The following is a 122,763-nucleotide window of genomic DNA, read 5'->3' on the forward strand; positions in this document are numbered from 1 at the left end:
ACAGACACAACCAATGACTGATTTCGCATCCACGTCTGCCTCCACCTGTAGATTAACATGGCGGGATCTTTCGAAGTCAGAGAGACGCTTTATGGACAGCCAAGTCGTTTTTACTAAGTTTCAGTAATTTCAAGCTTCATTCAGAAGACCTGCTGAAACGTCCCCTTTGGAAAATTATATATTACTGTGCTGGTAAACTTCTACGTTATTTGATTCTCAAACAGCTAAGCAAAACTGAACGTACTCAGACATTTCTCTCTTTACTTATTCTGATGATCACTAAACTGACACACAATATTTTTAGCGCAACGTAGTCTGACTTTCAACAATCCCTACAAAAGAATGGCCCTGACTAACAATAACCTATACCTTTCATGAATCACTAACCTCACAAAAATCTTCGTTACTGGAACCACTGCAATACAGCAAACGCCAATACTGCCAACTGCCAGCTAAATATAAGATTCTAACTACTGAAGGCACTAACTGCTGATAGGCATAGTTAGCAAATGAAAGATTTTGACAGCGAACAGACAATGTATATTTACCTTAACAATGTTCAAAGGTCATTATATATATATATATATATATATATATATATATAGCCGAGCCTCAGGTACAGGGCGGGTCGCAGGTGGCGGATAGCGAACGATCCATCAGATATGGTGGACAGCTGCGAATAAGGGGAAACCCAAATAAGCAGTCCCGGACCGAGGCGGCAGCATCACGAGGGTGTGGGAGGGTGACTTTTGGCAAGGGTCACACTCATTCAAAAACCACAGAACCCGAAGACGTTGCTGTGTCATGGCGAGTAAGTGCCGCCATTACAATAAGCACTGTCAACACCCAAATCCAGGACGCGTCTGAAGTGGGAACCATCGGCATCCTGGTCAGCGTCTGTCCACACAATGTGCGGCTGGTCATAATGCGCCAGGAACTAACAATCCCTGGTTCTAAACACCCAGTGGAAACACTGGACCAACTTGATTACAAGCAAGTATGACTCGTGCAAGTAATAACAACATTACCACAGGTGGTAACCAATCCACATATCAACAGATGGCAACCAGGAATTCGGATTCTGGGGAACCTGGACTTGCACGATTACATCAGAGAAAGTCGGAGCTCTCTGGCAAACTTCCACTTAAAACACCTACATACATTGGAACTTTTAACATAAATACATTAATCCAACCAGGAAAACTTCTAAACCTTACAACAGAACTTGAAAAGCAAAAGATAGTAATACTAGCTTTACAGGAGACACGTTTTACAGATGAAGAAACATCAGATTATGGCAACTATCGCATCTTTAAGAGCAAGACGGATAAACGAATCGGAAGAGGAGCCCCCCATCTTGGGATGGCGTTTATCATACACAAGAGCGTGCTCAGCTCCATCAAGGAAGTTACTCCCGTAAATAATAGGATAATGACGATGCGCGTACAATGTGCCAACAAAACATACACAATGGTTAATGTTCATGCTCCCACAAACGGAGACAACAAGAAAAACCCCATAGAAACAGAAAAGTTCTGGGAAAATTTGGAGAATATAATGGCCAAGATTCCAAAAGATGATACAAAAGTTCTACTCGGCGATTTTAATGCCCAAATTGGTAGAGAGAAAATCCACCAAAAAACCGTAGGCAAATATCCTGCACATAAATTTACCAATAAAAATGGTACAAGACTCGTCGAACTATGTAAGCAGAATAACCTGAAGATAATGTCAACATCTCTAAGAAAATGTCCAAGAAAACAAAAGACATGGAGATCTCCTATACAACAAATTGGCGAGTTTCAAATAGATCATGTGGCGATTTCATACCCAGTACAAAAAGAAATTTACGACGTCCAAGTACGCAGAGGAGCAAACATTGATTCCGACCATTACCTAACTAGAATTAAAATCAAGTTTACAGCACGAAGAAGTCATCAGAAGAAAACAGAAATACAGAAATATGTCACCAAGAAGATTAAAGAATCTAAAGTAAAAGAAGAATGGGAGAAGGAAAAGGCAAACACATGGGAATAATTTCATTCTAAAATCACGCGAATAGCTAAGGAAACTATTCCCTTGAAAAAGATATTCAAACACCCTTGGTGGGATTCAGACTGTGAAAATGCATTGGAAAGGAGAAAAAAGGCATTTCAAGAATATAACAGTAAAAAATCACAAGAAAGTCTACATTTATTTAACGAGGTTAGAAAACAGGTTTCAAAATCTATTAGGCAAGCAAAAAGGAAGTACACAAAGGCACAACTGGATGCCATAGAAGAAAATTTCCAAAACTATAATACAATAGACTTCTACAGAACTTTCGCAGATAAAATACGCGGATATATCCCTCAAAATTTATGTTTCAGAAAACCAGATGGTAAATTAGCCCTAACAAACCAGGAAAACTGTCAAGTATTGGCTCAATATTTTTCTAACCTACTAAATTGCCCAGAACCTAGTTTAAGGTTTCCCAAAGAAATCAGTGCCAACGCTCAACCGGATTCATTACCACCAACACAGGAAGAAATCAAATGTCACATTAAAAACTTAAAAAATAATAGAACATCTGGCGAAGATGGCATTGTTGCAGAGCTATTAAAAAACCTAGGACCAAAGACGTTGCAAGAGCTCACAAAAATAATAACAAAAATATGGGAAACAGAAAAATTACCAGAGGATTGGAAATGTGCCCTTATTCACCCGTTACATAAAAAAGGAGACAGAACAAATGTCAATAACTACAGGGGAATCTCACTTTTACAAGTCACCTACAAAATTCTCTCAACATGCCTACTGAAAAGAACACAAGAGCAGCTGGAACGCCAAATTGGTGATTATCAAGCAGGCTTCCGCCCCGGTCGCTCATGCATAGAACAAATATTTAATTTAAAGACAATATTAAAACACAAAGCAATTATAAATGCCCCCATAATTTGTACATTTGTAGATTTTAAGAAAGCCTATGACTCAATTGACCGGCAATCTTTGTTTAACATTTTAGAGGAACTTGGACTTGACTCCAAAACACTAAGGCTTATCAAAGAATCACTGACAGACACTGTATCTAAAGTTAAATTCAGGGGAGAAATCTCTGAACCTTTTCTCATAAAAACTGGAGTACGTCAAGGTGACGGGCTATCTCCACTTCTGTTTAATATAGTCCTGGATAAAGTCATTAAGGAATGGGAAAAAGAATTAAAAAATATATCCTACTGGAAACCAATCCATCTTGGTAGAACCAAAGACAACGTGGAGGTATCTTGTTTAGCATTCGCGGACGACTTGGCCATACTTGCAGATGATGAAGAAATCGCCACCAAACAAATAGAGATCCTTAAGGAATGCGCGGATAAAGTAGGTTTACAAATTTCGTTTCAAAAGACAGAATTTTCCTGTACGAAATTCCATATACACAGTGTGAACACAAAATATGGAAAAATAAATAGAGTAAAACATTTTAAATACCTAGGTGAAATTTTGGAGCCAACCGGAGGAGAGAAAGTTGCACAGAAGATCAGACAACAGAAAATGAAGAGAGCATATGGTATGACACATGAAATATACAATAAAAAATGCATCTCCTCGAACACAAAAATCAGACACTACTGTGCAGTAATTAAGCCAGCAGCACTATATGCTAGTGAAACGCTCACACTCCACACAAAATGTGACTTAGAAAAAATACTAAAAGAAGAACGCAAAATTATGAGAAAGATTTTAGGTCCAAAATTAACAGAAGAAGGATACCGGATACAATCAAGAAGAACCACAGAAACTATATCAAACCTGGCAGCAGACATAAGAAGGCGAAGATTAAAATTTTATGGACATGTCACTAGACTTCCCCCCACACGACTCACCAACAGAATTCTCACTTACATAGAAAAAGTCAAATCAACAACACCATGGATTAGCCAAGTAAAATTAGATTTACAAAAAGCAAATATTGAACTTAAAGATGTCAAAGATAGAAAAACTTTTAGAAATAAGGTGGAAAAGTGGATTGTATTGTCGGAGAAGGAAGCACTAAAGAGACCAGGAACAAAATGGACAGAAGAAAGAAAAAGAAAACATGGAGAACGAATGAAAGAAGTATGGAAGAAACGACGTCAGAAAGCTTTGCGTGATCCTTCTGGGTCCATTCGCGATAAGTAAGTATATATATATATATATATATATGTATATATATATATGTGTATATATATATATATATATATATATATATATATATATATATATATATATATATATATATATACAGGGTGAGTCACCTAACATTACCGCTGGATATATTTCGTAATCCACATTAAATACTGACGAATCGATTCCACAGACCGAACGTGAAGAGAGGGACTAGTGTAACTGGTTAATACAAACCATAAAAAAATGCATGGAAGTTTGTTTTTTAACACAAACCTACGTTTTTTTTTAAATGGAACCCCGTTAGTTTTGTTAGCACATCTGAACATATAAACAAATACGTAATCAGTGCCGTTTGTTGCATTGTAAAATGTTAATTACATCCGGAGATATTGTAACCTAAAGTTGACGCTTGAGTACCACTCCTCCGATGTTCGATTGTGTGTATCGGAGAGCACCGAATTACGTAGGGATCCAAAGGGAACGGTGATGGACCTAAGGTACAGAAGAGACTGGAACAACACATTACGTCCACATGCTAACACCTTTATATTGGTCTTTTTCACTGACGCACATGTACATTACCATGAGGGGTGAGGTACACGTATACACGTGGTTTCCGTTTTCAATTACGGAGTGGAATAGAGTGTGTCCCGACATGTCAGGCCAATAGATGTTCAATGTGGTGGCCATTATTTGCTGCACACAATTGCAATCTCTGGTGTAATGACTGTCGTACACGCTGCAGTACATCTGGTGTAATGTCGCCGCAGGCTGCCACAATCCATTGTACGTGTACCTCACCCCTCATGGTAATGTACATGTGCGTCAGTGAAAAAGACCAATAAAAAGGTGTTAGCATGTGGACGTAATGTGTTGTTCCAGTCTCTTCTGTACCTAAGGTTCATCAGCGTTCCCTTTGGATCCCTACGTAATTCGGTGCTTTCCGGTACACACGTTCGAACAGCGGAGGAGTGGTACTCAAGCGTCAACTTTAGATTACAATATCTCCGGATGTAATTAACATTTTACAATGCAACAAACGGCACTGATTACGTATTTGTTTGTATGTTCAGATGTGCTAACAAAACTAACGGGGTTACATTTAAAAAAGCGTAGGTTTGTGTTAAAAAACATACTTCCGTGCATTTTTGTATGGTTTATATTAAACAATTACACTAGCCCCTCTCCTCACATTCGGTCTGTGGAACCGGTTTCATCAGTATTTGATGTGGTTTACGAAATATATCCAGCGGTAGCGTTAGGTGACTCACCCCGTATATATATCAGATCATGACATCCAGTCTTACAAATTTCCTTTTTCTGACGGACACACGTCCAGACCGACTGCTCTCAAAACTCTGCCATCTCTCTCCCCACATCCACCACTGCTGGCGGCTGGCGGCTCACCCCCAACTGCACAACGCTACGTGCTGTTCACATCCAACTGCCCAACACTACAATAGTGAATATTCCAACAATGCCAACCAGCCACAGACTGCACACAGCACAGTCAGTGATTTTCATACACAACGCTACATGTAGTTACAAACATAAAAACCTAAACAGTCTACAGTAATTAAAACGTCCGGGCTAAGAGGCCGTGGTCCAATAGTAGAAATACTTCTCCCTGACGTTTCGTTGCCAGCTGCAGGCAACATCATCTGAGGTGAGTCTACGACTGGCTGCTAGGCTGTGGAGGTCCTGTTTATATAGAGCGTGTAGAGGGCGCCACGACTCGTCACGTGTTGTCAACAGTAAAACTATCTCTGGCTGGTGTCATTACTCTCGATCGAAGGTAATCGATTGTCACATCTTTGGTACAAAGTCGATCGCCATATCTTATCTAACTTCAAGCCTTCTTCTTTACTGTTAAAATTATTGTGGTGTTTAAAAATTTCTACAGCCTCTCTATACATACGTGCATAATAATGCGATGTCTTAGCTAGCACGCTCGTCTCACTAAATTTTATTTCATGGTCACCAGTTTCAAAAACATGTTCCGCTACAGATGATTTGTCCATGTGTCCCAGTCGACAGTTCCTTTTATGTTCAGTTAGGCGAGTATTGATACTTCTTTTTGTGGTTCCAATGTAAACCTTCCCACAACTACACAGAATCTTATACACACCAGGGGTAGCTAGAGGGTGTCGTGCACCTTTCGCCGATCTTAAGCATTCACTAATCTTCTTGGTGGGTCTGAAGATTGTTTCAACTCTGAACTTGGCCAGTACTTTCCCGATACGGTCCGTAATATTGTGGATGAATGGAAGAAAAACTTTCCCCACCGATGGTTGTTGTTGTTGCACGTTTTCGGACATTTTTCTTCTGGGATGGAGTGCTCGATCTATCTCCTTTCCAGCGTACCCATTTTTCTGGAAAGCGGTTCGCAAGTGATTTAGTTGCTCTTGCAAATAAGCTGGTTCACAGATTTTATTAGCCCTGTCCACTAATGTCTTGATAATACCTCTCTTCTGCCTGGGATGATGGTTTGAATCCTTATGAAGATAACGATCGGTATGTGTATCTTTTCTGTAGACTTTGTGACCCAGAGTCCCATCTGCTCGTTTAATTACTGAGACGTCCAAAAAATTAATCCGTCCATTACTTTCTGTCTCCATAGTGAATTGTATTTCTGAATTGATGCTATTCAAATCCTTCAAAAAACGGTTCAGTTCTTCTTCACTGTAATTCCATATGACAAAAGTGTCGTCCACATACCGATACCACTTCAAAGGCCTTTTTCTGGCTGACTGCAGTGCTTGCTGTTCAAAAAATTCCATAAAAATATTAGCAACGGCTGGACTTAGAGGGCTACCCATTGCCACTCCATTAATTTGTTCATAGAACTCATTGTTGTTGTTGTTGTTGTTGTGGTCTTCAGTCCTGAGACTGGTTTGATGCAGCTCTCCATGCTACTCTATCCTGTGCAAGCTTCTTCATCTCCCCAGTACCTACTGCAACCTACATCCTTCTGAATCTGCTTAGTGTATTCATCTCTTGGTCTCCCTCTACGATTTTTACCCTCCACACTGCCCTCCAATGCTAAATTTGTGATCCCTTGATGTCTCAAAATATGTCCTACCAATCGATCCCTTCTTCTAGTCAAGTTGTGCCACAAACTTCTCTTCTCCCCAATCCTATTCAATACCTCCTCATTAGTTACGTGATCTACCCACCTTATCTTCAGCATTCTTCTGTAGCACCACATTTCGAAAGCTTCTATTCTCTTCTTGTCCAAACTAGTTATCGTCCATGTCTCACTTCCATACATGGCTACACTCCATACAAATACTTTCAGAAACGACTTCCTGACACCTAAATCTATATTCGATGTTAACAAATTTCTCTTCTTGAGAAACGCTTTCCTTGCCATTGCCAGTCTACATTTTATATCCTCTCTACTTCGACCATCATCGGTTATTTTACTCCCTAAAGAGCAAAACTCCTTTACTACTTTAAGTGTCTCATTTCCTAATCTAATTCCCTCAGCATCACCCGACTTAATTTGACTACATTCCATTATCCTCGTTTTGTTTTTGTTGATGTTCATCTTATATCCTCCTTTCAAGACACTGTCCATTCCGTTCAACTGCTCTTCCAAGTCCTTTGCTGTCTCTGACAGAATTACAATGTCATCGGCGAACCTCAAAGTTTTTACTTCTTCTCCATGAATTTTAATACCTACTCCGAATTTTTCTTTTGTTTCCTTTACTGCTTGCTCAATATACAGATTGAATAACATCGGGGAGAGGCTACAACCCTGTCTCACTCCTTTCCCAACCACTGCTTCCCTTTCATGCCCCTCGACTCTTATAACTGCCATCTGGTTTCTGTACAAATTGTAAATAGCCTTTCGCTCCCTGTATTTTACCCCTGCCACCTTCAGAATTTGAAAGAGGGTATTCCAGTCAACATTGTCAAAAGCTTTCTCTAAGTCTACAAATGCTAGAAATGTAGGTTTGCCTTTTCTTAATCTTTCTTCCAAGATAAGTCGTAAGGTCATTATTGTACTGAAAATAAGTCGTGGAAAGGCAATGTCTAAACAAAGCTACTATATCAGTAGGAAATATGTCAGATATGCAAGCAACAGCTTCGTTGACAGGAACCATGGTGAACAGAGACACCACACTATGACTAAACAGTCTACTTACATAGCCCCCATGCTCCCCACAAAAATTTTACAAATTGTTTTGGGCAGTGCCCAATACATATTTGTTTAAAAAAATTTATATTAATGCTAACAAATGTATCAAATACACACAATTATTGATACACTGTTGGTCAAAAGAAAAAATTATCTACTGTCCATAAAGACAGTCCTGATCATTCATCACAGTAGTAATTACATTAGTATGACCAGTAAAAGAAAATGCACACAGAAGTAGTGGATTTCCATGCAGTCTTGAAGAAGTAATGTTGTCCTTCCAACGGAATGACGGTGACAACTCTTGACATGCAGACTGTTAATGGGACATAACAGAGCAAACCCACAGTAGAATCAGTCAAAGTTTTGAAGAATATTAGCAGGTAGGTCATCACAGACCCACTGTAATTCTAGTAGAGGTTATGGTATTGGTGGGCCACCAGAGGTGCAGACTCACTGCAGTTCTTGTAGAGATGGCAAGCAGCCATCTGTAGATAGATAACACATTTATAGACCAAGACAGGTTTAAAAACATAAATTCTTGTCCTGTTGAGAATGGGCTTTCTGATCATGATGCTCAGCTAGTTACAGTATATGACACAGCTCCATCCAGTAATTCAGAACTACCCTCCAAAGTTCTGCGTTCAATTAATGACTCAACAACTACAAATTTCAGAAAAAATCTTCAGCAGTTAGACTGGGATGAGGTGTACAAGGAGCCTGATGCTAATTTAAAATATAACTTACTTCATGATACACTTGTTAGAGAATTTGATAACTGTTTCCCCAAGAAAGTAGTTAAATCAAATTATAAGAAACCATGCAAAAAACCTTGGCTTACTAAAGGAATAAAAATATCTTGTAACCACAAAAGGGAACTGTATGTAACAACAAGAAAGAGTAATGACCCAGAAACAACCGAATATTATAAAAACTACTGTGCTACATTACGAAAGAGTATTAAAAAGTCCGGAAGCATGTGAATCATGTCTAAGATTAATACCTCTGATAACAAAATCAAAACAATTTGAAATATTATTACAAGGGAGACTGGGCAACCAAGAGTACAGGATGATAGCATCACCATCAAAGCAAATGAAAACTTGATAAACAAGCTGGAAGTTGAAAACATTTTGAATAATCATTTTTTAAATGTTGTAGAGAAAATAGGATCTAAATGTTGATTAGAAAAAGCAAGGCAGTTAATGGAAGAGGCCTTACCCACACAATTTGATACAATTGAAATTCCACCCACCCCTCCTGTTGAAATTAGGAAGATAATAAACTCTCTCAAGAATAAAAGCTCACATGGAATTGATGGCATTTCCAGCAGGGTAATAAAAGCTTGTTTCCAAGAAATAAGTGGGATTCTTAGCCACATATGTAATAGCCCTCTGAAGCAGGGTATGTTCCCAGATAGACTGAAGTATGCCATTGTTAAAGCACTGCATAAAAAGGGGGATATGTCTGATGTCAACAACTACCGCCCAATCTCTCTTCTGACTACCTTATCCAAACTTATTGAAAAAGTAATGTATTGTAGAGTAGCTTCACACATTTGTAAAAATAAAGTTTTAACAAAATGTCGGTTTGGTCTCCAAAAGGGTTTTTCAACGGAAAATGCTACATATACTTTCACTAATGAAATATTAAATGCTCTGAGTAACCGGAAGTCACCCTTTGGGAATTTTTGTGATCTATCAAAGGCTTTTGATTGTGTAAATCATGGAATACTTCTAGATAAGCTCAAGTACTGTGGTATGAATGGGACAGTGCTCCAATGGTTTAAATCGTACCTAACTGGAAGAGTGCAGAAAGTTGTAATAACAGTTCATATAATATGCAAAAAACGGGTGATTTCTCAAACTGGGGAACAATCAAGAATGGGGTGCCACAATGTTCGGTCTTGGGTCCTCTGCTGTTCTTAATATATATTAGGGGACTTGCCATTCTATATTCACGAAGATGCAAAGCTGGTACTTTTTGCCGATGATACAAGTATAGCTATCACACCCAACAGACAAGAATTAACTGGTGAAATTGTAAACGATGTTTTTCAGAAAATCATTAAGTGGTTCTCTGCAAATGGGCTCTCATTATACTTTGACAAAACACAGTATATACAGTTCCACTCAGTAAATGGAACGACACCATTGATAAATATAGACTTGGATCAGAAATCGGTAGCTAAGGTAGAATATTCAAAATTTCTAGGTGTATGCATTGATGAGGGGTTGAGCTGGAAAAAACACATTGAAGATCTGCTGAAACGTTTGAGTTCAGCTTCTTATGCTATTAGGGTTATTGCAAATTTTGGCGATATACATCTGAGTAAATTACCTTACCATGCCTATTTTCATTCTCTGCTTTCCTATGGCATCATATTCTGGGGTAACTCATCATTGAGTAAAAGAGTGTTCATTGCACAAAAGCGTGTAATCAGAATAATTGCTGGAGCTCATCCAAGATCATCCTGCAAACACTTATTAAAGAGCTAGCAATCTTCACTGTAGCCTCACAAAATATATATTCACTTATGAAATTTGTTATTAACAATCCGAATGATTCAATAGTAATAGCAGTGTACAAGGCTACAACACTAGGAGAAAGGATGATCTTCACTACTCAAGGTTAAATCTAACTTTGGCTCAGAAGGGGGTAAACTATGCTGCCACGAAAGTCTTTGGTTACTTACCTAATAGCATCAAAAGTCTGATAGATAGCCATATAGCATTTAAAAGGAAATTAAAAAAATTCTTAATGGCAACTCCTTCTACTCATTAGATGAATTTTTGGATATAATAAGTGGGTAATTCTCCCCCCCTCCCCCCCCCAAAAAAAAATTAAAAATATTAAGTGTCATGTAATATTTTGTGTAATGTAATATCTTGTATAGACACCTTTTATTAATCTGACACATTCCACATCATTACGAAGTGTCGTATTCATGATCTATGGAACAAGTACTAATCTAATCTAATCCACTGTGCGGGTGCACAGTCACCATCGAAGAGTCTTGCAGATAATATGGCAAGTCCATGAACCACCACTTGTGCAATCACAAATAAAATTTTTGAAATGTCCTTAAAACCAGCAATGCTGTTAAGCAGTCCCTTGCTGAATTATCAACACACATGCAAGCACTGACAGTCCCCCCTTTTTTTCCTCACATTTTGTGCATACACTATAACCAACAAAAATGCGTGCAGTGAAATGAAATTTATTTCGAAGAACTGTTGTCTATACAATTACACATTTACGATATGAGAATACAATTACAAAGGTACAAAATACGTCATTAAAGAACATAATAATACAGATAACGTTTGTAGTAATACAGGCTTTACAAAAGAATAGAAATAAACATATACATCAGTGTTACAAGAATTATGACATAAGTAAATAAACAAAAAATGTGAAGAGCTTTCGAAACATTAACTTCACACATGAGCATTAAAACAGAACAGAATAAATAATGTCTAAACATCTCTACAAAGTAAATAACATATTATTAATGCAAATTGTATTTGAACATAACAGTATTCCTCATCATAGTGAATGTAACTGAGTATTAGAAAAATTGTACAATGTAACTCTTATCAGATAAACACATAAGACAGGAAGAACACAAATACACAAGGATACACAAACACATAGCAGAATAACATAAAAGGAAAGGACAGGGTGTGTTTTCAGTATAAATTTTTCAAACGTTTTTTCTTGTAGCTTCTCAATGCATTTCTTCCAATTTATCACAACTCATTCTCTTATATAGCCTACCAACTCATAAGCTAACTTAAATCTACTGAGCTCAGATATATGTACTAAGGGATGAGGCAATGCAGCAGCACAAAACAATTAACACAAACAACAATGACAAAAAAATGCAAATTGACAAAGCAAGCAGCAATAAATATAAATTATCAAAGAAAATGCAGCATTGCAACTAATATGAGCCAATGTGCAGAAAAAAGAAAAATAAATCAGTAGTGAAACTGGCTTAATACAATATAAAATTCAGTAGAACTATACCTGGCAAACAGTAGCAACAAATGCAATAACTTATACCTAAACATGATAAAGCTCAAGCAGAAAGAATATTACAGTAGACATAGGAAATGTCTAATACCTATGTCAGACCTTAACGTTAGAGTGATGCATCACAATAACTTACTCTACAAAAAAAGTTACGAAATCGTTGAAAAATTTTGTAAGCCATTCCTGTGACGAGAAATGTCTATTTGTGCCCCTTTTTTTTAAGAAAGTAGATCATAAAGTTATTATTTAATGGATCTGTAGGTATAAAATAGTGATATTAGTACATCTATTAAATTTTATTTTAACCAATGTTCCAGTGCAACTAGAAACTAGATAGTAAACAAAATTAGCTAATATATATATAAACCAAAGCATGAAATCATTCACTAGCCATATGGCATTTCATAAGGCAGTAAAATATCTTTCAACTAGGAAGACAATAGATGTAAAATGTTTCTCATCATTTCATGAGGAATTTCTGTAAATATCAGAAATTACGAGCTCCAGAGTGTAATCATATGTTTTCAAGTATGAGCGTGTCGTATTTGCGGTGCTTTCTACAAAAAAAGTGAATAATGGGGTTAATGGCCTCTTTTTTTCCCAGGCGACTATCACGCACCTACAGTGGATTACATCAAGGTCACTTACCTTCCTTACCGAAATATTTACAACAGCAGTTTCTGCTACAGTGACAGTCTCATATAAAAAAAATTTCACGGGTCGAAAAATTAGAGTGGAAATGTGTAGAAACGAAATCTCATGAATAAAAGTGTTTTGATACATTCATGCATATACACGCATTTAATAACTCTTAAAGTAAGATTCTTGGTTTCCAACATCCTTTTCACAAACCTGTGTCCCTAACCTCTTCTCATTATTCATATACTTATAAACACATAATCACATTCCTTGTATAGCATCATCTTACAGATCATAAACATATCTCACCAGCATAATACACATCGTTGTCATAATAACATCATCATATCAGATCGATCACATCTCAAAATCATCATGGCTTCTTTAAATAATTTCACAACCCAAAAAAATTGCTCTCTGCTCATTTCAGTAGTGTCATCTACCTCAAACGTACTTCAATAATCATTATCCCACACCAAATGCATCATTCAAAGCTCTCATAGTATCACAATGGTTCTGAGAAAATATGAAGAGTTCACAAACTACAGACAAAATACAATATCATAAGAGTGAAGTTATCCAACTGTGTAATTGTGTAAACATGTGTCACTGACAGAATAAAAAAGATGTATGTCTCTCTCAGTTAAATGACCAGATAGCTGTGTAATTCTGTGTTAGAGAAATATGGTACCGATGTGTAAAGTCGAATAAGCAAATACCATATTAGCTAGGGCTTCTAGCGCTTGCCACACGCTTAGTACACAAAGTAGGCGTGTTCCCCCTGAGGATTAATCTAATTGTATCCTCAGGTGTTACAGATTACAGCAATGGGATGAAGTGTATCACCGAAAACCTTCTTTGTATCTTTGTAATTCAAAAATCTTTAAAAATAAATGTTTTAAGTTGAAAAATTAATCACTCAAATGCGTGTCCTGCAGCGCTAAACTGTGCGTCTCGTTGTAAGATAATTTCTGTCATTACTTGACGGTAAAAATATTCCAAGTGTCGTAATTATCGTTGTCCATAAGCAAAGTTCTGTAGAAGTCAATGTACTTACCTCGTAATAAACAAAAGTGAAATGCTTTGCATGTAGATATCGTAGTTATTACGCTTATTGCCGTGATCAAGGAAGTACTGTATTGTAACGTATTGTTGTGCTACAGAAAAGGCTGTCTCATTGTAGCTATACCACAAAGTTACTACTAAAACATGTTTTAATTTCCAGAATAATACAGAAATACTGTGCAGATATAAAAAAAGATACACTGCAAAAGCAATAATATAAATTGCGTCACACATTAGTAGCGTCATGATATAATCGTGTAGCTGTCAAATAAACTAAATACTAAGTCATCTGTAATCTCTCAGAAATTACTTTAAAACCAGAATGTCTTTTCAAATAAACCAAAATGTTGCATTAAAATGTCATTAGCAGTATATGCTCTAAGTCTGTAAGCCTTTTAGTCGTTATGTAATCGTGCAACGAGCAAGCAAGAATGTACACACAATAACACTGTGTCGTCCGTTCACTACAACAATGCATTCGTAATTACAGTCTAAATATGTTCCCTATGTCCTTGCCTGGATAGTTGACTTCAAAACATTGTTGCATGTTAACAGTTTCTAAGTGTGACAAAACGTACTAGTAATGTGAAGTGAAAATTTTATGGCAAAGACTAAATTGAAAAGCAGATTATCTCTCAATAATCGGTTTTACATGTGAAATGTGGTGCAACCCTTTACTCTTCCTAGTACGCAGAGTTTCAACTTCAATGCTATTATCATGTGGTATACGTCGGAATCTGTAAGGTCCATTGTAAATCAGAAAGAATTTGTGACTCAAGTTTTTCTTCTTATGTGACAATGAATGAGCTTTAATGAGAACTTTCTGACCAATATATAGTTTCTTTGCATTTGCTTCACTGTGCAGTTTTCTCCATTTGTCTGCAGCAGAATTTGTATTTTTAATAGCCAAATGAATTTAGTCCTTGTGTCGAAGTTTATGTGTATTCGAAAAAGGTACAAGCTCTCTGATTCTGTTAGGTGGTTTTCATTCTTCAGTACAAGAATAGGTGGTAAAGCAGTGGAGTCATGAGGCATTTCATTCAGCACGTTTTGAAATAAGTGTAAATATCTGTCTCAATAATGACACTTTCTGTGACAATAAAGTCTGCAAAGCTTATTGATTTCTTTCATAGTCCGTTCAGACAGGTCACAATGTGGTGAGTATAATGAAATAAAAACAGGTTTGATTTTATGATTCCGGAGCATGCGTGACCAAACAGCAGATCTGGATTGCGGTCCGTTATCTGAAATGATTTTACTAACATGTCCAACTTCACATAAGAAATTTTTAACAAAGGCGTTGGATACAGACCGTCCAGTGGCTTTACGTAACGGTGTGAAATAAACAAATTTTTAGTAAGTTCAACAGCGACTATAAGGTACGAAAATCCATTCGATGTTCTGACAAAGGGTCCCAAGAGATGAACAGCAGCAAATTCTTTTAATTTAGAAGGAATGAGAGAAAACGACAGAGCACGATGTGAGATGGTAGATGGTTTAGTTTTTTGACAGAGTTTACAAATAGACAAGACTCTCCATATTGTTAAAAATAACAAGTCGTCCGAAGAATATGATAACATTTTCGTGGACAAAAATGTGCGTAGCAGAAATTAATGTACCAAATGAGCTTATTGACCAAATCGTCAGGAATGCAAAGTACCCATAGCTTGTCATCAACAGTGCAGCGTTTGAAGAGTATGTTGTTTCTAACCAGAAAATAATGCCGAATCTACGTGTTTGTTCTTTCATGCCATTTACTTTTGATGTCTTTCCAAATCAGACCCTTATCTTGTTCATCAACAATGTCCTTTAAAGATGTGGTGATGAAGTTTTCAAAGGCGATTTTATGAATGTAAAGAAACTCAAATTTTTTTCGAGATTGCCTTCTGTGTTACTTTTCTCAATCCCAGCCGGTGCATGTGATAGTGCGTCCACAACTATGTTCGCCTTGCCGGGAATGTAGACTATTGTGAAGTGGAATTCTTGCAGAAACAATGCCCAACGTTTTAACTGTCATGATTTAATTTAGAAGACATAAGAAATTGTAATGCACGATGATCACTGTATACTTGTACGTGCTTACCAGAAAGAAAGAAACGGAATGCCCCAACGATAGCTAAAGCTTCTAATTTAGTAACGAAATAATTTTTTTCAGATTTTGTTAGCACTCGGCTCGAAAAAAGCAATGGTTTCCTGAACAGTAGTGTCATTTTCTATGGCTTTAGAAGTATCCGTGCTAAGGCAGAAATCTTGTGACAGATCTGGATGAGTTAGTATTGGCGCGTTAAGTAGCGGTTCTTTCAAAGAATTGAATTCCAACTGTGCCTGTTCGTCCGAGTTCCAAATAGTATTTTTTCCAGTGTGAGAATAAAGTTTTTGTGTAACCAGAATTTGCATATTCCGAAAGCGACGGTAAAAATTGACGAGATCTAGAAAACTGCGGTCTTGTTTTTTTGTGGATGGAACTGAAATGGCTCTGATTGCTTCTAACTTTTCAGGATCCGGCTAAATGCCATCAGAAGAAATAATGTGTCCCAGAAACTTCACCTTTGCCCTACAGAATTCAGACCTTTCCAAGTTAACTGTAATTACAGATTCTTCAAAAATACGTAACAAACTGTTGAGGATGCGGTTATGTTGTTCCCGTGAGGCTTCTGCTATTAGAATATCGTCCACATGTAAGGTGATGTGACGTTTTAAGAACTCAGGTAATATGGAATTTAACCCGCGAATGAATGCCGCCGAAGAAATGTTCAAACCAAAAGGAAGTTTCCGAAATATATAACAAACGCCGAAACAAACAAAAGCTGTGTATTTTCTACATTCTGGATGAAGTTCGATCTGATAAAAGCTGGATCTGAGATCAATGGAAGACAACACTTTTACACCATTAAAATTTTGAAGAAGTTCTTCCAACGTTTGCAGCCTGTCTGTTTCAATTCCTGAAACAGCAAGAAAATACAGAAACTGCCAACATGACGACAGACGATATAACCTTAACAATAGACCAGAATTTAATCAGAAATGGCGGGATTCAAACAGGGTAGGGCCTTCTCGACAAGCTGAAATTGTAGAGGTTGGATCTCCAAATTCCAATAACAACGCGCGACAACAAATAGACAGTAGACAATGACTCACACCGCTGGCAGCCACAAAACATACTTATGAAGCTGACGATGCAGCTGCCGTGGCTATAATTACGTAAAAATGGAAGACATTAGGGACATCTTACTCCAGGAACACGACGTAAAACATGATAGTACTGATTTGTCTCGAATCTAAGGCAAACCTGATCGATCCATTTTTCTTCTCAACAACATGTAATGGATTGTTGCATGAGCTTTCTGCAGGCTCAGTAATTCCCTCGTCAAGCATAGATTGTATTTCTGTTCTAACACAGTCCCTATAATGTGCCGGAATTACGTATGGTCTAACACAAAATTTAGTATGCTCATAAACACGAAATTGGTATTGAAATCTCTTGATTGTTCCTGTTTTGTGAGTGAAAACTGTGGAGTGTGCTCGTAAAATCACAAAAAGGTCCTGCCTATCAGTGTCATTACAATTATCAATTGTTTGAATTTTATTCTGAGTTAACTCATTAGTATCGATATCATCCCTGTCAGTACTTGCAGAGTGATTGTTAGTGTCAGGTTCCGTTGAAAGTTCCGAACTGTTGTCTAACAGGAGGTAAAGCTGATTAAATTCCTCATCATGGTTTGAGAGCCAATCTTCAAATTTCGAAGCTATTTACTTACCTTCTTTCTCTAAACTTATTTCAGCATCGTGAAAGTTTAAGATTGTTTTGTATTCATTCAAAGAGTCTACTCCCAATATAATTTCTGTTGACAATAATGGAACGATAAGAAATTTCATAGAGAAACTGTGGCTGTGACAAAAGAATTCTAAGTTGGTTTGTTGGCGTACATCTACACTTTTTCCAAAGATTGCACCTTGTAATTTAATCTTACGAAACGGAAGAGTGGGGCAATCGTTCGATTTGTTGCATTTGCTAAAGGATGTTTCATTAATTATTGAAATGAGACTGCCACAGATAAGTACTGCTTTAAATTTTACATCGTTTACTGTAATGTGAATCACGAGATATGCAATGTTGTTATGTTTTACGTCGTGTTCTTGGAGTAAGATGTCCCTAATGTCTTCCATTTTTACGTAATTATAGCCACGGCAGCTGCATCGTCAGCTTCATAAGTACGTTTTGTGGCTGCCAGCGGTGTGAGTCATTGTCTACTGTCTATTTGTTGTCGCGCGTTGTTATTGGAATTTGGAGATCCAACCTCTACAATTTCAGCTTGTCGAGAAGGCCCTACCCTGTTTGAATCCCGCCATTTCTGATTAAATTCTGGTCTATTGTTAAGGTTATATCGTCTGTCGTCATGTTGGCAGTTTCTGTATTTTCTTGCTTGTCGGTCACGTGGTGGAGAACTTCACTCTGAGTCAGAACTGCGCGCTGGGCTGTTGCGTATGAAATTGTTCTGTCTCCCTTCATAATAATAGTTCCGGTTCCTATATTGTCTGTTTCTATGATTGTCTCTGTCATTGTCATTACCACGGAGAGGTTATCTTCCCTGTAATTATTGCTACTCTGCCAACGGTTGTCATACGGCTGGTGTCTGTTTTGGTCACGATTTGCGTTGTAAGAATATCCTTGTCGTGTCCAGTTATTATTTCTGTCATCGCAGAGTTGTGATGGATGTGACCTGTAATTGTTGTGCTCCTGTTTTCGCGTTCCGCGATTGTCAGTGTCACTTTCCAATTCTTGTAACAGTCCCTGAAAAGCTTCAATGTCGTCTTTGCAATGTCCTGCCAAAATAATATGTCATAGATGTTCAGGCAATTTGATTAAGCAAATGCGAATAAGTTCTGAGGGGCTGTACAGGTTTGACAGATACTGATTTTTGTGCAACATGTCTTCAAAATATTTTGCCGGAGTCGAAAATTCACACTGTTCAAAATGCTTCATCATTATGATGCTACATTTTACTCGGTCTTGAGTAGCTTGAGACCAGTATACTGAGAGGAAGGCATGATAAAATTCTCCTTCACTGTGACAATCGCGAATGACCGAACGCATTCTTACAGCAGGTTCATTTTCTAAATAGCCACACATAAATTCCAGCATGTGCTCTAATAATCAGTTGGGAGGAAAACAATGAGAGAATTGATGAAGCCATGCTTGTGGATGAATGTCGTTGCCGGAATTCTTAAATGTTTTTAATTTACTTGTAGTAATAAACAGCTTATAGTCAAATTCATCACGACGGCGAGTCGCAAATCGGTCATTGTTACGTCGTGTCGGCGGTTCCATCTCAAAATTCAGTGCACCTTGCCAATTTCTTTTATAATTTCCGAAATGCCCTGCGTTATTATTTTGTGGCTTTTCTGTATTTCCATGTTCCTCTTCCCGTATTGGAGCGCGAATATCCTTTGAAATATGTAAATGCTGTATTACTTTTGCCAACTGATCTTGTACTTCCCGGATTTCTCTTTTGTGTTGCGTATGAATTTGATTTTGATTTTGTTTAAATTTCTTAATTTGTTCATACTCTTCTGTGTCAGTGGAGGCTACAGGTCTTGTGTCATTCAGATCATCATCTACCTTTGTAGATAAGTTAGTGAACTGATCCGAAAGTTCGGCTACTTTCTCCGATAATGAACTGATTTCCTCAGCGTGTTTTTCTGAACTAAGTTTCAGTGTGTCCATTTGTGTTGAAAGCGTATCTACTGTGTCCTTTAAGTTTTCCTGAGTTTTTGCAAGTTGTGTCACCGAATTGGTGGATGCAACTGAGTCAATTTTAGCTTGCAAGGTGTCGTGATTTTCATGAACAATAGTTTGCAGCTCTTTTATGTCTGTTTCTTGATTCTGTAATGAATTTTCATGACGCGAAAAAATAGGTTGAAAATTCTCACAAATTTGTGGTTTTACGTCATTACACACTTTTTGACATTTCTATTCAATTTTGAGTATCTCTGCAGTTAAATCTTCATGCGTTTTTTCCATTGAGTCTAACTTTTGAAGCTGTTGCTGTGTTTGTTTCTGATTTTGTTCCATTGTGTCTAACTTTTGTAACTGTTGCTGTGTTTGTTCCTGATTTTGTTCCATTGCGTCAATCTTTTGAAGCTGTGGTCCCATTTGTTGTATTAATTGTAATAACAATGCACTGGTGTCTGAAACATGTTCCTCTGTACTTTTCGGCAGTGCATTTGCACCGACAACATTCGCATTTTGAAAAGCAGAAAATGTGTCTTGACTTAACTGAGAAACGGGTAATGACGCAAAACCTGAATCTACGGCATTTGCAATATTGTGTCCCGTCATTTCGGGTTCCTGGGGCGAGCTGTTGCCTACCGATTGATCGACAATACTACCCTATTCACTAGCTGTTTCACGTCTACACGATTATTTATTGCCTGATCCATTCCCCTATTCACAATTACCAAATTACTATGTTGAACATTAGTTAATTCATTACATGGTGGCGCTAACACACTACTCTCGTCTTCACTGTCCTTTCTCAGTTTACTTTGGAGCCTATTATTACGTTTTACACACGCCATAATTGTCACAATATTACACACGATAACACAGAAAAGCACACTTTGAAGAGCAAAATAAGAAAACACATTAACATAGCACTGAAAATATCTAATTAATTGCTAGTACAGCTGCGAAATATCTGGTGCAAATCTACATGCATGCCACAACTGTTTTACAGTACAACAAAGAAAAACTACAACTACAAAGGAGATTCTCTCTACAATTACGCGCCAGTAATAAACAATAACTACACTAATTACACAAAGTACAAGAAAAAATCAGAAGACTCCAGTGATGTATCCTCGGCTAAGGGTCGACATATGAAACGTCTCCTTTGGAAAATTATATACTACTGTGCAGGTAAACTTCTACATTATTTGATTCTCAAACAGCTGAGCAAAACTGAATGTACTCAGACATTTCTCTCTTTACTTATTCTGATCATCACTAAACTGAAACACAATATTTTTAGCGCAACACAATCTGACTTTCAACAATCCCTGCAAAAGAATGGCCCTGACTAACAATAACCTATACCTTTCATGAATCACTTACCTCACAAAAATCTTCGTTACTCGAACTACTGTAATACAACGAACGCCAATACTGCCAACTGCCAGCTAAATAAAGATTGTAACTACTGGAGGCACTAACTACTGATAGGCATAATTAGCAAATGAAAGATTTTGATAGCGAACAGACAATGTATTTACCTTAATAATGTTCAAAAGTCATCATGTATAATTATATATCAGTTCTTGACATCCAGTCTTAACAAATTTCCTTTTTCTGACGGACACACGTCCAGATCGTCCGCTCTCAAAACTCTGCCATCTCTCTCCCCACATCCACCACTGTTGGCGGCTCACTTCAGACTGCACAACGCTACGTGCTGTTCACATCCAACTGCCCAACACTACAATAGTGAATATTCCAACAATGCCAACCAGCCACAGACTGCACACAGCACAGTCAGTGATTTTCATACACAACGCTACGTGGCGTTACTAACACAAAAACCTAAACAGCCTACTTACACTGCTTGTAGATTTTACAATCAATATGCTTTGAATTTCTACCACAGATGCAAATGTGTACTTTTCGAATAGAATAGTTTTGAATTGATACATATTTATTATAATCAGACCTCAGATCCTCTAAGTATACTTGTCATGGGATTGGTCTAGAGTTTGTAATCTTTGTGGGATGATTTATCATGCAATTTTAATGTGATAAAATGAATTATGATTGTGTAATTTTGTGAAAGCGACTTTTGGAGGGCGATTAATTATGTCAGATCAACAGTCCAATTATGTCAGATCAACAGGCCTACTTTGCATACCTCTAGTCAGCGCCCTGATCCACACCCCTATAAAGTCTTTAAATGTGTCTGTAGAATCTTAATCTGTTTTTTTTTTTTACTACCACTATTGATATTTGTGTGTTACTTGATATCCTGATGGTTTATGAGTGGGTATTGTTCGACTACAAGATTTGAGGCTAGAATTTTTCTTAAGAGTTTGCGTTCTTCTTTCCCAAAGCTTTGAGCTTTCTTGTTCAAAATCAGCGTTTCTGATCAATTGAAGTGTCCTGGTTTGATTGTAAAGAGATCTGTGTTACAAAGAGGGTTAAACTGGCCGATAAATGTTACTGAAAATTCCAAATTTTTGTGCAAGAATACATGAAGCTTCGTAAGTTTGATAAAATGAAAAGCTACAAAATTCTTAGGGGTGTAAAAGACTGTTCCAGTGTAGGTAGATTAAGAAATTGTGACGTATTATACTTAATAAACGAAAGTGAAGACAACAGAAGAAAATGGAGTGAACAGATCCAAAGAATGACGAATAGTAATTTACCTTACACACCCAGAACTACGATATCTGGTTGGCTGAAGAGGTCTGGCCAGGTCGAGAAAGAGATGGGCTCGGTCACAGGCAAAAGCGTAAGACTTGAAGGGCAGATGACGAAGAAGAAACTGCAAACAGTAATAACAAACACAAAACTCCGCGGCAGAGTCAAACTGTATGCTGCAGCGGGACTAGAACCAGGCACCTTTGCCTCTCATAGACTCATAGAGAAGTGTTCTTCCGAATGAGCTATTCAAGCACGACTCGCGAACAGTCATACCAGCTTTAATTCCGTCAGTACCCTCCAAACTTTGTAGAAATTTTACAGCATACCTTGCAGGACTAGCTCTCCTGAAAGAAAGGATTCTGCACAGACGGGTTTTAGCCACAACCAGGGGGATGTTTCCAGAATGAATTTTCGCTCTGCAGCGGAGTGTGCGCTAATTTAACATTTCCTGGCAGGTTAAAACCATGTGTTGGACCCGAACTCGAACGTGTGACATTACAATCTGGAAACAACAAAAATGTTACGTCTTCTATAGCTGTATAGATACGATCTTTGAGTTCCGAGGCACTAGAATGAGGCGAAAGGAAACATAGGAGACTGCTCCACATTCAGTTAGAAACAACGGCACCACTACTGAAATAATAAAAAATTTGTACAATTTTTGTATGTGCTTACGAAAAGAAAATTTCTTTTTACTCTCAGTGCTGTATTTATTATTTCAGACTTCCAGCTAACAAAGAGGGATGACTGTGCTGCCTTGCGTGGAAGAAAAGATAAGCCGCCATCTACCAGTGGGATTCCCTGACAAGCATGACGTTTTGGATCTCCTTCACTATTTTACCTTTATTTTGGCTGTTTAACCGTTACTTGTATTTTGATTACATTAAAGACTGATAACAAACCAGTAACTCATGGATTAGAAAAAATGAATACATTTCATGTAATTTGATTAGTTGTGTAAGTACAGGATGTATCCACGGAATCTGCGTATTTTAGTCGAATATTCTTCGAATCACTATCGTGAAAGCATTTGGTAAAGGCTGGAACTAATATAGTGAAAATGACAAAAACTACAATAAATACAGAAATATTCTTATAGCTATTGCTATGTGCCTGGAACTTCCATGATGCAAAGATCTATATATCATAGTGACTATTATATTCTGTATATATTAAAACGAATTTCTAACTGTCGAATGACTAGAACCTTGTCACTCCACTCTATCTCGACCAACATCAATGACGAAACTGGCTGCTCTGTCGTATAATACAGTAAGCATCCACTTGTAATATTGTGCTTTTTATTTTTATTTTCGCTTGGGGCAAGAGATCTTACTATCATTCTATTTGGTCAGTGACAATTGAACACTGCAGTTATTGTTAATGTGTTTAAAATGAGTTATACTGAATTTTTAGCTCTAGTCTTCAGAACAAACATATTTCAATGGCTCAGCTGGAAGGTACAACAGGTATTAACACAGACAATATAAAAAAAACATATTAAAATAGTACAAAAAATCATTTTCCATAGTGTTGCAGCTATAAACTAAACTGAAGGGGTGGGCAGAAGAAATTGCTAACCTCAACTTGCTAAGGATTAGTTTGATCACTTTATTTGTTGTGTTTCAAGAACACCACATGCACATAACAAGCAGTTCCAGAAGTACTACAAGAAAGTGTTGACTACTATGTTAATTGGCTTGTCTTAGTGTATTCATGTACTTATCTTTGAATTTAACCAAACATCTATTAATACAAAATATGCTCCTGCCAGTAGTATTTTCTTCCACTGACCTTTTCATTGACACTAAAGTTCAAATACTAAAATAGTTTTTCAACATGAATTTAACAACTGTATTAAAAACTTGATCACTGTTCTAATTTAAATGTTACATAATATTTTGTGGGGACTGGATGTATTATGAACTCAACTGCTGTGTAATTTTTTCCTTGAAACATCAAACTTACTGCAGGAGAACAACAAACACTTAAGATCTCTGAACAACTCGTTGTCCCAGTCACAAAATGGCTCTCTATTAATGTTGGTACCATACAGGTGAGACAGAAAACATCGTACCCATGATGGTTCCTTTTGATAAATTGCCATCTTTAGTCCAGGTCTTTGTTGAGACAGTAGGTTCTATCTCTCTGTAGCGTCTTCCCAAGCAAGTTTCACTGTTTGCAATTTGAGTCACAGTGCTGTGATGGATATAACTAATATTGTCATTGTTGATAAAAACTCAATAGAAACTATAACAACTAAACACATCACCTGAGCAGTACACATTACTCAAAAATCTTCATGGTAAATCTACTTTTCATGTATAAAAAATCAAGTAAAATACCTCAATAAATCGAAATCAGTAGATTATTTCCACTGTTGACATTACTCTGTGGACCATTAAGCTGTTTTGACACAACTTGGGGGAAATTGAAACTAAACACAACAGAAAACATTTTCTTAGTAAAAATAATTGTTTAATATATTTCTAAAACAATAAACGAAATAATTACATTTCTTGTGACCCACCTGTGATGTCATCTAACAGTAAGTTAATGTTTGATCGATTCCATTTTATGACAATGTTTGAAGTTATTCAGCATGTAGATAGTGTAAACATCTTTCACATTACAGTAGTTCACTTGGCATTATCAGTGCATTGCATTTACATTATTATCTTGTAACATCAAAATATGTATATTTTTTTCCTTTCTTCATCACCAATGGAATTAGGTTTTGAGACCTCAGGGGGTGTCTTCAACTTCTAAGTGTGTAGTATTCTTCACAATTTTAAAATATCACCCTTCGTAACTCATAAAGAAGTCTCTGAGTAATATTCAAATTGTTAGTTCACTTCAAGGTGACACGACAGACAGCTGACAATGGAAGCTGTTTTGAAGAATTGGTCTCACTGCAGTCTTAAATCGCAGATAGTCAAGAAATGAGAAACAGCATCAGGACCCTAAGGAATCTCAAGGATATAAACTTTATAACAGAATTCCAGAAAAATAAGTAATTAAAAACTGCTCACAATTTGTAAATTGATTCCTAAGAAACCTCATCCTAGACATTAAATCTCAATCACTAATATTTGTAATCCTAATTACACCTCTAGAAAAAAAAATTCTATTACTCTAAGCCATTTTAAAATGACGAGATAAAAGGTACAGAGGTGTCTTTGGAAAATCGCCAATGTATAAGAGGACAAATAAAAATGAATCAAAGACTTAAATTTACAGAAAACATAAATTTCTCTTTTCAAAAAGGATGAATGGCGGTTGGACCACGTCTTTATGGATAAATTTTACCACTAGAAATCCACAAAGTCGAATTACTGAGGAGGGCAGACTCAAGATAAGGCCATTACATTACAAAGACAAAAATGAAATTAACAAGGATGATGAAACACTTTCCAAATAAAAATACGAGAAAATGTGCTTCAACCACTTCGATAAACAATAGGAAGTACTATAGAAAATAGGAGAAGGATCTGTCAACACTAAAACAGTAAAGAAACTGACTACTGAATGAAAACTGCCACCAGAAGAGTTTGTGCATATGAATCCCTGAAAGATACAAGAATAGTGCAATGTAGAACATAGCCCACTGATAGAGAGAAAAAACACCACACTTGAAAAAAAAAAATTCCTACATTAGAAGAACGAAATAAAAAAAAAGAAACTTGTCCCATAATATCATAAGATAAAGTATAACCTTGTCTAGAAAACCCAATAAAGGATAGACATGAAATTTAGACCAAACCATCTGAGATTATGACATTATTTCAGAACTTTTCTCAGATATACTAAAAATGTGAACCCCTCCCCTCCCTACTAGCAAAAAAATATGCTGATGGATAAATGAGAAAATAAACCTACTGCAAGAAAGAAATTGCACAAAACCTGTTATACTCATTCAGCTAACTAGTAAATTCTAAAACCTCACTGAAAAATGTTTACTGTAAATTTTGACACATTCGCTGTAACCACCCATGATCAAATAAATACTCCAACCACATGCAAGCAAAAATCGCAATTACAGAACTAAAGAATTAAAAGGTAGATGTTGAAGGCATAGTCTGTGTGTAAATCTACGAAACTACAGAAATATCTATGATTATAAAACTCCACCGTCATCTAATTCAAATTTTATTCACAGAGAATATTGGAGTTCAACAATAATCCATCCAACATTGAAAAAAGGATATAAGGCCAACCCATTTAATTGTAGAGGAATAATCAATCTGGACTGCACATTGTAAATTTTATCCCAGATAAAAGTCAGCATCTGCAACTCTGAGAATACAAGAAGCATTTAGCAATAGAGACGCTGTTCAGACCACATTTTCAGCCTGAAACTAAAATTGGAATATCACAACTATAAAAATAAACAGTTCTATGTCTAATTCATTGCTTTAAAAGAGTCAAACGTTAGTATCAATAGATCCACACTTGTAAATAATCCTGAGAGTATACGTTCTTTCTTTCATGGAAATAAAAAATAGTGAACTGATTTTAACTGACACAAATTCAAAAGTAAAGTTCAAGGAATGTGAGCCAAAGCGTCCACAATAAAGTCTGGCTTAAGGCAAGGTGACGGATTATCCTCATTACATTTCAACATGACCCATGTACCGCATGAATATTTGGCAGAAAGATAATCCACCTTAAGTAAAAATTGTGGCAAAACATTCTATAAGAATAATCTGCCTGGGATTTGCTGATGATATAGTCTTCCTAGCCCTTGTTAGGGAAGGTGTTTGTGCTCAGATTACCAGTCTACAAAAAAAAATCACCCAGAAATGGGGTTACAAGTATCACTTGAGAAAACTGATATCTTGTTTATGAAACCCCTCTATAGAATTAAAACTTCCATAAATGTTCAAACATAGTGCTCGAATTTAAACGTCTGGGAGAAATCATTGTGAACAACAAGGACAAATAGAAGCAAAGAATGGAAAAAGCTTTGTTTTTAATCTGTCAATGTAGAATGAGAAACACTTTTGAAGCTGCAATACTATAAAACTGTAACTCTCTCAGAAGACACTTACATTTGAAAGGCTCTGTTCCAAATTAAAAAAACAAATAAGGAGTGATCAGCTCCTCAAAACGGAAAGAAGCATCATTAAAACTTGCATAAATAAAAATTGAAACTCTATTGACACAGTAATGTATTCTCCAGAAAGAAAAGAATTGTCTTTTTCTTTCTCATCTTGCGACTGCCAGAAAACAGGATCTTATAACAACCAGTGTTGAGAATCTGGGGAAGATGACGGTAGGTCAGCGGATCTGAGAAATCCAGCAATATCTCAAGCAATTAACTTGATGTAGCTGATGCAAAGAATAAAGATACAATTTATAACATTATGAAGACTCTTGTATTTTGAGCAGGAATCATACGAAGACTATATAGTCTTCACAGACAGAGCAAATGAGAATGTACTGAGTGGAACACAATAACCAGACGGTAAAAACTTCAAAGAACAAGTATGTGGAATAACTCAACTGGTCCAATGTGTATTTACGACATTTTCTTCTCTTAGGGTGGTACACATAAGTTATTAAGTTCATACAGTGTTATTTGAAGTAAATCACCACTATACGTTACGTCAAGATGTAACATATCTTTGTACAGGATCTATAACAGAGTAATATTAAAAAGTTATAAATGTTGTAACTATTGGAACACAAAGTATTGACAACAGAGTGTATTGTAAGAAAATAAAGTAAGTTGCTGGTTCTTGTATACCACAGATGTTTCTGGTTGATCCCATGTCTAAAACTGCTTAACCAAAACCCATCATTGTAGGAAACTTTAAAATATTTTTCTGAATTAGTTCGAAGCCAGTTATTTGAATGGAAGAACTTGGAATTCTCAGTGTTTTCTAATAAAATAATGTTGATGTTGAAATAAACAGTGTTTGACCAATTTTGGGAAGTTTTTATATCTTGCACTCATTGCAGGAGGCTTTGTAATATCTTATTTCTGCATCTACATCTACATATATACTCCGCTAGCCATCAAGCGGTGTGTGGTGGAGGGTACAATTCGCGCCAAAGTCATATTCCCCCCCGCCCCCTCTGTTCCACTCGCGTATCGCACGAGGGAAAAACGGCTGTCTTTTAAGGCCTCAGTACGAGCTCTAATTTCTCTTATCTTTGAATGTTGATCATTGCGCTATGTGAAAGTTGGTGGGTATGCTCTACATCCACGACGCGGCGAAGATCGGATTTCGGAATTTAGTGAGCAGCCCCTTCCGTTTAGCGCGTCGTCTATGTGTGTGTCCTACTTCAAACTTACTATGAGATCTGTAACGCTCTCGCGATGGCTAAATGTACCAGTCACGAATCTTGCCGTTCTTTGGACCTTCTCAATCTCTTGAATCACACCCGACTGGTAAGGGTCCCATACAGACGAACAATACGGGTAAGACTGCACGAACTAACCTGTTGTAAGCAATTTCCTTTGTTGAAGGACTGCATCGCTTCAAGATTCTACCAATAAATCGCAATCTAGAGTTCGCCTTGCCCATTACTTGTGTAATCTGATCATTCCATTTGAGATCATTTCGAATAGTCATACTCAGATACTTGAGGGATGTTACCGCTTCCAAAGACTGGGCATTTATTTTGTACTCGTACATTAATGGGGATTTTCGCCTTGTTATACGCAGTAGGTCACACTTACTAATATTGAGAGGTAACTGCCAGTCATTACACCACGCATTTATTTTTGCAAATCCTCATTGATTTGTGAACAATTTTCGTGTGACACTATCATCCTGTAGACTACAACATCATAGTCAAACAGTCTAACGCCGCTGTCAATACCAGCATCCAGATGGTTTATGTAAATCGTAAAAAGCAGCGAACCTATTACGTTGCCCTGGGGCAGACCTGAAGTTACGCTTGTTTCTGTTAAAGTCACCCCATTCAGGACGACATACCGCTCTCTGTCTGTTACAAAACTTTCTATGCAACCGCATATGTTATCGGATAGACCGTAAGCGCGAACTTTTTGGAGCAAGCGACAGTGTGGAACTGAGTCGAACGCCTTTCGAAAGTCGAGAAATATGCCATCAACATGGGAGCCGGTATCTAGAGCCTGTTGTATATCATGCACAAAGAGGGCCAGCTGTGTCTCGAATGACCGCTGTTTCCTAAACCATGCTGATTTCTGCAGATGAGCTTCTCAGAGTTTAGAAAGGTCTTTATGTCTGAACAAAAAATATGTTCCATGATTCTACAACAAATCGATGTCAGTGAAATTGGCCTGTAATTATATGCATCCCATTTTCTACCCTTTTTATAGATTGCTATGAGCTAGGCCTTCGTCCAATCCCGTGGAACTTTATTTCATTAGTACAGGTATTGTTTCATTATGATTTGATCTGTGTGATACTATTCTAAACTGATCTTGATTGATGGTGTGATGAGAAGATTTTTCATTTCTCTTAAATATTGTTTTGTGTTTTATTAATAATATCTTACAGAGACAAGGCATACTGCCTTGGGAACAAAGGGCTCATCTTGTAATTTTCTTAAAATTATGTATTTAGTCTCATTCATTACAGTGTGAAACAGAAAATCCAACTGAGACATATGTTACAATTACAAAGAATTACGTCTTGCCAGTGCTTACCGTCATGATTCATAGTATTACCGATAGTAACGCTTAAATTAGAAAATACTAATCAAAGTTTTTGAAAAACCAGATTCCTCCTTAAGGAAGGAAAGAGATATTGGTCAGGGCAGTTTAAGAAAGGAGGCAGGAGGGGAGTACGTCTCTGAGACAGTAGGAAGAAAAAAAACCATCTGTTATCATTAATCTGTGTTTTATTTAATCTAATTATCTATAGTAATTTGTAAGAAACGTATGTCTGCTATTTAGTCTAACTTTGTCTCCATCCAAACCATGTTTTTTTATCTTTGATTATCCTCAGATATTCGCTTTTCCTTTGTTACGAAACAAGTGCAGTCTTATTTTTTATTTATAATCCAATCATGTTCCACGAAGCATTTTGCCATTACTCTTCAGAACGGTGTTCCAGCTGTCTTCATTTTAGAGATGTGCTTTTTTTTTCGTGTCAGAAGCACCATGGATACAGGAATATAAAAAAGTGAATAGCACACAGAAAAAATTAATTACAGGCATATGAATATATATATATATATATATATATATATATATATATATATATATATATATATATATACAAATATGTGTGCACAGAAACAAAATGTTATAGGCATTTGGCCCATAAGCGGGCTACGTCGACAGCATTTGGGGTTGCCAACATCAGATCCTCTAACGTGCAGTGTGAAGGACATTCAGGGCAGTTATACATGTGCTGAGTCGTCTGCACCTCTCCACAGTCGCAGAGATTAGATGTAGTAGAATATCCCCACTTCAGAAGGTTATCTCTTGACCGTGCAGTGTTGGTGCGTAGCCTGTTTAGTGATCTCCAGACCACCCAGTCCTCATCGTAACCTGATGCCAATTCTTCCTTTGGTTCCATCCAGTGCTCTTCTCCCGATCGCTTCCATCTCTCCCCTCTAGATCCAGGTTGGTCGCTAAAATCTTCGGTTGCTCTGAGAAAACTGCGTCTAGATTTCAAGCGTTTGGTGGCTGGCTGAGTTTTGTGGAGGAGGTGGCTCTCTGCCATCTCAGCCCTCGCTCTTTCGCTATAGGCTGCCGCTTCTCTTCGCACTGCAGGAGGTGCAATCCCAGCAAGATGGTAGAGCTTGTCTGTTGGCGTCGGTTTCAGACATCCAGTGACGAGCCTGCAGGTCTCGTTCAGAGCGATGTCGACCTGATTAGCGTGGGTAGAGTTGTACCAGACACTGCTTGCATATTCGCCTGCTGGGAAGCAAACTGCTAGTGCTGTGGTCCTCACTACCTCTAGCTTTGCGCCCCAGGAGGAGTTCGTTATTTTCCGAAGAATGTTATTTCTGCCGCTCACCTTCATTTTGGTGTTAATACAGTGCTGTTTATACGCCAGAGCCCTGTCTAGGGTTACTCCTAGGTATTTGGGGTTAACGCAGTGTTCGAGGAGTGTGTCCTTCCAGAAGACACGCAGCTTACGGGATGCCTGCTTGTTACGGAGATGGAAGGCGCAAACTTGTGTTTTGCTAGGGTTCGGCTTGAGTTGATTGTCGGCGTAGTACTGACAGAGCATGTCTAGCGCATCCGTGAGCTTCGTCTCAACATCCTCAAAGGAGTCACCCTGTACGGCCATAGCACGGTCATCGGCGTAGATATAGTTTTCCGTACCAGCTGGCAGTGGTTGATCGTTGGTGTATATGTTGAAAAGTAAGGGTGCCAGTACGCTGCCCTGAGGGAGACCATTTTTCTGGGCCCGCCACCTGCTATGCATCCCTTGGAATTCCACAGAGAACCTACGGTTCTCTAACAGACTTCTAACTGTGGATGTGAATTTAAAGTCCCTGGTAATGGCATACAGCTTCTTCATTAGCAGACGTAAGTTGACAGTGTCATATGCGGCTGTCAAGTCTATAAAGGCGACACCGGTTATTTTCCGGTTCTCATAGCCGTCTTCAATCAGCTGCGTGAGGTTAATTACCTGAGATGTAGTGCTTTTCCCTGGGCGGAAACCTGCTTGTTGGGGGATTAGGTAGGGTTCTATGGCACTGGAGAGGCGATCCTGGAGTATTCTTTCAAAGATTTTAAAGATATGGCAGAGAAGTGGTACGGGTCGGAAATTTCTGGGGTTATCAGCATTTTTGCCTGGTTTTAAAATGGCAATAACTTTAGCCTTCCTCCAGATTGTGGGAATCTGACATGTTTCCATGCAATTGTTAAACAGTTTCAGTAGCCATTGTTTAACGTTGGGACCAAAGTGTTTAATCTGTTCAACAAAAATCCCGTCCAGGCCCAGGGCCTTCCTTAGCTTGCATTTCGCTATGGCTTTGTCCAGATCTGCCATTGTGAGAGGGGTGCTCAGAGTTGAATTTTCTTGGTGTTCAATCCTGTCTATTTTGGTCTCAGACTTCCTGATTTTGGTGTCGGGTTTCTCATTCTTGAGAAGCTGGTGGGCTATTTGGTCGGCTGTGACGGGAGCATGTCCTGGAGAGGAAGTCGGGTCATTGTTGAGACGTTTAAGGAGTGTCGAGGCTTTCTGACTGCTCCTTTTCATATCCAATTCCTCTATTGTCCTCAGCCATTTCTCTCTCCTGGTTTTAGCTAGTGACTCGGTTAGCTGCTCGCCCGCAGTGATAGTTTCCGCGGATAGAGGGTTTGCGTCAAATAGTGTCAGGTATTGCTGCAACTGGTCCTCTAATTCTGGCGTAGGGCCTTCAACATAATTGCTTCTGCATCCTCTAGGGATCGATTGCTTGGAACACCACTGCACAGCCTTCACGAAATTGTCATAGAATCTTGGTTCAGGTGGTAGGTTGTTTACAGAATCTTCCATGAGGTTTTGAAAGGTTGACCATTCTGCTTTCTTAAAATTGTACCTACGGCGAAAAGGTACGCTATGGGGTTTAACAGCAGATGTGATCTGGCACATAATTGGACGGTGCTGGGTGTTTGGTATTGGTGAGAAAACTCCTTTTGAGCATTGGGACGTTACTTGATGGCTAACGAAGATGAGGTCCGGGTTATAACCTCTCCCCCATCTGCCACTGTTGTAGGAAGCAGGCAGTTTATTGTCATGTATCAGTTTTAGGTTGTTTAGCTCGGCCCAGCAGATCACAGCCGTGCCATTGTCGTCGTCTTCTTCGTAGCCCCACTGCGTACTGTGGCTGTTGAAATCACCGATTATAAAATTAATTCTGTCTTTATTAAAATTGTTTACGTTGGAGCTGGAAAAGTCCACAGTTGTACATTGATGTAACAGTGCAGTCACTAAGTTCAATGATTAGCACTTCAGTATCATTGATGTCGTTTATACTGCTTGAAAGGATCTGTATGTTTGGCCTGGTAAAGATTGCGCTGCCATACTGTCTGTGTGGCCTTTCAGCTACTAGTGTGCTCAAAACGTAACGGAAATTTTGTAATTTCGAGTGTTATATTCGTCCTGCCGCGCGATTTTTTCGTATCTGTGTTGGTAAACATATCTAAATAGTATCTGTACAGTGTTAGCCATATCGGATATTTATTCTGTTGTCAGCTGTCAGCAAGGTTCCATGTCTTCTGGTAGTATCGACAATTATTTATTTTATGTAAAAATGGATCCAAAAATGCATATTAAATTTTGTTATACGAACAGAATTAGGCACAGCAAAGTTTTAAAAATATTAAATATTGCCTTCGGCGAATCTGCTATGAGAAAATCAAGGTTTTACGAGTGGTAGAAGTGTTTCGCGGATAGCCGTGAAGACGTTGAACATGAGCCCCATGGATGCCCCAGTACATCAACAACCGTTGAAATTGTGGAAAAAACGAAAGAAATGATTTTAAAAATTCCTGATTATATTGGCACATCAGTTACCTCCTGCCGTGAAATGTTTTAGGATGTTACGTGTATGAAACGTGTGACAGCAAAATTCCCTCAGAAACTGCTGAATTTTTAGTAGAAACAGCGGCTAATGCATGTTGCTTAGGTTCACTAAATGAAGTCAGTAATGATGCGAAACTACAGAAATATGTCATAACAAGTGGCTAAGCATGGGTTTACGGGCATGACGTCGAGACTAAGGAATCTTACTGGATTGCTAGGACCGAAATGAACTCGAAAAATGCAGTCAGATGTGAGGGTTATAGTCACTGTGGCCAAACGATCAAAAATGATTATTGCTTACAAGTTCCACGTCGTTCACGTATCACATCACGGTAGTGTATCTCCTCAGATTTATTTGCTTGTACGTGACATTTATTTTGCGAAAAACGACACCGTAACGATGCATCAGCCACCATATTTTCCAGAAATGGTTCGACATGATTTTATTCAATTCCTAAAAATAAAGAAAAAAGTTGACGGTGTAGTAATAATGATAATAATGAGCGTATGGCATTGGTTGCCGAGAGACCCCTCACGGGGTGGTTCGGCCGCCGCTCCACAAGTTCTTTAACGCCACTACGGCGACTTGCGAGTGAATGAGGATGAAATGATGATGAAAGACACACAACACCCAGTCATCTTGAGGCAGAGAAAATCCCTGACCCCGCCGGGAATCGAACTCGGGACCCCATGCGCGGGAAGCGAGAATGCTATCACAAGATCACGAGCCGCCTACTGACGGTGTTTTAGATTAGATTAGATTAGATTAATACTAGTTCCATGGATCATGAATACGATATTTCGTAATGATGTGGAACGAGTCAAATTTTCCAATACATGACATAATCAAGTTAATTTAACAACATAATTAAGTTAATATAAGAACTTTTTTATTTTTTGTTTTTTTATATATATTTTTATAATTTTTTTTCTTTTTATTTCTTAATTTATATGTAAAAATTCCTCTATGGAGTAGAAGGAGTTGTCATTTAGAATTTCTTTTAATTTCTTCTTAAATACTTGTTGGTTATCTGTCAGAAGTTTGATATTATTTGGTAAGTGACAAAAGACTTTAGTGGCAGTATAATTCACCCCTTTCTGTGCCAAAGTTAGATTTAATCTTGAATAGTGAAGATCATCCTTTCTCCTAGCATTGTAGTTATGCACACTGCTATTACTTTTGAATTGGGTTTGGTTGTTAATAACAAATTTCGTAAGAGCGTATATATACTGAGAAGCTACTGTGAATATCCCTAGATCCTTAAATAAATGTCTGCAGGATGATCTTGGGTGGACTCCAGCTATTATTCTGATCACATGCTTTTGTGCAATAAATACTTTATTCCTCACTGATGAATTACCCCAAAATATGATGCCGTATGCAAGCAATGAGTGAAAATAGGCGTAGTAAGCTAATTTACTAAGATGTTTATCACCAAAATTTGCAATGACCCTTATTGCATAAGTAGCTGAACTCAAACGTTTCAGCAGATCATCAATGTGTTTCTTCCAATTTAATCTCTAATCAATGGACACACCTAAAAATTTTGAATATTCTACCTTACCTATATGCTTCTGATTAAGGTCTGTATTTATTAATGGTTCATACCTTTTACTGTACGGAACTGTATGTACTGTGTCTTATCAAAATTCAGTGAGAATCCGTTTACAAGGAACCACTTAGTAATTTTCTAAAAGACATTATTGACAATTTCATCAGTTAATTCTTGTTTGTCAGGTGTGATTACTATACTTTTATCATCAGCAAAGAGAACTAACTTTGTCTCTTCAAGAATATAGAATGGCAAGTCATTAATATATATTAAGAACAACAAAGGACCCAAGATCGACCCTTGTGGAACCCCATTCTTGATAGTTCACCAGTTTGAGGAATGTGCTGATCATTGCAAATTATGAGAACTGCTTCTTTCAATGTTCTGCTCTCTTCCAGTTAGGTACAAATTAACCATTTGTGCACTGTCCCACTCATGCCACAATACTTGACCTTGTCTAGCAGAATTTCATGATTTACACAATCAAAAGCCTTTGAGAGATCACAAAAAATCCCAATGGGTGGTGTTCGGTTATTCAGATCATTCAAAATTTGATTGGTGAAAGCATATATGGCATTTTCTGTTGAAAAACCTTTCTGGAAACCAAAGTGACATTTTGTTAGTACTTCACAGATATGTGAAGCTACTCTTGAATACATTACTTTCTCAAAAATTTTGGATAAAGCTGTTAGAAGGGAGATTGGACGGTAATTGTTGACATCAGATCTATCCCCTTTTTTATGCAAAGGTATAACAATAGCATATTTCAGTCTATCAGGGAAAATGCCCGGTTCCAGAGAGTTATTACACAGGTGGCTGAGAATCTTACTTATCTGTTGAGAACAAGCTTTTAGTATTTTGCTGGAAATGCCATCAATTCCATGTGAGTTTTTGCTTTTAAGCAAGTTTATTATTTTCCTAATTTCAGAGGGAGAAGTGGGTGAGATTTCAATTGTATCAAGTTGCGTAGGTATGGCCACTTCCATTAACAGCCGAGCATCTTCTAATGAACACCTGGTTCCTACTATATCCACAACATTTAGAAAATGATTATTAAAAATATTTTCAACTTCTGACTTTTTGTTCATAAAGTTTTCATTCAATTTGATGGTAATACTGTCTTCCTGTGCTCTTGGTTGACCTGTTTCTCTTTTAATAATATTCCAAATTGTTTTAATTTTATTATCAGAGTGTATCAGACATGATACACATACTTCTGGATTTTATAATAACTTTTCTTAATATAGCACAGTAGTTTTTATAATGTTTGATAGTTTCTGGGTCACTACTCTTTCTTGCTGTCAGATACATTTCCCTTTTCTGGTTACAAGATATTTTTATACCCTTAGTAAGCCATGGTTTGTTACATGGTTTCTTACAAGTATATTTAGCTATTTTCTTGGGGAAGCAGTTTTCAAATGCATTTACAAAAGTGTCATGAAATAAATTATATTTTAAATTGGCATCAGGTTCATGGTACACCTCATCCCAGTCTAACTGCTGTAAGCTTTCCCTGAAATTTGCAATCGTTAAATCGTTGACTGAACGTACTACTTTGGAGGACTGTTTAGTACTGCTGAAAGGAGCTATGTCATATATTGTAACTAGCTGTGCACCATGATCAGAAAGACCATTCTCAACAGGCTGAGCATTTATCTGGTTAAACTTATCTTGGTCTATAAAGAAGTTATCTATCAGTTAGCTGCTATCCTTTACCACCCGACTAGGAAAATCAATAACGGGTCTCAAATTGAAATAACCGAGTAATACTTCAAGGTAATTTTTCCTATTACCCTCTTTCAGAGAATCTACATTGAAGTCCCGACAAATAATAATTTGCTTCCCCCTGTCTGACAGATCGCACAACAATGAGTCCAAATTTTTCAGAAATAGATGAAAATTTCCCGATGGGGACCTATATAGAGTTACATTTATAAATGTGTGCCTTTATTTAATTTAAGCTCACAGGCGCATGCTTCTATATGTTTCTCTACACAAAACTTTTTTGTTTCTATACTTTTTGCACAATGATATCTTTTGACATATACGGCAACTCCTCCTTTCTCCATATTTTCTCTAATTACATGTGCAGAGAGCTTATATCCAGTTACATTTACCTTATCCATATCAGTAACAATGTGATGCTCAGACAGGCATAGTATATCTATTTCATCCTCATCTTCTAAATCTTCTAAACAAACCAGAAGCTCATCTATTTTATTCTTTAAACTCCCAATATTTTGATGAAATATACTTACATTATTTTTAATTATACTTTTATGTGAACCTTTCCTTATTCTAACATTTGCAGTACTCTCCTGTCTGAGTTTCTCATTGTGCTTAGGCCTAGTTCCTATACCAGTGGTCACATGGTGTTCAGAGAGGCAGATTATGTCTACTGGGTTGGGTGACTTTAATTCATCAATGCAATGTAGTGTAACATGGTTGTTCGTAAGAATGACCTATGTATCATTGAGGAAGTTCACGCTGGCGAAAGATGGCCGTGTGTATTACAAACATTTTATGTAGAGGGAATCCACTGTGCGCACCCCGATATGATCTCTGCTGGTACTGTACGGTACACAGCAGGGGCGAGGCGCGGCCTGGTGAGCGCAGTAGTACTTGCTACAATAGATGTGGGCACTTGTGCCTTGGTGACGGCCTAGAAGGTGTCATGAACACCTCAGAGAAAACGGACATACTACAATATAAACGCTCAAGACAAATGAAGATCATAAATTTTACACCTTAGGGTTCAATGTGGTCGGACGTACTGACTGATGTGTATGAGTTTATGAGTTACGTTACTAATACAGTAGTGGAAATCAGTATAATGGCATGCTTTCGTGAAATTAATTGTACAATGTCTGAAGCATACATGTATTGAATTTACTGTGAAAGTAGTAGATACATATAAGACATTAACAATCATGACGAAATTACATACTTTCTTTCATAACACGGGTAGAAAATATGGGTTTGCGTTTCCTGGATGGAACTTGCAGTAAGGCACTCACTGTTCTGTTGTGTTATTGGTACTTCTGTTAGGGTTAGTAGTTCTTACAGTGGAATTGTAACCCTCTTTTCTCGTGTTGCTTTATTCTACTCATATAGACCCTCAGATTGCCTTCTATCACGATGATCACTTCTTGCAAGTATTCCCTAAAGGTTGTCCACAGGGCTAAAATCCTATCTACGCGCCTACGCGCAAGCCAGGGCAAGACATCGAGATCTTTATCTTCAAACCACTTTTCGGCGTAGCAGAAACATACACAGATGCATTATAACGTCGAAACATTAGACTTTTGTCCCCTATGTCTTCATACATTCAAATCAGTTCTGTCTCTAACATCTCAACGTACATGTTAAGAGTTCATTCTAGTATTCTGCCAACCAATGCGTGACTTAACTTTAGCGCAGAAGGCTGCCCAAATCATTATACTTCCATCATTAAAGTTTCTGCTCTTTTTACCACCTGTTATGTTCGCGAATAATATCAGTAATACTGAAATCCTTCCTGTCCATCTACATTAAACTTCGTGTCACTGAAGATCACTTTATCGCTTCATGAATTTCGTGACGTATGTCTTACATCAATTTACAATCTAGCCTCTTTATGTCTGTGTGCTGGAGCGGGTTTCTGCAGTCGTTTCTTGAGTGCAAGGTGTTTATCATGTGACAAAATTTGTCTTGCACGTCTGGCAGCTAATGGGAAATGCAAATCAGCACAAATTGAGACGAATAGCGGTTTGTGGCCCTTGCTGTGCACAAAAGCAACCATTTCTATGGCTCTGAAAATTTTTTATTTTGCCCATATTTTCCATATTGTCCATATCGTGCGCCCAATTTGTCGAAATTGTCAGTCATTGTACTTGGACAGTTCAACTTCTTGGCTATTTGGCGATTAGAGTGTCCCATTTCACTGCACGTACCAACTGTTACTTTTCCATCACACGATAACTGTTTTCCGCGTAGCACTGTCACAATCGTGGTTTATGTACACAATACGCACTATCACTAATAGTATCTGTTCCCTATCTGCAGTAACGGCATGTACGCACACACTAACACCGCACCTTCTACCACCTGAATAGTTGATGTCTTGTCGTATACTGTACTATTGACATTAAATTCGATCCATTAGACTGCCTTTGTTGGCAGACTGTATCTCATACTATTGCATATACATTGTGCACAACCATTCCAACTGGCAATCTTAATTTTCTTGCAAATATTCATGCCTTTTTATTGATTTCCATCACTGTAATTGGATCTGTCTTCACAACTGATGTAAATAGTTGGAAAGATACAGAATATTATCGTTGAAGAAGTTGGAAATAGTGAAACACCCTGCCCGGATTTGAAAAAAAAATGGCTCTGAGCACTATGCGACTTAACTTCTGAGGTCATCAGTCGCCAGGAACTTAGAACTAATTAAACCTAACTAACCTAAGGATATCACACACATCCATGCTCGATGCGGGATACGAACCTGCGACCGTAGCGGTCGCTCGGTTCCAGACTGTAGCGCCTAGAACCGCACGGCCATTAGGCTGGCCCGGATATGAAGTCAAGAGGAATAAAATCACGCACGGCTATGGTATGAAGTAGCTGGACCACGAGAACAGAATTAAAAGGCCTCTGTATTGAAAGAAGAACGGTCAAAGATAACTTCAGACCACATCACACTGACAGATCTGCCGTGCGATGTTCTGTACTCATAGAGTTACAGCTAAGTCACCGCACACACACAGAACCAAACATGACAAGGGCCATCGTTTTACAGGGACAGCAAAACGCAAAGCCGAGAGAGCTAATGCCCATCTCAAAGACTGAATTCCTGAAGTGTTTAGGGATTGGAAAATTCACTGGCATTTGTGTATATCTAATGCGGACTATTTTTAAGGGAATAACATTTTTAAATGGCAAACTGAAATTCTTTGCAAAAATACCTTCCTTTTATTCTCTGAACACAACACATATGATTGTGATGTAAACAGAGTTTGACGTTTTCACTCCTTTTCTTCAACAGTTGTGGCAACGGCCTTACCGCAGTGGATACACCGGTTCCCGTGAGTACACCGAAGTAAAGCGCTGTCGGGCGTGGTCGGCACTTGGGTGGGTGACCATTCAGGCCGCCATGTGCTGTTGTCATTTTTCGAGGTGCACTCAGCCTCGTGATGCCAACTGAGGAGCTATTTGACCGAATAGTAGCGGCTTCGGTCAAGAATACCACCATAACGACCAGGAGAGCGGTGTGCTGACCCCACGCCCCTCCTATCCGTATCCTCCACTGAGGATGACACGGCGGTCGGATGGCCCCGGTAGGCCACTCGTGGCCTGGAGACGGAAAGCTTTTTTTTTCTTAAACAGTTACTTTGTTTGAAATGTTGTTTAGTACTAACTGAATTGCATTGACGGACCAGGGGGGGGGGGGGCAATAAAGTGATAATCTTTCATTTCTGATTTACATGTCTTACCCACTAACACGTACTGGTTTGCGTCACTAACATGCGTTTGTTTTGTTCTCCTGTCTGTCTCCGAATATTATAGTTCTCCAGATTTTTTTGTCAGAATGATATTGGTAACAACATTATATGTATTAAAAAGTTACAGAAACATTGTAGATGCAGATTCCCTCGTCGTATAATGCAAGACTTATGGTTCAAATGGCTCTGAGCACTATGCGAATTAACTTCTGAGGTCATCAGTCGCCTAGAACTTAGAACTAATTAAACCTAACTAATCTAAGGACATCACACACATCCATGCCCGAGGCAGGATTCGAACCTGCGAGCGTAGCGGTCGCTCGGTTCCAGACTATAGCATCTAGAACCGCACGGCCATGCAAGGCTTAATTTCGGACGCAACGCGCCGGAATGGCGTACTGACACCTCCTAAAGACTTTTCTTTTAACTCTCGAACACGAAGCACCGGATATTTGAAATAGCACACTTATATTCAACGGCAAAGTAAATATGATTTGTCGCTGAGCCAGCACCAGTGAACGTGACAGTGACTGACATCTTATAGTGGCGTTCGTGTTCAAATATGTTGCCAATTTGTAGTAATGATTGTGAACTTAGATCAGTTCAATAGTAGTTGAAGGAAAATTACATTTAAAGCATTTACTAAACATCTCACTCCATGTCCCACATAGCATGATGCTTTTCTTTTCCTAACTCTTCGGAAAGTCTGGACTGTACGTGTGTACGTGACCCCGAGGCCTAGGAATATCTACACCGTCATGCCCCCTTTCCCCTCCTCCCCCCCCCCCCCCCCACCCTTGAGGACGCCTATGTGCCGGACATACGTTCACAGCGGAGCTACAACGCAACTCAAGGACCGTACAAAAATAAGGTTGGTCAGAAAGCGTTCTGTGCTGCTATTAGCTGACGCTGTGACGTCACTACGGAACAGCGTCTGCCTCGGGAACAGCGCTATAACGTCTGCGCCGCGCATTTGTGCGATGTATTTGTGGTACGTTTTAGTTTCTATTATTGATATTCTGCTATTGCTAGAATGTTACCTCTACATCAATAACTTAACCAACTTTTAAACAGACACTGCTGATTTCAAAAATAATTCAAGCATCTATCGAATCAAAACATAAAAAAAGCGCATAGTACAGTCTGTTTTTGAAATTTTCTCTCAAAGTAAATGTTGGAAATGAGCTTTCAATCTTCTAAGTTACTCTCAGAAAAGTTTTAACGTGTAAACAAGACATTTGCAGCGCTCATTTTCCTTTTGTGTTCATCACAAGTTCAAAGGAACTTCAACTAACAGGTAGACACTGTTGTTTTCACGGCAGAAATTATACATGTTCCTTATTTGTAGAAGGCTTTTGAATTAGCGAAACTAAATAGAAAATCCTTCAAAATACCTGGTTGCGACTGAAACTGCGGTTTAACCAAGAATGCAGGGTTGACGCTGCAGGTAGAGAATATTCGAATTCCTTGCTGATAAAATTGTAACTTTGTTGCGAAACGGTGCGCAAAGAAATCGACTTGAGGAATAATATCCTCTTTGACCCATAAACGCCATTTTCGCCCCTGTAACAAAGTTCTGATTTTATTGGGTGAAAATATTTTCCCCAGTATTCGACTAATTTCACGAGACACAAATGCATTTTTTATTACTTTCTTCATTGTGATGACGCCGTTTCGTTGATGACAACAGACTTCGAAGATCTTGTAATTTTATGTACACGCTTCTCATACGAGCATTTCTCCTCTGTAATGCTACTAATTAATTCTGCGTACTGGCTTTATCTGAATCAGTAGAAATAACTTCATATTCCGTCATCTTCATCTTCTCTTCAGGTATTAGACAGGAATTGCCTGTTACGGTACCCATCTCTGTCGCTGTCTTCCTCAGTCTCTTCTCCCACGGCACTTATAATTTCTTGCCTTTAAGGGAAGTCTCTCACTCTCCATTCTTTGTAGATGTTCATTCCATTTTCTTCCGTAATCTCGAATTTTATCATTGAGGCTAAAGATTTGCAGTTCTTCTCTAATACGAGGTGCATTCAAGTTCTAAGGACTCCGATTTTTTTTCTCCGGACTGGAAAGAGATAGAAACATGCGCATTGTTTTAAAATGAGGCCGCATTCATTGTCAATACGTCCCAGAGATGGCAGAACCGTACGGCAGATGGAATTTAACCGCCAGCGGCGAGAATGAGAACTGTTTTAAATACTTAAAATGGCGACGTTTTCCTTACTTGAACAGCGTGCAATCTTTCGTTTTCTGAATTTGCGTGGTGAGAAACCAACTGAAATTCATCGACAGTTGAAGGAGACATGTGGTGATGGAGTTATGGATGTGTCGAAAGTGCGTTCGTGGGTGCAACAGTTTAATAAAGGCAGAACATCGTGTGACAACAAACCGAAACAACCTCGGGCTCGCAAAAGCTGGTCTGACGATATGATCGAGAAAGTGGAGAGAATTGTTTTGGGGGATTGCCGAATGACTGTTGAACAGATCGTCTCCAGAGTTGGCATTTATGTGGGTTCTGTGCACACTATCCTGCATGACGACCTGAAAATGCGAAAAGTGTCATCCAGGTGGGTACCACGAATGCTGACGGACGACCACATGGCTGCCCGTGTGGCATGTTGCCAAGCAATGTTGACACGCACCGACAGCATGAATGGGACTTTCTTTTCGTCGGTTGTGACAATGGATGAGACGTGGATGCCATTTTTCAATCCAGAAACAAAGCGCCAGTCAGCTCAATGGAAGCACACAGATTCAGCGACACCAAAAAATTTCGGGTAACCGCCAGTGCTGAAAAAATGATGGTGTCCATGTTCTGGGACAGCGAGGGCGTAATCCTTACCCATTGCGTTCCAAAGGGCACTACGGTAACAGGTGCATCCTACGAAAATGTTTTGAAGAACAAATTCCTTCCTGCACTGCAACAAAAACGTCCGGGAAGGGCTGCGCATGTGCTGTTTCACCAAGACAACGCACCCGCACATTGACTAACGTTACGCAACAGTTTCTTCGTGATAACAACTTTGAAGTGATTCCTCATGCTCCCTACTCCTAGTGACTTTTGGCTTTTTCCAACAATGAAAGACACTCTCCATGGCCGCACATTCACCAGCCGCGCTGCTATTGCCTCAGCGATTTTCCAGTGGTCAAAACAGACTCCTAAAGAAGCCCTCGCCACTGCCATGGAATCATGGCGTCAGCGTTGTAAAAAATGTTTACGTCTGCAGGGCGATTACGTCGAGAAGTAACGCCAGTTTCATCGATTTCGGGTGAGTAGTTAATTAGGAAAAAAATCGGAGGCCTTAGAACTTGAATGCAACTCGTATATTGATTTCTTAGTCAGTCTTCTCTTGTGCAACCTTTAACACCTCTAAGGAACTTCATTTTTTGTACCTGAATCCGGCTTTCTTGCTTCTTGGTAATCACCCATGTCTCACTTCCATAGAGCAGTGTGAGAACTGCAACAGTTTTGTAAAATTTGATTTGTGTGTCTTTCCTGGTTTTGCTTTTTAGGTTCCTGTTGATTGTTCCACATATCCGACTGAATTTACTACACTTAATTTCAATATCTCTGCTGCAGCCATATGTCATTTCACATCCGAGGCAACTGAAATGGTTTACTTGCTCAGCCGGTTTGTGTGGCCGAGCGGTTCTAGGCGCTTCAGTCTGGAACCGCACGATCGCTACGGTAGCAGGTTCGAATACTGGCTCGGGCATGGATGTGTGTGATGTCCTTAGGTTAGTTAGGTTTAACTAGTTCTAAGTTCTAGGGGACTGATGACCTCAGATGTTAAGTCCCCTAGTGCTCAGAGCCATTTTACTTGCTCTAAAATCTTCTGATCTACCACTGTTTTCGTTCTGATTGGTTCTTTCCCCATGAAGGCCATTGTCTTAGCTTTTTGTTTTGAAATTTCCATGTTAAATTTTGCTCTTATTTGTTTTAGCAAGTAGATTCCTTTCTGAAGGTCATCTTCCTTATCTGTTAGGATCACTGCATCATCAGCATATAGTAAATTATTTAAAAGAATGTTCCTATCTGGGTAGATGCCTTTCTGAAATTCTGATTTCCGTATATGTATTATTTCAGTAATGTAGACGTTGAACAAACTTGGAGAGATGCAACAGCCTTGTCGTACCCCTTTGTTAGTTGGTACCTCATTAATTGTTTTACCATTGAGATCTAGAGTGATATTTGTGTCTTGATATAAAATTTTTATCGCAATCACTGGACGCTTTAGAAATCCGCGATTCGTCATTATTTCCCAAAGTTTGTCTATTGACATTGTCAAAAGCTTTTTTTAAAGTCAATAAAAACAATGCGTGTTTCTTTATTATACTCTCTCCGTTATTCTATTATTTGTTGTAGAATAAAAACTGCATCTATTGTGAAACAGCCTTTCCTAAAACCCATTTGTTCCTCATGCAGTATTGCTTATGTTATGTTTTTAAGTCTAGTATTTAAGGCCGGCCGAGGTGGCCGAGCGGTTCTAGGCGCTTCAGTCTGGAACCGCGCGACCGCTACGGTCGCGGGTTCTAATCCTGCCTCGGGCACGGATGTGTGTGATGTCCTTAGGTTAGTTAGGTTTAAGTAGTTCTATGTTCTAGGGGACTGATGACCTCGAAGTTAAGTACCATAGTGCTCAGAGCCATTTGAGCCATCTAGTATTTAAAATATTATCATACACTTTGTATGCTGAGTCCAGCAAACTTATTCCTCTGTAATTACTGCATAGGATTTTATCTCCTTTTTAAAAAATTGATATCACTCTAGCTGTTTTACAGTCTTTGGGAACACTCTTCTTCTTCCGCCATTCATTGAAGAGGTGTAGCAGTCGTTGATGTAGCAACATTCCTCCATATTTTAATAATTCAGCATGAATGCCGTCTTTCCCTGTTACTTTTCTGTTCTTAAGTGATGTTAGTGCAGATGTTAATTCGTCATACTGTATTTCATCTAATCCTTTCTCGTCTAGTTGTTAACTTGATATTCAAATGTTCACATATCAGCGCTCTTCTTCCATGGTGGAAACTATTGCAAAGTCATTATGCTTCTTCCTCGGATCTCACATTTGTCGAAAGGTTCCTTTCTTTCTCCCGTCCTACGTGTGTGCTAGGATTGGCACTAACAGTAAAAGGCAAATTACACGAGTGAAATGCAACGCTCTTAAGCACTCGTTTCCGCAGACATATTTAGTTTCTCTGAAATGACGAGAACACTTGCAACATTCACAGCGTCTTTTCTACAGTATTTCGACGTCCAAATCCTTTGCAGACTTGCATCGCGTGGGAAAGCATGAAGCACTACTTCCGCACCTTTAGTATTGCGACTGTAAGAATTAGTCAAGAACAGCAAAACCTGGTGTTGCTTGTACACACTAACAACACTTACACTTGCAGATAATCCGCTATGCAAAAGCAGCTAAACGAAAACGACAACACTCACGAAACCACACAGCCCTGCCCAACATTCAAATATGGGCGCGAAATGTTCCACCCTGACAACATGCGTACAATGTCAGAAACGCATCTGCTTCCATGCAGCGTTCGGTGCGCCGCTCTGAACACAACCGTTTGAATGTTGCGGTTGGCAGCAGTTGAACAATGACATCGTAGTCACGAAAACCACAGACTTGTGCCGATATGTATCGAAAGGAACTCCTGTTGTGTATATTAAATCATGTGGTTTTAGTATTTTAATTATAAGAAATTATTTTTCATAAAACTCAATTCCAGAACAGTATTTTGTAAGATATGATTTCTCATTTAAGTTTTACCCCAAATTTTCATAAATCGAAAGTTGAGATTTTTATGGCTGGAGGTGAAAAGAGTAGGGAAGATTGTGTGCTTGAAATGATGTTTTCCGACACCTAAAAGTCTAGAAATTAAGAGCGGGTATAATGCCTGAAAAATACGTTCTGTCATGCTAGAAATTACTTTCTATGTCGAAATCCTTACGCTTCTGGAGCGAGATGATTGTATTTGTCTGCATAGCAATTACAGTATGGCGAAAAGTTAATGACGACAAAATCTGTGAAAGTTGAACATATTCCTGTTATTTATTCTAAATGGATTCTCTTGTATGTGCTGTCTACCGTGGCGCCATAAGCTAACGATGCCAGACCGCACTGTAGCCACGGTAACAATGAATTTCAGACAAACTGTATGGCAGTAGAACATAATTTAAGCACTCTGAAATCGAATCAGTAAAATTAATAACGTTGCAACTGAAAATTAAGAGCATGTTAAGAAATAAGAACTTTTCGCAACGTCTGCAGGCTGATACTCATTTAATGTCAGTTTTAACAATAGAAATAAGTCAGAAATTATCATACACGTTTTAACTAAACACATAATTATTCAAAGCCAAGAAAAAAGACATGTAAACAAAGCAAATGCAGTATAGGGACCGTGCATACATCACGCTTAGTCCTACTGCAGCTTCACAATTTTTGTGACATGTGGTTGGCACATCTAGCTACACTTTGTAACATCGAACATAAAAATATAGTTTCTCAAACAATGCAGAAATGAGGACAATTTAACGCAGCCTTGGAAGTCTCACCACCTGAAAATTCTGTCCGCTATCGGAACTAGGTCCTGCTCTCTGTTGAATCGAGACGAACGTAGTAAACATTGGCCAAGAAAGTGCACGCCTATTAGACGAACTTACGACATCTAGAAGCACTTAGAACAACAAGCATATGTCAACAGTAGGTTTTCCTTAAAGAAATGCGCAGATATGATGCCGTCTGCAATAAATGCAATTCTTACTGATTTTTTATTGGCAACACAGATAGTTACCTCGAATTCACTTGGGCAAAATATTCCGATAGACGCTAAATGAATCACTAAAACAGTTACTTAATTATGGTAATCGGCTGTGGCACGAGCGGAGCTGACAATTCTGTCGTATTGGCCACCGCTTGCCTTGTAACTCAATAACACAGTCTAAGAAGCAGTTTCGTCTTCCTGATTTGTGGATGTAAACTTGATACCAATAATAATGAAGCGATAGAGACTTTGTAGACTCCTGAAATCATTGATAATGGCAGAATGGCCCGATTCTCTCGAGAAGACGAAGATGATAAAATATTACATCACTCACGTAAAAAGTGTCACGGAAATAAGAGAAGAACACGAGTATGATAACCTGGAACCCGAGGAAATGTTTCCTTCGCTTTTGTATGTTTCGCCTGGATCTAGTTGTCGCAGGGCAGGATGAGCGGCGTGAGGTAGGGTGAGTGCTTGATTCCGAAAGAGATGCCGAAGTCGTTGGTTTGGCAGCAGCGTATGGGCGGCGGCAGATACTTGGCCGGACCGGGGGTTTCAGGCCCGCCAGGGGGCGGGTACACCTTGTCCGGCATCGTGTAGGCGGGCGCCTTTGGCCTGATTAGGTTGACTTCGCCCACGGTGTAGTCGGCCGGGCCCGGCCATGGCCGGTAGATCCAGAAGCGTGGGTACCCCGACCTGTAATCACAGGAAAGAAATATACTAATTTACCTTCCACACCTCACGGATGTTGAATAACTCAAAAAACCTTAAACATATTTTCACTTAAGAGGTAATATCAGATTCGTACCCCTCTCTCCCCCCCCCCCCCCTCCCCCATGAACCATGGACCTTGTCGTTGGTGGGGAGGTTTGCGTGCCTCAGTGATACAGTAGCAGTACCGTAGGTGCAACCACAATGGAGGGGTATCTGTTGACAGGCCAGACAAACGTCTGGTTCCTGAAGAGGGGCAGCAGCCTTTTCAGTAGTTGCAGGGGCAACAGTCTGGATGATTGACTGATCTGGCCTTGTAACATTAACCAAAACGGCCTTGCTATGCTGGTACTGCGAACTGCTGAAAGCAAGGGAAAACTACAGCCGTAATTTTTCCCGAGGGCATGGAGCTCCACTGTATGATTAAATGATGGCATCGTCTTGGGTGAAACATGCCACAGATAAAATAGTCCCCCATTCGGATCTTCAAATAGTTCAAATGGCTCTGAGCACTATGGGACTTAACATCTGAGGTCGTCAGTCCCCTAGAACATAGAACTACTTAAACCTAACTAGCCTAAGGACATCAGACACATCCATGCCTGAGGCAGGATTCGAACCTGCGACCGTAGCGGTCTCGCGGTTCCAGACTGAAGCACCCAGAACCGCTCGGCCACACTGGGGGGCTCATTCGGATCTCCAGGCAAGGACTACTCAGGATGACGTCGTCATCAGGAGAAACAAAACTGGAGTTCTACAGGTCAGTTCGTGGAATGTCAGATACCTTAATTGGGCAGGTAGGTTAGGAAATTTAAAATGGATAGGTTAAAAATAGATAGAATTAGTGAAGTTCAGTGACAGGCGGAACAGGACTTCTGGTCAGGTGAATACGGGGTTATAAAGACAAAAATCAAATAGCGGTAATGTAGGAATAGGTTTAATATCGAGTAAAAAAATAGGAATGCGGATAAGCTACTATGAACACCATAGTGAATGCGTTATTGTAGCCAAGATAGACACGAAGCCCGCACCCACCACAGTAGTATACGTTTATATGCCAAGTAGCTCTGCAAATGAGGAGGAGATTGAGATAATGTATGATGAGATAAAAGAAATTTTTCATATAGTTAAGGGAGCCAAAAATTTAATGGTCATGGGGGACTGGAGCTCAATAGTAAGAAAAGGAACAGAAATACAAGAATTAGGTGAACATGAACTGTGGGAAAGGAATAAAAGAGGAAGCCACTTCGTAAAATTTTGCACAGAGCATAATTTAATCATAGCTAACACTTGGTTTAAGAATTATGAGAGAAGGTTGTATATGTGGAGAGACCTGGAGACACCAGAAGGTTTCAGATGGATGATATAACGATTAGACAGAGATTTAGGAACCAGATTTTAAATTGAAGACATTTCCAGAGGCAGATGTGAACTCTGACCACTGCAGATTAAAACTGAAGAAACTGCAAAAAGGCCGCAATTTGAGGAGATGGGACTTGGATAAACTGAAAGAACAAGAGGTTGTAGAGGGTTTCAGAGGGAGTATTAGGGAACGATTGCCAGGAAAAGGGGAAAGGAGTACAATAGAAGAAGACTGGGTAGCTTTGAGAGATGAAATAGTGGCGGTAGCAGAGGATTAAGTAGGTAAAAAGAAAATGGCTAGTAGAAATCTTTGCGTGACACAAGAGATACTGGTTTTAATCGATGAAAGGAGAAAATGTAAAAATGCAATAAATGAAGCTGGCGAAAGTGAATACAAACTTCTTACAAATGAAATTGACAGGAAGTGCGAAATGGCTGAGCAGGAATGGCTAGAGGACAGCTGTAAGGGTGTAGAATCATGTATCACTAGGGGTAAGTGAAAGATACCTTTGGGGAAAAGAGAACCACCTGCATGAATATCAGGAGCTCAGATGGGAAACTAGCCCTAAACAAAGAAGGGGAAGCAGAAAGGTGGTCTATATAAGAGAGATGTACTTGAGGAAATGGAAGATGTAGAGGAAGATGAAATGGGAGATACGATACTACGTGAAGAGTTTGACAGAGCACTGAAAGATGTAAGTCGAAACAAGGCCCTGGGAGTAGACAACATTCCGTTAGAGCTACTGATAGCCTTGGGAGAGCCGCCATGACAATACTCTTCAAGATGTATGACACAGGCCAAATACCCCAGACTTCAAGAAGAATATAACAATCCCAATTCCAAACAAAGCAGATACTGACAGGTGTGAAAATTACCGATCTGTAAAATACAGGGAGCGAAAGGCTATTTACAATTTGTACAGAAACCAGATGGCAGTTATGAGAGTCGAGGGACACAAAAGGGAAGCAGTGGTTGAGAAGGTAGTGACACAGGGTTGTCACCTATCCCCGATGTTATTCAATCTGTATATTCAGCAGGGAGTAAAGGAAACAAAAGAAAAATTTGGAGTAGGAATTAGAGTCCAGGGAGAAGAAATAAAAATTTTGAGGTTCGCCGATGACATTGAAATTTTGTCAGAGACAGCAAAGGACTTGGAAGAGCAGTTCAATGGAATGGACAGTATCTTCAAAGGAGGATATAAGATGAACATCAACAAACGCAAAACGAGGATGATGAAATGTAGTCGAATTAAATCAGATGATGCTGACGGAATTAGATTAGGAAATGAGGCACTTAAAGTAGTAGATGGCTTTTGCTATTTGGGCAGCAAAATAACTAATGATAGTCGAAGTTGAAAGGATATAAAATGTAGACTGGCAATGGAAAGAAAGAAGAGAGATTTGTTAACAGTGAGTATAGATTTAAGTGTCAGGAAGTCCTTTCTGAAAGTATTTTTATGGAGTGCAGCCATCTATGGAAGTGAAACATGGACGATAATCAGTTTAAACAAGAAGAGAATAGAAGTTTTTAAAATGTGATGCTACAGAAGAATACTCAAGATTAGATGAGTAGATCACGTAACTAATGAGGCGGTATTGAACAGAATTGGGGAGAAGACAAATTTGTGATACAACCTGACCAAAAGAAGGGATCAGTTGGTAGCACACATTCTGAGGAATCGAGGGATCTCCGATTTAGGAAGCGTTGGGGGGAGGGTAAAAATCATAGAGGGAGACGGAGAGATGAATACAGTAAGCAGATTGAGAGGGATTTAGGTTGCAGTAGTTACTAGTTACTCGGAGATGAAGAGGCTTGTACAGAATAGAGCAGCATGGATAGCTGCATCAAACCAGTCTTTGGACTGAAGACCACAACAACAACAACAACATCTGACATATTACAAAACAAGCAACTGTAGAGTACAGTGAAGTGCATTGGTAACTCCAATACTATAGTAATAACGCATCATCAAAGAGAAAAATCAGCTTACAACACTTACTTACACTGACTGCATAACTGCACTGAAGATGTACAGAAGTTTTATCTTATGTTATACTCATATTATTCGATAGTATTAACAACATATCCGCAGTAGTCGGTCTACTAAGAAATTCATCAGTGGAGTAGAAGTTGGCCGCCAATAAATACTTTAGGTTCCTAAAATTAACTTTGTTAGTAGTTTCATAGCTGTCACCAGTTTATTGAAAATATGTATTCTCGACTAATGGCACCTTTCTGGACCAAAATAAGTGGCTTTCATGTTTATGTAGGTTATTATTTCTAGTACTGATATTATGAGCTGAGCTATTGATTTGAAAAAGACATTTTTATGACAAGTTTCATCACATAATAAATGTGTTGGGAAGCAGTGGTTAGTACCCCAGTTCCTTGAGCAGGCCTCTGCAGGACATTCTCGAGTTAATACATACTACATACCTTTGGATTCAGAAAACGTTAACTTGACTTGATGAGTTACCTATATATAACAACACAGTTGGTTGAAGATAACCATTGTGTTGGGACAGTATAAAAAGAGTGGTACAGACTTATCCAAAAACTACAGAATTACTGAAACTGTAGAGTAAAACAAACAATTTTTCCATTACATTAATGATTATGGCTACAATAATGGTAGTTCAAACATATCATATCACTGGCTTGATACAGTTTTGAAAACAAATAACAGACTGTCGCCTTTTTACTGAACTATGGAAAAACATTTGACATTGTATTATGCAGTATCTTAATAAACTGTCACACAATGGAATTATGGGCAATGGAACAGTAGACAAATAATGTTCGGAATTTCAAATAAAAAATCTGATTTTCTTAATACAGAATAAGGGTTTCGACAAGGTTTTCTGTTGGCATTTTTCGTGGTGTGTTTTTGACTTGCCAAACATTTTACCATTTAAAGTTATGATTTTTGCAGATGGCATGACTTTAATCACGTCTCACACAGATTAAGTCATTGTATGGAGAAAGACTTCACCATGGAAGGGGCAGGTCAGGCCTTCAAGGGTAACTCACCAAAGTTAAATGGTACTAAAATTAAAAATATGCCCTTTCTCCCCTTCAAGACTCCAGACAGTAATTTATATTCGAATATCCAGATAGAAATGGCCTGTAATAAATTATCAATTTTAGGGTACTTAATGCAAAAACTAAGTAGTTTTATCAGTCAAGAAGTCCTTACTGCTAATTTTACTTTTTTTCATACACATTTCATTAATGAGCAAATTTTTCTGGTAGTAAGAATGTTTTCCTCTTGCACAAATAATTTGTAGCATACATTTCTGGTTTAAGAAGAACAAGATCTAGCAAAAAATTCTTCATTTAAGATAAAATATTTACTGTTCAATTTTGTACACAACATAGTTAATCCTCTACGGCATATGGCAAAGAAAAAGCTCATATGTGTGAAATCAGTGCCAAGTGTCAAAAATTACAAAACCAGTAATAGAAACACTATAATTGCTCCCTGGAAAAACTTCCCAAAACCAAAAACAATTCTGACGTGTTAGAGCAAATTTTTTGCTAACAAAGTACCACAATGCGTTAAGGAGATGATAAGAACAAATTTAAATTGTTAACAGAACTTGTGTAAAAAGAAAGGCCTTCCATAATACCAAAAATTCGTATTAAATTGTCTAAATGATGTAATCATTCAAGTCTAGTATGAGTCAAATCTTACACAACCTAATTAATCAGTGCAATCTTTAAGTGTAAACTGTTATTTGCAAGTCAAGTGAGTTACATTATTGTGAAAGGGTAACCAGTCACCAAACTGATTAAAAGTTTTAATGATTTCATTCGTTACAGTCATTAGCGGTTCCAAGTAATAAGTGCCATAGCACATTAATCAGGCATACTACTGATCATCTGTAACTTTTCTTTCCTTTTGTTGTCACAGTGTGCCATAGTGAAAAAGACAAAGATTGGAAATCACAGTGAAAGCGATTTTAAGCCTGATGTAAAAATACACTCCTGGAAATTGAAATAAGAACACCGTGAATTCATTGTGCCAGGAATGGGAAACTTTATTGACACATTCCTGGGGTCAAATACATCACATGATCACACTGACAGAACCACAGGCACATAGACACAGGCAACAGAGCATGCACAATGTCGGCACTAGTACAGTGTATATCCACCTTTCGCAGCAATGCAGGCTGCTATTCTCCCATGGAGACGATCGTAGAGATGCTGGATGTAGTCCTGTGGAACGGCTTGCCATGCCATTTCCACCTGGCGCCTCAGTTGGACCAGCGTTCGTGCTAGACGTGCAGACCGCGTGAGACGACGCTTCATCCAGTCCCAAACATGCTCAGTGGGGGACAGATCCGGAGATCTTGCTGGCCAGGGTAGTTGACTTACACCTTCTAGAGCACGTTGGGTGGCACGGGATACATGCGGACGTGCATTGTCCTGTTGGAACAGCAAGTTCCCTTGCCGGTCTAGGAATGGTAGAACGATGGGTTCGATGACGGTTTGGATGTACCGTGCACTATTCAGTGTCCCCTCGACGATCACCAGTGGTGTACGGCCAGTGTAGGAGATCGCTCCCCACACCATGATGCCAGGCGTTGGCCCTGTGTGCCTCGGTCGTATGCAGTCCTGATTGTGGCGCTCACCTGCACGGCGCCAAACACGCATACGACCATCATTGGCACCAAGGCAGAAGCGACTCTCATCGCTGAAGACGACACGTCTCCATTCGTCCCTCCATTCACGCCTGTCGCGACACCACTGGAGGCGGGCTGCACGATGTTGGTGCGTGAGCGGAAGACGGCCTAACGGTGTGCGGGACCGTAGCCCAGCTTCATGGAGACGGTTGCGAATGGTCCTCGCTGATACCCCAGGAGCAACAGTGTCATCTAATTTGCTGAGAAGTGGCGGTGCGGTCCCCTACGGCACTGCGTAGGATCCTACGGTCTTGGCGTGCATCCGTGCGTCGCTGCGGTCCGGTCCCAGGTCGACGGGCACGTGCACCTTCCGCCAACCACTGGCGACAACATCGATGTACTGTGGAGACCTCACGCCCCACGTGTTGAGCAATTCGGCGGTACGTCCACCCGGCCTCCCGCATGCCCACTATACGCCCTCGCTCAAAGTCCGTCAACTGCACATACGGTTCACGTCCACGCTGTCGCGGCATGCTACCAGTGTTAAAGACTGCGATGGAGCTCCGTATGCCACGGCAAACTGGCTGACACTGACGGCGGCGGTGCACAAATGCTGCGCAGCTAGCGCCATTCGACGGCCAACACCGCGGTTCCTGATGTGTCCGCTGTGCCATGCGTGTGATCATTGCTTGTACAGCCCTCTCGCAGTGTCCGGAGCAAGTATGGTGGGTCTGACACACCGGTGTCAATGTGTTCTTTTTTCCATTTCCAGGAGTGTAAATACGAAAATATATGTCTTACGAACCTACTATGGAAATGATCTAATCGTTTCCAAGGATAATATACAAGCATGTAGCACCAAAATAAAAGACATGTTCAGAATGTACTTTTTCGATAAAACTGGTTGACTAATTTCAAGGACAAGAAGTTGGCAATAAAACGCACTCTCGTTTGTCTCAGTTGGCTGAAAGCTCATGTTGTGGTGCCTTGTTGAAATGAGTATTCTCCGACTTACGCCATCTCCGAGGTGCAGGTTCTTCTTGCAATAGGAAACGGGTCGTTCCAGATTTTTAACGACATCAAAACTATTTAAAGGGATGGTGTGATGAATCTTACTAAAAGGTACGGGTGGAATTGCGAGTTTAAAGTTGGGAGAACGGATGCTCATGATGAAAAAGGAATGGACGCTGCTCAGTCATGACTGATGAGATGGTGAACAAGATCAAAGAAATGATTCGTGGTGACCATCGATTGACTTTGGACGAGATGAACGCAATGTTTCCAGAAATCTCCACATCTCATCTACGGAAATCATTACTGATACAGTTGGTTCTCGAAAATTGTTTGTGAAATGGGAACCAAAGTACCCCACAGATCAACACAAGTCGATCAGAATCACATATTCATGGGAGTTTCTCGAGTGCTTCTAACGGGAAAGTGAACGTAACTGACCTTTTGCGACTGGCATCGAAACGTGGGTGCCTCAATACAACCCTGATACGATAAGGCAATCAGTGTAGTGGCGACACCCTTCCTCATCATCAGCGAAAATATTCAGAACCGTTCTCTCTGCTCGAAAAACCATGGCCTTTCTCTTTCGGGACTGTAAAGGGATTCTCTCGTTGAATTTTTGTTCCGGGACGGAAGAATTAATGCTGTGCGGTTCTGTGAAATATTAAAAAATCAAAGAGAACAATACAGGACAATATGAGGGCAATATTAACGAAGGGAGCGTGTTTGTTGCATTTGTTGATCTGCCACCTTCAAATTTTCATCGTTTCACCTCTCGGGATTTGTTTATGAGTGGAGAAAGGTAGTCTACCCAAGATGATGCTCTGCTGCCTTCAAACAATGGATCAAACTGATGGCAAGAGACATTTTTGGTCGAAGGTGTCATAAAGCTCATTCCACGGTTCACAATGTGCATCGAGAACGAACGCGACTACACTGAAAAACAGTGTCTGAGGTACAGCAGTGAATCTGTATATTTTCGATTTTAAATAACAGTATTCTTCATTTCTCGACATGCCTTTCAAGAAGCAAAACTACTTTTAAAATGGCATTGTCAAATAATATTTCACTAACGAAAAACGGTACTATGTGTAAATGGTATCCAGTAACCATATTTTTGTGGTTCGCAGCAACATATGCTGACATGGCAAGTACAGCATAGTGAACATGTAACGCCGGAAATGCATATCCTCCTATTTCCATCTATTGTACTATAATTTTTTTTCCTTGCTTTGTTACCTCAAGGTATGACATTTCTCTCTCTTTATATATTGTAATTGTTTTACTATTTGTATATATATATATATATTTATGCATTTATGTCGATGTATAATTGGTTTGTTTCGTAAATATTATTTGTATTTTTACGCTGGGTCTTGCCTAGGGAAAACTATGCTATCGAACGATTACATCGATAGGTTGTGTGAAGAATCAAAGTGTGTAGGATCTTTGGTAGTGTTAACTCTACCGCGTGGAGCGCGGGCTGAGCAGGGAGAGTCTGGCTGGAGTAGCGAGTGGAGCAGGTGTGTTGTGTGAAGCTCCCGCAAGTTGCCGCGCTTTCGGGGTTTGGCAGCATGTAATTGCGCTCGACATGCGATGATAGTTTCTGACATGGTGTCGCGGACGGGAAGCATTAGCCGGCGCACATCAAGAGCCCGTTTCGTCTGGTGACCGTGTCGAGAAAAAGGCGCGCCAACATCCAGCTTCTGCAACAGCGACGGCCGACAATGAGTGACTGTCGCCACCTCCTCGATCGACGGCTTAAAACCTTCAATCAACCAGCAAGGAAGACTGGAAGCACGTAAAGGTTTAGAACTGTATGGCAGACCTCAATTCCAAACTTTTAAAATTGTTGCATCACAAAATTACAGTTACTTAGCATGACCTTTGTTGCTCATTGTCCCAATTGCATTACCAAGCAGGGTCCCTTCCTTTTCCGGAATGAACCCGAGTGTCGTTCAAATTCAGACGCCAGCATTAAAATACAATCATTCCATTTCACTACTTCAATTTCAAAGTTCAGTTAAAGTATTCATAGCTGGCTACAATACTTAGATTACACAAGCACAAATTAAGAGTGCTAGTTTTGTTACCATATTTTAGCTTACCTGTGACTGCAGCTCAGCTTGGTACGTACTAAATTTTACTATTGTTAATTGTTCAGAATCATTTACTTCAAGTTCAAAGTTAAATCTCTTATTTCTAAATTGCGTAGATTCAAGTAGCTTTTGAAATGATTGTTGAGGTAGTCCAGGACTAACCGTATTTTACTGAATTTCGATGTGCTTCAGAAAGAAAGCTCACTATTAACTTCAGTCACTAAATTAACTTTCGATTTTCCGGTTTTATTAATTCTTTTGCTAAATTAAGTCAGAGTGTAGCGAAATTTATTACTTCCGACAAACTTTCAGTTTTCACACTACACTTGTCAACCTTCAGTTGCCACGCTTCTAGTGCTAATTATATGTGTAATAATCTTTCTTTTTCAGTTACTATAGTAATTGTCCTTAGGACTGGCGACCGTAATTTCCCCCAAATCTCAAATATCTAATTACCGCTAGTTGATTGTTAACGTAATGGCCGCACATTTACTTTCTTTATTAACTTTACCCCTTATTCAAAATTAATTTGCACCAGTTTCATTAGCATTTTTCCTTTCATTAAGATGTAACCCTTTCCTCCCTCTTTACCGACAAATTAACCTCGGTGACGATTGTTTTTCCCAAATTTCCATTAGGTACACGCGGTTTAATTTTTCACTGTCATTAAGGTCGATAAGTGAGGGGGAGGTTATATGTGGCGACCTGGTGACAGGACAATCTTCGGATTTGAGGTTTTTCTGGACACGAATTTTGCATTGTGCAAATCTCGTAACAAAGTACTGGTTACGAAATAGCCGATACGTCAGCGAGAATATTAGTGTGAGCAATCCTAGTTAGATTTGAGATTTGGCATTTATATTGAAAATTATTAAAATGAGTGAAGGCAACAATTGCCAAAGTTTGGTAGACTTGGATACGGAACAATCGGTCGAACAGTGGGAAACGCGCACCGCGGAACCCGCTGTTCAGGGGCAGGTGGCTAGCATGAAAGACGCGACCGCCGAAACGCAACAAAGAGCAGAAATGGAATTCCAAACTTTAGAAAATGTTTCGGTATCGGAAGTGAAAATCAAATCTGAGTCCCTTGATGACGAATACGGGGGGACAATTAAAGAGGAAGCCGCTACGGAAGTAAAACCGGTAGTTTCCGGGAATTTAACTGATTTATTGAATGTTTTGATTAACGAAATCAAGAGTCAATCGGCCAAGCAAGAAGCTCAGGCTGCCAAGCAAGAAGCTCAGGCTGCCAAGAAAGAAGCTCAGGCTGCGGCATCTAGAAGCTCAGACTGCCAAGCAAGAAGCTCAGTCTGAAAAAATTGAACGGATGCTAGACAATCAGAACAAAGCTATGAACGTTGTTAACAACAATGTTGGTGTTGTTAACACAAAAGTTGATAAAATCAAAGAAGATATTGTTGTGATTAATACCGAAATCGGTAATCTTAAACAGGAAATGACAGGCGTTCAGGTGGAAATTGCGAGCATAAATACACGTTTTTATTCCGAAATTAGCAGAATCGAGAAAAGTGTAGGAGTAGCAGTTCCTCCGATCATCGAGAATAAGGTGACGGAACAAATTCAATTATTGAAAAAAGAGGATCAAAAGAAGGTGGAAACTTTAAAGGCTTTATATCCGAAGTAGATGCCAAAGTGTCGAAGCAGGCTAATACCTGCGAAGAGAAAAAAAAGGGAAGTAGAAACGCTTGCGACAACCACTTGCCAAGTAATTACGAGAGTATCGGAATTAGAAAAGAAACTTGACGAAAAACAGAGCTATGTGCCAATCTATGCACATAGTTCGGAATTGTTGACGAAAGAGGAGCGGTTCGACCCCTTGAAAAAAGGCGGTATACACGCGACGGATTTCATTAAGAATTGTGAAAGAGTTTTACCCAGATCATGGACTAATGAGAGAAAAATTAATGCGATTATTCATGAGTTGGCTGGTGATGCCAAGCGTTGGGGCTTAAACCTCAACATTACGAACCGGACTTTTGCCGAATTTAAAGATTTGTTTCTGGCCGAATACTGGTCAGAGCAAAAACAGCAAAGTGTCTGGCGCGAATTTGTCGTATCGAGGCCTTTCGATGCGAATTCGCGCGGTTCGATGAAGGAGTTTTGTGAGGGCTGGATCCGCAAGTTGGAATATTTGCGTGATCGCCGCACGGAAACCGAAATAGTCTGGGAACTCTACAAAAAGCTTCCAGATGATACAAAACGCTACGTAGGAAGCAATTACAGGACAATAAATGAGTTCCTGGAAAGAGTGGAGGACGAGGACAATTGGCGCAATAATCGCGACAGTGGTAGAGGCCGTGGTAACAACAACGGGTACCACAGAAACCACAACAACGATAACCATGGGAATGATGCATACCGCAACCATGGCAGCAATAACAATAATGGTTCGGACCGTAATAACAATCGGTACAATGCAAATAATAACAGGAATGACGGAAACCAGTATCATACTAACGTGATACGGGCTTCACAGGATAGTAATAACGACAGAGGGTGCGATAAGCCGCCTCAGCAGCATCCGGGGAGCAGATCTGCTGGGACGAGACAGGGAAACCATTAGACGCGCCGGTGAGGGGCCCACCGGGCGTGGAGAAATTTTGGAGGCCCAATAACAGGAGAAAACCCAGGTGTCGTCGTTATGAAAATTCCGTGTGGAATAATCAACGGCGGGAGAGTGTGCCAGTGTTAGGAGTAAGGAGTGCGCCCACAAGTAGCAGATCAGCTGTATACACGGCAGTAGGAAGTACATTCACTGTCAGTGAGAACAATTTAAGTAGTGTTCCGGAAATCGATTATAGAGTGGCAGCTGTAATACCCACAGCGGAACTAGAGATTGAGTTTAAGAATGATTCGCAAGTGTTGAGAGATCAGATGTCGGATAAAACGTCCGTCATCGAGCGAGGGGATGCAGAGAGGGATGAGGTCTGGTTAAGGCAGTTCGGTCGCTTATACGACGAACTAAGAGATTATAGGGGTCTGTATGGGAGAAGTGTTTATGGGGAGCGCGTGCAGGATTTGCCGCGTCTCGTCCCGCAGGAAGATAGTGTTTGTGAAGTGATAGAAAGTTCTGGCCCTAACCGGCAGACTTTACCAGAAATAGTTCATGTTAATGGGGAGCACGAGCAAGATTCGTCGTGTTTCGTCCCGCAAGAGTTGGATGTTGAAGTAGTAACGGAAAGTTCTGGCCCTAAGCGGCAGACTTTACCGAAAGTTATAGTGGTAGAAGTAGCCAACCCATCCGACACAAACCTCCAGTTTAAACATTGCGAGAGTATTAAGGAGAAAGATTACTAAAATTTTAGTGATAGCCGGACACGATTGGTAGAAAAGCACATAGATTACAGCGTGTATGAGGTTAGAGCTGACATTATACGGTCAGACGATAGCAGTGTGGGTTGCGCAGGTCCAGAGGAAGTAATTGCGGATACTACTGGGCACATTCCTCCAGGTAGATTGGCAGATGAGATCAATCTGACCAAAGTGGAATCAACGAAGGTGACAATTAGTGAATTGATAGCAAACCAACACTCACTAGTTGACGAGTTACAGGAAAAGGTTTCGTTATTGGAAGCGAAGCTACAGACTAAGCCTCAGGACAAACGTGTTGAAATTAAAACTGTATGTGAACAGAGGCTGAAAAAGCCGCCGGATAAGGCGGATTTAGGATCAAAGCCGGATGGTTTTTTCTGGAATGACCTGGATATAGACGAGGATTTACTTTGGGAAAATAAAGAAACAAGTCGAGGACAAGTGTAGACAGATAGTAGTGTCTGTTAATATGCACGACCTACAACTAAACGTGTTGATTGACACCGGTGCAGAATTGAGTGCTGTATCTGCGAAAATATTTGAGTTACTGAAAGACAGACCCGGCATCGTAGTTATGCCAGTAACAGGAGTGAAAATTATCGGTGCTACTGGGAAGGCCAGTAAACCGGTCACAAAACAGATTTTTGTCCACTTCGAGATATGTGGGGCACGATTTGAACAAGACTTTGTCGTCGTGCCAGACTTAACTACAGAAGTAATTATCGGGTTGGATTGGCTATTAAAGTACCGTTGGTTTTGACGAGGCAGGAGACGGTGTGCATAGGCAATTCCAGCCTATACACATTGTTAACTGGCCGGATGAAATTGATGTAGGAATGAATTTGAACTGCTGTAATGTGAGGAATCTCGGCATTGACAATATTGTAGAAAGTGATTTGGAAAGTATTGTAGACGGTGTGTCAAACGTAATACACGAACAAAGACGAGACCTGTATGAAGTAATAATGAGGAATAAGAGTGTGTTTCCAGAAAAACCGAGTATTGGTGTGAAAAAAGATCGTTTGCCAGAAATAATGAAGCTAAGAACCGATGGTCGCATACGTCGTCATGACGCTAAAGCGCGTTTTGCTAAGTTTGCAATCGGAGACTTAGTACTTGTAAAAGCTCATGAGAAATCGAGCGAGATAGACCATGAAATCTCTAAATTTAAGTTTGTTTATAATGGACCATATAAAGTCATTGGTATACCTCACACAAATGCTTATTGCTTAGAGTATCCAAGCTCTGGAAAACTATTAGGTACACGGAACATTGTAGACTTGAAATTGTACCAACCTAGGATCGATTAATACCACACAATGGGTAATTTGTACAGTATATAAAATAGAGTGTAAGATTTAACGATTTGCTAGATTGCCATGCTTTTGACTGACCAAGGTCATTAAAGAAGTTGTAATTAATAAGTAATTAATTTTGGTTAATCAATTTAATCATGATCTAATCAACTGAAAAATCCAAGCTGCTAGTTTAAGTTTGCAAGCTGAGTCACAGTAGATTAAGGAATGTAAATATGATTTTGTAAATAGCTGTAAGATTTCATAAATATGTGATTTACTAGTCATTGCCAATGTACTTAGACGCTGTTTTAAGTTTCAGGCTAGTACATGCGTGTGATGATGGACAGTGTTGAGTCATCCACTGTGATAGTGTTTATGGACTCCTTGAGATTACTCGGGAGTGAGTTTTTCCGAAAGAATTCAGTGAAACGGACGTTCTGGAAACGCCGTTACAAGGGCGAGTGAGATCAAGCGTGCCGCACAGGCGGGCGCAACAATACTGGCAAGGCGGAGCCGCTGTCGGCTCTTGTGCCACTGTCGGCTCTTGTGCCACTGTCGGCATTCTTTGTACTTGCGAGTACCGAAGGCGGAGTTATTTTTCTTCCCAGACAGCTGATGTGAAAGAATTCTGTTTGTTTCGTAAATATTATTTGTATTTTTACGCTGGGTCTTGCCTAGGGAAAACTATGCTATCGAACGATTACATCGATAGGTTGTGTGAAGAATCAAAGTGTGTAGGATCTTTGGTAGTGTTAACTCTACCGCGTGGAGCGCGGGCTGAGCAGGGAGAGTCTGGCTGGAGTAGCGAGTGGAGCAGGTGTGTTGTGTGAAGCTCCCGCAAGTTGCCGCGCTTTCGGGGTTTGGCAGCATGTAATTGCGCTCGACTTGCGATGATAGTTTCTGACATGGTGTCGCGGACGGGAAGCATTAGCCGGCGCACATCAAGAGCCCGTTTCATCTGGTGACCGTGTCGAGAAGAAGGCGCGCCAACATCCAGCTTCTGCAACAGCGACGGCCGACAATGAATGACTGTCGCCACCTCCTCGATCGACGGCTTAAAACCTTCAATCAACCAACAAGGAAGACTGGAAGCACGTAAAGTTTTAGAACTGTATGGCAGACCTCAATTTCAAACTTTTAAAATTGTTGCATCACAAAATTACAGTTACTTAGCATGACCTTTGTTGCTCATTGTCCCAATTGCATTACCAAGCAGGGTCCCTTCCTTTTCCGGAATGAACCCGAGTGTCGTTCAAATTCAGACGCCAGCATTAAAATACAATCATTCCATTTCACTACTTTAATTTCAAAGTTCAGTTAAAGTATTCATAGCTGGCTACAATACTTAGATTACACAAGCACAAATTAAGAGTGCTAGTTTTGTTACCATATTTTAGCTTACCTGTGACTGCAGCTCAGCTTGGTACGTACTAAATTTTACTATTGTTAATTGTTCAGAATCATTTACTTCAAGTTCAAAGTTAAATCTCTTATTTCTAAATTGCGTAGATTCAAGTAGCTTTTGAAATGATTGTTGAGGTAGTCCAGGACTAACCGTATTTTACTGAATTTCGATGTGCTTCAGAAAGAAAGCTCACTATTAACTTCAGTCACTAAATTAACTTTCGATTTTCCGGTTTTATTAATTCTTTTGCTAAATTAAGTCAGAGTGTAGCGAAATTTATTACTTCCGACAAACTTTCAGTTTTCACACTACACTTGTCAACCTTCAGTTGCCACGCTTCTAGTGCTAATTATATGTGTAATAATCTTTCTTTTTCAGTTACTATAGTAATTGTCCTTAGGACTGGCGACCGTAATTTCCCCCAAATCTCAAATATCTAATTACTGCTAGTTGATTGTTAATGTAACGGCCGCACATTTACTTTCTTTATTAACTTTACCCCTTATTCAATATTAATTTCCACCAGTTTCATTAGCATTTTTCCTTTCATTAAGATGTAACCCTTTCCTCCCTCTTTACCGACAAATTAATCTCGGTGACGATTGCTTTTCCCAAATTTCCATTAGGTACACGCGGTTTAATTTTTCACTGTCATTAAGGTCGATAAGTGAGGGGGAGGTTACAAACACAGCCAACTATGAACTGCTCTTCACTGCGACTGAGCTGTCACAAGGGAATGATGAGCAAGAGGTCAATGACGTACGAGAGACAATCTCGTCCATTGAGGTAAAGAGAGGGTGATTGGAGAGTACAGAATTTCCCAGGCACAACAGCAGCCATGAGTATACTAATGGAGTCTGAAGTTTAAACACTGAGAATGGCGGAAAACCGACGTTATCCAGAATTAATATCAATGATGTCTACCAGTCTACCATTAATAGCTAGCTTCAGTGAAACCAAGAACACTATTTTAAAGTGAATTACAAGAAAGAACTTTTGATGTAAAGGGCTAATTGATCTGACAAAGATTTCTGGAGTTATTTGTGTTATAGAATGTATAATTAGGTACTTTACTAAGAAAGCAAATCAGCCAAACACAAATAGATACAGTAACCAGCAAGGTGTCAACGAAACATACTTCTGAAGCGCTTATTATTACTGTTATTATTATTTCTTAAGTAGCCATCAAATGCAGTAACCTGATAACGAACTATGATCATTAATTCATAACTAATTAAAAGTAGAGAACATACAGCAACAGCATGAAGTACAACTGATACACAGTGATAATAATAAAAGTGTACATTTACATATTCGTACATGTTTTGTGTGACTACCAATAGCAGAGGTTTTATAATGATACTGTTGTGGGAATGGGCAAACAGCACAAGATACAACTGTGAGGTACTGGATGATAACGATATTTTAAGAACATTAAATGGTAAGTTGGCTACTGTCAGTTATAAGATGCTTATTTCTAGAGTAGAAATGTAACAATAAGTGTGTACTCATAATTAAGCTTTTACTAGAGTACCTAATGTAATAAGAATTATGTTGTTGGTACGGTTTTCATCGACATATCAGTCTAATCATTTTGATGTATTTAGAGTTATTGTAGCGTCTGTTGTCTAGATTTCATAAAACTATTGCTTAATAATCTACTGAAAAGGTTAAACACTTGCATACATAATGAGAGAACTACCAGTATGAGGAATGTATGAAGGGACATGGAGAGACAAATGTTATGAGGACAAATCTGTGTTATTCTGGATGGCATTACAACCACATATATTAGCTTGACCTAGCATGAATCCTGTTTGTGGGGTGTAATAAAGTATATATTCTTCCTGAATAACAGTCATCTTCCCAAATGCTAGTCCAGAGTGCTAACAAATGCAACACCTCGCTCGGTTTATGTAGAGTTCTGTGAGCAGAAATCAGTAAGTGAAACCGAATTTTAAAAACTGCCTAATATTTTGAGTATAGTCTCCCCCAAAAACAAAAAGATCCAATTAACAGCTGCCTCCTGTTCTTTAATTTAAGTATCTCATAGACTTTCAAGTATTATTGTATTATTTCAACATGATTTCCATTGCAGTAATTTTACTGAATGTATTTAAAATTAAATAGAAAAATATTGCATTGCTCTGTAATATACAAAATTTATTCAACCAGAAGTACTTTTATTTAACTCAGTCTGACATTTTACAATCATTTTAAAGTCACTGGAATAAGCATATTTGAGTCGATTGCTACTTTAAGATGGATTCTTTAGCTTGAGGGTTTTAGGTAAATTAGTTCTCCTCTTTCTTTCCATGAGCTTGATACCATATTTTCCTCCTTACCTTTTTCACTATCTGTTTACCATGGATGACAGGAATGATGATAAGATACAGTGTGTCAGTTCCTCAAATAACACACTAATACTGTCATTCTTTGATATATATCAAATCTGGAGACTAAATTGTTTCAGTTTTCCACAATACAGAAGTTATACAGAAAAATGATAGCTGATTCTTTGTTTCATAAATGTGCCTTAGTGTGCATTTAATGCCTCAAAATGTATTGGTAATTATGAGAGATAATGTGAGAAGACAGAACAACCATTTGGTAGGAGCAGCAAATAAAAGAAATAGAAATGCAAAAAAAAGTTATGTTGTGTAGATGTTATAGTCCATCAGTGAGGTGGCCTGTATAGAACAATTTTAAATCTAAAAAAAAGAAGTGTATACAAAAACTAAAATAGTATGTAATCAACATTTGGAAAAGAAAGCAACACACATTAATGATGAAATTGTAGATTTAACTGATAAATTGTTGTGCTGAGGACAGCTGCCACATCTGGTTTTGTGAGTTCGCAAAGCCAACGAATGTGAATGCAAAATAAGAATTGCAGCAACAGGGTGATCTGCAGTGTACCTCAGGATCTAAATTCGTTGTCAGCAACATACTCTATATTTAATACTTGTCATCATGATGCCAAATAAACCCTGCTTAGTGGCTGACAGCCATTTATAATTATGTACTGAATCTGTTGTCGCCAATATTTGCATCAAATTTTTAAAAAAATTCTAAACAAATAAGTAAATTCACTAAACAAATTCAAAGTTTTAGTATTAAATAAAAGATAAATAGATGAAAAGTACTTTGGTACATCATCTATGAAACGTATATGTGGGGTATGGTGGGGGGGGATGACATTGTATATCTATTATTCTAGTACTACAGTGTAAAATGTCTGTTGTAACTTCTCTAACAGGAGTTTGTTGACATATTCTTCGGTGAATGCACGTCAGTTAGCCAAATCCAGGACAAATTCAGAATGAAATTTTCACTCTGCTCTCGGCAGTCGCTGATATGTAATTTCCTGGAAAATTGGAACCGAGTGCCGGACGTTGAGTCAAACTTGGGACCTTTGCCATTGTCAGGCAAGTGCTCTACCGACTTTTTTTTTAATTCTTCATTTAGTTCGTAATGGTTCTTGTCATTTTGTCCACAGAAGTTGTCCCGCGAAACTTGGCAAGACAGGCACTCCTCCAGGAAAGGATACGCAGAGACTTGGTTTAGCCACAGCCTGTGTGATGTTTCCAGAATGAAACTTTCATTCTTCAACGAAGTGCATCTTCCTGGCACATTAAAACTGTGTGCCCGATCGAGACTCCAGCTCAGAACTTTTTCCTTCTGCGGGCAAGTGCTCTACCGACTGAGCTACCCAAACACGACTCATGACTCGAAACGTGCTCGGAGAGCACAGTCGTAGAGCACTTGCCTGCTAAAGGCAAAGGTCCCAAGTTCGGGTCTCTATCCAGCACACAGTTTTAATATGTCAGAAAGTTCCATGACAAATTGTTTTCTGTACTTTGAATATTCACCATTAAATGTTCTAATGGTCCCATACTGATGAACAGTGTTCATGATCAAATGGAGAAGAGAGTTTGGTAAGAGTCCTTCTTAATGATATTACACAGGGTGAAAGGTATTTAAACCGACAAACTCTGGGAGGTCGTAGGGGACATCAAAACAAATATTTTTCCCTAATGTCATTTTTTCCTATGAGAAGTATTTAAACCGGGAGAGGAAGATTTCTCTGGCGGCAAATTAATTAAACCAACAAACACCTTTCCATTTTTTTATGACCAAGAGACAACACTTTAACACAATTTGAATTACAGCAGATTTTCAAAAATGCCTCCATTGACATGTAAACAAAGTTTACACCGTCGGATAATGTTCTGTCTGACACGAGCAAAAACCCCAGGAGTATCTTGAATTGTTCCTGCTGCTGCTACTATCCGGGCTACCAGATCCTCCTCTGATACAACAGTAGTTGTGTAAACAAGGTTGCGCATCTCTCCCCACACAAAAAAATCCAGAGGGGACATATCTATGGATCGAGCAGGTCATGGTACAGGACCATCTCTGCCAATCCACGTTTTCGGGAACCGTCGGTCCAGGAATCGACGCACACGACGACTGAAATGTGCCGGCGCCCCGTCATGTTGAAACCACATGCGTTCTCTTGTAGGGAGCGGGACGTCTTCCAGCAAGTCTGGAAATGCTCTGGCGAGAAAATTGTAATAGTGCCTGCCATTTAATGGCCTAGGTAGCAGATATAGCCCAGTTAAACAGTCCCCAACAACTCCGACTCACACATTAACGAAGAACCTAACTTGATGTTGATCAGTCCGCTTTGCGGCTCGCCCGTTGTGGTGCGCTACGTAGTACGCACCAACCGCATCAATATACTCACTCCAGGTGTATCGCTCCATTAGTAAACAGAGACAATGCACTACTACACTGGTGGACAGCAGTTGCCTACAACTGAAGAGCGTAATACGCCCTCTAACAACTAAAGATCGTAATACGGCCTCTAACAACTGAAGAGCGTAATGCAGCCTCCACCGGTTTAAATAATCCTCATAGGAAAAAATGACATTAGGGAAAAATATTTGTTTTGATGTCCCCTACAACCTCCCGGAATTTGTTCGTTTAAATACTTTTCACCCTGTATATCTTAAAGTTTCCTTACAGGAATTTTTTTGGCATCTGCTCTCCCCACAGCTAGGACCATATGGTTATCCCACCAAAGACGACTTTTTGGCGAATGTATCTCGTTATTTGGCAAGTGCGACTGATTACAGTATCTGCGTGTCAGACGTCACTGGTTGTCGTCCCCTGTTTATGTGATAAGCAGAAGATGCAGGCACTCACAGGGAATAGGAGGGGGCGTTGGGCTTGTAGATGACATTCTCGCCGATGACTACCGGCAGTGTGTAGGCATTGGGCGCCGGCGGCCGCGTCAAGCTGCGCTCCTTGTGACGGTCGTTGAGGCTGTAGTGCGGCGCGCGGTTTGTCTTCAGCACTGGGACGTCCTCCACGCGGTACGCCATTGGGCCCGGGCTCTTCGGCATCGCTGCACACCAACACTATGTGGCATAAACACTCTTCAAATGCTATGCTCTCACAAAAGTCGAGTTTCATTCACAGGCTATACGCAATGTACGATGATAACGAAATTAATGTACGCATCGAGACATTGTCTCAGACAACATCAGTAACTAGAATGATATTTTCACACTACAGCGGAGTGTGCGCTGATATGAAACTTCCTGGCAGATTAAAACCGTGTGCCGGACCGACACTCGAACTCGAGACCTTTGCCTTTCGCGGGCAAGTGCTCTACCAACTGAGCTACCCAAGCACGACTCACGCCCCGAACTCATAGCTTTACTTCTGCCAGTACCTCGTCCCCTACCTTCCAAACTTTACAGAAGCTCTCCTACGAACCTTAGAGAACTAGCACTCCTGAAAGAAAGGATGACTCCTGAAAGAAAGGAAGTTTCATATCAGCGCACACTCCGCTGTAGGGTGAAAATTTCATTCTAGAAACATCCCCCAGGCTTTGGCTAAGCCATGTATCCGCAACATCCTTTCTTTCAGGATTGCTGGTTCTGCAAGGTTCGCAGGAGAGCTTCTGTAAAGTTTGGAAGGTGGGAGACGAGGTACTGGTAGAAGTAAAGCTGTGAGGACGGGGCGTGAGTCGTGCTTGGGTAGCTTAGTTGGTAGAGCACTTGCCTGCGAAAGGCAAAGGTCCCGAGTTCGAGTCTCGGTGCGGCACACAGTTTTAATCTGCCAGGAAGTTTTAACATCAGTAACTCTTGTAGCTAAGATTTAGTGCTCCTATCATGTTTAGAGATATCGCAGAGGCATCTGTGTGGCTTCAGTGGCATTAAAACCTAAACTTTAAACGGCTTACACTGATTTTACATATCTGATTACATAAATGGCTCTACAAGAACAACAAATACATATAAATGGATATGTGGAAGACATTCGACATAGCTACGAAACGCTTTGAACAATTTGAACCAAGCTGGGTACACATAAGAGTGGACAGTTATGCAGGGGGTAAGACACTCCTAGCACCACTATTTGAGGGTGGGGGTATGGATGAGAAACTAATAATATGTACGTATAACTCTGGAATGCCTGAAACAATTACAACCAAAATACACTACTGGCCATTAAAATTGCTACACCACGAAGATGACGTGCTACAGACGCGAAATTTAAACGACAGGAAGAAGATGCTGTGATATCCAAATGATTAGCTTTTTCAGAGCATTCACACAAGGTTGGCACCGGTGGCGACACCTACAACGTGCTGACATGAGGAAAGTTTCCAACCGATTTCTCATACACGAACAGCAGTTGACCGGCGTTGCCTGGTGAAACGTTGTTGTGATGCCTCGTGTAAGGAGGCGAAATGCGTACCATCGCGTTACCGACTTTGATAAAGGTCGGATTGTAGCCTATCGCGACTGCGGTTTATCGTATCGCGACGTTGCCGCTCGCGTTGGTCGGGATCCAATGACTGTTAGCAGAATATGGATTCTGTGGGTTCAGGAGCGTAATACGGAACGCGGTGCTGGATCCCAACGGCCTCGTATCACAAGCAGTCGAGATGACAGGCATCTTATCCGCATGGCTGTAACGGATCGTGCAGCCACGTCTCGATCCCTGAGTCAACAGATAGGGACGTTTGTAAGACAACAACCATCTGCACGAACATTTCGACGACGATTGCAGCAGCATGGACTATCAGCTCGGAGACCATGGCTGTGGTTACCCTTGACGCTGTATCACAGACAGGAGCGCCTGCGAAGGTGTACTGAACGACGAACCTGGGTGCACTAATGGCAAAACGTCATTTTTTTCGAACGAATCCAGGTTCTGTTTATAGCATCATGATGGTCGCATCCCTGTTTGGCGACATCGCGGTGAACACACACTGGAACCGTGTATTCGTCATCGCCATACTGAGGTATCACCCGGCGTGATGGTTTGGGGTGCCATTGGTTACATGTCTCTGTCACCTCTTGTTCGCATTGACGGCACTTTGAACAGTGGACGTTACATTTCAGATGTGTTACGACCCGTGGCTCTACCCTTCATTCGATCCCTATGAAACCCCACATTTCAGCAGGATAATGCACGACCACATGTTGCAGGTCCTGTACGGGCCTTTCTGGATACAGAAAATGTTCGACTGCTGCCCTGGCCAGCACATTCTCCAGATCTCTCAGCAATTGAAAACGTCTGGTCAATGGTGGCGACCAACTGGCTCGTCACAATACGCCAGTCACTACTCTTGATGAACTGTGGTATTGTGTTGAAACTGCATGGGCAGCTGTACCTGTACACGCCATCCAAGCTCTGTTTGACTCAATGCCCAGGCGTATTAAGGCCGTTATTACGGCCAGAGGTGGGTGTTCTGAGTACTGATTTCTCCAATTTTCACCCAAATTGCGTGAAAATGTAATCACATTTGACCAATGAATACCCGTTTATCATCTGCATTTCTTCTTGGTGTAGCAATTTTAATGGTTCATACATGACTTACATGACTTACAAAACTACTAGGAAAAAATAGTATGTGTAAAACACTCCTAAACCCTTTATAGTAGCAGCAAAGGAGAGAAGGTGACAAGAAAAAATAATTGAAAACGACCGATATTAAAGTCGAATATAGGGTCTTTGGTCTTAGAATAATTGGTAACAGATCTGTTAGTATAAGAAGTACCCTGTGCCACGGCTTATAAGGTGGCTTGCAGGTCTCTTAAAATTTAAGGATAAGTCGCAAATCACTCGTAGGATCTCCGTTCACGTTCAGTTCTCCTGAGAAGGATTCTACTAAGTCTCCAGAGGTCGTCCAAATTCAGTTGTCGGCGATACCTTATCAGACTCCGAATCCCTCATGAAGCTCACCACCTTCTTAAAATTCTGCCCCAGTTACATTAACTGACAATAACAGTGGAGCACCCATAAGACATAATGGGATGTTAATGTAATTTCATGCATGCACACACCATAGGCAGGTAAGTGAATGATTATAGGGTTTTAATTCTCTGTAGCAGGTAAAACGACCATCAGAGTTAATTAGAACTGTCCGTGTTTAGTGTTGTTATTAGGCCTGGTAGGGTATATGAGAGGGCGTGAACAGCTTCAGATGTTGAGTCATTACTGCCAAGGATACGGAGATGCAAAGTTCTCATATGAGACAGCGTTATCAGCAAATGACAGAGTTTGAATGGAGCCTCATTGTGGGTCTCCATTTGGCCGACTGGTCGAATCTCGCAGCATCCAGATTTGTGTGTCGATGTTTCACGGGAACGTGAGGGCAGGCATACACCACCACGTCTGACAATCGCTACGAAGGATCGCTGTATTGTGCACCAAGGTCATCGTAACACCTTCACATCCTCACCTGCCGTCCGAGAACCATTAATGGACTCCTTGCAAAATTCTGAGTCATACCGCACCACTGGTTGGAGACTAGTAGCAGTTCAACTAAGGGATTACCATTCAAACCGTATGCTGCCCTTAACACAACACAAAAGGCTGCATTTGGAGTTGTGGCGTGACCGGGAAGCATCGACTGCTGGTCAATGAAGTCGCATTGTGTTCAGAGATGAATCGTGGTTCAACACTACTGCGAATGACCATTGTTGGCGAGTATGGTGGCGACCTGTTCAGTCCCATTCTTTCAATGTTTTTGAGAGTCACAGCGGTGTTACTCCTGACGTCACAGCGTGGGGAGTCATTGGGTATGACTTAAGGTCACGGCTAGTAGCGAGAGGCGAATCTCTGACGTCGCAACGCTGCGTCACAGACATCTTGCATCCTCACGTGTTACCTCTCACGTGACTACCGTGGTAGTATTTTTAAAAGGACAATGCTTGCCCACACATAGCGTGTCTCTATGAAGTGTCTGCGTGATTTTCAGGCACTCCCTTGGCCAGCTAGATCCCCAGACCTGTCCCTGATAGAACATGTGTGAGACCTGCTCGGATGTCAGTTCGTCCCAGTGCCAGTATCCAGTATATCACGAACCAGTTACAATAGTTGTGGGCCAGCCTGCCTCACGAGAAGAGACAATGACTTTACGAACCCTTCCCAAACGAATCAGTGCGTGCATCCAAGCCACAGTGGGTACAACGTCAAATTGATAGTGGGTTTATAGTGCTAAGTTCCTTGTGTGTTTCACTCTATTTTGTGATCACTGAAATAACGTCACATATCCTCTCACCCCCTGAAGTTTTAATTTCGTTTTCTCCTCTCCTACTGGGTGTTTCATTTTTTTTTATTTTTTATTTTTTTTCAGGCAGTGTATACTATCGTAACGAAGTGCACCAGTATCCTGCATAATCCTTGGTGCTGTCCCCCGCATTCTTTGTAGCAGTCCTTTACCGGTTCTGCTTCTATCCAGAGACTTTGGGTACATGTGGCCTCTCTCCTAATGTTATGGAGCATTTCCACGGAACTCAGAAAATTTTTTATGTTTCTTTACCAGACCGTAATTCTTCTTTTCCTCTCTTAATCTTCTCAAAAGAGGGATTTACTGTTTCGTGTTGAGGTGCAATTTACATATTGGCTTTGATATGCTGTTGGGTTTATGTGGCACAGAAAATGAGAGTTCCAGGTTAGAGTACAGAGTTTATGAAAAGTGTTTTATTGTGATGTTGAGTGTGAACGGAAGTACACAAAACGGCTCACAAAGTTAACCAATGTAATGTTCCTAACATTTATGAAAATAGTGTTTAATAACACAACATACACTAGTAATGTGGTTTACGATGTTCAATGAAGTTGTTGATTACATTTTACTTGTACACCCGAAAGCACGCCATTCATCAATCACTCCGAGAAAATCATAGATCACCACGTACACAGACAGTAGATGTGATGTTAATCGCGAGGCCGTAGAATATTGAAACCCAACACTGTGAAACGACAGACAACATCAAAAAATACTGCCCCTAAGGCTGGTCCTGCTCCAACACGTTGTTTGTTTACTCTAGGTATGAGTGATAGTGAATAAGAGTCGAGTAATTGACTATTTGGATTATTTAACTGAGCCAGTTATAATATCAATTACTTGTACGTTAATAATCCGTTATTCGATTAATTGTTGTGCTATTGTAGGTCTACAAAGCATTCCCCTAAAATAATGTTTGTGTGATGAAAAGGATTGTTTTATAAACAATAAAGTGCTAACACACTTTATTGTTTGGAAAACAATGTGTAGGCGGAACACTGTTTTGTATGCATTTTGTAGTATAATGTCATGCTTGGCGATGTCATTCGTTTATGAGCCCCACTACAGTGTGCATGCACGTTATCCATGTGAAGAGGCGTAAGCAGATACTACCATTCTGCGAGGTGCCTGCGAAAAGTATACGAGTTGCATTGATAAAGAGAGCAGAAGTGACCGAAAGTCAAGGCCTCCGTGGCGCAATCGGCTAGCGCGTTCGGCTGTTAACCGAAAGGTTGGTGGTTCGAGCCCACCCGGGGGCGAAATCGTTTTAATCGCCACCGAGGTGAGGACGTATGTCCACTTTGATAGAGATACACAGTTAGTGTGACAATTTGGCTGTGTTTGAATGATGCCACCCAGCCTTATACACATTCAGCCACGTGACAGTGGAGGTAAAAACATGGCCCTATGCGGACGTTCTACCGTTTTCCTATTCATTCGGCATGTGTGACACTGCAGTAGAGCGACGACCACTACAAAAGATGTATTATTTACATTTCATTTCGGCGTATACACCGCGAGTGCCATATGACAGGGCCTCTCTCTCGATGTCGATCTGCATTTGGCGTCTCTTAAGTGTCGGTCTACAGTAGGCCGCTGTTGGCCGAGCGGCGTGTTTGGAAAACAATAAAGGGTGTTAGCACTTTATTGTTTATAAAACAATCCTTTTACAAACAATAAAGTGCTATCACACTTATATTTGTCTTTCTGTAACCAATAGTAGTTGCTCATTTTCATGAAATACAACAATTTTTATTTCTGGATTTTAACTACTTTTACTTGACAAGATCTTATCTTAGGGTGGGGGGGGGGGCACCATATTTAATAATGTATACAATCGCGCAGTATAAAGAGAATTATCATAAAAGAACTGGTGTACTTGTCGTCTGCCAAGTGTACGACAATCCGGCGAATATGTGCGCTACGTGCGGACATCAATCAACGATTTGGTCGTGCTATATCGAGCAAACGTGTTACTTGTACGGCTTCGGACACAGCGTGTGCGCAGCCTAGGGTGTGTCTATGCTGTAGCTTCGCTGCACAAACATCGCCGGCGTGGCCAGAAGGTTATGAAGCAACCCCACTGATAAGGGAATGGTCGATTCGACATTTAGAAATCTGTCCTGAAACGTTGTATACAGGAAGAATACACTGCGAAAATTTTAGATGGTAAGACTGAGTGCATTTTTTTAATATGGTAAAAATCGTCAAAGTTGTAGCAAGTTAGGTGGATGTCGCAGTTGTAACAGACGACGCATGCGTAACACAGCAGGCCCATATGTTTGGTTGACGCCGCATCCCTAAACAGATGATACGACACAAACAATGTATATTGTAAACTGAATTTCAGTTTTGTCGATAGCTTCTTGACAATTTTTAACTCTTACCATTCGCTAGAATTTCTAACTCATTAAATATTCATAATCGTTATCTGTTGCTTTTGCAGTATCAGTAAATGTAGACAAGAGAGATAATGACAGTAATAAATTAGTGTGGTTCAAGAATATGGATTTAAACTTGTGTTTGCTTCATACTGCCTGCAGGAACGTGGAATCCAATTAATGTTCTCAATCTAGCAAACAGTTGATAGGAAGCACGTAATATGCAAATGAAATCACCTCCTTCTCTTGAAGATCTGCACATGTGTTAATTGCTGGTTAACTTTTCGACAAGTCTTTCGAATGACGTCGACATTTCATTAAAAAGTATAGAAATATTAGAAGTATAAGGGGTCTGTTTGTGTTGTTGCCCCGGATGATAATTAGACGAAATATTTGTCAGGATTTGTAAGCAGTGGGTCCTTGAGGTACGGTAATATGCGAACACCCAGAAGTAAATTTAAACAGTTTTACTAACAAAGGCTCACTATAAAACACGCATGTTACGTGCACCCATCATCACTCTGTCTGACATCCTAATTATGGTCGTATCGAAAGACTCCATAGTGAACTAAGAAAAGAGATTCGCGCCCGAGGCCACGCTGGTTAACACGGCGCGCTGCAGTCTGGGACCAGTCGCTTACTCCCTGCGTCGCACTGCGGCCAGACGCACGTGTACTGGTCAAGCAAATTGTCAGCATTCCAGATAGGTTGGCTAGCAACGCGTGTTGCGCACCGTACGGCTGCGTGCAACTCGAAGACCATTATAGAAGATATAGGAAATAATTTCGTCGATTTCGCGAACTGGAATTCGAACGATGGTAGTACAAGGGTTGGACAAAAATATGGGAACATCATGAGAAAAGAGTGTCTGAACATAAATGCAGATGCTAACCAAGCCTGCAGGTGTCACTGTTGCATCTGATCACGAAAGGCGCGTCCGCAACGTCCTCAGTACGTTGCAAGTGTCGGTAGTGGTCAGAATAGTGTCCAGGGTAGTTGTGTGTGCATTATGTCGGAGCTAAGTGAATTCGAACGTCGGAAAATAGTTTGTGCTCGAATGGTGGGTGCTTTCATAACCAAGGTAGCCGAAGTGTCTGATGTTTCAACAGGCACCCTATCGAAGCTGCTGGTAAATCTTTCGGGATGTGAGGTCGTGGTCCAAGAAACACTTCTCTTCCTGATCTCCCGAAAGGTTGACCAGCAGTTATGCCATCCGGTCGTGAAAGCCTTCATTCTGTGACCCTAGCGAAGATTTATACTGCCCGCAGGGAAAGTGGAGAAACGTCATCTGATAACGATGATGATGTTTGGTTTATGGGGCGCCCAACTGCGCGATTATCAGCGCCTGTATAAATCCCCAACCTTTGCTCAGTCCAGCCTCGCCACTTTCATGAATGATGATGAAATGATGAGGACAAACACAAACACCCAGTCATCTCGAGGCAGGTGAACATTCCTGACCCCGCCGGGAATCGAACCCGGGACCCCGTGCTCGGGAAGCGAGAACGCGACCGCGAGACCACGAGCTGCGGACTCAGCCGATAAGTCACAACACAGACGAAAGAGTGTGTTGAGTGATCGTGTCGAACTGTCACTGAAGAGGACTGCGAGGAAAAATAAGTGAACAACAGCTCCAAAGGCACTGAACAACTGAATGTCGCTCTCGCGAATACAGTCAGCATCAAAACACCACGAAGGGAGCTTCATAAGCAGGGAATTTCAGGGAGACATAGAACTCCAAAACCACTCATCTTCGTTGCCGCCCGCATCACGTGGTCGTCCGGTAGCGTTCTCGCTTCCCACGCCCGGGTTCCCGGGTTCGATTCCCGGCGGGGTCAGGGATTTTCTCTGCCTCGTGATGGCTGGGTGTTGTGTGCTGTCCTTAGGTTAGTTAGGTTTAAGTAGTTCTAAGTTCTAGGGGACTGATGACCATAGATGTTAAGTCCCATAGTGCTCAGAGCCATTTGAACCATTTTTGAATCTTCGTTGCCAGTGACCTTAACAGGAAAACGTGGTGCTGAACCTGCACTACGGAACAATGGAAGAATGTTATTTAGTTGGACGAGTCTGTTTCATACTGTTTCCAACTTCTGACCAACTTTACGACCCAAGAATGAAACACGGAGTGTTCGGTAATGATTTAATCAGCCATATCATAGTATTCCATGAGCCCCTTGGTTACTAAGCAGGGCCACGTTCCTACCAAGGATTATGTGACTATTTTGGCTAGTCAGGTCCATCCGATTGTTTGTTCCCCAATTATGATGCTGTGTACCAAGAAAAGAGGGTCTCTATTCCCACAGATCGCATCGTCCAGGACTGATTTTGTGAGCGCGAGGATGAAGCTGTCGCATCTCCTCTGGCCACCACAATCAACAGCTCTCAATGTTACGGAGCCTTTGCTGTCTACTTTAGATTGAAGTGTGAGTGATCGCTACCCACCTATTTCATCATTACGTGAACTTCCCACTATTTTACAAGAAGAATGGTATGAGATTCGGAGTATGTAGATACAATAGCGCATTTCTTGACGAAAGATCTGTTCCTAAAGACTGGAAAGTAGCACAGGTCACGCCAATATTCAAGAAATATTGAAACTGCGTGCTTATGGAATATCGTCTCAGTTATGTGACTGGATTTGTGATTTCCTGTCAGAGAGGTCACAGTTCGTAGTAATTGACGGAAAGTCATCCTGTAAAACAGAAGCGATTTCTAGCGTTCCCCAAGGTAGTGTGATAGGGTCTTTGCTGTTACTTATCTACATAAACGATTTGGGAGACAATATGAGCAGCCGTCTTCGGTTACTTGCAGTTGACGCTGTCGTTTATCGAGTAGTCATCAGAAGATCAAAACAAACTGGAAAACGATTTAGAAAAAATATCTGAATGGTGCGAAAAGTGGCAGTTGACAATAAATAACGAAACGTGTGAGGTCATCCACATGAGTGCTAAAAGGAACTCGTTAAACCTCGGTTACACGATAAATCAGTCTAATCTAAAAGCAGCAAATTCAACTAAATACCTAGGTATTACAATTACGAACAACTTAAATTGGAAGAAGGGCGAAGGCTAACCAAAGACTGCGTTTTATTGACACGACACTTAGAAAATGTAACGGGTATACGAAAAGAGACTGCCTACACTAGGCTTGTCCGTACTCATATTACTGCGTCCGTACTCATAGTGTTGCGCGGTATGGGATCCTTACCAACTAGGACTGACGGAGTATATAGAAAAAGTTCAAAGAAATGGAGCACGTTTTGCATTATCGCGAAATATGGGAGAGAGTGTCACAGAAATGATACAGGATTTGGGCTGGAAATCGTTAAAAGAAAGGCGTTTTTCGTTGCGACGGAATCTTCTCTTGAAATTAGAATCAGCAACTTTCTCCTCCGAATGCGAAAATATTTTGTTGACACCGACCTACATAGGGAGGAACGATCATCACGATAAAATAAGGGAAATAAGAGCTCGTACGGAAAGATATAGGTGTTCATTCTTTCCCCGCGCTACGAGATTCGAATAATAGAGAATTGTGAAGATGGTTCGAAGAACCCTCTGCCAGGCACTTAAATGTGATTTGCAGAGTATCCGTGTAGATGTAGAAAGGAAATAGGAGTAACCCATTGGATTACAGACCCATATCGCTGAGCTCAATTTGCTGTAGGATTTTGGAGCATATACTGTACTCGAACATTATGAATCACCTTAAAGAAAATGACTTGTTAATACACAACCAACACTGTTTCAGAAAATATCGTTCTTGTGCAACACAGCTAGCTCTTTATTCCCATGAAGTAATGAGTGCTGTCGACAAGGGATCTCAGATCAATTCCATATACTAGATTTCCAGAAGGCTTTTGATACCGTTCCTCACAAGCGACTATTAATCAAATGCGTGCATATGGAGTATCGTCTCAGTTGTGTGACTGGATTCGTGATTTCCTCTCGGTCGTAGTGATAGGTGGTAAATCATTGAGTAGAACAGAAGTGATATCTGGCGTTCCGCAAGGTAGTGTCATAGGCCCTCTGCTGTTCCTGATTTACATTAATGATGTAAGTGATAATATGGGCAGTCCCCTTAGACTGTTCGCAGATGACTATGTAATTTACCGTCTAGTAAAATCATCAGACGATCATTTCCAATTACAAAATGATCTAGAGATAATTTTTATATGGTGCGAAAAGTGGCAATTGGCACTAAACAAAAAAAAGTGCGAGGTCATCCACATGGGTACTAAAAGAAATACGATAAATTTAGGGTATACGATAAACCGCACAAACCTAAGGGCTGTCAGCTCGATTAATACCTACGAATTACAATTACGAGAAACTTACATTGTAAAGACCACACAGATAATATTGTGGGGAAGGCGAAACAAAGACTGCGCTTTGTTGGCAGAACACTTAGAAGATGCGACAAACCCACTAAAGAGACAGCCTACATTACACTTATCCGCCCTCTGCTGAATAATACTGCGCGATGTGGAATCCTTACCAGGTAGAATTGACGGACTACATCGAAAAAGTGCAGAGAAGGGCAGCTCATTTCGTGTTATCGCACAATAGAGTGGGAGTGTCACTGATATGATACCCGAGTTGGGGTGGCAGTCACTGAAACAAAGGCGGTTTTCTTTCCGGCGAGATCTATTTACGAAATTTCAATCGCCAACTCTCTCTTCCGAATGTGAAAATATTTTGTTGACACCCACCTACGTAGGGAGAAATGATCTTCATAATAAAATAAGAGAAATCAGAGCTCGGACGGAAAGATTTAGGTGTTCCTTTTTCCCACGCGCCATTCGAGAGTGGAATGGTAGAGAAAGTAGTATGAAAATGGTTAGATGAATCCTCTGCCAGGCACTTAAGAGTGAATTGCAGAGTAACCATGTACATGTAGATGTAGATTCCCATGAAAACCTTACAGTGTGTTTATTTATCCGTTCCCAGATGACTGTAAGCTCGTTTGACAGCCCACAATTTTCCTGCACCGTATTAGGTACGGTAAGTGGTTGCATTTTTTTGTCCACCCTCTGTAGTTATGCCAGGTAAGGTCTAGATCAAGAATATCTTCATAGCCCAAGGAAAACATGCACTGCAATAGCTTGCAGTGACACACAGAAGGATGTGAGTTTTTTGTTCAAACAAAGGGTACAGAAAATTCTTATAGTTAAGCAATGTACAAAGCCGACTGTGTTTCGTAAAATCTGAGCACGAGTTGTAGAAATAGGAGAACGGGTTACATGATGTAATAAACCTGTAACTCACAAAAGTGTGAAATAAAAAATACACTCCTGGAAATTGAAATAAGAACACCGTGAATTCATTGTCCCAGGAAGGGGAAACTTTATTGACACATTCCTGGGGTCAGATACATCACATGATCACACTGACAGAACCACAGGCACATAGACACAGGCAACAGAGCATGCACAATGTCGGCACTAGTACAGTGTATATCCACCTTTCGCAGCAATGCAGGCTGCTATTCTCCCATGGAGACGATCGTAGAGATGCTGGATGTAGTCCTGTGGAACGGCTTGCCATGCCATTTCCACCTGGCGCCTCAGTTGGACCAGCGTTCGTGCTGGACGTGCAGACCGCGTGAGACGACGCTTCATCCAGTCCCAAACATGCTCAATGGGGGACAGATCCGGAGATCTTGCTGGCCAGGGTAGTTGACTTACACCTTCTAGAGCACGTTGGGTGGCACGGGATACATGCGGACGTGCATTGTCCTGTTGGAACAGCAAGTTCCCTTGCCGGTCTAGGAATGGTAGAACGATGGGTTCGATGACGGTTTGGATATACCGTGCACTATTAAGTGTCCCCTCGATGATCACCAGTGGTGTACGGCCAGTGTAGGAGATCGCTCCCCATACCATGATGCCGGGTGTTGGCCCTGTGTGCCTCGGTCGTATGCAGTCCTGATCATGGCGCTCACCTGCACGGCGCCAAACACGCATACGACCATCATTGGCACCAAGGCAGAAGCGACTCTCATCGCTGAAGACGACACGTCTCCATTCGTCCCTCCATTCACGCCTGTCGCGACACCACTGGAGGCGGGCTGCACGATGTTGGGGCGTGAGCGGAAGACGGCCTAACGGTGTGCGGGACCGTAGCCCAGCTTCATGGAGACGGTTGCGAATGGTCCTCGCCGATACCCCAGGAGCAACAGTGTCCCTAATTTGCTGGGAAGTGGCGGTGCGGTCCCCTACGGCACTGCGTAGGATCCTACGGTCTTGGTGTGCATCCGTGCGTCGCTGCGGTCCGGTCCCAGGTCGACGGGCACGTGCACCTTCCGCCGACCACTGGCGACAACATCGATGTACTGTGGAGACCTCACGCCCCACGTGTTGAGCAATTCGGCGGTACGTCCACCCGGCCTCCCGCATGCCCACTATACGCCCTCGCTCAAAGTCCGTCAACTGCACATACGGTTCACGTCCACGCTGTCGCGGCATGCTACCAGTGTTAAAGACTGCGATGGAGCTCCGTATGCCACGGCAAACTGGCTGACACTGACGGCGGCGGTGCACAAATGCTGCGTAGCGAGCGCCATTCGACGGCCAACACCGCGGTTCCTGGTGCGTCCGCTGTGCCGTGCGTGTGATCATTGCTTGTACAGCCCTCTCGCAGTGTCCGGAGCAAGTATGGTGGCTCTGACACACCGGTGTCAATGTGTTCTTTTTTCCATTTCCAGGAGAGTATTTTTGAAGGATTTAGAACTGCTCGTGAGAGATAACGTACCGTTACCGATGGAGATCCACAAGAAAAGGCCCTTCGAATCGCAAGTGAGATGAACATTGCTGATTTACAGGCGTCTTCGACCTGCTTAAGCAGATTCAAAAAATCATACGGAATAGAAATTCGCAAAATTACGAAGTTTACTTCTAGTAACCATGCACAAAAATGCCATTAAAGGTAGTACTAAGGGAAATACGTAGCTGAAGTGAAGACGAAGTTTGCTGTCAGCACCACTACTGCCGTGTGTAATCCTGATCATTCAGGTTTCGCGAAAGAACTGTGTGCAAACTGTTCATCGTTTCGGGTCGATACAAAGACAGAGTTGGCTATACAGTCGATGAATGCTGCGATAGATACATTGGTTCAAATGGTTCAAATGGCTCTGAGCACTATGGGACTGAACATCTATGGTCATCAGTCCCCTAGAACATAGAACTACTTAAACCTAACTAACCTAAGGACAGCACATAACACCCAGTCATCACGAAGCAGAGAAAATCCCTGACCCCGCCGGGAATCGAACACGGGAACCCGGGCGTGGGAAGCGAGAACGCTACCGCACGACCACGAGCTGCGGACGAGAGATACATTCGTATACAATTATGCCAGCTATGCGTGATTATTGTTTCCGCCGCTTCACATCTGTCTTCAAGAAACAAAAATCCAAATTAAGACCAAAGATACAGAAAAGAACTGTTGCGTTCCGAAAACCTTTTAATCGACATATCATCTTCTTGAAAATTGGGAAAGAATAATTTGCAACATTTTGCTCGAATCATTTTAGCAGTTGCAGGAAGTAATCCATTTATTTTGTTGGACTCTTAGGCTGGACCTTCGTCTTTGAGGAGGATATCGAAATGCAGTTGATATAATGTGGATGCACACGTATGAAGTGATGTGATCAAAACTTGTCGATATTGAATTTTTTCGACTGTGGAAAGCATTTTTCAGGAAATATCGGACAATATAACTTCCGCTAGTTCTTGAGAACTTGTTGAGGTCATTTATCGTTTAACAGCGGAACATTCTTCTTAAACTTCAGTCATTTTTACGTTATCACTTTGACCCTCTACGTTACGTCACGACAAGTACGTCTGGTACGTAGCACGGTATGTAGAACAAAGGCCGGTGCCATTTCTTACTGCATACCTATAGGTCTAAATGTAGCTAAACTGTGAAGTGCCTGAATACATAAGTTTTCTTCTGTCAGGTGTAACTGCTGTGGGGAAAATATTTGTTTCGTCATTCAATAGAACCTTCGAATTTTTTAGACGATTATAAAGAATAAACAAGACCCGCCAGGATAGCCGAGAGCGCTAACGCGCTGCTTCCTGGACTCGGGTAGGCGCGCCGGCCGCGGATCGAATCCGCCCGGCGGATTAACGACGGCGGCCGGTGTGCCGGCCAGCCTGGATGTGGTTTTTAGGCGGTTTCCCACATCCTCGTAGGTCAATACCGGGCTGGTCCCTACGTCCCGTCTCAGTTACACGACTTGCAGACATTTGAAACACATCACACTATTTCACGATTTCCACTAGTCGCAGACAGCTGGGGTACACTAATTCCGTCACGAGGGGGGGGGGGGGGGGGCAGGAAGGGCATCCGGCCACCCCTTAACTTACCCATTCCAAATCTGTACTTAACCCTGCCGACCCTGCGCCCAATGCGGGATAAAGGCAGTAGCGAAAGAAGAAGAAGATAAAGAATAAACAAGGATCTGTTTCATTATTAGTACCGAGCGCGATGGCGCAGTGATTAGCACACTGGACTCGCATTAGGAAGGACGACGGCTCAAACCCGCGTCCGACCATCCAGATTTAGGTTTTACGTGATTTCGCTAAATCACTTCAGGCAAATGCTGGAATGATTCCTTTGAAAGGACGCGGCCGACTTCCTTCCCCATCCTTGCCTAATCGAATGGGACCGATAACCTCGCTGTTTGAGTAATAGTCAAAAATAATTGTAAGAAATGTGCTACAAGATTTGTTATAAAATAATGTACGTTAAGAAGCACACTGTTTTAACAAATTAAAATTCCGATTGTTGGAAGTTATCTGCAAAGTGAGCTCAGATTTCGTCATGATTCTTTTTCCTGCTCTAGTCATCTTCCTAAGAGTTGTATCTGCAGCAGCTTAGCTGCCGATATGAACTGGAGATCATTCAAAGTGATATGACATTTTTGGTATGGTGTAGATGCTTGAAGTTCGCGTGCTGGCAATCTGCAATTTGCGCTACGCTCTTTTGTCACAGCTGCTTCTGCTTAATCGGCGCTTCGCGTAGTAGTCAGGTAGAGAACTGCTGTTTAAAAGCTCTCTTTCGTGCAACTAAAACGAGTAACTTCAATATTTAAAATAAATAAATAAATATAAAAAATATAATAACAAAATTTAAAATCTTGCCGTTCCTCTTAAAAGCTAAAATTTTAACAGTTCATTTTTTGTGTATTCTTCCTGCATAAAAAAAGTCAGGCTAGGTTTCGGCATGGGATCATCGACGGCTGTCCTGAAAGTTGAACTGTGATTAGCTGCTTTAAGCTCACTCTGACCGTGTTGTTCCGTGGGCTGCCCCTCGTTTATGTGATTTTTCGGGTAATGTACATTAGCAATAGAGTATGTTGTGAGCTCCGGTGGCAATTTCAAGAATGAGAACCGTTAAGTGACAATTTTACCCGATTTTTTGGACAAATCATACAGGTATCATGGACATGCAAACGACAACTACAGTTTCATATTAGTTGACATTTAGGGCCTGGAATTCACCTAAATAAGCATTATTATTCGATAAAATATTAGGATGGAATTCTGCCTATGGAAGAAGTGGTACATGAAGTAGATGAAGACAAAATGAACGAAATAGTTCCTCAGGAGTGAGTACCAATAGCTGTTACACAGAAATTTATTTCCCATTGTTGGTCAGAATCTTAATCTGTTTAACAATAGCAGATGAATAGGAACGAGTTGGGGGTTTTGTCCCAGCTCTCATCCTTGGGTTCAGAACTCGAGGCCTTGACTTCATCACCGATGACATCGGTTTTACCAATATTGATTGTGTTGGAGGTTTTGCCCCAGCTCTCATCCTTGGGTTCAGAACTCGAGGCCTTGACTTCATCACCGATGACATCGGTTTTACCAATATTGATTGACTGACTGATGACGTCATTTACGATCGATACAATAAATATTACAGGTTAATAGTACAATAGAATGAACTTCATGCTATCCCAAAGATCAGAAATTATTTCGAAACTTAGGCTTGTGACTTCAGAGAAGGCAGCCCTTCAGCTGTTTCACTAAATGACATCGTCCTCCCCAAGCGGCGGTGGTTTAGGGGAGCAAAGAGAAGAAATTCGAGAGTGTGACGTATTTCGCTTGTCTGTATGTGTTGCATTACTGATTACTTTGTATACACTTTTTTGTCACTTAGCCTAGAACAGGTAACGTTTGGCGTTCGTATGTTTTTGCCCACTTTCCCCCTCCCCTCTCTTTCTCTCTTTTAGATTATGCAGTTGCCTACTAGCCTAGTGGTAGTGGTCCCCTCCTTCTCCCTTCTTTCGTCAGCCATTACTATTCGGGTGGGACTATGTTACATTACGAACTGCTTGATTGTTAACTTCTCAGAAACTACAAGCTAATAATTTTTTACCAGTATTTTGGGCCAGAATGACTTTATGAAACTGATTTCTTTATGCTACTAATTTATAACATCTATCCTTCCTATTGGAAGTGACAATATCAACCATTTGTGAAAATTACACTCACTTGGCCTAAGTGCCAGGATCTTGAGTTCTGGCCCAAGCCGCAGAGGTAAATTGTTTACGCAAAAAACGTCACAATGTGACGTTATTACCGCCCAGTGTATATGGGTGAGGGAAGGATTGTGTATCATATTGTATTATACATTTCTCTTGTCTGCATGTGTGCATAAGGACCGTTAAATTACCAAGGAGGTGTTCGGCACGCACACTGCATCAGGCAAAACATTTCGCATTTGTCATTCGTATCTGTGTGTGTACGATGAAGTCTCCTCTCTCTCTCTCTCTCTCCCTCTCTCTCTGTCTGTCTCAATGTCACACACGACAGACGCTTTGTCTTCAGAATATGAGAATGAAAGAAACACCGAGATATGTAGCTCGCAATATTGCTGCAGCCATGCATTTTCATAAATTTCGGTGCTGCTACAGTTACAATCAATACGTTATGCAAGCAATATGTAATATTTTCATAATATAGTTTCAGTAAGTGCTACATTTAGATTATCGTAATACAGCTGTTGAGCGTTGTGCCTATAATCCATAAAATATTGCTATAGAAAAAATCATTTTACATCGTCTCCTATTGTGTGCCCAGCGCATTGTGTAGCTACTGATTTCTCTTTTCGGCGAATGAAGACACTCTCAAACTAAATCACTCACAGTGCCCTCCGAGTATGACCCTCTTGTCTTGTGCCGACAGTGCAAATTTATCATGTTTTATAGTGGATCCTGTGTTGCTTTCATTTAACTAAATATATTTAACACTTGTTATATCAACATCATTTAACACATTTTCTAGGTAATCATCAATGCTGAATCCTTTAGTCGAAGATTTATACATTAAATGTTGTTCGACTTCGAGCACATAGAGTTTTGCTCTGAGTCCAATGATTTCTGTAACAGTCACCCAAAAATTCTTTTGGTGACCGCACTGGCTTTGTACTGATTCAAGGAATATTATATCTGTTATTTTGGGGATAGTCCGAAGTCTGAAGTCATCACTTTACATTACTTTTAGCTAGATCAGAAAATCATGAGGTAATTACAAGCTATATTCAGCTATCTATATTTATACGAGCAATTTTTACGTTCTTTACTGAAAATTTTTCAGCATACATAAAAGAAAATATAATACGCATTTTTCTAGTGAGCATTCCAGTAAATTGGGTAACTCGAAATTTGATGTCGCAGTTCTTCTGCAAATGTTTTACTGCTGTAGTTTCAATACATTATTTACATTTCTCCATTTTATTTTTCCATTGTTGTTGCCGTCAATGAGACATCGTTTGGATTTATTTTCGCCTTTTTATTAGAAGGTGTCCCAAGAGGAATGGTAAAAATTCAGGGATATGACACGAATGATCATTCGATGCAAAAGAAGTCTAGTAAACATGATCTCTAAAACGCTTACGAGGATTTCTTCATCTTCGATACTGTGAAATAAATCTCTTGTACTGCACACTCTTTGCTTTCGATATTCTAAGAGGTGGAAGTCTGGACCAAAACTGGAAAAAAGTCGAGTATACGTGGGCGCTGAAGGCATACCTTAACAACTATGAGCATTGGTTCATGTTTGTTACTGTGACACATATCTCTTCGACTGGAAAAAAGTGCTCATAGTCCTTAAGATATGCATTTTGGAGCCCATTTACACATGCTGGGACAAATAAAAGTGGCCCGTAGAACAGAGTTCCAGGATATAAAGAAACACAGCAGAGGAGAGGAAATACAGTACTAGCATGACCACAGCAGATGTTGAAAGTGACCACCGTTCATCTCTTGGCACTTTTGGGCACTCTTCAGCAAGTTGCTGAAAGCGGATCAAAGCTGGACTGCTGGAATTGCTACAGTCTCATCAGAAATGTTCTGCTACAGTTCTTAAAGACTATGAGGGTTGTTGCGATACACTTTAGACTCGAGGGCTCCCCACACGATGTAAACAGCGCACGCTGACAAATCTACATCTACATTTATACTCCGCAAGCCACCCAACGGTGTGTGGCGGAGGGCACTTTACGTGCCACTGTCATTACCTCCCTTTCCTGTCCCAGTCGCGTATGGTTCGCGGGATGACCGACTGCCGGAAAGCCTCCGTGCGCGCTCGAATCTCTGTAATTTTACATTCGTGATCTCCTCGGGAGGTATAAGTAGGGGGAAGCAATATATTCGATACCTCGTCCAGAAACGCACCCTCTCGAAACCAGGACAGCAAGCTACACCGCGATGCAGAGCGCCTCTCTTTCAGAGTAAGCCACTTAAGTTTGCTAAACATCTCCGTAACGCTATCACGATTACCAAATAACCCGGTGACGAAACGCGCCGCTCTTCTTTGGATCTTCTCTATTTGCTCCGTCAAACCGATATGGTACGGATCCCACACTGATGAGCAATACTCAAGTACAGGTCGAACGAGTGTTTTGTAAGCCACGCCCTTCGTTGATGGACTACATTTTCTAAGGACTCTCTCAATGAATCTTGTAAGGTGTCAGGCAAATCCAACACCTTCCATGAAAACCCTGACATGTTAAGCAAATCCAGTAGTATATCACATAGCTCCGAATGAATCTTGACAATTAACCAAAGTAATACGAGTAACGAGTGAGCAAATGGAATACCACAGACTAACACAAGAATGCCTAAATGCGTGTCATACCTTCCCACCGTGAGACAGACGCAGTTCCGAGGGGAGAAACGAGAACAGAAGCCGAGAGCAGAACCGTGTTAAGCTAGAAGGCGATAAGGGACAGACACCCACGTCGCCAGCTAACCGCTAGGACCACCCCAGCCTGCAAGTTTTAGCGGGAGACTTTTTCGCGTCTCTGTTACGTCAGGACCACTCCCCAGCCCATGTTAAAAGCTAGAGCCCTCCAGAAGAACAGTATAGATCTTACGATAACACAAAAAGGGCCACCCCAGCCCGCAAGTTTTAGCGTGAGACTTTTTCGCGTCTCTGTTACGTCAGGACCACCGCCCAGCCCATGTTAAAAGATAGAGCCCTCCACAAGAACAGTATAGATCTTACGATAACACTAAAAGGACCACACCAGCTGCAAGTTTTAGCGTGAGACTTTTTCGTGTCTCTGTTATGTTGCAAACTTTAAAAACATTGCCCCATCACGAAAAGTATAACGTTTCGCATTGGATAGACAGAATTTTTGTAGGCGGAGCTTAAGGTTAACATTGAGACCCTGACTGGTCAGATGAAAACACAACCAGACAGTTTTTTAAACCAACTTCGGTAAATTGTAGTAAGGAGAAGTTAGGGGAGAGTTGCTTCCGAGACGGCGAGGTGAGCGGAGCTGTGCTGCTCGCCACCCCCTGACGAACACCAACAAGGTAATGAACGCACGCGATGCTGCATAACAGCACATAAAGCTTCACTCAGAACTGCAGAAGTCTCATCTGTTACACCCCCTTTTTTGCGTAATACTAGTGTCGATCGTCAATTAAAGCTCATGGTGTTCACATTTGCCACTTGAAGTAAAAATCTGAAACGCGATGATTTTTCTGTTATATAGTTATTGAGAAGCCACATCAGCCACTGTAATTTACGACAAGTTAGATAAGTAATTAAAAGTAATTGAGAGTCACTGTAGACCATTTTGATAGTTTTCTCTTTTGTGAAACTTAATTTAAACCTAGATTATAGATGTGATACGGCATAGGTCATCCTTCGATCCATTGTAGAACTTGGAAACCCATTCAGGGAATATTCGTTCACATTTTTGTTGAACGCAGTTGGTTTTTACCATCCTGTATTAAAATATTTCCTTTTATCAATAGCGAAATTTATAAACAATGTTTTGTGAGTAGAATAAAATTTCCAATGGTAAACTTAACTGCTTTTTCGACGTTATTTTACCAGCTAACTAAAAATAGGAAAGCCTTGAACCCCTTCCACTAAATTTAGTTAGTATTAAGATTCTTTTACAGGGAGTGCAGTGGAGCTGACGCTGAAATCATTAAGTACTTGGTTATATTATCGCTAGTCTCACTGAACTCTTCTGAACTCTACATGTCATGTGTGGTCTGGCGTCTCCTTACCAGCAACAGGTCCCAGGTTCAAACTAGTCAATTCCCTAAAAAACACGCTCAGAGCGTCGTTGCGCGAAAGTGGTAGGGGGACACGATATAGAACAAACAGACACCACGCAGAATGTTAGAAAATGGCGACCCTGCCAGGATGGTAAAATACCATGATTGAAGGTCGACCACATGCCTAACTAGGTCAGAAAAATATCCTGTTGAAAAATTTTCGTAATAAAAAAAATTTTTTTGAACGTTATAAATAGTCGAAAACAGTAGCTGCAGCGATAGATAGTAAGAAAGTATTCAATAAAAGTGAGACATTCTGCCAGATACAATAGCATAATTAAGTTATGAATTTTAATATTGTTAGAATAAGTTTTCTCTCCAATGCAAGCGCACAGGTGGCGGATACATCGTTGACAAGTTGGTTCTGACCCAACAAGTAAGTGAATGGTTTGCCAAGTCGTGTGAACAAAAAGTTTATGAAACGCGTGAGATCGTATGAGCGCATGTTGATACGAAGTAGGGCGCGTGAATTGCTTTCAAAACAGAAAATAAGGGATTCGGAAAGATTAGCAATGGCAGATCGAGACTTTGACCGAATTGAGGTAGAGACACAGCATGAAAATGGACAGAGGATAGAGGACAGTACAACAGACGATGCAGTATCCCGAGAAATAGGACATATAACGCACCATAACGAGGATTATGTACGTCAGCATACGACAGAGGAGCAGGAAAGTAGAGAGACAGTCGATGAGGATTCTAACTTGCGTCTTGAATACGTAGAACCCATAGTACAAGTAATCAGAGCTCCCTCACCACAGAGTACAAGGAATGCGAGCAGAAACGTGTCACAGCACAGTTCAATGCAATCGGTTGAGAACCAACACTTGGGCGAAAACACAGAGCGTAGGACGTCGGAAGAAAATAGGACCCACCAATATGGCAGAATTATTACAGCAAATTACGGAAACCATGACAAGACAAAATAAAGACATAGCGAACCAAATTCAAATTCAGAATGCAGAAACCACGAGACAAATGCGTGAGATTAAAGAACAAAACAAAAAAAATCAGTTACACCTAAGTTGTATTGAAGACGAGGTAAAAGAATCTCGAGAAGTGATAGGAAACTTAATAACAGGTCACAATCAATTGAGAACAGACATTGACAAGGTACAAGCGGACGTACAAACATTGCGTAATGACATTCAGGACGAGATCAAAACATTACGTAACAACACCCAGGGAGAAGTCAAGAAACTAGAGAAACAGATAAACGAAATTACTAGACAAGCAGCAGGTACAGCGCGTGAAGTTGTTGAAAACTGTGTGTTACACAAACGTATCACTAAAGCAGCGCTGAAAAGATATGATAACCGCATAGTCAAAATAGAAGCGCAAACGAAGCGACAATTTCAGAAATTGCGAACAGAGTTGTTGCAAACCATTGAACAGCGTAGTGAACAGGATCGAACAAGCACTGAGTCTGCAACCACATCCGTATCTGTAACAGCACCGGAAAAACAAGCAATTAACGAAGATATTACGCATTTGCGATTTCAATCACAGGCGGAAAGTAACATACGTGAAATCAGACAGCCTGCACAGCAACAAACACGTTTCGAAATTCTTGATGAACAAACGTCATCATAAACACATGCGGAACCACAAATGTATGTTTCAAGACAGTTTGGATCGTGCAATGAAGCAGCAAGGTTAGGCAGAGAAGATACCGAACCAATACCTAACAATGGAAATCCAGGTCGCGAAGAGTACAGTGCAATGCATTCAGCTACACGTTCACAACAGATGGAAAAAAAAAATTATTGCGTACCACTCCAACGATACTATGCAAGGGTTGGCGAAAGTTACAGTGGACAATATCCAATGGATCTACCACAACCGGAAAGAACGACGGGAGAAATGATCAGAAACAAAAGTGGCGAAGAATCGCGAATTTCATATGGAACTATGACGAAGTACGACAACGATCATTTCCTCACAGTCAGAAAATTTCAACACTTTCGAGAAGGAAACTCATTACATCCACGAACTTTTATTGATCAATTCCGAGTAGGATTACCAGAACACTGGACGCTAGCACACAAATTAGACTTAATATGTGCACACATGTCAGGAACAGTCGCAGAAACCATGCAGAATGTTGCAGCGACATGCCGATCGTACGAAGATTTCAGAGAGAAGTTTCTCTCACGATATTGGTCCAGCGAAGCACAGAACAGAGTGAAGTACGAATTATTACAGAACCCATATTTTGAAAATTCAGGAGAGAAGAGTCCCGTGAAATTTTTCGAATTAATGGTGAAGAAAAATCAATGCTTAGATGAACCATACAGTGACGGAGAGTTGATTAAATTATGCGCGATGAAGCTACCATTGAAATACCAGCAATCATTAGTAGGTCGCGGAGGCAATGAGGTCGAAGCATTTAAAGGTATGCTAAGGGAACTAGAGTTCATATTTTCGGAAGATGACGCAAGAAAAAGACGAAGCGCACGTGAAAACGAAAGCAAAAAGCAGTGGAATCCACAAGACACAGTACGAAGAAACAATAATTACCAACCAGGTGATAACTTCGCGCCAAGAAACGACAACAGATTTCAACAAAGAACCGGTTATGGATTTAGAAGAGAATATGGCAATAACTATAATTCACCCAGGAACGGCAACAACTATTACAGAGGGAATAACGACAACCGGAACGGGTACTGGAGAACCAATAGACCGACAAATTATCAACAAAGAAACCACTATCAACAAGCTGAACAAGAAAAGAGAATACAGATAGAAGAGGTGGAGGTAAGACCACCAAACCCCGATAACCGTTCGAATTGACAGCTAAGCGCCCATGCCAAAGAGAATGACGCACCGACCCAGGACAATTGCAGCACCTTGAACAGAGAAGTAAAAATCTTATCACGAGAAGAGAAGAAGGAAGAAACAAATCCGCAGGGACCAGATGAAAACGAAGACAAGAAAATAACAATATCGTGTTGGGACGAAATTAATTGGGAGAATACTGACGAGGAAGATGAATTACCAGAGGCATGCACAACGAATGTAGGAGGAAAGGACGAAGTAATGAGTATTGCAGAGCTGTTTGAGATGGAAACCAGGAAAAGCGAATTCAATGAGGATAATGCGCAGTCGACAGAAGTTGAAAAAAAGTTACGAGTGGGCACACAACCCAACGTATATAATGAAGGAAGTTATGAAGCGATAATTAGAGCATTTAGATGCGATTATGAGGAAGTAGCGACGAAGAAGGAGAAGATAGACGAGGATGAGGAAAAAGTAGAGGATGTTGAAGAAAGCGTAAATGAAGGAAGAAATAGAGAAGAGGAAATAAATGAGAGGGAAGTAGCAGTCGAAGCTTATCCTACAGAAAGTTCGAATTCACAAGGGAAATTCCTAAAAAGACTCATGTATGATTCAGTGGAGGATTCGTTGATGCAAGAAGAAGAAGAACAGAACCAACCATTTCAAATTCAACGAATTGTGAAGGCCATGGTAAAGCATATCCCAGTCAATATTGTAATTGATAGCGGAAGTGAACTGACTGCGATCTCAGAAAATTTATTCATGCAGTGTAATGCCAATGAGGAATTGCCAGTTCTGAAAACACGTAAGATTAAAGTAAGAGGTCCTATTAGAAACAATGCTGCGGAAGTTACGAGACAAACAAGGTTAGCTCTTTCGTGTCAAGGTCAAAAGATCGAAGCTAACTTCGTGATTATACCTAAACTAATTGTAGATTTGATTATAGGCGCAGATTTTTTAAACGAGAGACGAGCAATAATAGATATGGGGAAAGGTAGCGTAACATTCGGGAATGTCACACTTCTCTTTGAGAAAAAGCTAAAATTAGAAGAAATACCAGTTATAAACAAACAATTAAGAATGACGCAAGATAAAGAGGATGAAGAATTAGAATGGTATGCACAAAAGGGGGAATCGCCTCAGCTCATGTTAGAAGTCCATAAAGAAATCGACGAAAATTTGCAAGAAGTTCAAGGTATTTCGGAACACAGTAAAAGAGAATTAGAGGGTATTTTATGAGATAAAGCAGAGGTATTTTTACCTAGGACTGGCAGAATTAAACACTTTCAGTACAAGTTTGAAGATTAATTTTATTACTGGTAAATAATCAGCACAATATTTCAAGATTAAGTTGCAGATAAGATCGTCAGGAGAAAGAAGAATGAAGAGAGAGGAAGGTGGGAAAAAGAAAGTAGTTTCAATAAAAACAAAAACAAACATAACACCAATAGTACCATAGATTAAGGTGAAGGGATAAAGCGTAGATAGTCTAACAGCATGAAATACTAAAATGCTATACACCATGACACTACACAAAAATAAAAAACGAATTTGAGGATTCTTGTAGACATTAAAACTCAAAATATCTTAGAATTGTAACATGGAAAGGGCGCCAAAATTTGTAAAGCTTTTAAGAAGGCATAAAACAATGTAGGTACTAGACACATGTTAGATGATTATAAGTAAAACTTTTTGTAAGAACCATTGTAAAAACTCCAGCAAGGATGAGATGCAACGACCCACAAGTTGCAACACGGGAAGTATCAAGAAAGGAAAGGACGTAATTAGCAGGACACGATTCCTACAAGGCAGAAGTGTTGAGAGAAGGGAAAGGACAGCGAGACCGAGACCAACAGAAGGCCCTTGTATCGGAAGTGAGCGGTAAATCTGCCCGCTAAGGGGAACCCTGCTGTGACAGGACACGGAAAGCCAAGAGGGTCTTGGGACTGACAAGCAAACACCAGACTTTCACCGCTCGTAAACCCCGGGACGCCGGACGCCCCGACTCAGCGGAGCGAGCAAAAAACGGCCCGACAAGAAGACAGCTTGGGCAAGCCACCACTGACAAAAAAATATATTTAAAAGTCACACTACTGCTATTAAACAGCACGCTGCAGTACGAAACTGAAGAAAACTTTCACAAAGTAAAAATGACACGTCCAAACAATTTATCAAACTGTTACTAAGAGCAGAACTTCAAAGCGGCTAGTTATCAACAAAATATTCCAATATCCTGCCCAGAGAAGAACCATAAAGCAAGTAAGAAGCAGGGAAAAAGCAGGAAGAACAGAAGTTGAAGATTCGCAAGATTGAGACCAAGAAAGAAGATGGGTGAAGAATAGACGACATACCTTCCCAAATCCCTATCCTATTGCAATCTAGTCATCTGCGAAGTATCACAACGAAAAACGACCGCTTTCAGCGACACATAACGATGACTTTCACGCATACAAAGCCGGTAAACCACGAGACTCTGCACTCACAGCGCCATTCCATTATGGGACCTCCACAACAACAACACACTGTTGCAAAGCCAACAAGGAACGACGAATGAAGCTGTACATCAAATACTTGCCCACATCCATCTCGCTCAAGTCCATCACCTTCGTGCAAAAAACATTCGCCAACCTCATGCTTAAACATTCATAGGATTGTGTGAATTTGTGAAATCAAATTATGTGATGTAGGAATTGTGCAAAAGAAACGTGTGAAAAACTAAATAAGATAAGCACACCAGACAGCTAATAAACTACAAAATAACAGTCATTGACTATGGACTTAAGTAAAAAATAGACTAGCGATAAAAATAAGTCATTAGTTCTGAAATGGACAGTATATAGAGAACGAAAGTAAGGCATAATAAACACTAAAACTATATGGCACTTATTTTCTCCTCATAAAAATAAAAGAATATCTATATTTCACTTATTTTCTCCTTATAAAAACAAAGAATAAAAAATTATCTTGTTGAATGTTTTCCCTTTTTTTTAACATTTGTACCATTTGTTAGGATAATATCTCAATACTTGTGTATGTATATTTCTTTGTCAAAGCAATTTTTGGAAATAATTCTTATTTGTTAGTGTAACAATGTTGAAATGAGTGTCTAGAAACAAAACCATTTTACTTGTACATTATATTTAGAAAATGTGTTAGGAATAGATTTTACTTAGTTACTACATTTATAAAAACAATATTTCTAAGAAAATCGATGTGAAAGACTCCTCACTTTTGATAAAAAACTTCTTAAAAAAACAAACTTCACAATTAAATAAAGAAAGAAAATAATGAAAAGTAATAATTATAATAGAATAAAAATATTCTTCTCTTGTCAGTATAAACACATTTTTTATAATAATGTGGAAGAATCTAAAAATATAAATTAGTAATACAAACTAGCGTAGAACAGAATAACTTGGCTGAACAGTAAGCAACAAAATTTAGATAACGGAATAATTTAGACTGGCTTAGACAACAATTCAATCATTGCCTAACTTCAGTACAAAAATTAAGTTCGAAGGATGGTGATATGTAAGGTGTCACCTTCCATGAAAACCCTGACATGATAAGCAAATCCAGTAGTATGTCACATAGTTCTGAATAAATCATGACATTAAATTAACCAAAGTAATACGAGTAACGAGTGAGCCAAATGGAATACCACAGACTAACACAAGAATGCCTAACTGCATGTCATACCTTCCCACCGTGAGACAGACGCAGTTCTGAGGGGAGAAACGAGAACAGAAGCCGAGAGCAGAACCGTGTTAAGCTAGAAGGCGATAAGGGACAGACACCCACATCGCCAGCTAACCGCTAGGACCACCCCAGTCGCAAGTTTTAGCTGGAGACTTTTACGCATCTCTCTATTACGTCAGGACCACCCCCCAGCCCATGTTAAAAGCTAGAGCCCTCCAGAAGAACAGTATAGATCTTACGATAACACAAAAAGGGCCACCCCAGCCCGCAAGTTTTAGCATGAGACTTTTTCTCGTCTCTGTTACATCAGGACCACCCCCCAGCCCATGTTAAAAGATAGAGCCCTCCACAAGAACAGTATAGATCTTACAATAACACTAAGAGGACCACACCAGCTGCAAGTTTTAGCATGAGACTTTTTCGCGTCTCTGTTACGTTGCAAACTTTAAAAATATTGCCCCACCATAAAAAGTATAACGTTTCTCATTGGATAGACAGAATTTTTGTAGGCGGAGCTTAAGGTTAACATTGAGACCCTGATTGGTCAGATGAAAACACAGCCAGATAGGTTTTTTAAAAACAACTTCGGTAAATTGTAGTAAGGAGAAGTTAGGGGAGAGTTGCTTCCGAGACGGCGAGGTGAGCGGAGCTGTGCTGCCCGCCGCCCCCTGACGAACGCTGACAAGGTAATGAATGCACGCGATGCCGCATAACAACACATAAAGCTTCACTCAGAACTGCAGAAGTCTCATCTGTTACACTCCCTTTTTTGCGTAATACTAGTGTCGATCATCAATTAAAGCTCATGGTGTTCACATTTGCCACGTGAAGTAAAAATCTGAAACGCGATGATTTTTCTGTTATATAGTTATTGAGAAGCCACATCAGCCACTGTAATTTACAACAAGTTAGATAAGTAATTAAAGATAATTGAGGGTCACTGTAGACCATTTTGATAGTTTTCTCTTTTGTGAAACTTAATTTAAACCTAGATTATAGATGTGATACGGCATAGGTCATCCTTCGATCCATTGTAGAACATGGGAACCCATTCAGGGAATATTCGTTCACATTTTAGTTGAACGCAGTTGGTTTTTACCATCCTGTATTAAAACATTTCCTTTTATCAATAGCGCAAATTATAAACAATGTTTTGAGAGTAGAATAAAATTTCCGATGGTAAACTTAACTGCTATTTCGACGTTATTTTACCAGCTAACTAAAAATAGGAAAGCCTTGAACCCCTTCCACTAAATTTAGTTAGTATTAAGATTCTTTACAGACGAATGGAAAAACTAGTAGAAGCCGACCTCGGGGAAGATTAGTTTGGATTCCATAGAAATACTGGAACACGTGAGGCAATACTGACCTTACGACTTATCTTAGAAGAAAGATTAAGGAAAGGCAAACCTACATTTCTAGCATTTGTAGACTTAGAGAAAGCTTTTGACAATGTTGACTGGAATACTCTCTTTCAAATTCTAAAGGTTGCAGGGGTAAAATACAGGGAGCGAAAGGCTATTTACAATTTGTACAGAAACCAGATGGCAGTTATAAGAGTCGAGGGACATGAAAGGGGAGCAGTGGTTGGGAAGGGAGTAAGACAGGGTTTTAGCCTCTCCCCGATGTTATTCAATCTGTATATTGAGCAAGCAGTAAAGGAAACAAAAGAAAAATTCGGAGTAGGTATTAAAATCCATGGAGAAGAAATAAAAACCTTGAGGTTTGCCGATGACATTGTAATTCTGTCAGAGACAGCAAAGGACCTGGAAGTGCAGTTGAACGGAATGGACAGTGTCTTGAAAGGAGGATATAAGATGAACATCAACAAAAGCAAAACGAGGATAATGGAATGTAGTTGAATTAAGTCAGGTGATGCTGAGGGAATTAGATTAGGAAATGAGACGCTTAAAGTAGTAAAGGAGTTTTGCTATTTGGGGAGCAAAATAACTGATGATGGCCGAAGTAGAGAGGATATAAAATGTAGACTGGCAATGGCAAGGAAAGCGTTTCTGAAGAAGAGAAATTTGTTAACTTCGAGTATAGATTTAAGTGTCAGGAAGTCATTTCTGAAAGTATTTGTATGGAGTGTAGCCATGTATGGAAGTGAAACATGGACGGTAAATAGTTTGGACAAGAAGAGAATAGAAGCTTTCGAAATGTGGCGCTACAGAAGAATGCTGAAGATTAGATGGGTAGATCACATAACTAATGAGGAAGTATTGAATAGGATTGGGGAGAAGAGAAGTTTGTGGCACAACTTGACCAGAAGAAGGGATCGGTTAGTAGGACATGTTCTGAGGCATCAAGGGATCACCAATTTAGTATTGGAGGGCAGCGTGGAGGGTAAAAATCGTAGGGGGAGACCAAGAGATGAATACACTAAGCAGATTCAGAAGGATGTAGGTTGCAGTAGGTACTGGGAGATGAAGAAGCTTGCACAGGATAGAGTAGCATGGAGAGCTGCATCAAACCAGTCTCAGGACTGAAGACCACAACAACAACAACAACAAGATTCTTTTACAGGGAGTGCAGTGGAGCTGACGCTGAAATCATTAAGTATTTGGTTATATCATCGCTAGTCTCACTGAATTCTTCTGAACTCTACATGTCATGTGTGGTCTGGCGTCTCCTTACCAGCAACAGGTCCCAGGTTCAAACTAGTCAATTCCATAAAAAACACGCTCAGAGCGTCGTTGCGCGAAAGTGGTAGGGAGACACGATATAGAACAAACGGACACCACGCAGAATGTTAGACTCTCAACCTGGCACCCACCTTACCAACAGTTAATTTTATATGATCATTCTATTTCAAATCGTTCCGTATGCATACTCCCAGATATTTTACAGAAGTAACTGCTACCAGTTTTTCTTCCGCTATCATATAATCATACAATAAAGGATCCTTCTTTCTATATATTCGGAATACATTACATTTGTCTATGTTTGGGTCAATTGCCACTCCCTGCACCAAGTGCTGCAATTTTCTAATGCTGCAACTTCTCTGTATACTACAGCATCATCCGCGAAAAGCCGCATTGAACTTCCGACACATTCTACTAGGTCATTTACATATATTGTAAAAAGCAATGGCCCCATAACATCTGGCAGGTGACCTGGGTGGCCAGCTGGGGCCGCGACCAGACTAACCTCTGCTAACAACTCAGTAAGGCGTTAAGATTGTGTAAGTGTGCTACAAGGTTCGGCCAGCTGTATGTGTAGTTGTTCCATCCTGTTGGAAGTAACTTTAGGTCTTTTCCTTCTCCGTTGATGTTGCTACAAATGGTTTCAAAATGTTGGCAGTGTAATGCGAAGTCAGCGTCTGATGACAGAAGATGAGGTCAATAATGTGGCATGCAGACTCTGCACACCAAATGCCAACTTTCTCATTATGCAGAGGTGTTTCGTGGAAGTTATGCGGATTCTCCGTTGCCCAGAACCTGTGACTCTTATGAGTTGACATAACGACTCAAGTGAAACCAGGCTTCATCTGATGTAAAGAACAGTCCATGACCAAGCTATTCATTGTTGTCTCAGTGAACAGCCACTCACAAAGCTGGAGGTGTTGAGGAGCACCTGCTGGAGTACTCGTATTCGTCTGCGTGATCGATGTGATATTCCGGTCTCCAGCGGCAGGCGTCGGGTTGATTTGGTAGGACTCTGCATTTTCTGGTGAACTGCAGCCACATTTTCTGATGTGCGGGTACGTCTCGGAATGTTTTCTGACATGTTCAAAACAGGTCCTGTCTGAAGCCATTATCGGAATAAGCATTTCATGGCACAATTTTCTGGCACTTTGATACCATTAAACTTCTCAACAAACAACTGACCACAGCGTTTCCACAACTTCGTTGTCACGTTACTTTTCAAACTAATACAGGCTACTCCATTGTGAGTACCATCGTCTCCTTTACACTGCTCCGCTCACACTAACAGCGCGCACTACGCTCTGAACCGGTGTGGATCACGTGACGGGCATACATGTGGTGTGAGCGTCACGGAGTGAGGTCCAATCGTATTCATTCGTCCCGGTCACTTCGAGTTGCCCCACCCTATACTAGACAGTTTTTTCTTGTTTTTGTCCATGTTACTCCTACCCAAAAATGGAAAGCAAAGAGCCTGCAGTAGAAGAGATATAGTTCACAGTATCCAAGATGAAGAAGTGCTCATAGCTCTTAAGGTACGCATTATAGAACCCACGTTCACTAGACGTTTCTCGATCAAATGATCGTTCCTGTCATATCCCTGAATACTGACCTTTCGTCCTGATATAACCTCTATTTTCAGTTCCACTCGCTCGTGTAGAACCATGATTATAAAATAAGCATCATAATTTGTCGGATTGTCAAATCCTACTGACGTTACAAAGTACGTATGTATTAAACTGCAACTGTCATGTGCAGTTTCTTCGCATCTGGCAGTAAAATTACAATGATTTTTATGTTTCATTTCTTTAGGATGAAAATGGCTGAATCATAGGTCATATACTTTAGGTGCATATTGATGAGCAGTAATACTATAACATACTGCGATTTTACGTAACATAAATTTCCATTTTTTTCAATCTGTCACATTAAAATGTTTGCAAGTTTCTTGCGATTACGATGCTTGTGACGTACAATGGCATCATTTTAAAAGCTTCTCCTTTCTATGCTTTTCTTCAGACTGCAGTCATCAATAATGGTCAGAATAGTGAATATATTATACATTAACAGATACATTTTCATTGTTTTTCTCGAATATGTGCACCTATTTCAGTTCAGTATGTAAAGATATTTTTGCAAAATTTAGTGCTTAGAGCAAAATGTGTAAAATAATCTTCAACTAAAGGATTGAATATTGACGTTTACCGAGAAAGTTTATTCAGTTAGGTAGATAATGCGAGGACTCAATACACAGATCAATCAAAGCAACATGGTGCCCTCTATAAAACACGGTAAATTTGCATCATCGGTAAAAAACACCAAGTTGCTCACAATCGTGGATGAAGTAAGGACGTAAGGTTACGGTCATTTTCATTTGCTGAGAAGGGAAGACAGGCGAAGTCAGCAGCTAGATAATGCGCTGTGCGCAGAAAAAAAGGATGGATAATTATTCTACGTGTAGTAATATATTCTAGATTACAGGTACAACGCTCAATAGCTATATTCTTCATCTTCTCCTTTTTCGTTATACTTTTTTCGTTTCTCATTGTAGTTGACATTGTTATAAGAGCCACAGCAATGTTAGTGCCAGTTGATGGTCGATTGCTCCTTCTGAAGGAAGGAACGGAATCTGTGCATCCCATCTGCGTGCGTCTAGGGTAACCCTCATGTTCAAGCGTGATAAGTTTTCTAAATGTTTGCGGAGAGGGAGTCTTATGCAGGGCATGGGAACCAGATCGGTATTCACCTGGCTGAATGTGGGAAACCGCCTAAAAACCACATCTAGGCTGGAGGTTTCACTAGCCCTCGTCGCCGCGCCTCCCTGAATCCCGGAAGCGCGGCATTATCGCGCTCAGCTATCCTGGTGGGATCTCAACAGTTTCGTTATGATACTGTAAATGTAGGGTGACTTTAACTGCGTTGTGAAGATACAACATATCGATTGTAGATGTGGCACAGATGCCATACTTGTAACATACATAAGATATTGATTGTAACTGTAACAGCTACTGAAATTTATGAAAATGCTTAGTTGCAGCAATATTACGCTAAGTCTCACTCTCAGAAGACGGATCCACGCCTGTCACCTGATACAGGGAGAAAAAAGAGAGAGAGGGGGAGAGAGAGAGAGAGAGAGAGAGAGAGAGAGAGGAGGGAGAGAGAGAAAGAAAGAGAGAGAGAGAGAGAGAGAGAGAGAGAGAGAGAGAGAGGAAGAGGAGGAGGAGGAGGAGGAGAAGGAGACTGCAACACGCACACACAGGAACGAATGGTGAATGCGAATATTTTACCGGTTGCAAACTGCATCCCAAATAATTACTTGGAAAGTAAATAGTCCACGTGCACACCTGCAGATAAGCGAAATCCTTTACAGACTGTGATACTGCAGCTCCTCCCCTTAACTATGAGCACTTGGTGCGAGGCCTACGAGGAAGTCAGGTCGGGGCGCGTATGCCACAGCACGTGACACTTAGAGAACTTAAACGAGTGCCAGCGACCGTTTCTAGCGAGGAGCGAGTAAGTATTCCAAACGAATTTAATAGTTCTTGACAACGTGTTGAGAGGCATACAGTTCTCAATAGCACATGACAAAATTAAAGCTTTTAGTGGCTACCTTTTCAATTAAATATTGATTTCTCGTGGGTCCCGCACGGAGCCGGCTGATAAGCCGACTAGAGTGACGTCACAAGCCCGTTGCTGGGCCCACATGTCTCGTTGGTGCCGACTGGGTGGGAATGACGTCACGTTGTGACGTGTTTTGCGATAAGATGTATCAGAAAATAAAAACGGCTGTACGAATGAACTACCATATTCAGCTGAAATCCGCAATAATTTTTACAACTGCGAGAATGTATGACACCTTTGACTGTTGCATTAGTTTGTGAAAAAGTCGATGCGAGTGATAACAGGATGAACGAAAGATTTTTGCTGATATAGACATTAACTAGCACAGACGTTTTAGGAATTTTAGAAGAGAGAACCAGTATTGGCAACCATTAAGGATGGTTTTCCCTTTAAAGCATTTTCATTAAATATAAGGAGATTGTAATGAAAGAAGTCTTTCAAGAAAACAGCTATATGATTTTCTGAATACATTTCAAGTTATTTAAAGGTACAAATTTACTTTATTTCCTTTTCCATATATTGAATTATGTGGATATGAAATGTCGGAGACTGTGATTTTGTTCCTGAAGTAACTCCTGTACGGAACCTGTTTATACGGTTAAGTCACTGAATGCTCAATTTCACCCACGATCTGCATTGAACCTACATTAAGAGCTAGGTCATTTTAGCAACATTTTACGGACCTGTCATAGCACTACTGACGCGATCCGCTGTTTCTCTCCGGGGGAATAAGTTTTCTTACAGCCGACCGTGAACTACGAGAGCTGAGGCGAACGGAGCCACGAGATCAACGGAGACTGAGCTTAAAGTACAAGTAGCAAATACTTGGTTCTATAAAAATGCATAATAATAATTGAAATCAGATACTGAGTCATTTGAAGAGCTTCGAAATAATGTTTCTAACCATAGTAATTAATGCCAGCTAACTTTCTTTGCGCATGAGTACATCGTAATCACAATTCTAAATAAATTAACTCTTTGGTGTTTTCCTACCTTAGATAATAATAAATTAAATAAATGAATCAATAAATAACTAAATAATTAAAAATTAGAATAATCATCAACTAGTTGACTTGCTGTCGCTTTGAATGAGTTTATAGATATATACATATACACACACACATATATTATAGCGAGTATTTATAATCACACTTTTTCAAATTAATTATATTGTATTACTAACTTACGAAATCTAGTCTATCGTCTGGAAGTGATTCCTCGAGCAATCAATCGAGGTTGGGGACATTGCCCTCACCAAGTCTCGAAGCCAGGGTCTCGAGGTCCAAATAGGAAACTAAGGTCCAATTCTTTACTAGTACCTACTCCGATTCAATAATGTTTACAACATACTTCTACGTTAGCTGACGACATGTCGGCAATAAGGATATGCACTTACAGAGCGGCTCGAGCGGCCAGCGGGCCGTGTACTGGGGCGTGCCATCCTTGCCGAAGCGCGTGTAGTACTTCTCGATGGTGTAGCGGTTGGGCGCGGGCCTCACTCGCCGATCCACCAAGGGCGGCTTGGGTCGCATCGTGTAGTTGGGCGCGCGGTACTTGGTGGGGTCATGGCCCTCGTAGCCCACAGTCGACGGCAGCCTCACCGCCGCCGGCCCGGGGCCTGCAAATAAACTAATAGTTATTTCCATTTCCCAGGAAGCAGAGCAGTCTCCTCTCCGAGAAACCAATTCTCGGATATGCAACCGGGTGGGTGTATTTGGCTGACACAATAATTCGAAGACTGTCAGCTGCTACTGAAATATAAAAGGGATTTAACAGCCTTATATATCGCCCCCCCCCCTCCCCCTTCTACAAGGTAGTCAGCAATGGGTCCACTCCCAGCGGCTCGTGAGTGTCCGCCGCTGAAAGCGATTCGAGGGTTGATGGTCTGTGTGAGATTCAACCGCACACCGCCTCTGCTCTCGTCGCAGTCGGAGTGCAGACTCCCACGTCTTGATGAAGTAGCATCCCGCCACCTTGTCAACGATGTTTTATATCTGCTTTATGTCGACATCCTCCTTTACAACATTTTCTCAGAAAAATGGCACCTAAACCATGATTCGAGCGTTTCATATCATCTCAGGAAGGTATGAGAGTCTGCATTTAACCTGTTTGGGAAGCAGGGGCAGTGTGACATCGAATCTAATACACAGTCCTCAGAGACCAAGATGAACTCTGGAATAGTCTCGTGGATGGAAACGATGGACGCACCCTGGGGAATCTCGTGGGGATCTCGAGGTCTGTGTGAGATACTACCACACACCGCCTCTGCTCTCGACCACACACCACCTCTGCTCTCATCGCAAGCGGAGTGCAGACTCCCACGTCTTGATGAAGTAGCATCCCGCCACCTTGTCAACGAGGTTTTATATCTGTCTTATGTCGACACCCTCCTTTCACCTACACCATAATTCGAGCGTTTCTAACTATCTCATGAAGGTATGAGAGTCTGCACTTAACCTTTTAGTGGAGCAGAGGCAGTGTGACATCGAATCTAATACACAGTCCTCGGAGACCAAGATGAACTCTGGAATAGTCTCGTGGATGGAAACGATGGACGCGACCTGGGGAATCTCGTGGGGATCTACAAAAAGGCTTGATCTTATTTTAAATTCCTTTTGAGGGTTTGTAAATAGGTTATTAACAATGCAGACAAAAGGAGCAATGTTTTAGTACAGAGTATTTCATTTAAGAGTAACGATACGTGCACAGAAAACAACACAGGCGTTAGAATAGGCCTATAGGCAGCAATCTAAATTCCATATTGTTATTTATCGATGAACAGTATTAAGTGTATAGTACATAGAACTAGTGTTCAGAGACGGGCGGGAAATCCTCGTACTCAGGCAACCTTGTTCGGTATCAGATTTATTCCGTAAATTCGTATCAATGTTACTTCTCATCAGTTGTAGCAATCATCTGTTGGGATTCATGTTTACGTTTTTTCCCAGTCGCAATCGAGTTTTAATTTGTAGCCATGGAAGATGTAAGCAGTCATAGTTACTTTATTGAGGAGCGCTTAGTGACAAATGTGTGGGTGCACTAACAACACATACGGCATACAATGAAACATATTATGGGAGTATGTGAGCTACCGCCCATTTGGCCTTCCGAAATGCCTCCACGAAAGAAGAAGAAGTAAATATTCCAGAATTCGAATCAAGAACAGCTGCCACCGTGAATAACATAGAAGTAAATATCCTCGAAGTAGTAAAGCGACTTAAATCACTTAATAAAAGCAAGTCTTCTGGTCCAGACTGTATACCAATTAGGTTCCTTTCAGAGTATGCTGATGCATTAGCTCCACACTTAACAATCATATACAACCGTTCGCTCGACGGAAGATCCGTACCCAAAGACTGGAACGTTGCACAGGTCACATCAATATTCAAGAAAGTTAGTAGGAGTAATCCACTAAATTACAGGCCCATATCATTAACGTCGATATGCAGCAGGATTCTGGGACACGTATTGTGTTCGAACATTATGAATTACCTAGAAGAAAACGGTATATCGACACACAGTCAACATGGATTTAGAAAACATCGTCCTTGTGAAACACAACTAGCTCTTTATTAGCATGAAGTGTTGAGTGCTATTGACAAGGGATTTCAGATTGATTCCGTATTTATGGATTTCCGGAAGGCTTTTGACACTGTACCACACAAGCGGCTCGTAGTGAAATTGCGTCCTTATGGAATATCGTCTCAGTTATGTGACTGGATTTGTGATTTCCTGTCAGAGAGGACACAGTTCGTAGTAACTGACGTAAAGTCATCGAGTAAAACAGAAGTGATTTCAGGCGTTCCCCAAGGTTTTGTTATAGGCCCTTTGCTGGTCCTTATCTATATAAACGATTTGGTACAAACAATCGTTGTTGGACTAAGAAAAGCCTACCTATCATAGTTTAGGCGATGTGAGCTCATAAACAATGAGATACGTGAAAAACTTCCGCATCATGCATGACGTCTAAATATGTTATTCCAGTGCTACGAACTATATTAGGAATAAATTTTGCAGATGTTATCCACATATGCCGCTAAATGCACCTCAAAATTATATCCTGCTGCCACAAATAGTTGAGCAGATACTATGTCGAAATCATGCCCCCCTCCCCCTGGATGTGTGAAAAACTGTCACATTATGCATGACATTGAAATTCATTACTTCTTTGCTACTAGCTCTATTCGCAACGTATTTCACAGCCAGTATCCACATGGTGCTGAATGCACCTACCCAAAAATAATTCAAGAGATGTGACATCATATACACACAGCTGCGCGAAAAAATGCCGCATCATGGATGAAGTTTTAATACATTTATTCTTTACTACTAAGGTACTCCTAAAGTTGAATCAACTTAAGGAAATTCCTGACAGCTGGCAGATCTTTCGCTAACTTTCAGCTGCCAAGCGCAAACGGTTGTAGGCGAAACCGATAGCCCAGTCTATAGAGCTACTCGTAAAATGAAGAGGCGTTGCCATAGAGACGTTTTCGAAATCGCGTTGTACACATGCGAAGCAGCTGCGCGCAGTGAACCGAAACTGTCCGGACCTTTGTTCGGTTGTTTCATAATTTCAGACGTGTTTTCACTAATAGATGGAGATGAAATTTTTTCGATATTACACTACAAATAGAAAATTGGCAAAACGAATACCTGAGCAACGCGCGGTTTGTCAGCTAGTGTTGCAATAAATGTTCAAAATGAGCACCATTAACTTCAAATCAGAACCAATATCGACGTAGGAGGGCGTCGCGTGTTCAGTAGAAAATGTGATGCATGTACTGTTTGTGTGTGACCGCTGCAAGATTTCTTGTAACCAATTCTTCTTCTGACTCGACAATGGCAGAACACACTTCAGTGTTCATGTAGCCCTAGAGAAATGAGTCTAGTTGGGTGCATGTCTCTCAGTTCTCTTCCTGTGTAGCGTTCCATGTTACGTACTGCGACATCAAGCAGGCACTAAAGCGCTATGAGCTGTTTACTTGCTGCTTACTGACGTCAAGACATCTCAACACTACATACCTCAAATCAACTTTGGTGTAACGACGTTTGAAGAAGGTACTTTTTGTTTGGCCCCTTCGCTACGGCCGAGGGGCGTTTCAAAAGTCCGTGCAAAAATAAAAACTACTTACGTGTTTGGGGTAAACCTTTCTTTATTTTTCTACATAGTCTCCTTTTAGACTTATACATTTCGTCCAACGCTGTCCTAATTAGTTGATCCCTTCCGAATAATTGGAATTGTCCAAGTCTGCAAAATAGCTATTAACTGTTGCAATCACCTCCTTGTTTGAATAAAATCTTTGTCCCGCCAGCCATTTGTTCAAATTGGGGAATAAATAGTAGTCCGAGGGAGCCAAGTTTGGAGAATAGGGGGATGTGAAACTAGTTGGAATCCTATTTCCATTTTTCCATTACTTTTGCGACCACAACTGCTGAGGTGTGTGCTGGTGCACTCTCGACTTTTTTGCGGTCCAATCGCCGGCGATTTTCTTGCATCTCGGTTTTCAAACGGTCCAATAACGATGAATAATATGTACCTGTAATAGTTTTACCCTTTTCCAGATAGTCGATGAGGATTATCCCTTGCGAATCCCAAAAGACAGTCGCCATAACCTTTCCAGTCGAAGGAATGGTCTTCGCCTTTTATGGTGCTGATACTCCCTTGGTAACCCATTGTTAAGATTGTTGTTTGGTCTCAGGAGTGTAGTATTGTATCCATGTTTCATCCACAGTGACGAAGCGACGCTTAAAGTCCTGTGGATTCTTCCTGAACAGCTGCAAACCATCCTTGGAACATTTCACACGATTCCTCTTTTGGTTAAGCGTGAGCAATCGCGGAACCCATCTTGCGGATAGCTTTCTCATGTCCAAATGTTAATGCAAAATAGTATATACCCGTTCATTCGAAATGCCCACAGCACAAGTAATCTCATGCACCTTAACTCTTCTGTCATCCAGCACCATATCATGGATTTTATCAACGATTTCTGGAGTCGTAACCTACACAGGGCGCCCAGAACGTTCAGCATCACTTCTGCCCATATGGCCACTCCGAAACTTTTGAAATCACTTACAAACTGTTCTAGTCTCCTGAGGCGTTTTGCCTTTCATAAAGTAATTTTTAATCACCACACGAAATTTTGACAATCACTCGACTTCCTTGATTCACAAGAATGACATACACAAAGAAGTAGACCAATATGGCTGAAACGTTTTGTGCGTTCTTTCCAATGATGCTACTAACTAAACATGATCTCGATACGCGCCGGCCCGCATCTCGTGGTCGTGCGGTAGCGTTCTCGCTTCCCACGCCCGGGTTCCCGGGTTCGATTCCCGGCGGGGTCAGGGATTTTCTCTGCCTCGTGATGGCTGGGTGTTGTGTGCTGTCTTTAGGTTAGTTAGGTTTAAGTAGTTCTAAGTTCTAGGGGACTGATGACCATAGATGTTGAGTCCCATAGTGCTCAGAGCCATTTGAACCATTTGATACGCGCCGGTGCTGTCATCTCTCGAACTTTGCACGGACTTTTCAAACGCCCCTCGTACACTTGATTACTGTCTCTTTGAACGTCTTGTATGCAGAGGTCGTCGAGATCGAAGGATTGTGGAGGATATAATAAGGTGAGGTAGTAAGATGCGTCACTTTGGTAGTCAAGTTATCAACTACGTTCTCTATAAGGCTCCTGAAACCATTGTAGTACGATTCTGGTCTTTTGACACGGACAGTTATCCTGACGGAAGATGCCATCGCCGTCGGCGAATTTATCGACCATGAAGGAATCCAGGTAATTCGCAATAATGTTCGTGTAGTCCACAATTGTCACGGTGTTTTCGATTACTATCACAGGTCCCATGAAAGTCCAGGTGAATGTCCCTCACAGCACAATACTCCCCCCCCTCCCCCCCTCCCCCCCTCCCTCCCCCCCTTCCAACAGCTTGTGTCTGTGACGCAATGCATTTTTCAAGCAGACGTCCGCTTGGATGTCGACGTATTCGAACAAGAAAATCGACATACAAGAAACGTGATAATTTGACCAGATGAAATTTCATTGATCCACGAACGCAACTCGATAATCCTGTATCATCTGCACTCGTAACAGACAATATCGTTGTGTCAACATGGCCCATGTAGTCGTCTGTTGCGGACCCCATGATCAACAATATTCGCTGAACGGTGTGCTCCCAGAAAGTTGTGCCTGAACCGGCATTGTATTATGTCGTCAGATCTGCAGCAGATCGCTTTACAGAGCGGTGCCTCCGACGTCCACATTCCGTCATTAGGCGTGGACGTCCACCACCTCGTCGCCGACTCATGGTCTCATTGCCCTTCGAAAACTTTCCGTATATGATCACGACAGAAGCTCGCGAACAGCCGGCCAGCATCACCGCTTCCGAGATGCTCATTCTCAAGCACCGACTCATAACGGTCTGCCCTTTGTCAATGTGGCTTATGGCAGTGAATTTTGCGATTTGCGGCCCTTAGTGTCACTAGAAAGAATCCCCATACGTCTCTGCTACACTTATATACACTGAGATGACAAAGGTCTTGCGATACCTCCTCATGTCGTGTTGGACCTACTTCTGACCAACGTAATGCAGCAACTCGACGTGGCACGGATTCAACAAGTCGTTGGAAGTCCTCTGCGGAAATACTGAGTCATGCTGCCTGTACATCCTTCCATAATAGCGAAAGTGTTCGTGGTGCAGGATTCACCTCTCGATTATGTCCCACAAACGTTCGATGAGATTCATATCGGTCGATCCGTGTGGCCAACTCATTTGTTAGAATTGCCCAGAATGTCCTCTGACCATCGCGAGCAGCTGTGGCTCATCGTTGTTTGAGAACATGAACTCCATGAATGGCTGCAAACGGTCTCCATTTAGCCGAACATAACCATTCCAGGTCAATGATCTGTTTATTTGCCCCTAGGACCCAGTTCATTTCACGTAAACACAACCCACACCATTATGGAGCCATCACCAGCTTGCGTCCATAGCTTCGTGGGGTCTGCCCCACATTTGAACCCCACCATCAGCTCTTAGCAACTGAAAGCGGGTCTCATCTGTGCAGACCACGGTTTTCCAGCGTTCTAGGGTCCAACCGATATGGACACGAGCCCAGGAGAAGCGCTGCAGGCGATGTCGTGCTATTAGCAAAGACACTCAACTCAGTCGCCTGCTGTCATAGCCCATTATCGCATAATTCCGCTGCACTGTCCTAACGGATACGCCATAACCCATTAACACGTAATTTTGCAGCACTGTCCTAAAGGATAAGTTTCTCGTACGTTCCATATTGATTTCTGCGGTTATTTCACACAGTGCTGCTTGTCTGTCAGCACTGACAACTCTACGCAAACGCCGCTGCTCTCGGTCGTTAAATGAAGGCCGTCGGCCACTGCGTTGTCCGTGGTGAGAAGCACGGCCTGAGATTTGGTAGTCTTGGTACATTCTTGGCGTTGTGGAACTCGAAATATTGAATTCCATGACGATTTTCGAAATGGGATATCCCATGCATCCAGTTCCAACTAACATTCCGCGGTCAGAGTCTGTTAATACCTGTCTGGTAGCCATAATCAGGTCGGAAACCTTTTCACATGAATCACTTGAGTACAAATGACAATTCCGCCTATGTACTGCCCTTTTATACCTTATGGATACGATATTACAGCCATCTGTATATGTGCATATCGCTATCCTATGACTTTCGTCACCTCAGTATAGTATACCTAGCGCCTCGCGTTTCCTTAACGCCAACACATGAAATTCAGTATCGCGCTGATTAGTGTATGACTCTAAGGTTTGATTCCTATTTAAACTCGGTGAAATATCATATGGTTTACTATTTTCTTTGACTTACTGCAGGAAGAAAGCAGCAAATATCTCTTATCGCTCAAGATTGGCCAGTATAACGGAAAACATACCGAAACATAGCAACATAAATCCGGAATGAGAGGACTTTTAAGAATAGCGTAACAAAGTTATCACACGAAACTCTAGGAAAGGTGAAATGATATAAAAATAGCGAATTAAAAATTTGTAACCAAGATACTGATAGCTTTTGAAGTAAAGGAAGCATCTTGTCTTCGAGTGTTGCAAAACCCAACGAATGAAAACGAAAGTAGCCATAAAAGAAAAATAACCAAAGCGAGAAGAAATAAGGACTATTAAAAGACAGACTTGAGTCAAACACGTGAATCACATACAGGGTGTTTAAAAAATATATCTCACATTCAAGTAGGACAGCTATAATCAAACCTAGAAAAAGTCCTATAAACATATGTCCGAAACCAAATAATTGTTGAGGTATGGGCCACTTTGTCCTACGGTAGCTATCTACCTATTGACACTACAAGAGGTGCTCCTTGTGGTTGCTGTGCACTCTTAAGGTGCGTTTACACCTGTGCGCCTTGCGGCTCTTCGTCTTGCGGCTGTAGCTCGCCTCACACGGGAGTAGAGGCACGCGTGTAAGTGCACGCCTCTTCCTCCACATGTGCGTGTGTGTGATTCCATTCACACCTGTGTTCACACTGGGTGTATCTTCTTCCGTGTGGGGCAAGCTACACCCCGCACGCCGATGAGCCGCAAGGTGTTGTAAGTAGGCTATTTAGGTTTTTATGCTGGTAATGCCACGTATCGCATATATATATATATATATATATATATATATATATATATATATATATATATTTTCTAACTACTGAAGGCACTAACTACTGATAGGCATACTTAGCAAATGAAAGATTTTGATAGAGAACAAACAATGTATTTACCTTAATAGTGTTCAAAAGTCATTTTATATATATATATATATATATATATATATATATATATAATGACTTTTGAACACTATTAAGGTAATATATATATATATATAATGACTTTTGAACACTATTAAGGTAAATACATTGTTTGTTCTCTATCAAAATCTTTCATTTGCTAAGTATGCCTATCAGTAGTTAATGCCTTCAGTAGTTAGAATCTTTTATTTAGCTGGCAGTATTGGCGCTCGCTGTTTTGCAGTAGTTCGAGTAACGAAGATTTTTGTGAGGTAAGTGATTCATGAAAGGTATAGGTTATTGCTAGTCAGGGCCATTCTTTTGTAGGGATTATTGAAAGTCAGATTGCGTTGCGCTAAAAATATTGTGTGTCAGTTCAGTGTTGATCAGAATAAGTAAAGAACGAAATGTCTTGAGTACGTTCAGTTCTGCTCAGCTGTTTAAAAAATCAAATAACGTAAGGGGTCTATCAGCACAGTAATTGATAAACTTTTCTAAGGGGACGTTTCAGTGTACAGGTGTAAACACATCTTTACACATCCTTCAGCCCTCCTTTTGAATTATGGACTCATGGGAAGGTTTACACACTTGTATAACACGTGCACATTGCCAGTGCGCGTAGAATACACCAGTGCCTTTAAAAATTTCCGTAGCCAACGATACAATCAGGTGACCGGGGGGCCACGCTACTAGATGTCAACCGCTACTTAAACGTTTATGTTACGTACTGTAGTACGAGGCGAAAAAAATCGTGTAGCGCCCCGTCGTGCAATAAATCACATCCGTTGTCTTTCTGTAAGGGTAGCTTTCTCCAATAGCGGCGAATTTTGTGGGTCAGAAACTGGTAACAAACGTGGTGTTGTGGTTTTCGTTGCTGACTTTCGATCACGGGGCTCCGGGTTCAGTTCCCAGCCAGGTCGGTGATTTTTTTCGAGTGGGAGCGGTGTGTGTGCGTGTGTTGTCACCGTCGTGGAAGTCGCCGAAGTGGCGTCAAATAGAAAGACTTGCATCAGGCGGGTGAAATTCCCCGAAGGGGATTCCAGACCAGATATGTCATTGAATATTTTACTTTTTTTGTTATAAGCAACACCTGCTTATTTGTGTGCGCGGACCAGTGAGTCTGTCCCCTAAAATTCCCGCCACGCACAGAATTAAGTCGGACCGGATAGTTTGCTTCCATGATCGCTCGAGAATTTGCATCTGCCCGTACGAAGTTATTGTGGTAATTTATTATCTCATTCTGTGTGAATCCTGCGTAGTCCGTAAATGAAGTTCCAACTGTGAACTGCGTATCTACATCGCTCTCGCTTAGAATCCATTGGCAGAACTATAGTCTGGCAGGGTGGTTTTGCGCTCTGAGACTGCACTGTAAAAGAATGGATACAACAGCCATACTGGCCGTGCAGAGCTGACCACTCACGACTATGTTTTGTGCATTTATAAGCTCCAGTTCTTCGCACAGTTGTTTCAGGATCATCATCTACTCGTCGACTCGCTCCTTCATATCCGGCGTGTGAGCTGCGCTAGGTTTATCGCGATTGTTCTTGTCGCTAATGATTACGCGCCTACGAGCTAGAATAACCTGTTCAAAATCTTTGTCAGAACGTGTGCGTGGCTGAGGATGGTGTTCGGCGTACACGGCACGTCCTTGTCGATTAACGCCGTTAGCTAAATCACAGCAGAATACCGCTTGGAGCAATAGATCGGCGTTTCATCATTTACATTGTTCACACTCCATAGAATTACTAATGTTGTTCTCACGCCAGCACAGCATCAGAACGATACGTACGGAATGGCTGATACTGTAGTATTTACTATGTATGACAACAGCATCACAGTGTCTGCGACCTTTAAACCAAATCTTTTGAAGGTACAGGGGTTGGACAAAAATGTGGAAACACCACCAGAAATGTATGCTTGAACATGAACACAGATGCTAACTAAGCCTGCAGGTTACACTGTTGTGTTTGATCACGAACGGCATCCGTGCAATGTCCTCAATACTTTGAAAGTGTTAGTCGTGGTGTGAATAGTGTTCAGTTTAGTTGTGAGTGCATTATGCTCGTGTGATGGGAGCTTCAGTAATCAAGGGTGCCGAAGTGTTTGGTGTTTCAAGAGCACTATGTAGAAGGTTCGCACCGCGTACAGAGAAAACGGAAAAGCATCATCCGCTAAGACGCAACGCGGACGAAAGAATGTGCTGAGTGATCGTCGCGGAAGGTCGTAGAAAGAGGACTGTGGCGAAAAATAAGAGGACGATAGCCGCAACAGTTACTGCAGAACTGAGTGTCGCACTCCCGAACCCTCTCAGCACCAATACAACACAAAGTTGGGAATTGCTGGGCAAGATGGAATTCCAAAACCATTAATCAGTGACGTCAATGCCTGTAACAGGAAAACATGGCACCGGAGCCATAAAACTTTTACTATGGAGCAGTGGAAGAATGTCACTGTGCCGGACGAGTCTTGTTTCACACTGTTCCCAAATTTTGGCTTAGTTTACGTCCCAAGGGTGAAACATGGCGGGGGTTTGGTGATGATATGGGAAACGCTATTTTGGTATTCCAAGGGCCCTATGGTTACTCTGCAAGGTCGCATTACTGGCAAGGATTATATGACCGTTTTGGCTGATTAGGTCCCTCCCATTGCACGATGTTTGTTCTTCAATGGTGATGCTGTGTACCAAGACCACAAGGTCTCTCTCCACACAGCTCGCATTATCCAGAATTGGTTTTGTGATGACTAAGATGAGTTGCCGCATTTACCCTAGAAATCACAGTCGCGAGATCACAATATTATTGAGGACTTTGTGACCTATTTGGAGAGATGGGTGTCCGATCGCTGTTCATCTCCATCCTCGTTACCTGAACGGGACGCTATTTTGCAGGAAGAACTATATAAGATTCCACTGAAAATCGTACAAGACCTGTGTTTATCGATTCCGAGACGACTGGAAGCAGTTTCGAGTAGCTACCAGCTGTTTTTCTATCCCGTATTAGGCATGGTTGAGTTTTTGGTTTTTTCGTATTTTTGTCCACCTCCTGTATGTAGCCGATACTTTCATAGCATACTTTCATAGTGTGCCGTCACTGAGAAGATAAATTAATGGGGTATTGACATCACCTTCATTCCACTCATAAGAGCATTAGCCTCACTATGGACAAATGGTTCTTCGACTTTCTTGGGTGTCTTGGTTAGACGAAAGAATAATGTCTCTCTGAAGCATTCAGTTTATCGTACATCCATTCGTACCAGTTTGTATTTGCAATCGTAAAGTTGTCATCATTCGTCGCAAACTATGAGTGTGCTTAAAACACTTGGACACACAGGTCACATAGTCTTCGATCCAGTGAATTTGCCTGAGAGGTCAGCCCCCTAAACACAGTACTCAGAGAAAATGGATATTCTAACCAGCAGATTGACAGACCACTCTAATTAAGGATAGGCAACGGCCTTGCCGTGGTGGATACACCGGTTCCCGTCAGATCACCGAAGTTAAGCGCTGTCGGGCGTGGCCGACACTTGGATGGGTGACCACCTGGGCCGCCATGCGCTGTTGCCATTTTTCGGGGTGCACTCAGCCTCGTGATCCCAACTGAGGAGCTACTCGACCGAATAGTAGCGGCTCCGGTCAAAGACAACCATTATAACGACTGGGAGAGCGGTGTGCTGACCACACGTCCCTCCTATCCGCATCCTCTGCTGAGGATGATACGGCGGTCGGATGGTCCTGATGGGCCACTTGTGGCCTGAAGACGGAGTGCAAATTAAAGACAAAAAACAGGAAGTGGATAAAGAGGCCATTTGTTGTTGTTGTTGTGGTCTTCAGTCCTGAGACTGGTTTGATGCAGCTCTCCATGCTACTCTATCCTGTGCAAGCTTCTTCATCTCCCAGTACCTACTGCAACCTACATCCTTCTGAATCTGCTTAGTGTATTCATCTCTTGGTCTCCCCCTACGATTTTTACCCTCCACGCTGCCCTCCAATACTAAACTGGTGATCCCTTGATGAAAAAAAAGAGGCCAGTATGCCGGCAAAATCCCTAGCTTTTCTTCCGTTTATTGGAAATATTTAATTCAAGATAACAAGGATCCTCCAGAAATCTCAAGTTAAAGTGGTTTTCCGCCTACCATCTAAAATGTCAGAACTCCTGGGATCAGTGACGAATGATTTTTTAGCTGCAGAAGGCTGGAGTCTACAAAATAACTTGACAATGTCGTTCGGCTTACACACATCAAACCACATGCTCTACGAAAGACCACCAAACTGAACTTCAAAGCTGTATTCATCTTATGGAACCAAACCAATCTGTTGTTGCTGAACACTGTATCTCCACCGGATATTCAATGGAGTATGATAAAACAGTAATTTTGACCACAGCAACTTCATTTTGGGACTCCATTATTAAAGAACGCGTGGAAACACGCACTGAAGAACATCAGAAGAATTGTGATAACGGCTAAGAGTTGGATAATGTGTGGAACTCCATCACTTCCACGGTTTGCTCCAGACATAGAAGACAGAGTACACTCACGGCAACGGCGAACGACAACCCACAGGAGAACTGAGTTCCGCAATTCCACCAGCGAGGGCGCTGCCCACCGGGTTGTGTGGTCAGCCACCAATGTCTTAATGGAAGCGAGAAATGCATATAACGCGCTAATAAACTACGGGATGGGGAAAGTCTTCTTCAGTCTTCGATGGCTCATCTGAGAACGAATGGCAGGTGCCCAGTCGAAATAACGTGGGTTGTAGTTAACGACGATCTCAGCAAGCCCAAAACTTGAGCAAACTGCACCACAGTCGGAGGACTAAGTACAGAGACAAACACGGTCAGTAAGGAATCAGCAGTGAACGTGAACAAGAAGACAGGTTCACCGACTACTGACAGTTGTGAATACAAGTAAAACTGCCCATATTATCAGCAAATATTTGTTTCCGAAATTTTTTTTTCTACTTTTGACCAGTACCCTTTCTTGCAGGATCTCCATGGGAAACAGGAGAGAGGATACAGAACATGTAAGTTATTGATCATCTAGGAGAAGAATAACATCACCTGGAGTCCCATGTCTGCAAAAGAATGGTTACAATACTTCACTGATCTCTGAACTAATAAGAATTAAAAGGGTCATTCCATGACAAATCATCCAGGCCAGGGACCGATGGCCCTAGCAGTCTGGTCCCTTCAATCCCACAAACCAACCAACCATCCAGGCCATGACACCCATTATCTAGTTGTGAACTGGGATTTTGTATACTGCTTTTGTATCTAATATCATGAACTTCTACCAAGTTTTATTGCTTTGTTTGGTAGCGGTTACTGAAAGTGTGATGCAATGCGTTACTTCAAAGCAAACTGTAAAAATTCGAAAATTGGCTGCAGTTTTTAAACAACAAATGGTATGCTGACAGTTTTTTCCCTCAATATTCTTTCTGACATGCAGTTTCTGAAAACATGTTTGAATTGTCCAGTCAATTTTTTGATAATTAATTTTATTTAATTTTATTGTTGAATTAGAAAAAATATTTTGGACAATTTCCCCCCCCCCCCTCCGGAAAACAAAGAAAAAATTAGAAAGTGATCTATAAATAATAAAGTCTTATCACACAAAAAATCAGTATTGTGAAATGAATGGCACTGGGAAAAAAATTATACATATATATATATATATATATATATATATATATACACAAACGAACACAAACATACACACAAAATTCAAGCTTTCGCAACAAACTGTTGCCTCATCAGGAAAGAGGGAAGGAGAGGGAAAGACGAAAGGATGTGGGTTTTAAGGGAGAGGGTAAGGAGTCATTCCAGTCCCGGGAGCGGAAAGACTTACCTTAGGGGGAAAAAAGGACGGGTACACACTCGCACACACACACATATCCATCCACACATATACAGACACAAGCAGACATATTAAAAGACAAAGAGTTTGGGCAGAGATGTCAGTCGACGCAGAAGTGCAGAGGCAAAGATGTTGTTGAATGACAGGTGAGGTATGAGTGGCGGCAACTTGAAATTAGCGGAGATTGAGGCCTGGTGGATAACGGGAAGAGAGGATATATTGAAGAGCAAGTTCCCATCTCCGGAGTTCGGATAGGTTGGTATTAGTAGGAAGTATCCAGATAACCCGGACGGTGTAACACTGCGCCAAGATGTGCTGGTCATGCACCAAGGCATGTTTAGCCACAGGGTGATCCTCATTACCAACAAACACTGTCTGCCTGTGTCCATTCATGCGAATGGACAGTTTGTTGCTGGTCATTCCCACATAGAATGCATCACAGTGTAGGCAGGTCAGTTGGTAGATCACGTGGGTGCTTTCACACGTGGCTCTGCCTTTGATTGTGTACACCTTCCGGGTTACAGGACTGGAGTAGGTGGTGGTGGGAGGGTGCATGGGACAGGTTTTACACCGGGGGCGGTTACAAGGGTAGGAGCCAGAGGGTAGGGAAGGTGGTTTGGGGATTTCATGGGGATGAACTAAGAGGTTACGTAGGTTAGGTGGACGGCGGAAAGACACTCTTGGTGGAGTGGGGAGGATTTCATGAAGGATGGATCTCATTTCAGGGCAGGATTTGAGGAAGGAAGAGATCCATCCTTCATGAAATCCTCCCCACTCCACCAAGAGTGTCTTTCCGCCGTCCACCTAACCTACGTAACCTCTTAGTTCATCCCCATGAAATCCCCAAACCACCTTCCCTACCCTCTGGCTCCTACCCTTGTAACCGCCCCCGGTGTAAAACCTGTCCCATGCACCCTCCCACCACCACCTACTCCAGTCCTGTAACCCGGAAGGTGTACACAATCAAAGGCAGAGCCACGTGTGAAAGCACCCACGTGATCTACCAACTGACCTGCCTACACTGTGATGCATTCTATGTGGGAATGACCAGCAACAAACTGTCCATTCGCATGAATGGACACAGGCAGACAGTGTTTGTTGGTAATGAGGATCACCCTGTGGCTAAACATGCCTTGGTGCATGACCAGCACATCTTGGCGCAGTGTTACACCGTCCGGGTTATCTGGATACTTCCTACTAATACCAACCTATCCGAACTCCGGAGATGGGAACTTGCTCTTCAATATATCCTCTCTTCCCGTTATCCACCAGGCCTCAATCTCCGCTAATTTCAAGTTGCCGCCACTCATACCTCACCTGTCATTCAACAACATCTTTGCCTCTGCACTTCTGCGTCGACTGACATCTCTGCCCAAACTCTTTGTCTTTTAATATGTCTGCTTGTGTCTGTATATGTGTGGATGGATATGTGTGTGTGTGCGAGTGTGTACCCGTCCTTTTTTCCCCCTAAGGTAAGTCTTTCCGCTCCCGGGACTGGAATGACTCCTTACCCTCTCCCTTAAAACCCACATCCTTTCGTCTTTCCCTCTCCTTCCCTCTTTCCTGATGAGGCAACAGTTTGTTGCGAAAGCTTGAATTTTGTGTGTATGTTTGTGTTCGTTTGTGTGTCTGTCGACCTGCCAGCACTTTCATTTGGTAAGTCACATCATCTTTGTTTTTAGATATATTTTTCCTTCGTGGAATGTTTCCTTCTATTATAACCATATATATATATATATATATATATATATATATATATATATATATATATATATATATCCTGAAGGGAAATACATTTCCTACCCAAGAGACATTAACAACATGAGTCAACATTAACAATATCCAAATTGAACAAAAATTGTAATATATGAAACAAAATTACACATTATAAAACATAGGGCAACTTTTACAGTACATGACATATGAACACTTTCTTACCTCTGCCATAACCAAATTAACTCAATGTAAAAATACATTGCGTTTTGTTCATAATATTTAAGCATTTTTCAAAAGCCAATATTGTCAACACTGCACAAAATGCTGGTGCTGCAATCTGCATTCAAGTTGATTCGGAACTACACATGTGACGAGACACTTTGATGCTTAGATAATAATTTTTTGTATGAGAACCACTTTTCTTCCACCAACTTTGGGGACTCTTTGCCCAGAGAATAAGTACGGCCTGTTGCTGTGGTGATATCAACTTCACACATAATATGAGAGAAAGAAACATCACAAACATCATTATCGGGCGAATAGAAGGATGGGAATGGTCTATGAGGATGTTTAAACCTTACTGTAATATATCCTTCTTCACAATTCATCTTCTCAACAATTCCCAAATACCAAGAAGAGTCTTATGCAGATGCAACATAGGAGTTGGGCTGCACAGTGCATTCTCGCATTAGTGGCAGAAGTCCATCTGTGAAATCATACACGATATTAAAATGCATATAACAGCTCAGCACTTTTGCTCCAATCTTGGTTGGTGATATTGGTACAATGTGATGCATAGATTCTGTTCCAGGAATTGTTTTTGCACTTTTGAAGCGCAGAGATAGATAATTTCTGACTTGTACCATTTCATCTTTTGAAACAAAGAGAACTGAAATGCCTCGCAGGTTTTCGAGACAGAATTCAAATACCTGTTAAGCTGTAAGTATTTGGTGTTTATAAATTATTTACAAATTTGTTTTTGTGACAAGTCTTTTAACAGTTCCACCAATACCATCTCAGGGAGATTTGCCATGGCTGGTAGCAAAGAAGGACCAGCTGCACTTTATGTTGAAGGCGCGTACAAGGTAGCAGATATTTCTGAAATTTTTACAATTTTTATATTGTGCAGTACAACCATCAGTGAAATATTCAACACACGCAAGATGAATTTCTGGAAATTCACACTTTAAAAAATTCAATAGTCTTCTGAGCCTGGTACACCAAGACAACATCATGTTGTAGATCATCAGAAAAAATACAAGTTCTTTTTGCATGTAACTGTTTGTCCTTTTTGCAATATGTATGGAAAGTGTGAAGAGTGCATCTGCCATTGTTCCAATGGTACCCCTGTACTTCATCTTGAGCAACAAAATTGAGATTTTCACTGAAATCCATTAAAATTAACACTGATCCTTCATCAAGTGTTTCCTTCTTCATTTTCAGATAATCAGAATGTGATTGAGAAATTAAAGAGTGTGGAGTGAGTTTTTCAATTTTCTTAATTAGTGTGTCAAAGAAGTCTGTTAGAGAAGTGATTTGAACACTTAACGTAATTTTATCAGTTGATACCCACTGACTGTACTGAACCATCTCATCAGGATCATAGTCTTCTATTTCATTTTCTAAGTGGGTTTGAAGCAATGAACTGGTGGGACAGTTTTCACACAGACGAAGCGTACAGGCTCAGTTATTTATATCACATGTTATTATTTTAATTAGATCTTGGTATGTTTTTTTAATAGAAATTGAATTTAGAAGCAATTTAACATTTTCACCATGCACACACATGCGGTATGTGTTCCTGATAATCCTACAAGTATACACTGTTTTGGTCGAAGAGAAGTAAATTTTGAGAATCCTACTGCGTCTTCAGGATACTTTTTATCGAGAGAATACAGTTCAGTTAAATTACTTAAAACAAGACGCTTTTGTTCATACGTGCTTTTGCTGGTGATCACTTTGTCTTTTTTCCCAGGCATTATTCTTGTGTTTTCGTCATCCAAATAAAAACTCTTTACTTCTTGCACTTTATCATGTGGCTACGTCTTTCCCCTTTTCTGCTCAGCCATCGGTAAAATACCCTTCTCCATTAAAAGAGCTCTTGCATGTCGTACCAAATATTCAGAAACATGAAATTTGGAACTGACTTTGTTGAGGCCAAGTTGGCGGCACAAGAGTAAGTAACTGCATTTTTTCACGATTATTTATATATTCTATTTTCTGTTTGATTTTGTTCATGAGTTCATCATGATGTTTTGCCTTTTCTTCCAGTTCTGTTAAATCACTGGTCAGGGATAGTGCATCAGCAGCCAGCTCCACTTGATATGTATGTGAAATTTTAGTTTTCAGAGACCCAGCTGCTGATTCCAATTTTCGTTTGGCTGCTGCATACCGACTATGGCAAGCAACTGAGTGCAGCTTTGCAGAAGATACTACTAAACTAGAGTAGCTAGTATTGAGCATAGATTTTTCAGGAGTCTGCACCTTTACATTACTGTTATTTATATAGTCTGGTGAT

At 40.8% G+C, this 122,763-nt stretch overlaps 1 protein-coding gene, 1 non-coding gene and 2 pseudogenes across 2 annotated transcripts; 3 read left to right on the forward strand and 1 right to left on the reverse strand.

The window, feature by feature from the left end:
- Positions 1 to 40,499: 40,499 nt before the first annotated feature.
- Positions 40,500 to 40,617, forward strand: LOC126189946 (5S ribosomal RNA; annotated as a pseudogene).
- A 28,170-nt stretch (positions 40,618 to 68,787) lies between these two features.
- On the reverse strand, positions 68,788 to 104,546 carry LOC126188472 (outer dense fiber protein 3-like protein 2). Its single transcript, XM_049930076.1, has 2 exons — positions 104,297 to 104,546; positions 68,788 to 68,993 (listed from the first exon to the last, which is right to left on the reverse strand). The coding sequence occupies exons 1-2, from the start codon at positions 104,544 to 104,546 to the stop codon at positions 68,788 to 68,790; spliced, it is 456 nt and encodes a 151-aa protein (XP_049786033.1).
- Trnan-guu (transfer RNA asparagine (anticodon GUU)) lies at positions 74,364 to 74,437 on the forward strand. Its single transcript has one exon. It is a non-coding gene; the product is annotated as a tRNA-Asn (tRNA).
- An 11,574-nt stretch (positions 104,547 to 116,120) lies between the features above and the next one.
- Positions 116,121 to 116,238, forward strand: LOC126189871 (5S ribosomal RNA; annotated as a pseudogene).
- Positions 116,239 to 122,763: the final 6,525 nt, after the last annotated feature.

Source organism: Schistocerca cancellata, chromosome 5, assembly GCF_023864275.1.
Source record: "Schistocerca cancellata isolate TAMUIC-IGC-003103 chromosome 5, iqSchCanc2.1, whole genome shotgun sequence".
Taxonomy (NCBI): domain Eukaryota; kingdom Metazoa; phylum Arthropoda; class Insecta; order Orthoptera; family Acrididae; genus Schistocerca; species Schistocerca cancellata.

Excerpts from the sequence above, each read along its gene's own strand:
- LOC126188472 (XM_049930076.1), bottom strand. The coding sequence starts at position 104,546 with ATGGAAATAACTATTAGTTTATTTGCAGGCCCCGGGCCGGCGGCGGTG. Across the intron at positions 68,994-104,296 it reads CTGGCCGCTCGAGCCGCTCT|CGATGCCGAAGAGCCCGGGC; the intron begins GTAAGTGCATAT and ends GTTGGTGTGCAG.